General features: G+C 38.9%; 7 protein-coding genes and 2 long non-coding RNA genes across 10 annotated transcripts in view; 7 read left to right on the forward strand and 2 right to left on the reverse strand.

The window, feature by feature from the left end:
- The first annotated feature begins 11,553 nt into the window (after window positions 1–11,553).
- LOC108270284 (cytosolic phospholipase A2 zeta) lies at window positions 11,554–32,489 on the forward strand. The gene is made up of 20 exons (XM_017476809.3): window positions 11,554–11,662; window positions 15,668–15,740; window positions 17,458–17,594; window positions 18,408–18,536; window positions 20,217–20,257; window positions 21,097–21,139; window positions 21,498–21,549; window positions 21,658–21,797; window positions 22,111–22,185; window positions 22,377–22,411; window positions 22,644–22,782; window positions 24,272–24,408; window positions 25,999–26,221; window positions 26,372–26,486; window positions 26,592–26,735; window positions 26,839–26,946; window positions 28,313–28,483; window positions 28,645–28,814; window positions 29,015–29,201; window positions 31,973–32,489. The coding sequence occupies exons 1-20, from the start codon at window positions 11,567–11,569 to the stop codon at window positions 32,176–32,178; spliced, it is 2,421 nt and encodes an 806-aa protein (XP_017332298.1). The 5' UTR covers window positions 11,554–11,566; the 3' UTR covers window positions 32,179–32,489.
- A 5,058-nt stretch (window positions 32,490–37,547) lies between these two features.
- LOC128633580 (cytosolic phospholipase A2 zeta-like) lies at window positions 37,548–39,949 on the forward strand. Its single transcript, XM_053682691.1, has 4 exons — window positions 37,548–37,617; window positions 38,422–38,558; window positions 38,925–39,053; window positions 39,905–39,949. Exons 2-4 carry the CDS (start codon window positions 38,478–38,480, stop codon window positions 39,947–39,949), a joined length of 255 nt encoding a protein of 84 aa, XP_053538666.1. The 5' UTR covers window positions 37,548–37,617; window positions 38,422–38,477.
- A 773-nt stretch (window positions 39,950–40,722) lies between these two features.
- LOC128633605 (uncharacterized) lies at window positions 40,723–41,671 on the forward strand. Its single transcript, XR_008397044.1, has 3 exons — window positions 40,723–40,756; window positions 41,418–41,469; window positions 41,561–41,671. It is a non-coding gene; the product is annotated as an uncharacterized LOC128633605 (long non-coding RNA).
- Window positions 41,672–41,804: 133 nt separating this feature from the next.
- On the forward strand, window positions 41,805–51,776 carry LOC108269587 (cytosolic phospholipase A2 zeta). The gene is made up of 13 exons (XM_053682692.1): window positions 41,805–41,813; window positions 41,930–42,022; window positions 42,157–42,191; window positions 42,422–42,560; window positions 43,280–43,416; window positions 43,777–43,999; window positions 45,153–45,267; window positions 45,421–45,558; window positions 45,687–45,785; window positions 48,082–48,252; window positions 49,106–49,275; window positions 49,824–50,010; window positions 50,413–51,776. Exons 1-13 carry the CDS (start codon window positions 41,805–41,807, stop codon window positions 50,661–50,663), a joined length of 1,767 nt encoding a protein of 588 aa, XP_053538667.1. The 3' UTR covers window positions 50,664–51,776.
- A 625-nt stretch (window positions 51,777–52,401) lies between these two features.
- On the reverse strand, window positions 52,402–65,846 carry LOC108270286 (uncharacterized). Its single transcript, XR_006983084.2, has 4 exons — window positions 65,606–65,846; window positions 64,292–64,397; window positions 63,665–63,775; window positions 52,402–52,756 (listed from the first exon to the last, which is right to left on the reverse strand). It is a non-coding gene; the product is annotated as an uncharacterized LOC108270286 (long non-coding RNA).
- LOC108270285 (cytosolic phospholipase A2 zeta) lies at window positions 55,737–78,684 on the forward strand. The gene is made up of 20 exons (XM_017476810.3): window positions 55,737–56,108; window positions 56,627–56,699; window positions 57,357–57,493; window positions 58,135–58,263; window positions 59,234–59,274; window positions 61,397–61,439; window positions 62,275–62,326; window positions 62,401–62,540; window positions 63,003–63,095; window positions 64,127–64,161; window positions 64,251–64,389; window positions 66,880–67,016; window positions 67,413–67,635; window positions 68,331–68,445; window positions 68,582–68,719; window positions 68,815–68,922; window positions 69,360–69,530; window positions 71,888–72,057; window positions 73,444–73,630; window positions 74,896–78,684. Exons 1-20 carry the CDS (start codon window positions 56,103–56,105, stop codon window positions 75,123–75,125), a joined length of 2,367 nt encoding a protein of 788 aa, XP_017332299.1. The 5' UTR covers window positions 55,737–56,102; the 3' UTR covers window positions 75,126–78,684.
- Window positions 78,685–84,815: 6,131 nt separating this feature from the next.
- On the forward strand, window positions 84,816–95,828 carry kcnk18 (potassium channel, subfamily K, member 18). Its single transcript, XM_017477114.3, has 3 exons — window positions 84,816–85,206; window positions 85,720–85,857; window positions 92,723–95,828. The coding sequence occupies exons 1-3, from the start codon at window positions 84,987–84,989 to the stop codon at window positions 93,553–93,555; spliced, it is 1,191 nt and encodes a 396-aa protein (XP_017332603.1). The 5' UTR covers window positions 84,816–84,986; the 3' UTR covers window positions 93,556–95,828.
- A 5,039-nt stretch (window positions 95,829–100,867) lies between these two features.
- slc18a2 (solute carrier family 18 member 2) lies at window positions 100,868–127,812 on the forward strand. Of its 2 annotated transcripts, none has more exons than XM_017476546.3 (16): window positions 100,868–100,976; window positions 101,690–101,884; window positions 105,483–105,813; window positions 107,672–107,730; window positions 108,415–108,498; window positions 108,987–109,079; window positions 109,440–109,529; window positions 109,907–109,950; window positions 112,516–112,576; window positions 115,282–115,377; window positions 116,825–116,903; window positions 118,763–118,814; window positions 119,509–119,572; window positions 120,164–120,283; window positions 120,826–120,959; window positions 124,633–127,812. In XM_017476546.3, the coding sequence occupies exons 2-16, from the start codon at window positions 101,752–101,754 to the stop codon at window positions 124,735–124,737; spliced, it is 1,545 nt and encodes a 514-aa protein (XP_017332035.1). In that variant the 5' UTR covers window positions 100,868–100,976; window positions 101,690–101,751; the 3' UTR covers window positions 124,738–127,812. The 2 variants fall into 2 exon arrangements, with proteins under 2 accessions (XP_017332035.1, XP_017332036.1); XM_017476547.3 differs by having other exon boundaries at window positions 100,941–101,039.
- A 2,603-nt stretch (window positions 127,813–130,415) lies between these two features.
- The window catches only part of pdzd8 (PDZ domain containing 8), a 63,662-nt gene continuing 49,898 nt past the window's right edge, over window positions 130,416–144,179 (reverse strand). Inside the window, exons 4-5 of the mRNA XM_017476545.3 lie at window positions 135,018–135,180; window positions 130,416–134,747 (exon numbers count right to left, since the gene is read on the reverse strand). Coding sequence (XP_017332034.1) covers window positions 132,478–134,747; window positions 135,018–135,180 — 2,433 coding nt within the window. The 3' untranslated portion in view covers window positions 130,416–132,477. The remainder of the gene's footprint in view (window positions 134,748–135,017; window positions 135,181–144,179) is intronic.

The following is a 144,179-nucleotide window of genomic DNA, read 5'->3' on the forward strand; positions in this document are numbered from 1 at the left end:
CTTTAACCGAATTATAACTCAAGAAAAATGAAATAATAATAATAATAAAAAGAATCATTTACTGCATTTTATTTTTTATTTGTTTTTTAAAATTTTAATTCTGTACTTTCTTTAACCAAACATGAATAATTAATGATTATAATAAGAATTAAATTAAATAATAATTAATAAATAGAAAGATTTTATTTCACATTCCTCTTTGTAGTAGGACTCTGCTTGTTTGTTTGTGTTAGTACTTTCTTTAAGCAAACAATAATAAATATTAATACGCTTTAAAAATAATACAATAACAATTTATTTTATTTATTTACACTCCTCTTAAGAGTATGTTTTTTTTCTAATATATATATATATATATATATATATATATATATATATATATATATATATATATATATATAATTACATCATTCTGTAACATAACAATAATTTAAAAAAATTATTAAAAAGGTTCTTTTTTGCAATCCTCTTAGCAGTATCGTTCCCCCGATATATTCTACTTCCTTCCTTAACCAAATGATTTGCTACATGCACTTTCGCTGCAGCATTTTAGCTCACTTGATGTAGTTTAAAAAAGCAAAATCACTGTAATGCATGCAAATCTACGCTATTAATCGATAACATTGTCTGCGCAGGTATCATACTATTCATTTTAATACTCACCTCTAGCAAACTTCACCTCTAACACACAGAAAAGGAAACATGCTGAGGAACCTTGGGTAAGTAGAACTTTGGTGAGGAGGAATGATCTCAGATCGCCTGAGACACAGTTCACACTTTACAGTTGGACGGTGGCCCAATATTCCTTCTCAATGTATATACATTCATATGGAATGACATGACATACTGATCTGACTTGAAAATGGCGCTAGAGTACTTCGGTTTGGCTGTGGGCCAGTTTTTTCAGTACTGTTCCCTAAGAGGGGGTACGACGTGGTTCTGTAGGTGCCACAGGGCCGCCACTAATAGCCCACCATTGTACAGGAGTCAGATACTAATTGGTGTTTCCAAACAGAGAATATCTGAATGGCCTACTCATTCTCATGCCACTAACCAGAAGAAAAAAGAAAAGAAAAAAAAACAATCTTTGGTAATTTAATCGTAACATTACTTACACCATTGTAACAAACAAACAAATAAATAAATAAATAAATAAATTGGACCAGTAGTTTCACAGTAGTTGAATTAGACTAGACCTAAGGCTTTCAAGAGCTGAGGACATCCGGGCACTTCATGTTGTAGCTGACTAGCGACGACAGCAATTCCTCCATCTTTGTTTTAGCGTTTTAATAAACGCAGTGAGGAAACACTAGAGCAGATCTTTGTCAATGCAGTCAAAAGTTTCCGGAACGTATTAAAGCATGTGATCATTGGGAATTTTACCGGCAGAAGTGAGTTAGCTAGCTAGAAAGAGGATGCCATTTGTATAGAGTTGCTTGCTCGTTGTTAACCGTTAAAAGTTCCCTGGAACATTTAATTATATTCAAAGTTTTGTACAGCAGGAGTTTTACAGGCAGAAAGTGAGGACAGCCAGCAAGAAATAGGACGGTAATTGTATACGAGTTGGTTGCTAGCTGTTTAGTTAGCCAGCTGTAAATAGTAAGAGGCAAACGTTAAATGTTATACCTCAGCTTTCATCAACCTCACAACTCCTGACCATTTATTATCTGATAACGTGATAATATAGAGTACTTCATGCCAAGCCACCGCTATGAATATGGCTTTCTTTCTCTTTTTTTAACAAGAATCACCCAAATGCCTCCTGAGCTGCTTTGACGTTGCTGGACTTTGGCAGGAATGATTGTTTAATCTAAACTGAAGTTCACCTAAATTGAAACATCGATGGGACTGGAAGTCTAGGGCGTCAGTATCCTATTTTGCATGCAAAAAAATGAATGGAACTTTTCATTAGTGGCACAAATAACTTTTATTTTGGAGGACCAGATTTGTCAGTGAGCTGCTGTGTACTGATTCCTGCTCTAGGAGACACAATTTTAAGAATGGGAAGAATCCCACATATGAGCGTTGTTTATGATTTTTTAAAGTAGGGTCTAGAGACCTCGAGGAGTCTGACAAGCATAGCTGTTTTTTTTCATCGTAACCCACCGTCATCAAAGTTGTTACGCCTAAAAAGAATGTCTACTAGAATCTAATTTGGAATTTTTTTTTTTTTCATTTACAACATTTTTTTATATAAAAACAAAACAAAACCCAGGGTTGGGGTTTCCATTCCTGCCTCCTCCCTGTGTACGTGGAGTTCGCATGTTCTCCCTATGCTTTGGGGGTTTCCTCTGTGTACTCAAGTTTCCTCCTCCAGTCCAAAGACATGCGTTGTAGGCTGATTAGCATCTCTAAATGGTCCGTAGTGTGCGAAAATGTGTGTGAATCTATGTAAGATTGTGCCCTGCGATGGGACCTGTCCAGGGTGTCCCCAGTTTTAGTCCACTGGGATAGGCTCCAGGCTCCCTACGACCCTGCGACCATGGATGGATGGATGGACAATTAATGGTGTCCCTGCTTGTAAAAGGTTTGAGAAACACCTGATCTACATGACCCATCGATTGTTAACAATTTACTAACAATGATATTTTACCTCACATTTTGAGTAACTATAGCTCAGTATTAAATAGTTTCAAATTGATGCTGTGCTGTATTCCAGTTTTCCTTTTTCACACTTGTATCTGTATTTGTTTGTCCGCTGCTTTAGCCTGAGGGTTTATATCATAATGTGGTGTAAAAAGTCTGCACAGGTGAAATGTCTGTCCTCTCTGTCTCACAGCTTTAGACTTTTTTTTTTTTTTAAAACCACGGCTCGCAGCCTTATTGGACGGCCTGAGAGCTCGCAGCATCACAGAGGGGCGACACTCCGTCGGGAGCAAGCATTTAACGCAGCCATTTCAGGAAAGTGACAGACTGCAGCACCACCAAGAGCGAAAGAGAGAACGAGGAGACGTGTGGAGAGATGGACAGAAGCGAGGGAGATCAAAAGATAAACACACCTGTAGAGGAGAATAAACCTCCATTCTAACATGTCTGGCAGCACGGAAACACACGTATGACCAATAAGCGATGGTTTCAAAGGAGAGCGGTGCGGTGCCAAGATGATGCTAAAGTGAGGATCTCTCTAAGCACAATCTCTGTTCGATAAAATGATCATGTGATCATGATGAGGATTCCCATTTGGAGGAACAGGACTGTTTCATCTCACCGAGTAACATACTGGTTTAAAAAACATTGGTACTATTCAGATATAACATGAATCAAATGTCCTGTACATTCCTTTATATGTGTACTGTATATCCATAATAGCTGCAGGTTTATATATAGAATTGAGTGCAAAAGTTTGCACACCCCAGGACAAAGGATAAAAATACACATCCCTTTTATCGTAGTAAAACATGTTTCTTACAAGTAAATAAAATGGTCTGATAGCTTATATTCCTGTTTTAATAGTGGAAATTATGTCTGAATGTAATAGAAATATTCGAAAACAACTCGTCCATCCTTTTCTTTAATAAACTGCCGTTCATATATTCTGAGTAGATTTTCGATCCTGTACAATGTGATATTCTTCCAGGCAGGGTCAGGGGAAAAAAAAACAACATTATTTTTGGTCCATTTTTGCTAATCCCTCCCCCCCTGTTGATTTTACTCGTTGTCTTGTTGTGAGACGAGCCCACTTTCATGTTTAACTTCTTGGAATTCTTTTGATTTGTAAACGAATGTTAAAAATAGAAAAATAAATATAGGCGACTGAAGCGTTGCACTTTCGTAAAGTCAGGTCTATAAATGATATGTATTAATAGATCAAATGGACCTCTTTATTAATATACCACTGGGTGTCGAAAACAGTCAGGAACGAATGAGATTAGCATAGGAAGTCCTTGAGAGACAGTCACTGGACAAAAAGATAAAAAATAAAATAAAATAAAATCAATCAATCAATCAAAAGTGAGTGATTTAGTAATGTAGTTAAAACCGTTTTTTTTTTTTTTTAAATTCATGATTGCAGAAATTGAGCAATAACATACCACAGATTCAAATTAAAATATACATGTGTAAATATTGTGGAATTTAGGGGCCATTTTTGTAGCACTGGATCACAAACCTGATGTCCAGCCAGTACCTAACTTAAACCTGTCACACACACACACACACACACACACACACACACACACACACACACACACACACACACACAAATGCACAAACACGCACAATTAAATAAATGTGTTTCTGTATACTCAGTCCTTCCATTACCCATAAAGAAACATGTCTCAGCTTGGCTACTTAATGAAAGGGGAGACAGACAGACGGAGAGTAAGAGAGAATGAGAGAATAAGTGAGCGAGCGAGAAAAGAGAGAGTGACAGTAAGACACAGAGAAGGAGGGGGTGTAAGATAGATAGATAAAGAGAAAGAGAGAGAGCGGGAGGGAGGGATGGAGAGCTCCATCTTGTTCTAATAGCTCATTATTGCTGATTAGGAGGGTCTTTTCTAGACGGCTGCTACCTTTTTTTGCTGCTAATGTTTTTGGCACCTCTTTACCGTCTCACTCGCATTAATGGCACGGAGCTTAAAGCATGCTGGCACAACATTACAACATGGCAAATAGGCACAACAAATACGGCCTCAGGATGGACCTTAAGAAACAAGCTCTGTCCTTGTGTGTGTGTGTGTGTGTGTGTGTGTGTGTGTGTGTGTGTCCTGTGAAAATAAACTTCACGGTACACCCACAATGAGATTACTCAACATCAGTCAATCTGTAGTAGATCAAGAATGGGATTATTTAGATTAATCAAGTCATACTTCCATAATCCTTAATTCCATAATGCTAGTGTAGCCACAAATAAATGCAAATTCACACACAGAGAGAGAGAGAGAGAGAGAGAGAGAGAGAGAGAGAGAAAGAGAGAGACAGATGGAAAAATATAATGACACATTTTAAAAACATGATATCCAGGTGATGGCACACAGCAACCCTGCAGAGATACAGAAATGTTATACACCAAGGTCCATTACTAATATTCTAGTGCTATATACTGTATCTGTTGATATTTGATGGAAATACTACAGGACGTGGTGTATATTTGAGGATCCAAGTAGTACAGGATAAGAAGGATAAGATATAAGATAAGAATCAGAGACGAAACGAAGCAAAGAGACAAAGTAGATGAGAGAAAATGTGTGTGTGTGTGTGTGTGTGTGTGTGTGTGTGAGTGTGTGTTTGTAGTTGTACCTAACACAATCACTACAGCTCAGAGCAGGAGTAATCCACTCTAATGCTTCATCACATAATGCAGTTAGCATGAGGTTACTGTATCCCCTCCCCCCTTTCTTTCTATCTATCTATCTATCTATCTATCTATCTATCTATCTATCTATCTATCTATCTATCTATGTAGGCAGGACACGGTTACATGTAAATTTCCACCGCAAGGACGATCAGCTGTCCTTCCTGTCTCCCTGTAGCGCCGTCTTAGGCGTCTTACATTACAGACATTGCAGTTTATTGCTCTGAACACATCTGCAGTCCTCATGCCTCCCTGAAGCAGGTCTATGGCATGTTCACGCATGTGAGCAGGAATCCTAGACATCTTTCTTCTGGTGTTTTTCAGAGTCAGTAGAAAGGTCTCTTTAGTGTCTAAAGGTATAAGGTCTCTTTATACATTGTATTGCACTGCATTAAACTGTAGTATTCCAGTATACCGTATTATACCACAGCGTTGTTGTATTCTCCATTCTGACTGGCCAGAAAATGTTGATTCATTTTCTATAACAGCAGCTCTAACTGTAGTTCCAGCTGTAATTCAAATCAAGGGTTTAAATGAATGCACAAATTTTTAATACAGTATCATTTCTATAGTAATAACGAACAAGTTTTCTACGAGAAGACATCTATTTAACATTTTTGGAAGGAGACGCCAGCGTCAGCACTTTGTACAACAAAGTTAGTGGGGTTTTTGAAATTTGCAGTTGTATACGAGGAATAAAATACATTGCAATGTGCTGTTACTGGAAAATAATCAATTTCAGGATGGTAAAAGTAACTCCACTTTGTGTGAGTCTGCATCACACAACCCCATAGTTGATTATTTTCCGATAACAGCACAGTGTTTTATTCCTTTTACTACTATACTATACTATAATATACTATACTATACCATACTACACACCAAGTCCAAGGGTTTTCTTAATTTTATAATATACTATACTTATATACATCACTCCCAAGTGCTGTATGCACTTTTATACTGTGCTTTTGTATACTGCCCCAAGTGTTTTAATCCGTTTATACTATACTATACTATAATATACATCACTCCTAAGTGCTGTATATACTTTTATACTATACTAAGATATACTATACTATACTATACATCACTCCCAAATGCTGTATATACTTTTATACTATACTACTATACACTATACTATACATCACTCCTAAGTGCTGTATATACTTTTATACTATACTATGATATACTATAATATACATCACTCCTAAGTGCTGTATATACTTTTATACTATACTATGATATACTATAATATACATCACTCCTAAGTGCTGTATATACTTTTATACTATACTATGATATACTATACTATACTATACTATACTATACATCACTCCCAAGTGCTGTATATACTTTTATACTATACTACAATATACTGTACTATACTATACTATAATATACATCAATCCCAAGTGCTGTATATACTTTTATACTATACTACAATATACATCACTCCTAAGTGCTGTATATACTATGATATACTATACTATACATCACTCCTAAGTGCTGTATATACTTTTATACTATACTATGATATACTATACTATACTATACTATACTATACATCACTCCCAAGTGCTGTATATACTTTTATACTATACTACAATATACATCACTCCTAAGTGCTGTATATACTATGATATACTATACTATACATCACTCCTAAGTGCTGTATATACTTTTATACTATACTACAATATACTATACTATACTATACTATAATATACATCACTTCTAAGTGCTGTATATACTTTTATACTATACTATGATATACTATAATATAATATACATCGCTCCCAAGTGCTGTATATACTTTTATAGTATACTATGATATACTATACTATACATCACTCCTAAGTGCTTTATATACTTTTATACTATACTATGATATACTATGATATACTATACTATACATCACTCCTAAGTGCTGTATATACTTTTATACTATACTATGATATACTACACTACATATACAATATGTAGTATAGTATATAGAATATATACAATATACTATACTATATTATACTATACATCACACTCAAGTGCTGTATATACTTTTCTACTATACTATACTATACTATACTATACTGTACTATACTATGCTATATTATACATCACTCCCAAGTGCTGAATATACTTTTATACTATACTATACTATACTATACTGTACTATACTATGCTATATTATACATCACTCCCAAGTGCTGAATATACTTTTATACCATACTATACTTTTATATACTGCCCCAAGTGTTTTCCTCCTTTTATACTATACTATACTATACTGTACTATACTTTTATACACCACCTCCAATTGTTTTCTTCTTTATTTAAGGCTTACACTTACACTGGGGTATTCTGCACTGTAATATGATGAATCCACACATGAGCTCAGTTTACAGTAACTAAATTCACCTACAGATCCCTGAAGTTTCCAGTTCATTCTACTCTGCCTGCCACCTGTACTGTTTGGAGCCCTTGTTTCCTGCTATTAGGTGTGAAACCCCTCGTTCTTGTTTCCTCACATTATATTTTCTGTAGGAGCATGATGCTACAGTATAAGTATTTCAATATATTTCTAAATGCTCTGCATCCTGGAGGGGTCGGCACGGTGGCACGGCGGCTATCTCGCATGTTCTCTCTGTGTCCATGTGGGACAGACGAACAAAGAGACAGACAGAAACACAAAGAGACAAAGAGACAGACAGAGAGAAAAACAGACAGACAGATAAAAGAGACAGACAGACATACAAGATACAGAGACAGTCATGCAGACAGACAAAGAGACAGGCAGGAGACAGAGAGACAGGTAAAATCGACAGACAAACAAAGAGACAGACTAAAATACGGAGAGACAGACCGATAGCGAAAGAGAGAGAAAGACAAAGAAACAAAAAGAGACAAATAGACAGACCGAGAGAAAAAGAGACAGACAGAGAGACAAAGAGACGGACAGACAGAAATTCAGGCAATCAATTTCACTCAGTACCCAAAACACACTATACATACGCCTAATTGCACCTACTACACAGATAACATCAACTTGAAACATTCACATTCGATGTGTGTGCAAAACTAAACAAAAAAAAAACAAACTTAAACTGAATGTGATTCTGTCCTGTTGTTTGTTCTGCCATGCAAAATCAGTGTGAACGATGACCAAGCTGCACAGAGCTGGAGCAGAAGTGTTGAAGACAGGAAGTGGACATGAGAAACCAAACACACACTCAAGAGCTGCTCCAATTACAGGTGGTGTAAAGGACAGCAAATGATGCTGAGCTGCATTTGTAATCTTTGTTGATCTGGTGCAGACTGTCATCCATTTCATTCCAAATGTACTTTTTTTTTTCTTCCCCTGAGGATATGGCTGCTTTCCTCGAATCAATTTTTAGAAACGAATCCCCTCATTTGAGCTATGTTTCTCAAATGAAGAAACGTAAAGACATGGTTTGCCTCGCCAGGAAAAACACTCGAGCCTGCATCCGCCCAGTTCCTGCACCTGAGCTGAATGGCTTATCAAAAGAAGAGTGTTAGTCACACACCCAACAATGAATACCAAAATACCAGATTGCCATCTCGCCACGTTGAACATAATGAAATGTTTGCCCTGGTTTTATCATCATGATACTGTGCAGCTCCGTTTACTGCTCTCTGACAATCTCTGACAGATTGTTTGTGAGTAATACAAGGATCTCTGGCCATTTTCAGACGGAAATTATTTTCTTTTTGACTAGAGGGCATGCCATCTGTGTTCCATCTCGCGCTGACCTTCACACACACACACAAGCACACACGTATAGACCCTATCGGCAGCCCTTCATTTTCTTGCTGCACACACTCATTGGAAAATCAATACAGACACATCATCTCGCCTCTCCATGGCTCGACACCTTCTGCTACTCACAACAGAGGACCAAATACCTGCAGGAGGAGTGTCAGTGCTCCCCAAATGTGGTACCGTGACCTTCATGCATGTGTGTATGGCCTTTGAGATTTTGCTTCAGGAATGTCATTGGCAGATTGACCTTAAATGCATCTTTTTTTTTTTATTGAGGAGCATCTTGAGCACTTAGATGGATGAAGTCAAGGTCACAGCCGTACACACTATAATTCAGAATGGAGGGGAAAACAGCACTGGTGTATTAAAGAAAGCACATTTTGTGCACTTTTCAGTCAGGCCATAAGAATTACATCTACATGTACAGCATTTAGCTCATGTAGTTTTGTAATCTCCATCAAAAACCTCATCATACTAGTACAAGTATGCTGAATTTATATATATATATATATATATATATATATATATATATATATATATATATATATATATATATATATATATATACACCTGCTTGTAAACCAGGCCTGTCAACAACATATAAAGTTACATTTTTATGTACTATCAATAAACAAACAAACAAACAAATGTAAAGCTGGGTGAGTTCTATGATATTCGCTTGAAGTGAAGGAACCATTTCAGTTAACAGTGTCTTAACAATTTAATTCTACAGTGACTTGCTGGGCTTGGATCACGTGTAGTGAGGCAGTAGTTCATGTTAAATCTGAGGGACTTTTAAATGGGGAGTGGAGGGGTGGAGGGGGGGTGACAACTCTCCAGCTTATGTACCAGCACCATCACATGGTCAAATACTAACATGACACCTTGCTTTGGATTATTTGGTTTGAGCTTTAACTAAGCCAATGCCTAACTAGTAGTTTAGACTTTATGAATAATTGATTCACTTATTTCAAATGAATCAAAATAGTCCGGTGCCTATATTTTTTAACTTTTCGCCTCCCGAGCGACCGGAGTACGGGGAGAACATGCAGACTCCGTGCACACAGGGCAGAGACGGGGTTTGAAGTCCCGTTCCTGGAGGTGTGAGACAAATCTGCTACACCTGTACATTCATGTAGTTTTCTAATCAGCCAATCACTCTGTGGAAACTCTAGAGACTAGTTGTGTGTGAAAATCCCAGAAGATCAACCGTATCTGAAATACAAATAAAACAAGTTGAGCTTCTTATTCCACTACTAACAAGTCTAGTCCTTTTCCACATTTGAACTTGCTGTGATCTTGACCCTGTTTGGATCAAATACCAAAATCTGATCAGTTTATCTGCTGCTTACTGTGAGAATTCCGTATACATGCCTACGGACATTCAACCAGTATAATACTAGGACACTGGAGAGTTGATGTATTGTCAGCAATATATACAGTTACGTTTTTATGGAGTATTAAAGAGGGGAAAAAGAAAAGGAAACAAAAAGAAAAGTAGAAGTAAAAAAAAAAATTAAAAAGAGAAAAACATATTGTTCATTGCACATCAACAAACCAAAACACAATTTGATAACAGATTTATGCAAAAATAATAATAATAATAATAAGAAGAAGGAAATTATAAATATATACTTATACAAATTATATAAATATACTTAAAATATATTTTTCTCATATGAATTGATAGGGGTGCCAATAATTGTTGCACACCTATATTTTACTTTTTTTTTTTTTTAATAAACCTGTATTGTGCACTTGTCACGAATTCCGTGTAAAGAAGGTTAGGACGGATACAAATGCAAATAAGATTGATTAGGATTCTTGAGAAGGTGAAAGTGTGCGTATGGGAATTGTAGTCCATGGCAGCCGTGTTTGTAGGCCGCAGTGCAGGATGGGGAATGTAGTCACTGGTTTGCTGTGATATGACAGAACCTAACCTCAGGTTCAAATGCAGTCATTGTCCGACCAGTAGCAGGTTCCTCGTGTCAGCAGACTTGGGGCGTGAGAGGAACTTGATTGGCCGTGTCAGCAGACTCGGGCATGAGAGGGACTCGATTGGCCGTGTCAGCAGACTCGGGCGTGAACGGTACTTGGTTGGTATATATATATATATATATATATATATATATATATATATATATATATATATATATATATATATATATAATATATATGCTATTCATCTGAGTGAAGGAAATGTTTCAGTTTCTAGAACTTTCTTGTATCCAGCATGTCTTAACAATTCTACACAAAATTCTACATTAACTTATTCTACACTATGGGATACGATGTGATACCATACCATACTATTTATAATAAAGTTACATTTCTGAATTTGAAAACAAACATATAACAACGACAGAATAAATTCTTCAAGGGCCAGAGGAAATAAAATGTGGTTTTGCCATTATACAATGTTTCATTCAGGTCTACCTAAATATGAGGAAAATGACCAGGAGCTGTTATTACTATTCATTTTTGGGGCGTGGCTTATGAACGATATAAAAAGCAGTTATAAGTCGCTCTCTGACTTGAAGTTATACTTTTCTCTTCAGCCAAAGGATATCGTACGACAGTTACAAATGAAGGTACTGTTTTTCTCATTTCCATTGAACCTTAGTAACTTAAGGTAATGTTGCAGTTCTGGATAAAATACCTGTTCTGTAAATAGATACTTTAGATAGAGAGTCAAACACACATGCATGCGTAGATTTTGAAGGGACAGGTGAGTAAGGAGGAAACAGAAAACGAATGCGAACGTTTGGTTTAAATGGACTGAATTTTGACATTTGTAGAATTTATGAAAAAAAAAAAAAAAAAGGTTATGAAACAGGATATAAAGAATGTTTTAGAAATGTAATCTACTACTCCAAGAGCTTGAGGAGAGAGTGCAGGTTGCCATTTCCTCCATTTTTAATGTCCAGGTGTGTTTAAAGGAAAGACACTCACCTATTGGGTAAGATTGCTCCAACGTATAATGCATTGAATATATTTGCTGCACTTTTATATACAAAAAAAAAAAAATATATATATATATAAACAAACAGATCTTCTTTAAACCGGGTGAGCGGTTAACTTGTTTGACAGCTCAGAGTTAAATGCCAGTGCACTGGCGTAAGGAAGGCAGAACTGCATTGTGAATATGTGTTTAGATGAGGAAGATTAGCTAATGGAAAAGACTGGTTTGACAGGACTGTGATCAGGGGTGGGAAACACTTATTATATTTTGAATCGTACTTCTTTTCTAAACTTAAGTATTATTCTGGAGGTCTTTTTTAAAAAGTGCTATAACACTTGAATGTTATTGAAATTGAATATGTGTACTCTCAATTATATTTCCAAGGGGGAAGGGGGGACATTTTTTTTTTCATTTCGACCTTCAAAAGTACTTGTTATAAATCATGAAGGTCTGTTTTTCTCTCATCCGACTAACGGCTGTACAATATATATCAGCAAAACGGGCTGTTGTGCTTTTCAATGTCCAATCCAGCTTAACGGATCCAATCAAATGATTTAATGTAGAAAAGAAAAGTGCAACGATTGGATGATTTGGATTGATGCATCGGTTTAAAAGGCAGTGCTTGAAACAGATCTTAAGTCAATTATTATCAATTAAAATTCACTATCAATCAATTAGTGTTGATTGCAATTAATAATAAATCAATTATTACTTTAAAAAAAAAAAAAAAAAAAAAAAAAAAAGGACAGAAAACCGGTGTGCAAATAATTCATATTTTAAACCGAAGTGTAAAAAGGCTAGCAAGGTGATTTGCCAATAACTCTGATACTTCAAATAGTCCTTCTCTATGTCATCATGTCTTTAATGGTAGGCCTACACCAGATTCTGAACAAAGTTGTTCACATATCGATCAGAGGGTACTAAATCGAATCAAATCATATCGTAGCAGATTTAATCGTATGGCCAAATGGTGAATCCGTGCCTTAAGAACTGAAATCATATTGTATAGCGGTTTACACCCCTACAATATTTGTCCTATTAATAAGTAATGATGAGTATAAATATTATCCATACAAACAACATTGATGTATAGTAATTGCCCGTATTAAATATTTATTCATATTTATTACATTCTGGATTTGGTGCTCGTAAAGGCTCTCCAAGCCAAAAGCTACTTAACAGTTGTTTTTCCTCATTCCCCTGTAATTGGGAGTTTATGAAACACAGTTAGTAATCCCTCATCAGTGAGTTTGGGTGGAGTTGGAGCAAACGGTCAACTGATCCAGAAACTGTTATGTTGGCAAAATGACTGCCACCCCATAGACTTAAAGTTAATCCAACTTTTGTAGGTGGAAATGAATCATGATTAAACAGTTTTCATCCTTCTCATCCATTTTCTATTGTACTTTATGCTAGTGTGGTAGCAGCTCTCTGACTAACGCACAGTAAGCACATTATTCTGGTCAGGGCCGTGGTGGATCTGGGGTCTATAACAGGAACACTGGAGCAGAGATACACCCTGGATGGAACATCAAGCCATCGCAGCTGAGCGACCAACTAGAAGATGAAATGGGTTTCAAGTTGTTTTGCATATCAAATTGTAATATTTCCAAGTTAGTGAGTCTTATGAAATTTGTTCCAGGATCAAATAATGTTACTAGGAAGCAAGGCCTCATCAATTTATGATTCCAGTGAATACCCAGTTCCTGTAATGTCCTGCTGAAGAAAGGGAGCATTCCAGTATGATTAAGAGAGAGAGCAGTGGTTTGTATGTATTGTAACCTTGTTTTGACAGGTCTAGGTCAAAGGTCATCATCAATCATATTTATGTTGACAGGTATTGACTGGTGTAGGTCAAAGGTCATCACCAACTGTCATTTTCTTAACAAGTGTAGGTTAAAGGTAATCACCAACCGTCATTTTCTTAACCGGTGTAGGTTAAAGGTCACCACCAACCATCATTATCTTAACAGGTATAGGTTAAAGGTCACCACCAACCATCATTATCTTAACAGGTGTAGGTTAAAGGTCCCCACCAACCATCATTATCTTAACAGGTGTAGGTTAAAGGTCACCACCAACCATCATTATCTTAACAGGTGTAGGTTAAAGGTCACCACCAACCATCATTATCTTAACAGGTGTAGGTTAAAGGTCACCACCAACCATCATTATCTTAACAGGTGTAGGTTAAAGGTCACCACCAACCATCATTATCTTAACAGGTGTAGGTTAAAGGTCACCACCAACCATCATTATCTTAACAGGTGTAGGTTAAAGGTCACCACCAACCATCATTATCTTAACAGGTGTAGGTTAAAGGTCACCACCAACCATCATTATCTTAACAGGTGTAGGTTAAAGGTCACCACCAACCATCATTATCTTAACAGGTGTAGGTTAAAGGTCATACATTTTTGAGAAAATGGCGTGACTTTGAATAAAAATTTACTGAAATAAACACCCTAAAACATAGAAACCATCGATATGGCCGAAGAAATGTAAAAAAAAAAATACCGTCATAAATACATACCGTCTAAATAGGGTGCCTTTAGGAGGTAAACGTTTTAAAGACGGAGTTTTATAAGAATGGTGCGGATACACAGAACTGATGGTGAATACAGAAGATCATGCCTATTCACACCGCCCTCCACGTGTGTTTCCCCGGCTGACAGTTCTGTAGATAGTGTACATCTACGAGCTCTGGTGACAGTGTCTGAAGTGTGTGTGTGTGTGTGTGTGTGTGTGTGTGTGTGTGTGTGTGTGTGTGTGTGTGTGTGTGTGTGTGTGCGTGCATGCGTTTGAGAGAGAGCGAGACCGAGACGTGTTTTCTGGGGGGTTTTGCTGACCAGAATGCTTACAAATGTGTTTATGTTAACGAATTAAGGAGAGAGTCGTGCGTCTCAGTGTTTCTCACACGCACACACACACACACACACACACACACACACACACACTTCAGACACTGTCACCAGAGCTCATAAATGTACACAACTTGACTGTCAGCCCGTGGGGACAATGTTCACAATTCTAATACATCTAACACATTCAGTCCCCAGGTGTAGTATTTTCTGATAGATTAGTTACACAAACTGATACTAACCACAAAAGTCATTTCAGTTACAAAGATTCACTTAAACCACAAATGTACACATTGGTAGGGGTCGTAAAGCACTGAAACGCACTACTCGTCCTTTAAGTCATTAACATAAACACGTCGTAAGCATTCTGGTCAGCAAAACCCGCAGAAAACACACGTCTCTCTCACACACACGCACCCGCTGACTTTTTTTTTCTTACGACCTGTAAGACCACTGAGTATGCCAGAGATAATATGATGTTTTAGTCATAGACCTCAAGCAATACGAGTGAAGACGCAGTTACAGAGATCAACTACTTTCATCTTGCAGAAGGAAATATTGCTTGAGAAGTAAGGTCAGAGCATCATGCATCATATAACTACAGTATACCCAGAGAAGGTAGACAAACTACTACAAAAACGATCATGAAAAGGTTTTATTAAGCACGATTATGTCCGTGAGCAGACGTGTGTGTTCAGTTATGGTGAGGTTAATTCAAACACTTTCAGTCTATCACAAACATCTCAGTTCTTCTTGTTACCTGTGTGTTACAGAAGGAACTCGCACCACGCTGGAACCTCTCTGTCACAGTGCTACGAGGAAAGATCGAGCATTCATACGACTACTGTACGTCCCTCGTTCAACACACACACACACACACACACACACACACACACACACACACACACACACACACACACTAACTAACACATACTAACTTACATATAATTTATCACCAGCCTTTCTTCTAAACTAAACTAAGTACACATGATCAGATAATCAGATGTTGGCCTAAGTAGCATTCTATAATTATTTTCCTATCACAATAACAACAACAATAACAACGTTTAGAAAATCTTTAGTATTTTCCAATTTCATAACCAATCATTTCTAAATATCTGTATGTATAAATTAAGAGAAAAAAAACCCCATTTAATAATTTATTTCTTGTAGTTGCAACAGAACACAAGATTTTAACTAACTCACTAACTAACTCACTCACTAACTAAACGTATGTCAGCATTCATCTCTAAAATGATACGTACAGTAACATTGTACAGTAATTAAAAATCTCTGTATACTAAGCAGCACCGTTAAGCGATGCCTACGTTATTTCAATGCTTTTTAAGATATTTAATTAAAAAAAAAAAAAAAAACACCACTTAAAGCACATAAAATGATTTTAATGTTCATATTATGTGCAAGTATGAAGAAAGACTCGCCCACGCACAACATTCCAAAGCCTTTATGTTTCCAGACGTGGAGACGTTCAACACGCTGAATGGTATGAATACAGGATATCCATGACGGCCATCTAGGCATGTGTCCATATGACAGTTAAAAGATAAACCTACCTGATGACGGACATGTGTCACACTGCCACTTTATCATAAAAAGTCATTTCTTTAATCATACAATTACAATTCAATTTGGTGACATTTTATTGTCCATAAATAATGCACCAGAACCGTGCAGTACTTCGTAAATCCCCCTCGGCCTTTAAAAGAGTTTCTCAGTTGTCCCTCTGGTGATGTCCCTTAAAAGATTCTGTGTACTGTAGAACCCTAAAACAAAGGTTTTCCATATCAAGACTGTTCTGTGTATTAAAAAAAACCCCTCATATGATCTGCTAATATACAGTTATATACAGTAGTTGAGCGCAAGACTTTACATGCACTAGACTAAAGACATTCATTCATTCACTCATTCATTTCACAGCTCCATACTTTTCATGCTACCATACTGACCCCCCCCTCCAAATTATTTATGGAGGTATGTATATATGGAGGCTTTTTATCCAAAGAACACCTTCCCAAATGTGAAACATGGGGGTGGTAGCATCATGTTGTGAGGATGTTTTACGGGACAAAGTGCTGGTGCACATGAGGAATGAGGATTATCTGGCAACATCAGCCAGAAGCTTACAACTTGGACAAATCCGGGTCTTCTAGCAGGACAATGATCCTTAGTATACCTCCAAAGTTGTAATAAAATAAATAAATAAATAAATAAACCTCTGACCTGAATCACGTAGAACATTTATGGACTGAACTGAAAGAGCTTGTCTGAGCAAGTATGCCCACAAACCTGTCTGTGTCACTCCTGTGAGGAGGAATGAACAAACGTTATAAGCTTGTTGAAAGCTACACAAAGTAAACAAAAGCCCTAACTGAATTAATACAGGAAGTGTACGGTAATGTGAAATGTGAGTCTAGGTTTACGTAAACTTTTGACCTTAACTGTAATACTGAGGCTCAGAATGTTGCATGATTGACCTGTAATGTAATAATTAAACTGCATTTTACCCACTCTGTGTTACTCAGCGTCATATATATTCCTACAGTTTCACAGCCTGACCTCTATGTGACCCTGCGCCTGCCCACAGCCTCGGCTTGTACTCTGAGAACCAAGACAATCATTAACTCTGGGACACCCGAGTGGAACGAGACCTTCCACTTCCGCACCTTCAGCCAGGCGAAGGTACTCACTCACAGCAGGCCCTGTGAATTTTCTGTCAATTCTACTCCCGGTAATTTTCCATCTCGTCCATAGTCTGATCTAATCAACCTTATATCAATATTCAGGTACTCCTGAGAGTACTCTCAAATCTGATCAGAAATTCTTCGATTACTTTTCTCATTTTTACACAGCTCTAGTAATTCTGGTTGCAAGATATATATTTAACGATCTTTTTCGTCTGAAGTTTGCAGACACAGGAGTGTCTTCACGTTGCATTGGACAGTTTTTCATTAACATTAACATGACACGCTTCTTTTAAAGACGTTCCACATCATTAAACATTACTATAAATAAATCAAAAGTATGTGTCAATTTTTCACGAATACAAGTTCCAATCACTGGCTAATTGCTGTGGAATAGGAGGAATAATGGACTTGTTATAAGCCTTGCCTTTTGGATTATCTGTTCTTAATAAAACTCGAAACTGCACTTGCATCCTTCTCAGGCTCCGTTACGTGACACTGTCAAATTATTCCTGACATATTCTTCATGTACACACCTCAGTCCAAAGCCAATGGCTTTCCATATCCAGCCCAGAGTGAAGCCATTCATGGGGTGTAACAGTTTAAAACCGGACCCCACATAACATTATACTTCCTGTATCAATGACATACACAAACCTGTTTAGTTAGTGTTCTTTGGCTTCTTTGTGTTGAACCCAGAGCCTAATTAATTACATACAATAAGACATGCCAATCAATACAGTGTATGAATAGTGTAAACAGATTCACAATGCTTCGGTGTAACTAAGAGGCCTTTTGCTCTCTCTGCTAGAATGTTCTAGAGATAAATTTGTATGACAAAGACATAATGAGGGATGACTACTGCACCGGGATTCTGTTCGACGTCAGCACCCTCAAACTGGGTCAGAAGGAAACCAAAGTCTTCATCACGGATGACAAGGTAAGCTCTGGACATTCAGAAGTTCAGAAATGAGTTCAGATTCAAGCAGGTAATAACATTCTCATGATATGAAAAATAAAATAAAGTGTTATTAATAAATTAAAAGTACAGAACCAGAACCACATCATGCCAATACCGCCCTGCTGTAACACTAACTGATTTTAACATACTTAAAGCTGCAGTACAGAAATTGTATTTGGTTTAAAAATGAACAAAAATTAATTATTGAGCAAGTACATTAAAATAAAAATCACTGTTCAAATCTGTCTCCTTACCTTACCCCGATTCACAACGGTGAGCTTACAATAATGATTTATAATTTGAGCTGTCAGGTCAGATTTCACGGGAAAATTCGCGGGACGTCATTCGTCTTTGCGTGGTTACGTCACGTCCGTAAACAGAAAGAAGAAGAGCCGGCTGCTATATCGCCTGTGTGGGGGCTGAGGATGGTGGAGTGTTTGTAGCTTGTTCTTACAACAGTTGCTTGGAATTTAAACTTGTCATCTAGATGGCTGCTTTAATCTGGATCGTTCTAAACGCAATCATCGTTGACATCTGGGGAATCAGCTGTTGTCAAAACCGAGAAACCTCGAACTGCGGAGAGCCCGCAGTCCGAATGGGAATGCTTCAAAAACTAGCCCAATATTATTATAGCCTGTTACGGCCTCAACATAAACAGACTCAATAAATGAGCCTGCGGCATATTAAACTGAAACCACTCGCAGTTTGAAAAGCAAAACAGAATTTATTTAATACAAAAAAATAAATCATGAAACGGCATTAAAGTTTATACACTGTAAAACCTGATACGTTCATATAACTCCACAAAAATGTGAGGAAACTAATTACCTCAAAATTTCTAAATTGATAAATCACTTTCTTTAAGCCAAATACACTTAAATATAACAAAAAGTTAACTCAAACTTTGTAATTTAAAAGAAATTACTGTTATATTTAAGTGTGTCTGGCTTAAAGAAATTGATTTATGAACTTAAAAATTTGGAGTTAAATGAACTTATCCGGTTTTACAGTGTAATTGCGGGAGGACGAAATACATGCACACTACAGCACTGATGTTATTGTGATGCTGTGAGCAGACAGTGCCAGTGCATTGGGGAAAATAGCGACCATTAATGTAAAAAAAAAAAAAAAAAAAAACGAAATCACTTGTCAGATTTTCCTAACAAGCAACCATATTTTTTAAAACAAACCCCAAAAAAGGTGATTTTATTTCAAGAGACTTCAGGGTTAAAAAAGAAGCTCAAAGTCGAGTATAATAAGCAGACTTGGCAACTCTGATAAGTATACCTTTAAACATCAGGTTCATCGGTGCAGAGGAGCAGAGCGAAATCACAACCCACGTAAAAAATGTTTTTTTTTTTAAAAAAAAATTATTTTTTAAAACTCCGCAAGTGACTTGCAATCGTATGTTTCAGAGATGGAGACACAGAGGCAAAATTTCAGTACTGCAACTTTAAGATTTGTCCCAGTATTCCATATAGCACATAGCTTATGGGCTGGTACAAATTGCAACGTACAGTATGTGAGTGTAAATTAAATGTAGTACATCGGTTTGTTCTACAAATATCATGGCGTGTCGTGTACAGAATGTTTGCTTTTCCGTACTTAATTAATTGCATAAAGCTGAAGCTAATAAATGATTGCTGGTTCTATTTCCAGAAGAAGGACAAGCTGTGGGTGGAATTTGAGATAACAGAGAGGTAACAGACGCAAGCTTGAAAATGACACGTCACCTACTCTACAGACCAATAAGTATGGAGGCTAGCAGTTTTATGTCTCAGAGGAAGCATATATCTTTCTAAATAAACAAATAAATAAATAAATAAATAAATAACCCCCAAAAACAGTTTTGGATATCATCTTATTTTAATTTCCAGGTTAATGGTTAAAAGATTTTGATGATTCATCCTGAATTTGTCTCGTATTCGTCCAATGAAATAAGTTCATTTTTTCTTTAAATGTACACAAATCCCATCTTTTTTCGATGTTAATACAATAGAAAAAAAAATAAATTCCATGTCACGTCTGATAATCTGCAAAAATGATATCTATATTTACAAAATCAGTGTGTGGTCTTGTCGTCTTCATACACTAATCTTCGTTATTTATTAATAACTTTCTCAAAGCGTGCCCTGAACTTTGCTCTCGTCAGTGTAAAATGGGATTCTTTCCAACTTAACAAGAAGGAAAAACATACAGTAAATAAATAGATACTGACCACAGTAGCTAAATCTAAATCTTATAAAAGATGTCGATATTTTAGATCGAATATATTTATATATCTCATCATATTTTTTTAAAATTATATTTATATATTAATAGAATTTTTATTTCTAGAACTGTGTTAAATAGTAAGACACTTTTGTTTTCTTAAATGATTGTGTGATAGGCCATAGTGATTTTTTTTTATATTGTGTGCAATCTGGGGGTAAAAAGAGAGATACATTTAGTCTACACATGCCTTCTGGACTAGAATGAACACCCTTGTGACATTAAGATGAAGTTTGCGGATCTTTATGTCCATGTGTTTGTGTTACAGTTCTGAAGCACCTGTTCAGTACCTGTCTAATGGAGTCCTATTGGTAAGAGCTCTTACTATAGCTATACTTATATATTGCTTAGCTCTCTCTCTCTCTCTCTCTCTCTCTCTCTCTCTCTCTCTCTCTCTATGTATATATATTGGTAAGTATTAGAACGAGCACATTAATATTCATATAAATTGTGAAGACGGGACTGCTGCTGGATTTTAGAGTAAATATTTTAAGAATTTATTTAAAATTAATAATTTTTATGAATAATAAATTACTACAGCACATGCATAGTACAGACACTAAACTATATCGGTAATGTGAGTAAATATAGACTCATTTTTCTATATTAAAAATATGGGAATAATATGGGCAGTTCATATTCATCACATGCATTTTGTTGTGATTTTAGGCCGCCCCATTGTCTACCCTGGAGGTGAAGTTGGACAAAATGCCCCCTGGTGGTAAGAAGAAAAAAAAACGTGTCCAGTTGAACCTGTAAATCCCTTCATAGTTTCAGTGGAGTATGGATGTCGCATGGTTGCTACCCGTATAATGTGTGTGTATTTTAGTTCGACGTGAAATGCTGTTCAAGTTACAAGGAGCGTATAAAGAAGATCAAGTGATCTCCATGTCCAAGAACATCAGCCTCATGCAGACTCTACGCTATTACATCAACAAAAATCTGGAGACCGAGATCGAACTCCGGATGGTACAGTTTTGCGTCGCATCATCACGTCCTTTTGAATTGTTATAATAAGTATATGTCGTATATGTACGTGTGACAAATAAAGGCTTTCATCTAATTCTTCTTCTTCTAATATTAATCAACTTTACAAAGCACTTAAAGAAGCTCAGACGAGAGTCTAATCAGTGAAGCATAAAGCGAGAGTTAGTGCTAAAATGCCATTTCAGTAGGATTTTTGTCTGAGTAGTGGCTGGATCTGGCTTACTATCTGTTTTGTTTTTGTTGTTGTTTACCTGTTTCATCTGTTTTGGATGATGATGATGATGATGATGAGAAGGATAAGGGAAGCCCAGTAGTAGCTCCTGTAACCCAGTTTGGACCCAACACTACACTCTCTCTTCCTGTGGCAAAGGTGGCTGATGATTTTATCATACTGTGAACATTTCAGTTGTTGTAGTATTGTATTTCTCCTACCACATGTCATTGTGAATTCTTAAATGTTATTCTGAGATGCTTTATTCTTGCGATTGGGGCATTATGCATTCGGAGAACTTTATATTTGATGCAGAATTAAATGCCGAAAATGTTTGTTTTACTCCACAGGAAAGAGTAAATTTACATTTGAACACAGTGGACAGGTACTGCTAAAAATTATTATTAATATTATACGTCCATCTTGGAGTTTTTTTTTTTTATTTCATTAAGACATTTCAGTACATAATAAATGAATATTTCACTTACTCATTCTTGCCTGGAAAATTAATTCTTCTTTAATGTCTAATAATTTCATGATTGTGATTATAGCCAGGCACCTGTGTGTGTGCGTGTGTGTGTGTGTGTGTGTGTGTGTGTGTCTGTGTGTGTGTGTAGCCCTGAGGAGGACATGAAGGTGCGTCTGGATTTTGACATACCTGCAGAGGAGAAAGCGTTTCTGGTGAAAAGGAAACAGGTGGTGTCTCGTGCACTGCAGACGTTTTTAAACCTCAAAACTCCTCTGGATCCCAACCAGGTATGAGACTAATATCTAACAACACACACATACACACACGCAAATAATTACATAAAGTTTTAATTACAATTAGAACTAGCACACCTATCTGAGCTTTTTATTGAGTCATTTAATGAGTTATTCATTTATCCGACCCTCCTGACTTTATTATTAATTTACTATAAATAACCAGGTTAGACAGCCTATAACTGAGCTTTAGGGATGGAACCAAATTTTTGGAACCCTTAAAGGTTCTGTGTAGTATACACTACATTAGAGTGTTTTCTTTTAAAGGAAGCTTCCCAAAGTGGAACTCTTTTTTAGCAATCCAAGAACCCTTAACCCTGGGCACCCTGTCCAGGGTGTACCCCGCCTTGTGCCCAATGCTCCCTGGGATAGGCTCCAGGTTTCCCCGTGACCCTGAAAAGGAGTAAGCGGTATAGAGGATGGATGGATGGATGGATGGATGGAATCCTTAACTCTTTACTGCATGGCGTTGCCATATGGCACCAATTAATTGATCTCCAATTTGACATTTTCCTGTTATTTCTGACATGATACTTTCCATCATCGTACATTGTTACCACACGGCAACAATTTCCCAACTACTTCAAGTTGAACAAATTCAAGTGATAAAAAATCAATAAAAAATGTTTATGTTAATGTCATAAGTCCTTCAGTAGAGGGATAATTATACAAATAACCGTATGAAGAACACTTTTTTTTTAAGACCGTGTATAATATCCCTATCAAGTCCATTAGAGGGAATATTGGGGTAGTTGGTTGTCTGTGTGTAACTGGAAATTCTTGCGGGATTCCTGTGTTTTTCCCAGGATGTTAGGTACAAATGTTATTAGGGATCACATTTTTGTTTTACCACCATTACTCGTGTTCTTCCCCACTTCCATAGAGTTATTATTACACTCAGTGGCCAAAAACGAGAGCTGGAACAAGCACTATTAGACTTCCCCATGCTTGTTCTATTAGCATTTTTGTTGGAGGACGATTAGCAAGCACAACAGTTAATGACGGGGTTCATAAGCCAAGATAGCAAAAGATTCCGAATTAATTAAACATCATGCAACTTCTGCAAAATTGCAGTTTCAGTGCAGACAGCGTGTCTATGACGTACAGAACCACTGGATTGGGAGAGGAAAAGACATTGATCTGTAATACATATACACACTGTATGCACTTAAACTTTGCCTTTGTTTTGTGTAAATGTCTTGGATTTAATTCCAGTTATGTGCTATGAAACCATATGGTGGGGGGATTTGGAGTATTTTTAAACTAACCCTATCTGGCAACCCTGTCATTATCTGTCTCGTCCACTGCTCGTCCGCCTGAGGATGGCGCAGTATGATTCTTGCCCTTTGGCCTTCAGTAGTGCTTGTTGACCACCATTTTTGACCACTGGGTGTAAAAATTATTTTAAAAGAATTAAAAAGAGACTTCATGTGTGCAAATAGTGTGTGCTAACTGTATAAAAGTGCATGGTCTGTGTGTTTAGGTGCCGATGGTGGCTGTGGTGTGTTCAGGTGGCAGCTCCAGGGCCATGACGGGCATGTACGGCTCTATGAAAGGACTGAAGAGCCTCGGCCTGCTCGACGCCATCAGCTACATCACATCTGTGTCTGGCTCCACCTGGTAGGTATAAAAGAGTATCACAGGCACACTTTCATGCTATGTTCTGTTTTTTTGTTTGTTTATTCCTTTTGTAGTTCTGTGAGAATTCTCAAAATTTCTGCCAAAATGTACACTGTACACCCGGATAAGTTCATTTAACTCAGGAACGTAATTACCTCAACATTTTTACATTGGTAAATCAATTCCTTTAAGCAAAAATGAACCGGTCTTCTGTTAAAACACTTAAGATGAAGAGGAATTCCACCTTTCGGCATGACAAGGACCCGAAGCAAACCTCCACATCAACAAAGGAATGGCTTCACCAAAACTAGTTCAAGGTTTTGGAATGGACCCAAATCCGATCGAAGATTTGCAGGGTGACCTGAAGAGGGCATGGTTTATCACAAAAACCTGCCATTTTAACAGGGGTGTGTAGACTCGGTGTAGACACACTGTTGTGTGTGCGTCCTCGTCGGCAGTCGGTCTCAGTCTTCATGTCTGCATGACGTTTACATTTTTTAAGCCAATGAAATTTAGACACGTGGTTTTTAGACGCGCGTCACAATTTTGCTCAAATTCGTTTCCTCGAATTTTTTGAGTTAAACGAACTTATCCGGTTAAGTTGTGCCAAAATTAACTGGTATTTGGAGCTATTCATTATTCCCTCCACCACGATGCTGCTGAATCAATGCTTTACCGATGGCTTCACCGTTCATCTTTTGGTATTATGCTCAAAAAGTTCAACTTTGGTCTCATCACATTAGGCATTATTCCACACGCTTTTCGGAGATTGGATGTTTCTTATTTTTATTTTTCAGTTATAAAAGGCTTCCGTCTTGCCAGCCTACCCCATAGTCCTTAGATATGAAGATTGTTGTGACGTGTAGGGAACAACCAGTACTTGCCAGAAATTACTGCAAGTTCTTTTAATGTTGCCTTTGGTAGCCTCCCTGACCAGGTTTTTCCTGATCTTCTCATCAATTTTAAAGGGACATTCTGTTCTTAGTAGTGTCACTGTCTTGCCATATTTTTCCACTTGTTGGTTATTGTCTTTACAGTGTTCTTTACAGCATATCCAACGCCCTGGAAAAAAAAATAAAAAATTAAATTGTAACGTTCTCCTGATTGATATTTTTCAGCAATGAGATCCTGTACCTGCTTAGTAAGCTCTTTGCAGTTCATGGCTTTTCTAGTTGGATGTTTTCAAGATTATGCCAGGAAAATCCTACAGGAACAGCTGTACTTTACGTGCGGTTAATCTGTCACTTTAATTGATGTATACTCATTTGTATTTAAAATGAGTTTGAATGTAATCGGTTCGTTCTGAACACCGCCGCATTCCCAATTATAAAAAGGTGTGCAGACGTATATTTTTATACTTTTTTCCTCCCATACAATGATTCTGTTTTTTTTATTGCGTTTCACTTTAATGAATAGGTTCAAATTGTACAATTGAGGTAGAAAAGGTTCTGATATGATTTATTTTGCTGATGATTTATCACAAAAACCTGCCATTTTAACTGATGTGTGTGGACTTTTTTATTTTTTTATTTTTTTAGATCCACTGTATGTCGTGTATTAAACGGATTCTTTTTCTTTTTTCTATGGTAGGGCCACTGCTAGTCTCTACTCCGACCCACTTTGGTCAAAGGGAGGCCTGGATAAAGTGATAGCATCTGCGCAGAAGGAGCTGTCTAAGAGCACAGCCAGTCTCTTCTCTCTAACACAGCTGCAGTATTATCGCTCCGAGCTGCAGAACCGAGAGAAAGAAGGCCACTCCGTCTCCTTCATCGATACCTGGGGGCTCGTCATAGAACAGCTCGTCTTTGGAAAGGTCTGCTTCTCTGTTGGCGCAGCAACGCACTGCCAGTCAAATCTGAGCAATAGCTGATTCACAGGGACTTACAGACGTATAAACGCTACAAATAAAAGGGATTACAAATGCGTGTGTAATCGTTGATATTAAATCTTATTTTTGGCTCAGAAACACACAGGTACGCTGTCTGACCAGAAGAAGGCAGTCTCTGAGGGCCAGAACCCGCTCCCAATCTACACAGCCGTCAACATGAAGAAGGACGCCAGTGGCAGTTTAGGGCCTGGTAAAGCCTCGCACTTCAAACCTGTGACTTGTAGTTCAACCCGCTGTGAATAACTGAACTCCGGTGTCAGTGTGTTACAGCCTCTCGTTATATTCATTTGATCAGTTACAGAGTGGTGTGAGTTCACACCATATGAGGTGGGATTCTCCAAATATGGAGCCTTTGTCCCTGCAGAAACTTTTGGGAGCGAGTTCTACCTAGGTCATGTGATTAAGAAGTTATCAGAAACACGCATCTCCTTCCTCCTGGGTCAGTGCTGCGTTTGTGTCAGAGAGAGTCTCTGCTTCACAATATACAATAGACACATTACGTGTAATACTTTCTAACGAAGTAATTGTGTGTGTGTGTGTAGGCATGTGGAGCAGTGTGTTCTCCGCTAACCTGGTGCAGCTCTGGTGTACTTATACTGGTAAGATACCATCCTGGGCTTCCCAGCTGGGAGATAAGGTCGACAGCATCGGTAAGTTCATCTTAGTATCAGGCATGTTCACCTTTGCTGTTATCTTTAACAGGAATGTACAGAAAAACAGCATTTTTTTGCATAGCATTTGCGTAAAACAGAGGCGTGAGTCAGTTATGCATGAATCTCGATTCTGAGATAGAACGCAAACGCACGTTTAACTCTCACTGCACAAAAAAAAAAAGCAAAATAAAAAGATGTACTGGACCGAGTGCTATTTTACGAGCTGCCGAATAACGACGGTGAAAACCCGATTGTTTTATAAGACCAAATTTGCAGTGATTCACGTGATTATTACAGCTAGGACTATTCATGCAGCAATACTTTAGACATGATTAGATTTAGATTTATTGCAACATTTATTGTCATCTCTTTCATATCATATCATACATCATTGCATTTTTATTGTTAAATCGCCAATTGGCAAATTCTAGCTTAAAGGCAGGTCCATGTGTGTAAACATGGTGGTCTAGAGGCTATTGAAAACCCACATCTTGGACACTTCTACTCAAGAAACATCTTGCAACCTCAAGGTGCAAGACTGCTTTCAGGCCTCCCAGCCAGCTCCATCAAACCCCTTGAGATGATTCGGAATGCTGCATCGTCTTCAACCAGTCCAAGAGAACCCACGTCACACCCCTCTTCATCTCCCTCCACTGGCTTCCTGTAGCTGCCCGCATCAAGTTCAAGGCCTTGATGCTCACCTACAAGACCTTGTCAGGAACAGCACCCTCCTACCTCAACTCTCTCCTGAAGGCCTACGTTCCCTCACGTAATCTGCGATCGATTAGCGACCGACGTTTAGCAGTTCCAACTCAGCGTGGCGCAAGGTCCCTTTCCAGAACCTTCACACTAACTGTTCCTCAGTGGTGGAATGCACTTCCGATCTCAATCCGGACGGCAGAATCTCTCACCATCTTCAAAAAACAGCTAAAGACCCACCTCTTCTATGAACACCTAACCAACTCATAATTAAAATAAATAAATAAATAAATAAATAAATAAATGCACTTACACCTCTACGCTGCACTTTGCTTCTTCTGGAATTCAATTAATAGATCTGGTATGGTAGCACTTCTTGTATTGTTCTCTGCTTGATATCGCTTTGCTTGTATCGTTCTCATTTGTAAGTCGCTTTGGATAAAAGCGTCTGCTAAGTGAATGAATGTAAATGTACACAGTTTATTTTTGCATAGGAGCTCAGGAGATCAGTTTAAGCATGTGCTTAGCTCATCTCCGAATACATACAACACGCCCACATAAATATTGACATAACTTTTTGACTTGGGTCGCCGATTTGGATTACGGCCCTGTAAATCATCTCTCTGCCAGATGACTAAACATCGATGTTTTCTCTGGCTCGTAGAGACCGATAATAATGCCTCGACCTTGGATACTTTGCGGGTCAGTCCAGGGGCTTCAGTGCTGTGCAGCTTCTTGAATGATTGCCCCATCATCAGCACTGTGTTTAACTTCCTGAGAGGATTCTCCCTGCACAACTTGTACAGAAAAAGCCCAGGATTCAATAGCTTTAATGGTCAGAACGCTTTTTCTTATAAAATGTTACAATTTCATTATTATGCATAAATAGTGTACAAGTGTGATTCCCTGCATCCCCATCCAGGGTGTACTAAAGATATACACGGATTTGTTTTTTCTTGGAAAGAATGCTTGCTTATTAGATTTGTCCTGCTTTAGAGACACATCTGGATGCGTTTCCAAACAAGCTGACCCCAGCAGACTCCTCTCTAAGCTTGGTGGATCCTGGATTTGCCATTAACACGGCTTTCTCTCCTGTGCTACGGCCCCACAGACGCGCCGACGTCATCCTGTCCCTTGACTACAGTTGGGTTGAGGATCGTTTACAGGTGAGAAAGATAAAGGGAAAAAAGAAAGATATATCATTTGCGGTAATATTTTTTTTTACACACTCTACTTGTTGATTTGAATCCAGAGAAATGAAACATTTATTAAAAGTAAGGTAGTAAGTAAGGTGTTTATGTTATAATAACGTGTTGGATGTTTTGAAACACAAAATCCTCGCAAGTTCCTAATGTGTGTGCAACAGACCCTGAAGGAAACTCAGCAGTACTGCAGTGACCACAAGCTGCCGTTCCCGAACATAGATTTCAGCAAATACAAATCTGAGCCAAACAGGGAAGTGTATGTGTTCGAAGATGAGAAGAATCCTGATGCTCCTATCGTGATCCATTTTCCACTCGTCAACATCTCATTCAAAGACTATAAAGCACCAGGTAGAAGCACTTTTTTTCCACACGCATCATCGATTTATATCGTTTATTCCATTTAAAGTCGAAATGATTTCCTTTGGCATCATTGCCCTTGTTATACGCTATGACTGCCATAAAGAAAGCTCTGGTTTGTATGTTGGATATAGAGAATCCCTGGAGGAGATGGTAGGTGTTTTGTAAGTTATTGAAGTTTAAGTACAAAAAAAGAGCTCATAGCTCCTGAGTCTGAGATTTGGACTATCCGAGTGCTTCTCTTTTTTACGCCTTTTTTTAAAAAAAGCTTGGCATTGGGAGATCGTGAGCTTGAGTCAATGCCACAATGCCAATGACAATGCCACAGCCATCAGTGATCGGGATATACGGTGCTGTGAATAAGTATTTCTTCTGTCTTTGTGAATGTAAAAACATAAAACAAAGACAACCTGAGTAAACACACTATAAAAAACGTTATCCATCACCTATCACCCATGTGAAAAACGAATTGCCCCCTAAAATGTCAAATCTGTTTGTACCACCTTTAGCAGCAATAACTGCAACCAAACACTTCCGATAACTGGAGATCAGTCTTTCATAGCACTCTGGTGAAATTTTGCCTCACTCTGGAGGGTGTTTGAGCATGAACTGTTTAAGGTCCTGCTACAGGATCTCAGTTGGTTCAGGACTTTGACTAGGCCACTCCAAAACTTTAATTGAGCTTTTGTGAGCCATTCAGTAGTAGACTTGCTGCATAATCCAGTTGCGCTTGAGTTTCAACTTTGAAGATTGAAGACCAGACATTCGTCTTTAGGATTTTCTAGTAGAGGGCAGAATTCACGCTTCCCTCAATTATTGCAAGTTGACCAGGCCCTGAAGCAGCAAAGCATCCCCACACCATCACACTTCCACCACCATGCTTGACAGTAGGTATGCTGTTCTTTTTGTGGAATTCTGTGATTGGTTTACACCAGATGTAACGCGACTCCTGTCTTCCAAACAGTTCCACTTTCGACTCATCAATCCACAGAACCTTCTCAAACAAAAGGTTTGAGAACGCTCTCATTGTTCTTCTGGGTCAGCAGTGGTTTTCACCTGGCCACTTTTCCATGGATGCCATTTTTGCCCAGTGTCTTTCTGATAGTGGAGTCATGAACAGTGACCTTTATTGATGCAAGAGAGACCTGTAGGTCCTTTGATGTTGTCTTTGGCTCGTTTGTGACTTCCTTGATGAGTCGTTGCTGTGCTCGTCGAGGAATTTTGGAAGGTCGGCCACTTATGGGAAGGTTCACCACTGTGCCGAGTTTTTCCAACTGGAGATAATTGCTCTCTCTGTGGTTCTTTGGCATCCCAGAGCCTTTGAAATAGGCTCTGGGACTGCCTCAGGTTACTTGGTGGTGTAATCAAGGATCACCAGTATATATTCATGACCCCAGGCAGACTTTGGAAGTGGCCCTACGAGATCCATGCCCACCATCTTGAAGGGGATGCCGATAATGGGGACGGGGATAAGAGGCGCGGACAGAGATTTCTGGGGTGCTGTTTGTTGGCACTGAGGGCACTGCTGACAGAAGGCCTGGACGTCAGCATCCATACAGGGCAAGAGGAACCGATCTCGCAGCTTGGCCAAGGTGTTGTGGGCTCCGAGGTGGCCTCCGAGTGGGTGACTGTGGGCCAGGTGCATCAGGGGCCAAGTCTTGGAGCAAAGAAAGACCAGGAGGTCACAAGGTTGGCCCCAGCGTTTGGCCCGACAGTATAGGAGTCTGTTGGATACAATAAAGTAAGTGGTGGGGTAAAGTAAGCCAAGGTTTGATGACATGCTGCAGAGAGGCCGTGTCCGGCTCGGTGGGCATGGGCTCATCCCTCTGGTTCTTCAATTGCGATAAATTCACACATTTAAAATCTGTATCCTGTGTTTATATGTTTCTGTAAAGCTGCTTTGAGACTATGCCCATTGTAAAAAGCGCTATACAAATAAAATTGCATTGAATTGAATTGAACTCAGCACACTGTCTCTGCTGCGCCCTTTTATAGCCGCTTCTGTTCTCTCAAGCGGTGTGGAGAAGCCACTCTAATCATCCACTGCCAGCCGTCTGTGTTTCTGCTGCCCCGGCTGGCATGTGCCATGTGCGCTCTTGCTGTCCAAAACAACCAGGGTGCCGAAATGGCACTGTCCGTTCAGCACCCCACCGGCACTTGCTTGAGGGTCGTGATGTGCATTGTGTGTGTGCCGCAGGCCCGCCGTCACAATCATTTTAATCATCTTCCCTACAGTTGACATATGTATAAATGTTAAAAAGTATTTACACTGCCTTGTGTCCCAGCATGACAGAAAGATACACCTTGTTATTGAGTTTCAGTCAGATAACTTACTTTCTTATGTAGTTTCACTTTCTCTCTTCCTAAGAATCCTAACCTGGAGATTCTCTAGTTTCAAATCATAACATGTTGGCTTTCACCTCTCCGGTTGGTAGTGTGTAACTGGTTACAACAAGCCACAACAAAGAATCTTCAGGAGTCGGGATAGATCATGTTGCAATAAACGGGTCAGTTTAAAAAAAAAAAAAAAACATTAATCAGCTCTGCTATTTTTTTTTTTTTTTTTTTTTTTTGAGCACTTGTTTTGTTGTGCTGAAATATTTTACAGGGTTCTCATCCAAACTACAACTGGCCTGACAACCCTTGAACTAGACAATAAGAGAAGAGAGTCGCAGTCTAGCAACTTACCTTTTCGTGTTTATAAAACATCTTATTTAAACATTACTGATGACAGGTCAAACTCATTAACGTTATCATTACAGGAGTAAAGAGAAGAGGAAAGAAGGAACTAGATGAAGGAAATATTGATGTGAGTTCCAACTCCTCTCCGTATAATACCATGAACATCACATTTCAGTCAGAAGATGTCCAAAGACTGGTGGACCTCGCCTCCTACAACATTGTGAACAACCGAGAAGTCGTCCAAAATGCACTGAAGAAAGCGCTGAACAAAAAGAGCCTTTGTTAACACGCCCTCAAGCGAAAGTACAAAATACTGCACACTACCTTAACCAGGGGAATAAGAAATGAAGGAAATCAGTTTACAATGATTGTGTGTTTATATTTCATTCAGATCAGTTTACAAGAGAAATATGTTTTAGAAACAGAGTGATCATCTTAATCATCTTATGTACAATTGACATATGTATATATGTAGATAGATATAGATTTATATACATATATATATACACATCTATATAGATGATAAATTATTTAAGATTTGGAGATTGATAAGGCTTGTCTGTAATGAGATTCTGAAATAAATTTCTTTTTAATTCAGTTATATTTTGTTCTGACGTTGTTCTAATAAACCATCTAATGGGTTTCAGTCACAGTACAGAGAGAACATTAGCGCTCCACACCGCTATAGGGATTATCGTCTTATTTAAAAATACTGCATCACAGACAATACTGAAATACTGTCTTTTTTTTTTTTAAACAGAAATGTGATTCTTAATCACAACCTTCCCTGACATGTTATTATCAACACTTTCTGAGAAGCCCTACCTAGTATGACTCATTATGATGACTCTTTATGGTAGAATTTTCAACGAGTTATACTATAAAGTGGGGCGGCTGTGGATCAGGTGGTAGAGCGGGTTGTCCACTAATCGTAGGGTTGGCGTTTCGATTCCCGGAACGCGTGACTCCACATGCCGAAGTGTCCTTGGGCGAGACGCTGAACCCCAAGTTGCTCCCGATGGCAAGTTAGCGCCTTGCGTGGCAGCTCTGCTACCATTGGTGTGTGAGTGTGTGTGTGAATGTGTGAATGAGACACAGTGTAAAGCGCTTTGGATAAAAGCGCTATATAAGTGCAGACCATTTACCATAAAGAGAAGTCGTGTGTCCAGAGGTGGGACAAACGGAGAGTGCACCGTCTAGTAAAGTTTTTTTTCTACCCGTTGTTCAATGAGCATTAATCTTTTCATCCCGTTAAAACAGGGAGTACACAAACACCTAACAGACACTTATAGATGCACAACTTGTCCGAATGTCTATTAGTGCAAAGCGGATTTTCAAGCAGGCTGCGTTCAAACTCGGGCTGAGTTTTAGAAGATGAACAGCGTGATATTGCAGTGTGATCTCCATCCATCCATCCATCCATCTTCTATACCGTTTATCCTTCCTTCTGGGTCACGGGGAACCTGAAGCCTATCCAAGGGAGCATCGGGCACAAGGCGGGGTACACCCTGGACAGGGTGCCAATCCATCGCAGGGCACACTCATATACACACTCACACACCCATTCATACACTACAGATACTTTGGACACGCATGTCTTTGGACTGGGGGAGGAAACCGGAGTACCTGGAGGAAACTCCACACACACAGGGACACGGTGGGAATCGAACCCCCAACCCTGGAGGTGTGAGGCGTACGTGCTTTTCTTCAACAAAAGATCAAAACGTCAAACAATGAAAACAACTTTGCTCATATTTACCAAGGGTGTCAATCATGTCAGTATATTTATGAACATATTGTATTTATTATAATATCGATCATTTCCGTCCAGATTTTAGCTGCACTGAAGAAGCTCTGCTCTGCTGTCTGCCACGACGTCATGTGTGCTGCAAATCTAGATACATTGTCATACACGCTTTTTATTTTTTCACAGAAATTCTCGGTAGTTTCGACCCTGAGACGGACCTAAAAATTAGTCGGAATCACACGCTTAAACTCGTTCTGGAAGTTTGGCATTGCATAAGATGACAGCTGAGGTAAAGACATGGAGTTCACATCATTTTCATGGGATTAAGAAAACATGTAAATGACCTCATGGTTTGCATGAGGCTCCAACTGAAAATGAAAATCCTATAGGCTTTTAGCGTATTTAAGACACTCGTGAGGTTTATCATCACAGACTAACGGAAAGACTTTGAATACGGAGTGGGCAAACGGACAGCAAAAGTTCATTGCACCTTTCGAATGTATTTAATACGGCAACGACTTTTATCATTTACACATGTTGATGAAAAGGGCCTTCGTATGCTTATGTTGATATTCCACTAAAATCAGCTGAGCCTGTGAACATGATAGCTTCAAATTCCTGTTCTTGACTAACAGAAGTGGAACCTGATTAATCTTCTGTTGTTGTAGCCTATCCACCTCGAGGTTTGATGTTTTGCGCGTGCTGAGATGCTTTTCTGCTCACCATGGTTGTAAAGAATGATTATATGAGTTACGTATACTACTACCAGGTGGGAGGCGAGCGCGGGCCGAGCAGCGACAGAAAGGCGAGGGAAGCGTGAAGCGCAAAGCACACAGTCCGAAGCAATAGAAAGAATCCAAGACGAGATCCGGGAATCGTAAGTCATAAACGAGGCTAAAGTCCTTAAACCATGAAAGTCCGAAGCATAGTAGGAAGCTCGGTAACTTACTAGCGTTTGGGGAAAACTGAGCGTTACTTCGCGCCGTGCTGTCGTTAACAAGGTCTTAAATAACCTTGGGTTGCGCACAGGTGTTGGCACTCAGTACTCCGGCGAACTTGAGCGCGGGCGTGGCTGGGATATGTAGTCCTCGCCGGATCGGTGGCCGCGAGTTCGCAGTGGTGTTACACCTACGTGTAATTTTCCTACATGAAGCTGTCCTTCCTTTCTCCCTGTAGCGCTGCCTTAGGCGTCTTACATTACAGACATTGCAGTTTATTGCTCTGGCCATATCTGCAGTCCTCATGCCTCCCAGCCTGTGTGTGTATGTATGTGTGTGTGTATATATATATATATATATTGTATATAAATATAAATATAAATACATATGTATTAATATTGATTTTGTTTTATATTTGCACCTTGAGAAATTTGCTGGAAATAAAAGCAGTTGAATGTGAGAGGACGTTTGTTTTTTTGCTGGGTTTACATATACACACATATATCTCACTGACACTTTATGCATTATCCGAGATCTTTATTGGAGAGATCTCGGATAAAGCATAAAGTGTCAGTGAGATATATAGGGAAATATTCCGAAAAGCAGCCGACGAGAGTCCGGCGTCGGTGTGAACTCCTTTAATACTGTTTAAAAAGCATCTCCGGGAAATTCCTCAAGAAATCAGGTGAGAAAACACCAAGAATACGTTTCTGGAAATTTCTAAAGCGAAAAGAGCGTCGACTTTGAAGATGCTAAAATATCAAATTATTTTTGATTTATTTTGGATTTTTTTTTTTTATCACAACATAATTCCCCTAGTTCCATTTGTGTTACCTCAGAGTTGTTTCTTTATTTTAAAAATAAAAATAAAGAATGAGTGTGTCTATTATTTTAATCTTTTGACCGGTAGTGTACATTTTACTATATTAAAACACATTTAAATACATTTTACATTAGGCATCTTCACACATTTCACACTTCAGAATGATATACAGTACTGTACAAAAGTCTTGGCGCCCTATTTTTTTAGTACAAGCTTTGTTATCATTTTTTTATTTGATGACTTCTACATTATCGAGTTAGTACAAAAACATTTTTGATTCCCAAACATTAGTTTTCCAGCTCAAAATTAAATGTTAGAGAAAAATGTTTCGGTATGTCAGTAAAGAAAGCCGCGTATTAAGTGATGAGACACTTTTCAGACAAAAAGACACAATGAAAGCTGCTGGATTTTGCTGCAAAAATAAGAAGCGAGTGCGACAGTCAAAATCTCCAGAAGAACTGTGACTGGTTCTGCAAATTGCTCAATAAAACTTACAACTCATTTCCTTATAAAGCTGCACTGATTCTACCTGAGACTACTATTTTTGTTTTTATTTGAATTTGAATTCAATTTTTGTCACACCAAATATTGACATTGTTTCATTCGCTACTGTTTACTGATCTTTATGTAATTTTTTTTTTTAATGTAGAAAAATTTTATTTCATTACTTTGAAGGCATCTTTGCTCTACAGCGTTTCCGTGCATGTGCTTAAAACTTTAATACAGTACTAAAGTGTGAGAAAAACTAAAAAAAAAAAAAAAAAAAAAAAAAAAAAAAAAGGACCAGCCCGACATTCACTCCCTTCATCTATGTTGTGTTACTGTGTGCTTTTAGTAATAGATTTTATTATGATTCAAATTCAAAATTTGCAAATGTAAATTCAGAATATGATTATGCAGGAATGAAACTGAAACATTTTTAAACAACAAAAACAACTTTACGTAAATTCAAGGACCAGAGCAAAGAAAATAGCTCCCCCCCCCCCCCCCCCCCCTTCATGGAATCAAATAGGACAATGTCGTTTTTTTTATCATTTTTATATAATACTGGATCCAGTCATTTTTATACAGCAAAGGGTGTGGCTTTATCACGGCCTGCTTATTACATGACACAATATATAAAGCAAGCAGTCCTCTAGAGTTCTTCAGGGTTAACAGACTGCTTGGATCACTTCTTGTCGAAGAAACGATTGTCTCTTTTCTCTTCAGCCAAGGCATACTTTGTGACACTTCCAAATGCAGGTACTATTTTCTCCTTTCATTTAACCTTAGTGACAAATGTTGCAGTTATGAACGAAATACTAAAAATAACTGTAAATAGATACTTTAGCTACAGACTAAAACATGTCCTTGCTTAAAATATATTTTAATTACAGGTCTGAAGTTAAGAAAGGTGTGGTCTCTTGCATTTGTGGAATTTGTTAAAATTGTTTTTTTTTAAAAAAACGTTATGACATAGGATATCCAAACCAATATACCAGGGGCCGTTTTAAAGTCTGATCACTACCTGAAAAATTGACTGAAGCGCGGCTACGATGGTATGGACATGTGATGAGAAAACCAGAATACCACATGACCAGAAAAGTACCGGAGCTTGGTACAGGAAAGAGAAGCCGTGGAAGACCTTGCCTAACATGGATGGATGTTATAAATAAAGACCTCGCTGGAGACAATATAGACCCAAAGACGACCCAGAACAGAGCAATCTGGAGAGAAAAGATTAGGAGAGCCGACCCCAAGTAGATATGGGAAAAGGCCGGACAAAGAAGAAGAAGTTATGATATAGGATATTGAACATGTTAGAAATGCACTGTGTAACATCAGTCCAGGTGTGGTATTTCAAAAGGTAGACTACCGGTCAAAAGTTTAGACACACTCATTCTTTATTTTTATTTTATTTATTTTTTTTTGTACATTTTATAATAATAATAGTCATCGAAACTATAGAATAATAAAAATGGAGCAATGGGAATTACGTCTTGCTAAAAAAAAAAAAAAAAATCTTCTCTATAAGTAAGTGTACACAGTATATAAAATTTCTGAAGTATTTTTTTTTGTCATATTTCTGGCTTATGTTTGCTGTAAAATGAAGCTGGAAATATTCCTTTCAGATTGATGTTCTTCTTGTTACCGGTGTGTTACAGAAGGAGCAGGCAGCACAATGGAACCTCTCAGTCAAAGTGCTACGAGGAAAGTTCCTGTATTCATATGACTTATGTACGTCAGCATACACACACACACACACACACACACACACACACACAGACCTGGATTCTGTTGATTTAAACAGCTTTTAACTGTTCGTTTAAAATAATCTATCTAGCTTAATAATCATCCATGAAGTTTCCTAGTGAAGCGTCGAGGACTTATTACGAGACAGTATATGAGTTTTATAATTCCATTATTAATGAACAGAAATTGTTCAAAACATAAAGAGCTTTATATCCTGTTTAGGTTATACAGATGTGGCCTTTAAGAATGCGTGTTTTATCACGCAGTTTCACACGATTCGTCACGTGCGATCACGCGTGACACCCTGCAGGCACGCTTCTTAGAATTTAAATTGAGTTGTTGTGCTTCACACAGTAACCATCAGGTGGCGCATGGAATAACTTTCTGTAGCTGAACACATAGTACACACACAAAAAAAAACAGTGTGTGGTCTTAGATTTAAGAAAAACTATTACGTATGGTTCACATAAAAATATTACGTTTCTCATCGAAACTTATACTAAACCTAATTTAAACACGTTTCTGATTACAAGATTAGGAATTTGTTGTGCCACCACGAGCTACCAGAACAACTTCAGTGTCTATTCTATAAGTCTCTGGAACTGTACTGACGTGATGAACACTTCTTCCAAAAATATCCCCTGTCTACAATATAACAGAGCCACTGTTTTTTTTTTTTCCCTTTAATTTGTTACCTCGACTTAATAGCTGTTGTTCTCTTTACATACTTTACATGCGATTATGAACACATGTCTAGCCAAGAGCAATGTTGTTCACATACATCCACAGTTTCAGACCCTGACCTCTATGTGACCCTAAGCCTCCCCACGGCCTCAGCTTGTACCATGAGAACCAGGACAATCAATAACTGCAAGACACCTGAGTGGAATGAGACCTTCTTCTTCTGCCCCTTCAGCCGGGTGAAGGTGAGTGGATGCATCCCTAGTCCCAAAGGGTGCAAGTCTGCACCAGGTGATCCAAGTCTGATCTAATAAACCTAATACCAATATTCAGATTCTCCTGGTTAGCTGAATCAAACAGTGTAGCTACTCCATTAGTAGTTTCTTTACAATAAAACACTTAATTCACCATAAATGGACCCATAAAAAGCACCTAAATGCTGTAAATGGATATTACATTTCCTCTACCATGACGTGCCAAGATCTGGTTTGTTAGTGTTAATTCCTTTGATTCTGTATGTAGAACCCTAGGGCTAATTATGTACAAACAATACTACATGCCATACTTCATTCCGTGTACAGAACTAAGAGGCCTTTTGTTTTGTCCTCTAGAACATTCTGGAGCTGAATTTGTTTGACGAAGACGCCGTGAAGGATGACGAATGCATCAGCATCCTGTTCGACATCAGCACCCTCAAACTGGGTCAGAAAGAGACAAAGGTCTTCATCACAGATGATAAGGTCAGTAGCTCTGGACATTCACAAGTTCAGGAATGAGTTATGAGCCTGCGGGATATCTGAGGCTTGAGATAATATAATGCCATTGGAGCCCATAAAATGCACGTTAGCACCTTTAATCATTATTCAAACCTACTGTAAAGAGCTTAAGAATTGCAAAGCACAAGTGGACAAGACAAAGACGTTATCTTCTTTCAGAAGAGCGTTTGAACTCTCACTTTAACCTTGTTAAAAACGAGTTTGAGAAAGCTATGGTCAAGTATCTGAGTAAGATGGAATGGAGTAAGATGTCTTGCTTATCCAAGTGTATCTGGATTTTTATCCCATCATCATGGACAACTAGACAGCCAGAATCCGACCTGATTAGACGTATGTACTTTTTCCCTACGGCAAATAACCAACCATCCAACAACATGATTTAAGCATGACCGTCACTGTGTGAGGACGTCAGACATGGTTAGCAAGATTTTAGACACTTTACGCAGACTGACTGCATTTAGCGCTGCGAAAGTTATACGCAACCTGATCTTTGCAGGATTTAACTGTAAATAAAACACCATGTTGTTTTGGTAAATTACAGTCTATTCATGGTCTCTTACAGTGAAGGTTTCAAAGTACTCAAGCACCGCAGAGTGGAGCATTATTATATAGTATATAGTATATATAGTGTATATATAGTGGAGTCTCATTGTTATATGTACTGATTATGAAAGCCTATAAGCTGGGACATGTTGTAACACACCGTAAAGTAGTTTAAACCTAACGATTTTTTTAAAAACCTGGGGTAAAATATCTGCGTGAACATAATTACATAAAGACGAAGCTGGTGAATGATTGCTGTTCTATACTTTCAGCTGAAGGACGAGCTGTGGGTGGAACTTGAGATCACAGAGAGGTAATAAATAAATAAATAAATAAATAAATAAATAAATAAATAAATCACACAGCAAAATATGACATCTTAGCAAGTAGAAATACCTTGAATATAGTCATATTATTTGGTATTTCCTATTGTAAGATTACAATAATCCAAATATAACATTATGAGATCTGTTTCAAGCCATTTGTACTCATTTCAAGCGGAAAAGAGTCTTCCGTTCATTTCTAGATCAAGCGTCCATTTCTAGAAAGAAGCAAAATGATTTACCATTTCAAAAGCTCGAAATGAGTCATAAATGTCTAGAAATATGTTTAACGAGCTTATATTTGGTTTATCGTAATCTTAACTAGATTCATTTGACTATATTCATGATATTTGGACTTGCTAAGTGACATTTATTGCAGTGCAGACTTACAGTACGGTCTACAACTACACCCTCGGTGATTTTAGTGAAATTTTGTGAAAAATATTTGCAATTCATTTGAAATGTGAACAGTCAACTCAGTGCCAATGCAATGTTTTTGACATCTAGTTTAACCAAATAATCCCCCCACCCTGCCTAAATACTGTATTGTAATATTGGCAACTTTGGTAAATATGAGCAAAGGCTGTGACAAATTGTCTTTATTGTTTAGCTTTTGATATTTTGGTTAAAAAAAAAAAAAATTGTGGATGGGAAGTGTAACCGAATAATGCCTTTATTTTGATCTTCTTTATAGTTTTCCTAGTTCAGACATTAAGATGAAGTAAGCCAATGTTTATGTCTCTGGGTTTGTGTTACAGACCTGGAGTGCCTGGTCAATACTGCTCTAATGGAGTTCTACTGGTAAGTGCTTTCTCAGGCTGTTACATTTTAAACAGCCAAACAATTTAAAGGGCTTCTACAAAAAACGTTTATTCGGATGTAACCATATACATGCAAGTTCATTTTCAATAATCTAGTAGAGTAATTTAATACAGGGCCCTCCAGTAATATTGGCACCCTTTGGTAAATATAAGCGAAGAAATCTGTGAAAAAATTGTCTTTATTGTTTAAACTTTTGATTAAAAAATTGTTTGATCTTTTGTTTAAAAAAAAAAAATCACAAAATACTCTTCTCACATGCTCTCAAACAAAACGCAGGTTTATAAAAAAAAATATATATATATATATATATATATATATATCATTGTTGATCATAGGTGTGCAACAATTATTGGCACCCTTTTAGTCAATACTTTGTGCTAGCTTCCTTTGCCAAGATAACAGCTCTGAGTCTTCTCCTGTAATGCCTGATGAGGTTGGAGAATACATGGCGAGGGATCTGAGATCGTTCCTCCATACAGAATCTCTCCCGATCCTTCACATTTCGAGGTCCACTCTGGTGGACTCTCCTCTTCAGTTCACCCCACAGCTTTTCTATGGGATTCAAGTTCTGGGTTTAGCTTAACGTGTGTAATAATGTGGGCAGTTTTTATTCGTCTCGCACGTTTCGTTGTGATTTCAGGCCGCCCCGATGTCTATTCTGGAGGTGAAGTTGGAAAATCTGCCCACTGACGGTAAGAAGATAAAAAAGTATCCGGCGGAAACTGTATATTATGGTATGGATGGCGCACAGAAATTTCCCACCGTTTATTGTATGTGTTTTAGTTCCGCCTGACATGCTGTTAATGTTACAAGGAGCGTATAACAAAAGACAAGTGATCTCAATGTCCCAGAACAGCAGCCTCATGCAGACTCTTCGCTACTACATCAACAAAAACCTGGAGACCGAGATTGGACTCTGCAAGGTTTGTCGACGATTCGTCTTACATCATCACGTCTTCAGAACAGCTCTAAACATCGTATGTAATCGACTACGCATTGCACTTAAAGAAGCACAGAATAGTTTATAATGCCTGAAGCAATGCCACTGATAAAATCTCAACATTTTCTCCACTTTCTATAAGGGCTGGACCTCATTTATTATCCATTTTCTATTTTGTTCTTTCTCTGTTCTAATGTTTTGTATGAGGATAGGTGAAAGATGATAAAACCTTCAAGCCTGCAGTAGTTCCTGTAACCCCTTTCACAGCCACAGGTGAATTTACAGTTTCTCTTCCTGTGGCAGAGGTGAGAGGACAGTTCACATCCCAAACCCCAAAATCCCAAAACCTTAAGCTCAATAACCTTCTAAATCACTCGTTGTGTGATTATGGCATCATGTGTAAGGATTGTGCGCTGAAAATGTTTGTTTTACTCCACAGGACAAAGTCGACTTACATTTGAACATAGTGGACAGGTATTACGCAAAACAAATATCTGTCTGTATGGGGTTTTCAGTCATACATACCATCTTGTCTAATTCTGGACATCTAGACTTATTTCATTAAGACATTTCACCATTCTTTATGATTGTATAACAAGTCCAGATTGTCTCATTGATTCATCCTTGTTCAGAAATGTCATTCATTCTTTAACCTGTGATTATTTCATTATTGTAATTAGGATTTACAATGTGTGTGTGTGTAGCCCTGAGGAGGACATGAAGGTGCGTCTGGATTTTGACATACCCGCAGAGGAGAAGGCGTTTCTGATTAAGAGGAAACAGGTGGTGTCTCGTGCGCTGCAGAAAATATTCCATTTTCAAACGCCGTTGGATCCCACCCAGGTAGGAGACAAATATCTACCGTGCCTTGCAAAAGTATTCACCCCCTTTTAACGGTTCCACACTCTGTACTGTCCTGTACATCCCGGACTGAAAACTGAAAACTGAATTTAATCGGGGTTCTGAGTCATGAATCGACACAAAATAACCCATTTACTGTGGAATATATCAAAGCTGTAATTGTTAAAGTATTCAACGTGGAGTGTAATTAAATCCACTATTTAAAAAATTTCGTATTTACATCCTGGATCAAATCAACATCACCTAACACAGGAACAGGATTTTATAACCGTTCCATATTGAGACGGATTATATAATAACGTGACGTTAGACCATGTCCTTCAAAGTTATAGCGACCTATATGGCTGTGTCATAAGTAGAACACTAGTATGGAAACGTATGTCCTGTTCTCTCTCATTTACTCTGCAACACTGCAGAAACACTGACTGTATCATGGTTATACATGTTATAAAGATACAGTGGGGCGTGGCAGTTTGAGAACCCTTTAGAACTTTCTGTATATTTCTGCATGATCTAAAACATCAGATTTTCACACAAGTCCTAAAAGTAGACAAAGAGAACCCAGTTAAACAAATGAGACAAAAATATGATACATGGTCGTTTATACATCGAGGAAAATGATCCAGTATCTGTGAGTGGTAGAAGTATCTGAAGCACTATGATTAGCAGTTCATTTGAAGGTGAAATTAGAGTGTGTTTAGGTGCCGACGGTGGCTGTGGTGTGTTCAGGAGGTGGCTCCAGGGCCATGACGGGCACGTACGGCTCTCTGAAAGGGCTACAGAGCCTCGGCCTGCTCGATGTCATCACCTACATCACCTCTGTGTCTGGCTCCACCTGGTGGGTGTTTAAGCGCATCACAGGCTCAAACACACGCTTTCATGATATAGTACAGTTCACATGTGTGTGATCATGTGATAAGCAAGCTGCATTTGATCATGATTTACCCTGAAATGGTTCAGTGAAGTCAACTCAAGGTTTGTCACATGACGTAAACAATTAAGTGATCAGATGTGAAAATGAATGAATAATGACACGTGATAAACAAAATCACATGCTGCTGTTGAGTTTTGTCAAAGATGCAAACACAACACGGTGTATAGAATTTTGTGTTGCTGGATTTTATGTTTTTTTTTTTTTGTTTTTTTTTTTTTTTAAATCTGATGCTCCCTTCTCTCTTTCTCTCTATCTCTGTGTAAGGGCCACTGCTAATCTATACTCTGACCCGTTTTGGTCAAAAGAAGGCCTGGATACCCCGATAGCATCTGCGCAGAAGATGCTGTCTAAGAGCACAGCCAGTCTCTTCTCTCCTACACAGAAGCATTATTATTGCTCCGAACTGCAGAACCGAAAGAAAGAAGGTCACTCCGTCTCCTTCATCGATACCTGGGGGCTCGTCATAGAACAGCTCATCTTTGGCAAGGTCTGTTTGTTTTCGTGTTGTTGTTTTTTTTTTGCATTTTCCATACTGTCCCAACTTTTTCGGAATTGGGGTTGTACTGTGGTGTGATCCCAAACATTGCCAATGCTTAAACAAAATGACACTCAATAGCACGTACATAAGGAAAGCTAAATCTTTACAGAGCTTAACGGCTCGCCCTCAGATCCTAATGGAACTATAAATGAGCATTTCATTAAAAGCGGGTGCAATTCGAGATTATAAACCTGTTCAGCTTATAAACGATAATCACTAAGTGCTAGACTTAACCGTAAAATACAAATATCTGGTGTATTACAAGTACCTGAATAGAGTCACAAAGATTTCAGCCTGTTTCTGATTAGATTAGATCTCGATTGTGCCAATAAATTCAGATCATTTCTGACATTTCTTGAGACACTAAAAACATTTAATAATAAGTTCTTGATTCAGTCCCGCCGGCGCCGTGTGTGTGGAGTTTGCATGTTCTCCCCGTGCTGCGGGGGTTTCCTCCGGGTACTCCGGTTTCCTCCCCCAGTCCAAAGACATGCATGGTAGGCTGATTGGCGTGTCTAAAGTGTCCGTAGTGTGTGAATGTGGGTGTGAGTGTGTATGTGATTGTGCCCTGCGATGGACTGGCACCCTGTCCAGGGTGTACCCCGCCTCGTGCCCGATGCTCCCTGGGATAGTCTCCAGGTTCCCCGTGACCCTGAAAAGGATAAGCGGTATAGAAGATGGATGGATGGATGGAAGTTCTTGATTCACTTATACCCATTCTTTGGTCAGATATCCAGTCTGTAAAATGATAGAATATAGTGTTTTCAAAGACGTAAGGTTTTTCAAAACCTGTATGTATACATTAGGGGAAGAGAAGGACAACTCTACATTCAGCACATGATACTGTTTTACCTTTGCGATAGTCTATGACGCCACTATGCCACTTTACATTCTGCCCAGTATAAAGAGGCCAACTAATGGCTATAATGGAAGTAGCGTACTTCCATTATATTCCAGTACTGACGCCTGAACAACTCATCATGTCAGGCAGATAAATAAATGCCAATCTAATCATCAAACCCCTTTAGGACACTCATGTTAGTACATAAACCATCTAATATTGGCAAGCTGAAAACTTGAATAATAATTCATTTTGTTTCAGAAACACACAGCTACACTGTCTGACCAGAAGAAGGCAGTCTCCGAGGGCCAGAACCCGCTCCCAATCTACACAGCAGTGAACATGAAGAAGGTTCCCAGTGGCTCCACGGTCCCCGGTAAAGACTGCACATTACCCCTCCAACCTGCCGTGATCGGAACACTGGTGTCATTTGTTACAGTCTGATTTGAGCGCATTTGAAAGCAAGAGTAGTAAGAAAATTACTTTTGATCATAACTTTCCTCCTGTTCACTAATTTTGTCGATTTCAGAGTGGTGTGAGTTCACACCATATGAGGTGGGATTCTCCAAATATGGAGCCTTTGTCCCTGCAGAAGATTTAGGGAGTGAGTTCTACCTAGGTCATGTAGTTAAGAAGCTACCGGAAACACGCATCTCCTTCCTCCTGGGTCAGTGCTGCGTTTGTGTCAGAGAGAGTCTCTGCTTCACAACATACAATAGACACATTATGTGTAATACTTTCTAACTAATACTAATTAAACTAACTGTGTGTGTGTGTGTGTGTGTGTGTGTGTAGGCATGTGGAGCAGTGTGTTCTCCATGACCGTGACACAGATCTGGAGTTCTTTTACTGGAGTGACACCATCCTTCACAGGGGAAAAGGCAGACAAGATCGGCAAGTACACCTTCGTATCAGCCATGTTCATCTTCACCGTTAACTTCAATGAGGGATTTAATACAGACATTCAACATACTCAACCATCAAAACATTCACCCTGACTTTTCTTTGAGAATTTTTGCACGGCATTCCCATGCTCGTTAGACGAAATACTGCTCGGACAGGGCGGCTACAAATAAACAGATGAATAGGTTAATAGACGTAATAAATTAATAAATATTAAGATTAATACACAGTGCTACCGCTAAGAATATTATATTCCAGTGCTAAACTAGACACTTTTTTGGGCTTAAAGACTTCATGTAATTCATTGTTATCTAAATGAATCATATAAAAAATACATTATAGCACGTTATAAGTTGAATTCTCATATCTGATTGGTCAGATTTTCTATAACAGCAGCCAGTAGTGCTTGTTCTAATACGTTATCAGCTAAGTCACAGGGACTTGTATGGTAGACACGCCACATAATCTCAGAATAATAATAAAAAAACGGAAAAGTTGGGGGAAAAGTTTGAAGTTTTCTGTAAGGAGATACAGTAATATTTATGGAAGGAGTCTCCAGTGTCGGTGCTTAAGTTGAATTTTTTTTTTTGTCTTATTTAATAGAGAAATGAGATGGCTATCAATGGCTACTATAATGTAAGTGCTGTAACGCAAACTAACATGTTTTTGGGGACAATTCACGACATTAAACGAAAAAAGAAAAATAGAGAAATTATGAAGTGTCGTGCCCCCCCCCCCCCATCCTTCCCAAATAATAAAAAATGTCATCGTTAACAAATTGATGTGGTAGAAGGGGAATCAAATATTTTGGGAAATGCGTCGTGTCAGACCACATCACACCACCTTCTTGTTGGTTATTATTTTTAAGTGTTTTATTCCTTAGTTATTGCAGTCGCTGATATTTCACATACTTTTTCATGATTGTTTATTTACGTGATGTAAAAGAAAAAACATCGCTGGACATACCGGAATATACTGTTTTAGGTATATTCTGAAAACTAAACTAAACTAGACTAGACAATCGGAAAATCAATCAATCAATCAATCAATCAATCATACTTGGCTCCGGGTTGGAACAAGTTTGAATCCTGGCGATGTAGTTTATTGATATTGATGCCCAGAAGTCTGGGAGATTATACCAGGCACTGCTCTCTGTGTAAGAGCGATGCGGTTCCTTTCTCTGCAATTTAACACAAAGACACTACAGCGGGAATCTCATGAATACAGACATGTTTAACAGCCTTGTGATGCACCATGAGCAGTAATTCACAAATCTGCAGCGTGTCTCTAATGTAGCACTAGATAACCTTCAGCCACACTGGTTTGTGGTTGTTGTGCTACAGGGGTGAACTAGCTAGCCAGTATGAACTAGCGGAGGATAAACTAGGGAAAACACTGGGTTCAAAAATACGTTTCTTAAAGAAATCATGAAATTAAGGAAAAGGCAACTTGACAGCTATTTTCACTATGATGCCACCACGATGCTCAATGCATCATTATCAAGACTGTTCAACTCACACCTCATGTGTGACACAAGCAAGAGGGCTCCTGGGGCATCAACTTCCTAACACTCCAACGTCAACAAACCTGAGTGATCGTGTAAGAGCCCGCCAGGGCTAGCTCTGTCCTCGTCTACCCTCTGGACATCATAGAGGTGGTGGGTGAGAGGAGGATGTTAGCTAAGATGGCGTCTATCATGAGCAATTCCTCTCACCCCTTATATGAAATACTGGGGTTCCCTGAGCAGCTCCTTCAGCAGCTGCACCCTCAGTGCAAGAAAGAGCACTACCGCAGGTCCTTCATCCCTACAGCAGTCAGACTCTTTAATGCAACAGCAACATAATGTAGCCCTGCTAGCTGTTTTTTGCATCATCAACCCACACATTATTATTATTTGTTGCTCACCCCTCTATTGTTAACTGAGCAATAATCCATTTATCCTTTCATGTATATAAACAAGGTGATACACATCTGTATTTATTCAAATTTGTATTCATCTGTACATACATTGAGGGATATATATTACCATTATTATTATTATTATTATTATTATTATTATTATTATTTTACTACTCTAATTCTTATTTTTCTATTCCTATTGTATATATATATTTTTAGATACTTTATTTCAATTCTATTCCTATTTAATGTGTATTCTTTTCTATCTGTTTTTTGTGTAATTGAGCTGCTGTGACGAGGGAATTTCCCCAGTGTGGGATCAATAAATGTTATCTTACCTTATCTTTGTATAGCTGCACTTTCATGTAACATTTCCTTTGGCTTGTAGAGACAGATGATAAGCGGCAGACGATGGATACCTTACGAGTCCGTTCAGAGGCTTCAGCAGTGAGCGACTTCCTGACCCATCGCCCCATCATCAGCCGTGTGTTTAACTTCCTTCGAGGATTTTTCCTGCACGACTTGTACAACAAAAGCCCAAATTTCAACACCTCGAAGGGTCAGTTTTTTTTTGTTTTTTTTTCCGATTTGTTTTGTATTTACTCTCATTGTTGAAAGTCATTTTACATCTAAATTCTATAAATGTACACTCACTGACCACTTTATCAGGATCACCTGTATACCTGCTCATTCATGCAGCTATCCAGTCGACCAATCACGTTGCAGCATCACCACATTTCAAGGCCAAGCGCTTCATTTAATGTTTGCATCAAACATGCGATCAAAAGTGGGATCTTACTGACATTGACCATTGAAACATCCAGTCAGTGGCAGATATTGTGCGGTCAATCCAGGATTTAGCGATTTGTTGATCGCAGAAATTGACGCAAAATCATGGAAACTCTGCTGTATTTGCAGGAGCTTGCCATTTTTCAAAATTTCAACAGACTATCTGAAGATTTGGGCCAAGACGCACCGTGTGACGTCATTACAACGCGTCGTGTGACGTCATCACGATGCACACTCTGCCAAAGCTCCATTCGAGTCACGTACGTTGAACATCAGTACAGCTAAAAGGTCTCATTTACCAGCAAACATCACTGCGATCCAATTCAAGTAGGTTTCCGCTCAAATAACTGGTGAGCAGAAAAGATTCTCAGAATGCACAACATATCAGTCCTTGATGTGAAAAAAATGCATCCGAGGCTATCGAGGGCACAGGCTTACCCAAACTGGACAGTTGTAGATCAGATGATGAACCAGTCAGACCACTCTCCTCTGACCTCTCTGAGATGTACAGGTATTCCTAATAATAATGGTCGGTGAGTGTATAATCTGTATTATATAAATGTTTTCACATGTAACAAGGCTGTCTTCTTCTTGTGATTGTTTTCATTGTATGCTCGTCACAGAGACACACCCGGATGCATTTCCGAACAAGCTGACTCCGATGGACTCCACTCTTGACTTGGTGGATTCTGGATTTGCCATTAACACGGCCTGCCCTCCTGTGCTGCGACCCCACAGGCACGCCGATGTCATTCTGTCCCTCGGCTACTCCTGGGATGAGGACCACTTACAGGTAAAAAAATACGAGCAGAGAAATTTAAGGGTGCGTTTTTATTTATTTGATTTTTTTTTTTTTACATCTTCTGTTTGTTTATTTGTCTGAATTCAGATCATTCAAGTCATGTTTACGTACCATTTCATCATATCAATTGCTACGAGCCATGGAGACAATCATTCTGTTTACCATTAGAAGGCTTTTTCATCTTCGGTATTTGTTTATAAATCTGGTGGTAATAAGCGTATGAGTAAGTGGAGAAAATGTAGGTGTGGAGCGCGACGCCAGTGACGGCGGTATTAGCATGAAAGTCGAAGCTTCTGAAGCTGATCTGTTTGAGCAGAGTGTACAGATGAGGAGGTGAGAGAGCTGGACAGATTAAAGGGCTAAAGCACTGCCGCATCGCTCTCTTTAAGTAGAGTGGAGTTACCACCGGCACCACTATCAGCACGCAGTCCAACAGCATTGTGGGTGATGGTGGAAACCTTCAACAAAAGTGAACCAAAAATGAATCATGAATGAGTCATTCTGACTCATTTTCTCTTGGTATGTTTCGAATGTGCCAGGTCATGAAGGACACTCAGGAATACTGCACTGAGCACCAGATACCATTCCCAAAGATAGATTTCAGCAAGTATGCATCTCAGCCCAAAAAGGAAGTGTATGTGTTTAAAGATGAAATGAATCCTGATGCTCCCATAGTGCTCCACTTGCCGCTGGTCAACGTCTCGTTCAAAGAGTATAAAGCACCTGGTAAATACACTTTTTTCACTTGCATCATTTATTTAGAGCATTAGAGTGTTAGTTAGTTTGCTTGTTGCATATGCATTATTTCTAAAGGAGATAAATAGCTGTTTTGTAAATTCTTAAATAAGGTTTAGTTTAAAAATATATATATATATTATATGTATATAAAATAAAAAGCTCATAAGCTCCTTGGTCGGACAATAAGATTGTCCTCGTGGACAGTACACTCTGTTTAATATGAAAGTTAAATTGTTATTTTAATTAGTTTTTGGACAGGAGGAAACTGGGAGAACCCTGAGGAAATAATGCTGAACCGAACCTGTGTGTGTGTGTGTGTGTGTGTGTGTGTGTGTGTGTGTGTGTGTGTGTGTGTGTATGTGTGCTCTCTCGCTCTCTCTCAAACTGCAGGAGTAAAGAGAATAGGAAACAAGGAGCTAAAAGAAGGAAATATTGATGTGAGCACTAAATCCTCTCCATACATTAGCAAACACCTCACGTATTCTCCAGAAGACTTCCAAAGACTGGTGGACCTCACGTTCTACAACACTGTCAACAATAAAGAAACCATCATAAATGTACTTAAGAACGCGCTGAACAACAAAACAAAGCTTGCTAGCATGACCTCAGCTGATGGAACAAATAAATGCAGAGTAAATTAACCACTGGAGTAAGAACTGAAGGACAAAGTGAGTTGAAAGTATTTGCTTGTTACCGAGTTTTAATCGATATTACTCATAAATCTATTTATATTAATACACTAATATGTTACTAATAAGTTAGTGACTACGTTTACATGGACAGCAGTAATCTAATTATGGTCCTTATTCTGAATAAGACTGTATTCTGATTAAGGTGTTTACATGAGTCGCTTTTAGAACATTCCTTTCATGATCCTGTTTCACGTGTTATAGAACATAGATCAGTTAACAGCACACGTCATTACGTCCCCACGTCACGCTGTCCGCCGTTCCCTCCAGAATTTCACATATCGACATACAGTTCGTTTTCGTCATGGAACCGTATACAGTTTTCTGTGTTTTTATTTTTAATTTTACGAACGCTTCAAGTGCGTCTGACACTGCGTACTTCCCTACTATATAGTAGCCGGGATACATGTCTTTCTCCTACTATATACTGTAGTAGGGAAGTGCGCGGTTTCGGACGCAGCCGTGCTCTCGTTTGCCGTCAAACGGTCGAGCGCTGCCGTGTGTGTACGTGTCCTGTCGCACAATGCGGTGAAAACTCTCTCACGACATTAATAGTGTGATTAAGGTGTGTACATGTCTGTAACGCACGTCCATAATGCGACTAAAACAGGAATACTCCACACGTCTTAATTCCATTTGTGTTTACTTCAAGTATGACTTTAATCAGATTAAGGTCATCAGAAATCTCTGTTTACATGCTAGTTTCTTAATCAGAGTATCGTCTTAATCGGGTTCATATCGGATTATTGTTGTCCATGTGAACGTACTGATTGTTTCTATAGTAGTATGTATGGTGGGCGTTCTAATAAGCCAATAAATCTAATAAACTGATTATATATTGCTGATTTGAAGTTGTCTAGACACTAGAAACCGGGTTCTTGGTACAAGGACTTTGGGGTGGTGTTCGACTTTGTCATGCTACGTCACAGCACCCTGGCATGGATTATTTTCATGTAACAGCATGGTCTGTTGTATGTTATTCCATTACCTGCATTGAGGAATTACTTGTGCATATTACTAGTGCTTGTACTTGTCTGTAATGAGTTTCTGGAATAAACTGAATCTGATTCAGCTATGTCTGGTACTCATATTGTTCAGTCAATGGCTTTCACAGTGCACAGAGGAAACATGATACATGTCCTTTTGGACATTTTTTCCATGACAAGCCAGAAGTTTCTAGTGCACATGCAACGAGGGTTTACAACATTGCACCTAGCATAACCCTTGGTATGATATACAGTAATTATGTGAAATATGTGACCACTAATAGGCACTACGAGTATCAGGTGATACTGTATTAATGAACTAACCCATAAATACCCCAAACGTCTTCCAGGCTTGCAATCATCTTTAAATTATATGCAAAAGGTCTTTGTGGTTAATTAGCTCAATCTCACACTGGCATTTATTCTAAGGAATTAAAAAAAAGTTTATATATGTTTAACAAAGTCGAATGTGAAACAATTATTAGTACCTTTGCATTTAGTCCACTCCTATAATACTCAACACATGAGACTGGTGTTTTGCAGACTCACAGACATGTATGCTACATCTAATACAAGCAGGTTACATTTAGGAAACCACTACATTTACAAACTTTACTTGAGTACTTCCGTCATGCTGAGGAGTCTGAAAATACTACTGTATACTTCTGAAGCATTTCGCCACTGCCCCTATACTCCATCGTCCAGATCCCACACTGTAGTATTTGCTGCGTAGTGGATGTATTTGAAAATCTACATGTACGACTGGCACACTCATCGACATTTATATGCTTATTTTCCAATCACGCTAACACCTGCTGAAAGAAATTGAAATCTGGGGAGCAGGGAATTATTAGCCATAAACCTGGCTTTTTAATAAACTGCAGATGAGCATTTATCTTCACTTGCTTTCATTTTACACTTAACTACAAACCAAGAACCAGCTCCAAGGTAGATAGATGTCTTCTTTAGATTTCATCAATATAAGCTCATTCTTCACCGCAGTTCCCAGAGCCGACCTTCGCCCAGCTTGCCTAGTTGCTCCTGTCTACTGGGCCGTTCCTTCAGAAAACAAAAAAATACCATTTTAAGAACCTTCTCCTGAGCAGTGCCCACCAGATAAAACCTACATCCTAGCATCTGTCCATTCACTACAAGTACGACATAATAAGTCCATACAGTTTCGAGCACCCTGGGATTCAAATAACACATTGGTTGGTGAGTACCAGATGCTGGTGGCCATTTTTAAGCAAATGGTACAGACTATATTAACATCCGCACTGCGTGTTCCCAATCTGTGTCTTCTAAACAACTTTTAGTAGGACTGCTTAAGGTTTTTCCTACTTAATGATGCTCCTGGTTATATATTTTATCATGGACCTGACTAATCTCACCGAGCACAATTTTGGCCATCACTGACCTTTAAACCTTGAGGTCAATGGTCAACTCTGCTCCTGGACTGTAGAATCCCGTTAAGCTAGATCGAGTGAACTATTTCATCGTTTTCTCTATGTGCAGATTAAAATCTCAAACCCAGGGCTTTCCGAATGCCAAGGATCTTCAGTGGTTTTTCTTGCTAAATTCATTTAATTGGGTAATTGCTAGTTAATAAGCATCATGAGCTGAACTGTTAGAGTGGTTAGTGGCAGACAACAAACCAATTTATATGTTGGGTTTAAAATAATAACAATAATAATAACAATAATAATAATAATAATAATAATAATAATAATAATAATAATAATAATACTTGAATCTATAATCTGTTGTGTTGTTTTTCTTTATTTTCCTTTATTATAAATCTTAAGTGTTTACTCATGTGAAATGGAGCTCATTATTTACAGAAATATAGCATAGAAGAGCAAAGTCTAATTTATATAGTGCCTTTCTTCAACCTGAGGTCATTTAAAAAGAATTTTAAAAAATAAAAATAAAAATTAGTTTTTTTTATGTGAAGAAATTTTAAAACCCAACTACAGTTTCAAAGCAGAGTGATGGACTAGGACACATCCCTGTGTGTTTACTAGGTGAATCTGGAAAATGTTCTGTCGAGACTGACATAATATAAGACACTATTTTTTGTTTGTACCCGCCTGTGATATTTTATTTGGTTCTCTTTCCCAAACTATAAATGAATTAGTAGCCCTGACCATGCAGTTACTAAAGATTGCAGTCTTTAATGAATGAGGTGTTTATTTGAGCTTCATATCTGACAACTCATGTGTGCCCAAATGATCCATCTATATTCTATACCGCTTATCCTTCTCAGGGTCATGGGGGAAAATGGAGCCTATCCCAGGGAGCATCGGGCGCAAGGTGGGGTACACCCTGGACAGGGTGCCAATCCATCGCATGCCCAAATGATGAAGAAAAAAAAACAAAACAATCGATCAAACAATGTGAAAAACCATTTCAAATCAAGATGTGCAGCAGTCCTGCAGGCTGAAACACCTGGTTGTTAAGAGAGGGTCAGAGGAGAATTGCCAGATTAGTTCGAGCTGAAAGGATGCTATGGTAACTCAAATCCCCACTCTGTACAACCGGGGTGAGCGGAAGAGCATCTCAGAATGCACGATGAGACAAACTTCATTTCAAGTGGGCTACAACAACAGAAGACCACGTGGTTCTGGTTCACAGTGCGATTGGGTACAGGCTCACCTGGACTGGAAAATTCTAGATGGTTAAAGAAACACTGTGTATAGTACAAATGATTCCAAATACATTTGTGTCATATCACCCACCCTCATTATCGGCAGTAAGCTTGTATGACTTATAGATAGCTCTGAAAGGCAAATTTCCAGTACAAAACTAAAAGAGCCGAGCCCGTTTGAACCCAGCGTATCGCTTACACCCAAGCTCATAATTGCATTAAATTTCGACTCGTAATTTCTGTTTCATTTCAGGGTGAATAAGTGATTGAGTGAAAGACAAAGTCAGGTCTATTAAGTGCTACAAATTGTTGATCAAAAAGGCTCCTCTAACTATAACGTCTTCGGTGTGAGACCATCAAGGCATTTCAGCGCTGAAACGCCGAAGGACAAAGGACAAAAATGATCTCCTTTAGTCATTTCGATGTCTAGACTTGAGAAAATTAGTGTGCCATTGCAAGACATTATACAAGCATGAAGAGAAGTCTGTGCTTCCACATGCTCACTAAATTCTTGGTGAAATAGGAAGCAGAATCAACACTATTTGTGATCTTTGGTCCACATTTGAACCACATTTCAAGCACTTGGCAATGAAATATCCCAGTCGTGGTTAATGTGGTGACTGTGTAATTATGGAATCAAATATTTACTGTTATAGAAAGATTTCTCTTTAGTGGATTAAATGTAGATTATGAAGAGTTTAGACTCACCTCTGACCCCATACACTAGGACATCCAGTATTAATTATATTTTACTTGGAAAAGATCTCTAAATGTTTTAAATGCAGTCATTATTATATATTATATATATTATAATAAGTTATAATTGTCTAATTATAAGTATACTAATTATAAATATAATTAAGTGAAATATAATCAAATGTGTATAATTAAGTGGTATTGACTCTTAGCCCTGCCTTTTAACATCAGCGCATGCAAAACATAGCCAAAAGGTTTTTGTAATATACTGTATGAGTACTTTAGAGTAATGACAGAAAGTCCCTGGTTCTACAGAGTTATTTGGGACAATATGAATATTAAAGTCCCTCAGAATAAGAATTTCTCTTGTTTGTTTGGAAACTGAGCTGTATTTCCTTAAAAAGCTAAACAAAACAAAAAACAACAACACAAATAAAAAAAAAGTAAGCAAAAGGAAATCTGGTCAATTTTACAGCTGTATCCTGCTGTTTTAAGAGATTTGAAAACCACTGAGAAAAAAAAAAGACAAACATAAATGAGACATAAATAAGTTGTCAGCATTATATCATGCATGTGTTATGTTTTTATTTTTATTTTTTTGCGTGTTTGATTTCTAATGCATTCGTTTTATTTTGTTTTGTTTTGTTGTTTTTTTTTGCTGCCCAGTGACAGTGCATGAAAATTAGTGTGCATTTTAAACAATGTGCGTTGTTCGAGTAAAGCTTGAAAAGGCACAACAAAAAAAAATTCCACACAATGGGTCTTCAAGGACGAGGAGACAAAATGACCAAATTTTTTTAACACTCTTTTTTGAAATGTTTTATGTCAAAATATCATATTACAGACAGTACTGAGAGTCTTACAGAGAGTACAGAAATGGGTGTTTCCTAATCCCTACCTGCCCTGACGTGTCGTTCAGAGCATCATGGCCTCAAGAGAGGTTATATACAGTATATATAATAGATCTCGAACATCTCCAGAGTCATATTTTTCCAGGGTCTTTGGTCCTTATCAGCTACACAGGCTACTTCTCCTTGACCAAGGAATAGTTCACTGTTGCCAATGAAGGTACTAGTTTCTGTTTCTATTTAGTCTTAGTGAGTAATGAGAATGTTGTGGTATGATGTAAAATACTATAAGTATATACCTACTGTTGTACAAACATGAAGATGCCTTAATATCTAGCCTAATTACATTTAAAGGTTCAAACCTGATGCTAAATTACCATTATTGCATATGGATCAAGTCTGGGGTCTCATGTATGCATGAGACTAGATATCTATCCATCTATCTATCTATCTATCTATCTATCTATCTAATCCTATCCTTCCTGTCTTCCTCTAAATAGCTTCAGCAGTCTATAGATAGATAGATAGATAGATAGATCTAATCCATCTTGTTTTATCTCTATATGGCTTCAGCAGCCATAGACAGATATACATCTAGTCTATATAATCTATCCTTCTTGTCTGTGTGTCTCTTACAGCCACAGACAGACTGAGAGACATGTTAAATATGTTTTATAGACATGTTTAGTGTATCTCACATTTAATTTCTCTGTGTTTTCACTTTTTTTTCCCCCACAGAGGGAAGTGGCACCATGTTGGGACCTCTCGGTCACCGTACTGCGAGCGAAGTTCAGCCAATCACACGACTACTGTACAAGTCTTTTTCAGTGCACAACATGCACAGTTTAAATCTGTTTATTTAAGCTTCACCTTAAATGGAATACAATGGTTATCAATCAGTGAAGTTTGAAAATCTATCATAAGGCAGCATAAGAGGGCTTTTCATAACACTGTTAATGAAAAAAAAAAAAAAACTGTAGATACTTATCTAACATGCTTTGGCAGTTTGCCTAAATGTGGAGTTGATCATTTCCTTGTTGAGTCTTGTGGAGATGCCAGCAGCTTTAAAGAATATCTGCTGAGGGAAATAACTCTGGGCTCTGCAAGCAAACCGACATCCAACCAATCACAATAAGAAGGCACCTCTATTCACTAGCTTTCAGGCATTCTAACCCAGGAATGTTTGACGAGGATTTCTGTTGTAGTAGCCTCACGATCACATAGTACTACCATCGAGCCCTCCATTTCTGTCAAAAGTAAACTTTACAGGGTTTGGAGAAATGCACAAGTATATCAAAAGATTTAACTCTGAACTTGACGAGCACGACATCATCCTCATCATTTCAGTTTTCTAGGAGATCATGTGACTAGCGGACCTAGCATCAGGTTTTGCTGGTCTAAGGCGCTTTATAAAGATTGCTATACAAACAATGTACCTGTACATATGTTGTTTTTCTACTCACTGCAGTTTCTCAGTCTGACCTCTACGTAACCTTGTGTATGCCCACGGCCTCGGTCAATACTCTGCGCACTAAGAGCATTCCTAACTGCAACAAACCTGAATGGAACGAGACCTTCCACTTCCGTGTGAACAGCCACGTCAAGGTGAGACCCTATGCCCTGACAGCTTGTGCTAGACAGTGAGAGGTTTCCCATCGTTTATTTTAGTCACAAACCTCATCTAATAAAACTAACACCAATTTTCATATATATGGTACTCATGATTATCTGGATCAAGTGTGCTGGATTAATTTATCATCTTCTCTAGGATACACACACACACACACATCAACCCCAATGCCAGGGTTTTCCAAACTCCAAGCAGAGTTTAATAGTTGCTTTGCTAAATTGTCTTTATTGGATAATTTGGTAATTGTGTTGATTGAGTCCTTCATCAACGAAATTAGATGCTTTCCAAGTCCTCGAAGTTGTACGCAAAGTTGTACGCTTACTTCCTTTCTTTTTAGTGACGCTGTATTATTAGAATACACACTTCCTTATTTCCTTTAACTAGAAATGGCTTATTTTTGTGATTTGTTGTATGGAATCCTGCACTTGATTATGTACAGACAACACTGTTTCTCAAAAGTATCTTGGACTACATCATATATAGTATACTGTTATAGTTCTAACTGCATTTATTTCAAATAAAATAAATGAATTAATTTTTTTTTAAAAAAAACAGACTTTAACATCATTCCTTAACAATGAACTCATAATACTTTTGCTGCTGTCTCGTACTCTAGAATATTCTGGAGCTAAACGTATATGATGAAGATCTTAGGCGAGACGACCTCTGCACTAGGCTCTTCTTCGACATCAGCACCCTCACAGTGGGCAAGAAGAAGACTAAGGTCTTCATCACTGATGAAAAGGTCAGTACATCTAGACTCTACTGTATGTACTATCATAAAATACAACAGGCGTGCTGATATAGAAAAATAATCAATGATGGAGTGGTGTGATCCTGCCATTGATTATTTTCTTTTGCTTTTCCCTCACAGGCTTTTTAACCATTTAAAGTTACCTTTAATGTCCATGAAACAAGCCTGCTATCACTTACATGTAATGAGGCAGATGTAAACAGTCGTTCCCTCACCAGTCTTTATGTTTCTTTCTCTTCGAGTCAAGTAAAAAGATAAACGCGGCGTGTCACATTTTTGAGAAACTAAGCCCTCTTTCGTTAAGATTTACAGTAACTTAACTTAAGGGACTTAAGGGAAAGGTTTACAAAGCCCTGACACTGGAGACTCCTTTCAAAAACGGTACATAACCGTTTAAGTTTTTATTATAGAAACGATAACATATTAGAACGAGTGCATTTAATATAAACCTATGATTTGCATTGCGGCCAGAACTACTGTCGGAGAAAATGAATCAACACCTTCTGACCAATCACAATTGAGAATTCAGCAGCAATGTGGTATAAAGTTGGAATGAACAACCTGTCATTGTCAAGTGAAGTCTCTAAAAAGAGAAAGTGCTCCGAATGTGTGTTATGTGATGAATGTTTTAGCGTTCTCCTAATGCTTGTGTTTTTTTTTTGTGTTTTTTTTGCAAATGTACATGTTGCATGAAATAATAATTCTTATCTACTGACAATGCTGCCAAAACTGCAGTGTTACAATGAACTTATAAAGGCATAAAGGGACTTTATAATCAAAACTAATCAAAACTAAGGGTGTTAATATTATATTTTAATGTTTAAACGGTTTTAATATTTTGATCACGCCAAACCATAAAAGTAGTGACACGCCCCCACGTTAAATATGATCCATTTCGTCTAGTATCAATGTTCTGTAGTGATCAGATGTTTACAGACTGCTGTTCTGCTTGTGTTTGCAGACAAAGGATGAGCTGTGGGTAGATTTCGAGGTCAGAGAGTGGTAAGTGACAGACGAATCCGTCAAAGTGCTGTCAGTTGATTTAGAATTATGAATCAAATGAATGGTAAAAGGAAACTAAAGGTAAGATGTAAATAAACACTCGACTCCTTTGTTACTCGGATTGTAAATCTACGTAATTCACACAATGTTTAAAACTCTAAACACAAAATGTACCGTTTCATATTATCCGAGATAATATTTAATACCTAATTTCTTCGATGAGAAGAATTAAGCTTGATTTATATTTCAACCTTACAAATCTCATGTTAATTAGCTTAGTGGTGTCGGCGCAGATACGATCACTAAACTGTTCTGTTATGAAGAGAGACTAATGCATTCAATAATACGCCTGATTGTCTTTTTTTTTTTTATGTTAGAGGGTACAGAGATCAATAAATTCATAAATGTCATACCTATTGGTAAAAGTCAGAGAGCAGGCCTGAGACTGAATACCGCGCAATTATACACATGAACTATAATCATGTTGTATTAAGCACAATAGGAAGACTTTCATCGGCAAGAAAATGAAATTCATAAAACGTTATGTCCTGTAGCTGCCGAGGTACTTTATTGTATTTGACTTAATTAGAAATATTTCACTCACAATAACTGCATAAAACACATTCGGAGAATGTTAATTGCCAGGTGGAATATAATTAAGTGTCCTGTCTTGAGGTCAGAAGACAGGACTGAGGCTGAATTCCACATATTCATTTCACATAATTACAGGAAATTTATTTCACTTAATTATACATTTTCCCTTAATTATATTGACTGCATGAAAAGGTCTTTCATTGCCAAGTGAAATAATAAAAACCAAGGGACATTTAATTGTATGAATGTGATTCATGCAATATTTTTTTTTTTTTTCAAGTCCCAAAAGTAGACAAAGAGAATCCAATTAAATAAGAGACATATTATACTTAAATATTATACAATGATCCAAAACATACATCAAAATCAATACAAAAATGGTTTACTGACCACAAAATCAAGGCCCTGACATGGCCATCCCAGTCCCCTGACTTTAAACCCATAGAAAACACAAGTGGTTTGGAAGGGTTTCAAGAAAAAAGCCTCTACTCTCATCCGAAAACAAAATCAAGCGTCTTCAGTTTGCCAGAAACTACTAGAACCAAAATAGAGCTTTTTGGTAATAAACACCAGAGGTGGTTTTGGTGCACACAGAGAGGTAGCCATATGGAAAAGTACCTCATGTCCACGGTTAAATATGGAGGTGGATCTTTAATGTTTTGGGGCTGTTTTTCTGCCAGAGGACCTGGACATTTTGTTAGGATACATGGCATCATGGACTCTATCAAATATCAACAGATATTAAATGAAAACCTGACTGCCTCTGACAGAAAGCTGAAAATGGGCCGTGGTTGGATCTCCCAGCAGGACAATGATCCAAAACATCAAAATCAACACAAAAATGGTTTACTGACCACAAAATCAAGGTCCTGCCATGGCCTTCCCAGTCCCCTGACCTGAACCCCTTAGAAAACCTGTGTGGTGAACTGAAGAGGAGAGTCCACCAGCGTGGACCTCGAAATGTGAAGGATCTGGAGAGATTCTGTATGGAGGAACGCTCTCAGATCCCTCGCCATGTATTCTCCAACCTCATCAGGCGTTATAGGAGAAGACTCAGAGCTGTGATCTTGAGATAGTGGATTTTTGCTCTTTCCATGAGCCGTAATCATCGAGAATCAAGACTATATGAAAGTTCCACTTATTGAATTAAATTACGGAGAAAATGATCTTTTCCACAATATTCCATGACTTTTCCACCTTGCTATAGGGCAGTGCTGGAAGCTCTGCAGTGACTCGTTCAGGTTCGGATATCGGTGGACACAAAGCCTATGCCCAGAACACTGTGTGTGACACAGGAATTTCACGTTCACACCTATTGGGAATTTAACATATTCAATCTACCTACTGGTAAGTTTTTGGGAGGTTGGAGGAAACCCTCAGAGACACGTATGTGCAGAAACTCCACAGAGACAGTAACACAAGCTCAGGATTAAACTGGAGACTCTGGAGCGGTCAGATGTGAATGCTTCCCTCTGTAACACAGCGCCATCCCAGTGACTAAACAGACTTTTCTATTCTTGTATTACAGCCCTGACGCATCCCGAGGATATCTCTCCAACGGAGTTCTTGTGGTAAGAGCTATTTCAATTGAGCCATGCACAGGTGCACATCCATTGTGCAATAAGTATTACCCCAAATTCCACAGGTTCCACGTGCACTACCAGCATGACAATATGCTTGATTGTTATAAAAATGAAAAAAAAAAAAAAAAAGCACGCCAACGTATAATCACATAAATGAAACATAGAGGATAGAGTGCCGCTTATCATCTGCTCGCACAACAAAGCGCTTCATTTTTTGTCTAGAAACATAGCACCTAAATGTAAAACAGTCTCATTTAAACATGGGATGTAGACAGCTGAAACTGTAGCCAATCACGGGGCGTCTGTGAGCGCATGCATGCAGTCGAGAGTGCATCGCAGTTACCTCCGAGTATGCTAAGCTGCCCTGTGATGCAGCATGTAAAGATCTAAGAAGCACCTGTCAGTCTTAACTCTCACTGGTTGGTACCTGTTGTATGATGGTCGAAAGCTGGCCGGTGTGTGTGTGTGTGTGTGTGTTTCTTTTAAACCTACAGTCATGCAGATTCATGTCATACATTACATACAACAGAGATCCTTCGATAACTTGCTCCTGCATGATTTTGGTTGGACCATATATCAGATAGAAAAACCAATCTAGATAATCAATCTAGATGACTGATGAAACATCACTGCATTCCAATTATTAAATAATCCCGAGTGACGCGTTATGGCGTTGAATTCATAGATCTCATATTATAGTACTACACGATCGGTGTATACAACGAGTGCTGCCAAGTTTCCTTTATTTATGTGAATGTAGTGCGTTCAGAGGAAACCATTTCTAAAATTGGGACACGTCAGACTTTTCGAACTGTGATTTTAGGCGGCGCCGCTGTCCGTCGTGGAGGTGACGATCGATAGACTGCCGCCTGATGGTAAGAAGATTAAAGCTGTGTGTCCAGCGGTGTGTGCGATCGACCTCTACAACGTGTGTCTGTGTGTAATTCAGTGCGACAGAACATGCTGTTAACGTTACGAGGGGCGTATGTTGAAGATCAAGTCATCTCGCCTTCCAAGGAAAACAGCCTCATGCAGACTCTTCGCTACTACATCAACAAAGACCTGGAGACCAAGATTGAACTTCAGGCGGTACTTTTTTTTTTTTTAAATCCTTAGATGTGCTCCTATATTATACTACATAATGAATTTCTTTTCAGTGTAAAGGAAAGCACGAGAGGGTTCTGAATGCTATAATGCGAGTTATTTACTACTTCTACTGTTCTTCTAGACTTGAATGGTTTATATATTTATGTTTGGTGTCACTTTCGAGTCTGGTTTCAGTGAAGGTTTCGTCCTCATTTCGTCTCAGGGAGTGTCCCTTGCCACTGTCGCCTCTGGCTTCCTAAATAGAGATCCGAACCTGCATCTGGATTTCTTTCTAGCTGTTTTGTGACAAAAACTACTGTTAAAAAGTGCTACAGGCATAAAAATTGAATTGATTTCAGTCTTTGTGATACAATCACATGGTTAGTTCTAGATGATTATTTGTTTCTTTTACTTTTATTATATGCCTGTTTATAAATGTGTCATTTTTTTTTCTTTTCGGATTAGGATGGGAAGGAAGCAAGTCCAGCTTCGTCCCCTGCATCGCCGTTGTCCGCTGCATCCACATCGGCGTTCACCTTCTCTCTTCCTGCAGTAAAGGTGACAACTAACAGTAACCTAGCAACAGAGTCTGTTATCACGTTCACTTCGCAAAATGGTTTAAAAGGAATTTACTTATTATAATGAGGAGTAAAGGTGACAGCATATCTGAAATAATATCACATGAATGCCCTTGATTTAAAAAAAAATTCATCAGAAATAAAAGAATACTGGATTCATTTAAACTCGCCATTTCTCAGACTGACGCATGCTGTAGCCAATCAGCAACAAGTATATTCATTATGGATCTACCTTTCCATCATGAGTTAATATTGATCTGTTGCGTTTTTGGCTTGTAAACAGCCCCTGATCCACTGTTTACATTGGATACATCAGACTCCAACACTATTAGACTACGGGTGTTTTCACACCTAGTTCGTTTGAGCCCTCCGAACGCTCTCGGAGCGGTTCAGCGTGTATATGTGAACAAACCAAGTGATCTCCGACCCCCTCTAAAAGGACCCAAAAGCGAACTCGTTTGGCTGGTCCGTTTCGTGGTTCGATTTGTTTGTGATATGTGAAAGCAATGAGGTCCCGGTCTGCTCTGCGTTTCGTTTCGACATGTGTACCTGGAGGCTTGCTTGTTTGTAACTTCAGACCATGTTCCGTCACTGCTGAAAACAACACCAAACGTTTCACCATGTCAGGTCGTGGGGTCTGTGGAGGACAGCTCTGCACTTCTTGAAATTTGGAAAGAGGATTGCATCCTCAGACACATAAGAACATAAAAGTGTTTCTTTTGTTTTCTCAAAAAATGAAGGAAAGCGGTTATAACAGTACAGCACTACAATGCTGGGTAAAAGTGAAAAATTAAATAAATAAATAAACCTTCGACAGAAGTACATGAGCACCCGTGATAAAATGCCTTGAATATTCTAGCAGCTTTCCTACCCAAATAATATAATACTTATCCTATAGCTGCGGTGTTACATATCATTTAATGTCATTTGTTTTGTTTTTTTGTATTCCCCCAAATCTTCTTGTAAGCAGTAACTTCGTTACAGGTTTAATCTATTTGTTTTACTCCACAGGACACTGTAAATTTGCAGGTGAACACAGTAGAGAGGTAATTTTTTTTTACATTAACAGTTATTGGTTCATAGATTAATTATTACCCTGATAAACTGTCACATATTATAACGTATATCTGTATAGTCCTGAGGAGGACATGAAGGTGCGTCTGGATTTTGACATACCTGCAAAGGAGAAGGCGTTTCTGGTGAAAAGGAAAGAAGTGGTGTCTCGTGCACTGCAGAAAATACTCAACCTCAAATCCCCCCTGGATCCAAGTAAGGTAAAACACTTTAAACACAAACAGATTAACACGCATTACTTAATGTACAAGTAGTGAAAAGTTAACATCTTACACTATATTGTTAATGGAGATCGAACTAACAGCGCAGAGCTGGTGGGGTGAAATGTGATGAATATATTCATGTTTTTGAAAGCTGGGACTTACAAATGTTCCTATTTGGGATATTTGAGAAGAATCACATATTTCTATGCGAGGTATTAAAGCCATGGAGTGCAATATACAGCCTAGTAAACATGTAAAACAGAGCATCTGTATAAAGTTAAATCGTGGTTAATATGTCTGATCATAACCTCTCTACTCTGTCTCTAATTTCACTCTTTCTGCAGGATACTCTGTAATATATATATATATATATATATATTTATATTCTTCTTCTTAATGGAAGAGTTCTCTTCTTCACACCAGAGTAGTGAACATTAGAATCAGATCATTTGGCCTCGGCTCGCCAATAAGAGATGACCCTTAGGACATTTTTAACATTCAGCAGTGTAATGCTTGTATTAATGCCTTATACACACAGTTGAGAGTCAAACAGACTTCTAGAGAAGAGCTTAGATGTTAAAAATAGGTTTCCTTGGAGGCATTCTGATTAAATGACACTGGAATTGTAACAGCATTGCCAACATCTACCAAAAATGCTCATATATGGGAGTCGATTCTCAACATTCAACTAAAAGAGCCGACTCAAGGAACCGACTCATTCGAGAAAGACTCATGAACAATCTACATCATTTTGAGTCGCTTAAAAAGTGTCGGCTACCGTTCAATGATATGATTCCGCTAGGAAATATATAAAAAGACATTTTAGAAAAATCTTCAAATACACAACTACATATTATTCTGCATGCTATCATAATATTACCGAATCAATTATATAGGCTAACATTGCTAAATTAAAATCTCGGTTGGTATAGTGAACCCACTAGCATACCAGAGGGATGGTTTGTCATCTCTTGTGATTTACGAAAAGACAACTGTCACTGATTATTCTCACTCAAGACCTAATTTCAGTCTTATCTGAACTTTTTCTGCAAATAAGTTTTAGGTTTGTTGTGAGCTCATACTGTATGTTCGCCCTAAAAGCTGTTTGTAAACCTTTGCTAGCACCTGTGCTTAGCATTAAAACCAAACAGCGTAGCAGCAAGAAATTACCTTTAACATGCCAACAAATGAGCAGTTAAGAAATTTCACTTACTTTAAAAGTCATAAACCGTGAGCAGAGTAAAAAAAAAATAAAAAATTGGTCATACTTCGTCAAAAATCTGACATTTTCAGCCTGAAAAGCCGAAACAACCTCCAAGCTAAATACAAATCACAGGGTTTATATATCCCGCCCTCCATCTCACGAGAGGATTTAAAATAGATTAAAAGGTTTTAAAATAGTCTTAAAACACCAAATTAATTTCAGAACAATACTTAACCTGTTGAAAATCCTTCCATACAATATATTTTTATTAAAATATTATAACATATATGCGCTAATTTGTATGTAACAAAAATCCATTTGTCAACAAATTAATTTGTTGTTGTTATACAATACAGTGTTGTTAAGGGCGGCAGAGCCTTGAACCTGCTTAATAATCTGAAAAAGAGAGAAAGAAAAAAGTTGCTATTCAATTCACCTAGATTCTGGTTTCACCTCTCACCTGTGCACACACACCTGGCATAAGATTTGGTCTTGTTCACACTGATCATCATGAAGCTATAATTCATTCATTCATTCATGTTCAGTAAGCTCTTTATCCTGGTCAGTGTATGGTTGGATCCAGAATCCTAGGATCCTAGGCTGAAATACACCTGGACAACAATCTATCCTAGGGACAATTAACCGTAGCCACTCCACCTGCCGGCATGTTTTTGGGAGATGACCTTGAGGTAAACTTACGCAGACACGCAGAGAACATGTGAAACAGCCAGTATCCCAATCTCAGGATTGAACATGAAATCCTGGAGCTGTGAGGCAGAAACGCTATGTAGAGCCACTACACCTCCCAGCTAACACATATTATAAATAAAAGTGTGCTTCTATAAATGAAATAAAATGACCTGGCTCAATCAAGGGGGGCTTAGTGGTTAGCATATTTGCCTCGCACCTCTAGCGTTGGGAGTACGATTCCCGCCTCAGCCCTGTGTACGCCGAGTTTGTATGTTCTCCCCGTGTTTCGGGGGTTTCCTCTGAGTACTCTGGTTTCCTCCCCCAGTAAAAACATGTGCTGTCGGCTGACTGGCATTCCCAAATTGTCCGTAGTGTGCGAATGTGTGTACGATTTTGCCCTGCAGTGGTTTGACACCCCACCCAGGGTATCACCTGCCTTGTTCCCCAAGTCCCCTGGGATAGATTTCACGCTCCACATGACCCTGTGTAGGATAAGCGGTATGGAAAATCTAAAACCTTAGATGTAAATATACTTTTCTGTACAGGCTGTTTACTGACAGAGGGTGTGTGTATGTGGGATTGTTTATGCTTAGGTGCCAACAGTGGCTTTGGTGTGTTCAGGAGGTGGCTCGAGGGCCATGACGGGCATGTACGGTTCTCTGAAAGGACTGCAGTGTTTTGGCTTGTTGGATACCATTAGCTACAGCACTACTGTGTCTGGTTCCACCTGGTGGGTATTAAATATATCATAATCACTTACGCAGACACCAAATTTTATATTTACTTTGCTCTTTAATATGAGTGCTCATGAACACATACAAGTATATTTGCCTGAGATCTATGCGAGAGACTTTCTCATATAATGGAAGACCAATTCTCACTGGGAGAATTTATCTACACATATGTTGCCATGAAAAATATTTATTACGAAAACAATGAAGCAAATTGTCAGAACTCAGCAAAAGAAAATGCAGACAATCAAGGTAACACTGGAACCGACATTCACATATTTGTGCCTTATGTTATTTTATTTGGTTGTCTTTTTTCTGGTGTTTTCTCATTGGGGTTTCTTGAGCCTACATTCAAAACTGACATGGAACTAAACTACTGTCTTTCTCTGCATCAGGGCTAATGCGTACCTCTACAATGACCCACTCTGGTCAAAGAAAGACCTTGATGAGGCAATTGTGTCAGTGAAGAAAGAGCTCTCTAAGAGTACCAAAGGTCTGTTTGGTCCCAGCCTGTTGCGGTATTACTACTCCGAGCTGCGGCAGAAACGGAAGGAAGGTCACCTTGTCTCTCCTATCGACATGTGGGGGCTCATGATAGAAAACGCCATTTATGGAAAGGTCTGGTGCAATGTTGATAAGGAAATCAAACTGTGATCCATTTTACTTTTGGGATTTTTTTTTTTTTTTACGTTTTAATCCAGTCTAGATAACAGACATCAAATATCCAATCGAATGATTTGTGAGTCTCTGCTTATATTTGCTCTGTACTGGAATATGATTTGTTAAGACAGTATAGAGGAAGTCCTGTCTTGATCTTTGAACTCAGATAATGTTATCTATACATTTTTAAATATCATTTCAAAAGTTTACAGAATGCAATCGGTCTTGTATAGAGACCAATACCAAATACACACATGTAACCACAAAGTTCAGTCACTGACCTCAAAAAGATCTGCAGTGTAGAACTTAAAGCCAACATTATCTATGCTTGTTATACAGTATGTCCAAGAAACTTGTGGGACACTGCATTGCAAAAATTCCATTAACTTTAACGAACTGGTAACAAATAAGGTCTAAACCAGGCCAAAACACATCTATCTCGGACAGACTGTGTTATTCAGTCTGTCCATTAAAATATCTTGGACAGTAGTGTCAAATGCAACACTCATGCCTAGAGTCCCATATCAGAAATATATCTACAATCCAAGGTTGATTCCACGCACATCTGTTTCTTCTTCTTGTTCTTCTTAGAAATACTAGCTTATCTGAATAATGAAATGTTTAACACTTAATATTTACTATGTTTGCTTCAGAAACACACAGCTACACTGTCTGACCAGCAGGAGGCAGTCTCCGAAGGCCAGAACCCGCTCCCAATCTACACAGCCGTCAACATGAAGAAGGCCGCTGGCGGCTTCATGGTGGCTGGTAAAGACTTCACATTAAAGCTGAGACTTGTAGTTCAACCTGCTGCGATGTGAACTCTGAAGTATAGTAAAGTTTTAGCCCTAACATCTTTAATCAGGTAGTTTTTACTCTCTTTTTTTTTTTTTTTTTTTAACAGAGTGGTGTGAGTTTACTCCATTTGAGGTAGGATTCCCCAAATATGGAGGCTTTGTGCCTACAGAACATTTTGGGAGCGAGTACTACCTTGGTCATCTGGTTAAGAAAGTACCAGAGACACGAATCTCCTACTATTTGGGTCAGTGTTGCATCACTACAGCTCATGAATTCTCATTAACCACATTGTGTGTCATACAGTCTAACTAATACTCATCTTACAAACTGTGTGCACAGGCATGTGGAGCAGCGTCTTCTCTGCTAACCTGATGCAGCTCTGGAAACATGTGACTGGAGCAATGCCGTCCTGGACTTCCTGGCTGGGGGAGGATGTGTGCAGCATTGGTAAGACTGTATTAATGAGCTCATGTCTCTCACCTAGTCTGTTCAACTTCCTGTTCAGTTTCCTGTATAACATTGGTTGTGTTGAAGGGAAGATAAGGTAATCCTTATCCAAAATCCTGTCTAAAATCAGCCAAAAATATTGCACAGTGAAATAGGTATATCATTGTATTTTTGTTTTTTGTTTTTTAGCTCACCATAGATATAATGTATAAGTAATTTATAGTTTTTTCAGATACTGTATATAAAAGTACAGAGCTCGTTTAAGCCAACAGAATAAATGTTTTTATACAGAACTTGAATATGACCCCCATACTTCAATACATTAGGACTTTTTATCTCGTTATAGTCAAGTAATGCGAATTGGATGCATGTTTTTAAGCACAAGTGATGAATTCAAAGAGTAACTAATCCTCAGTGATGTGTGTTCTGGCATGTAGAGACAGATGATAATCAGTCAACGCTGGATACCTTGCGGCTCACTTCAGAGGCTTCGACACTGAGCAACTTGATGCATGGTCGTCCCATCATCTACAATGTGTTCAACTTCTTGCGAGGATTCTTCCTGCACAACACGTACAGCGAAAACTTCAGGTTCAACACCTCTAAAGGTCAGAACACTTATTGTTGATTTATTTTTATTTATTTTTACTATAACGATACTTGTGGTCATTGATGCCGTTTTGATATTGTCAGTTCATCTTTCTTTTACCGGTGTACGGTGGCTAAGTGGTTAGCACGTTTGCCTCACACTGCCTGGGTTGGGGGTTTGATTCCTGCCAGTGCCCTGTGTGTGCGGAGCTCGCGTGGTCTCCTTGTGCTGCAAGGGTTTCGTGCGGGTACTCCGGTTTCCTCCCCCAGTCCAAAGACATGCATGGTAGGCTGATTGGCGTGTCTAAAGTGTCTGTAGTGTATGAACGGGTGTGTGAATGTGTATGTGATTGGCACCCCGTCCAGGGTGTACCCCGCCTTGTGCCCCATGCTCCCCGGATAGGCTTCAGGTTCCCCATGACCCTGAAGGATAAGCGGTATAGAAAATGGATGGATGGGTCTTTCTTTTCTTTCTTTCTTTTTTTCTCTGCCCTACTCTGTTTTGTTTCAAAGTCCCATTTTGTATAATAATACTGTATGTTCTTTGTTTCTTGGGCTGATTATTGGCTCATGAACCATTTCTCAACAGAGGAAATTGAATTTATGATGTGGTGTGATCACTGTGAACACACCCGACTTAACAGCATTAGTCCAACCACGTCTGTGCACTGGGCAGTCTAGCCTTCCTACTGTGCATCACTGTATCACTTCTACTGGTTTCAAATGAAGATAGAAGACTAGTGAAGACATCAAATTTTGCCTATTCATTTTTTGGCAGATACTCAGCATTGTAACGTTCAGCACATTATTACTGTCAAAATATCGTCATTCCAACTTGTTTCATTTTGGACGAGACTGCTGATGTCGTCAGCATTTTGGGGCAGAGTTTGTGCTCCTGAAATAATCTCTTTGGGCATTTCATCCCAATTTTGGACGGATTTCACGTGATTGGAAATGATGTCAGACAGACTGAGGCTCAATAATGGCTCAATAATGTCTATTTAAAATCTATAGACTAGGTTCTTTAGCTGTATGAAAGCGGTATGAAAATATTACCAGAGTATCTGCGGGTATCAGACTTCAAATTTAATTCTTCTTAATGTCATATTCGAGGCATTTCCAAAACATTTTAAGACCTGCACGTCACTTCAATCATGCTACATGATACATCAGCTACAAAGTAAAACCGGATAGTTCATTTAACTCAGAAAATTGGAGGAAACTAATTACCTCAAAATTTTTAAGTTGATAAGTCAATTTCTTTAAGCTGAATACACTTAAATATAACAGAAATTTAACTCAAAGTTGTTATATTTAAGTGTATTTGGCTTAAAGAAATTGATTTATCAACTTAAATGGACTATCTGGTTTTACACAGTGCATATACATCCATTTCCGGGTCTAAGTAAACTACAGCAGGGTAAAGTTCTATAGAGGTGTATGGGAGACCGTAGCAAATATCTTTTTTGCTCTAGCAGTAAAATAACAAAGAATCCAATATTTCTTTTCCTTGAATTTCCAAGAGAGGTAAGAAATATAGCGAGAGAGACGGATTACGGCAGTAAGAAGAGAAAAGGATGTCAAATTTACCATCACATCCCTCAGCAGCTGGATTAGCTGTATTGCTATTTTGTAATATTACTAGTGCACTAATATTTGAATAATAATAATCATAATCATAATCATACATTTGTATTTAGGGGTACAAATAGTCATTTAACAATGGTAATTTATTTCTGACTTAATTCACTCTTAGGCGTTAGAACTTGTGGCTTATATTTTGGCAGAAAACACACCAAGACATCCGTTTAGTTGGTTTTTTTCTTAAATTCACGTCAGTCACACGGGTTTACCATCTCAAACAGCAACGAGTGAAAATAAAACCTAAATAAAATTGTAATCTTCTTTATGGAAACGTTTAACAATACCTAATGATTTAACATTAATGAGAGCAGGATTTTGACATGTATCATATCTTGAATGATTGCGTATTTTTAATTTGAGCTAAGTACAAATTCTTAATGTTCTGTACATTCATGTGCAAACGTGCGGACATCTGAATTAAACTGGTTTAGGGTTTCGTAATTAGCCAATAAGATGAAAGAAAAAAGTATAGTGCAAAGTATTAGGAAGCTGTAATAATCATCTGCACAATTAGTAGCGTGCGGCCATCACACTGTAGTTGTGTACACATTTGCCCTTGCGATGATGGACTAGCAATCAACTTAATGTCATTTTTGTTCCACTGCCAAATGCATAGACGATGTGTGTGTGTGCACTTGACATCATAAGCAAATAACAGTCTCTGATAAGTATGAGACATACATCAACGAGGACTTTTTCTGACCAAGCAATTATAATTTCATTCTGTTTGCAGAGACACACCCGGATGCGTTTCCGAACAGTCTGACCCCAAGAGATCACACCATTGGCTTGGTAGATGCTGGTTTTGCCATTAACGCAGCCTTCCCACCAGTGCTGTGGCCATATCGACGCGCCGACGTCATTCTGTGCCTCAGCTACTCCTGGGATGAGGATCCTCTAAGTGTGAGAAAAAAATTGCAGATATTGAGGCATATTTGACATAGTTGGCGTGTTCAGTTGCAGAGAAGAAAAACATTGTAAATAGTAGCCCATGACTGTGAGCATGACTAGTTTAAAATGAGAGAATGAGCACAGATTTATGGGTAGTATAACATTTTAGACCCTTTGCATATTTATTTACATGCACCAGATTTAAAGCACTCTTAAATGATGGATTATACTCATTTCTCAGGATGTCAGAATCAGTTTTATTGGACAATTTATCATCGGTTTACATCCAACCATCGATTTCCTGTACCGCTTATCCTACACAGGGTCGTGGGGAACCTGGGGACTATCCCAGGGGACTCGGGGCACAAGGCCAGGGACACCCTGGACGGGGTGCCAATCCATTGCAGGGCACAATCGTGCACACACTCACACTACAGGAAATTTGGAAACACCAATCAGGCTACAATACACGCGTTCGGGCTGGGGGAGGAAACCAGAGTACCCGGAGGAAATCCCTGAAGCACGGGGAGAACATGCAAACTCTGTGCACATAATCAGAGGCAGGAATCGAACCCCCAACCCTTGAGGTGTGAGGCAAATGACTAACCTAACCACTAACCACTAAACCACCGTGCCACCTCACTGGTTTACAGTGATAGTAAAAAACGTCGCACATACCTGGACACTGGTCATAAGTGGACAAAATTTACAACTTATGCATAATTTAAAAATTTATATCGCAACGTGAGGTAGATGAAATATTCGGACAATAATCAGTGACTGTGTTTCATTGGTTGCTAGACTTGCCCAAGAGTTTATTACAATTATTCAGTCAGTAATCACACATAGATTAATATTGCACAGAGATCAAATTTTTCACAGCACTGGAAAAGTGAAACAGACCAGAAAGTAACCATTTTTAAATTCTTTTTTATTAATATATCAGCTTCTCACACTCAACTCTGCTTTAGAGTAGGGAAAAAGAAAGGCAATAACAAAGCTAGAACTTTATGGTACAGTGGCTAGAGTTGCTGCCTCACAGTTCAAGCCTCCTGGGTTTGATTCTGTGTTCTTTCTGTGCACGTTCACTTTGTGTTCTTGAGGTTCTCTGGTTTCCTTCCAATTAACAAATACATTGGTGCCTCTAAATTGCTCCTAGGTGTGTATGGTGCCTTGTGCTGTACCAACATCCTATTGAGGGTGTATTCCCTCCTTGGACCCAGTGTTCCAGGGATAAACTTGAATGAATGAATAAATGAATGATTTTAGTTTCGATTTTTTTATTGAACATGCTGTGTCTTTTCACTTCTTGTACCTTCAGTTAGGCAACATTTAAAAGCAAGTGAGACTGAATTAAACACGTATTTCCGTGTGTTTGTTTACTCTCACATGTGACAGATCCTTAAGAAGACTCAGCGCCACTGTGCTGACCGCCAGCTGCCTTTCCCAAACATAGACTTCAGCAAGTATGAGTCTGAGTCCCCAAGGGAAGTGTATGTATTTGAGGACGAGGAGAATCCGGATGCTCCCATAGTGGTCCACTTCCCGCTGGTCAACATCTCCTTCAAAGAGCATAAAGCACCTGGTAAACTTAAATTATTCACTCACTTACATTATTTTTTGTTAAGGAAAATCAATAGGGAAATGCTTTACTGTGGCACAAAGCTCTGTGGCTTTATAGAGTTATTTAGTTCTCAGCGGTTTGTAATGGGTTGTAAAGTGAATTTCCCAGTAGGAACTGGTGTACGGTTTGTAAATGAATGAATAAACCAAGTCACAAAAAACCCTTAGCTTCTGATTCTGACTTAGCCTGAATTTGTCTATATAAAAGTATCAAATGCAGCCATTTTGTACTTTTAAATATGGAAACTTGGGCAGAAAGAAGTCTATACACATATAAACTGCATGCTATCAATCGAATGACAACTGCAAGACAATGTAATGAATGCACAATAGAGAATAAATAACTACACAGGACACAATAATTACAAATAACAATAATATCAGCATCGGGATGAATGCGGATGTCACAAATGTGCGTGAAACCGACCAGACTGTCGAAATTGCGTCTGACGCATACCATCGGCCGTAGTGGAATATGAACGTGTTCGCATAGGAAGATTATTTGTTCTAATGTATTAACGCTACTTCAGAGGAGCTTGCATTGCAGATGTTCCATAAGCCGAATAATAAGCTCGTTTTTAAACATTGTTGTTATTTAAAAATGAAAATTGGATAATCGTTCATATGGTGAGGCTTTCTCTAAAGAGATGTTTGTTTATGTTTATCTCCAGTGTCAGTGCTTTGTAACAGTCAGACAGTTTTCCACTATACGAAAGACTTCGCACTTTCCATTTTCCCTGTAATATATGATAAAAGAGAGGCTGGTGATGGAACAACTGTTTCTAGCTGCTATAATGTAAGTGATAACAGGAACTTGTCAGGATTATTGCCTGGTTCTTGATTCTCATGTTTGTTTCGCCTAGTGTGCTCATACCTGACCTACACCTGATTTTTTTTTTTTATATTGATCCTGCCTTACATTTTGGATTGCTTGCTCTGCTCTCATTAAACATCGCTGAACTGCACTTGCACCCCTCCCAGGTCTCACTTCCTGACAGAGCTAACGGGTCTCGTGGATGTTCGACAACATTAAATGCAACTATAAACGGATAAAAAGTATGACATGTTGGTATCAATCAATTCAGAACTCATAATCATTGGCAAATCGCTACGGTATACGAGGACAGTCTGAAGTGAACTTGGATAATACAGTGTAAAATAGGATAGGAATTTTAATCCAAATGAAAGGAATAGTAGCTGAAACAGATGTTTGTGTTTACTCTGCAGGGGTGAAGAGACAGGGAAAGGAGGAGTTGAACGCCGGAAATGTCGATGTGAGCTCTAGATCCTCTCCGTACGTCACATCAAACCTCACATACGCGCCGGAGGACTTCCAGAGATTGGTGGACCTCACTTGCTATAATGTCTCCAACAACAAGGAGAGCATCGTGTGCGCTCTAGAGAGGGCTCTGAACAGAAAAGGGCTCGCTAACAACGCTCCTAACGAAGAAAAGTAAAAGCGTAGCTATGGCCGTAAAAACACTTGCATGTTGTTCGATTCGTGTTAATCGGCTACATTTTTAACAGTAGCGTGTTTAGTCATTTCATAACTCTGAAATTCACGGATGGCAGTAATAGAGTAACCTTAAAAAATATATATATATGCTTTAACAAAGTAATCGTAGTGGAAACTAGAACTCTCATAGTTAAGGAAATGTTTGGAGTAAAGCTGGAAATGTAGTTAAATACAAATACAAAAAAAGTGCAAAACAACGTAACCACTACAAAAAGACTGTATAGTCCATCTTTTATATCACTCGCTCTGTGTTATCCTGTTTAAATCAAATTACATTGAAACTGTTTAAATCAAATTACATTGGAACTGTTACTGAGAGGGCATGATAAGGAAGTACACCACATTCCCCAGAGTTTCCTGCTGTAAGGAATTAGATCCCTTTTAAATCCACTTCTGCCTATATCGTATATCCATCTTCAATCGAAATTAACTTGAAATGTTCTGGGGGCGAGTAAAGTGTATCTGTACCTGGTTTTTAGTCCTGAAGCTGCAAACTCTTTCCGCAAACAATCTCAAAGCATGTTTGTTTAATCGTGTATTTACTTACCTTTCAATTATGTTAAACTGGCTGAGTTAAAAATCCGCTTTATACCATGTTAAATTCTCACATCTGATTGGTCAGAAGGTGTTGCTTAATATATTAAGTTATAGCAACAACTCAGACAAAGACCTGTACGGTGGGTGCATAACAGGAATGGATTTTTTACAATGTGGGGAATAGTTCATATGGTGCAGTTTGTTTTGTTATGCAAGTTGAGTCCAGTGCTAGTGCTTGGTACAGCTCAAGTTCAAGTTCTGCAACACAGAAAAGTCTTTAGGTGTGTGTAGGGGAAGACCACCCACTGGTCCAACGAAGGTATCCAACGGCGTGGCAGATGGCTTCATACTTGTTACTGTCTTCCCTTTTATCTTTCCTTTAAATATAAACATTCAAATGAACAATTTGTCAACATTGTGATGCTCTTTTTACTTTATCAGACTCCAATTATGAATGCTTCTAAGAGATATTAAAATCCCAAGCTCTATCATTAAACTTATCTCGACATTTGATTATCCTTACAATCACATGCACACACGCCAATCAGCCTACCCTGCATCGAGAACATTCAAACTCCACACACAAGGCCGTGGCAGGAATCGAACCCCAACCCAGGAGGTGTGAGGCGAATGTGCTAACCACTTAATTAGAATAGCGTTACCTCTAGTCAGCGGCCATGACCACTACTATCTGAACAAGTTGACCAATTTTACTTCTCTATAATAGTAGCTTTGTTTAATCATGCCATGGTTTACCATGTACACTTAACTAGAATAATATTACAACGATCAGAGGTTAAGGCTCACCCTATTTAGATTGGTCAAGCAACACTATGTTGTTCTAAACAGAAATTCCTTTCAGCCTAAAATCTCCGTTGGTGTGCCCCAATACTCCACCTAAACCTGGATTTCAGCCTGTACTAGCCGGTACTAACCTGGTCTCAGATGTGTGGCAACACGGACTTAACGTAATCTACTAGAGGCGATAATTTCATGGTAGATCGGAATGAATTCAAATGTAACAATGTATTAACCAGGTAATTTCAGTAATAATTCTTAATCCAATTCAGAAGATAATAAGCAGTCATCAGTAATATATAAACATCACGTAAAACACAAACAAGTAAATTAGAGATGTTAACCTGGCAATGAAACTACACACAACAACTGTGCAGGAGATCTGTCTACAGGTTCCCTGAATCTTTTGCCAGCTCTCCCTAAATACCCAGATACTCTGTAGGTCCACCAAATGGTGGTGTTTGTGATTATAATTAGAAATTGGATCCACTATTCAGGGGGTCAGTTGGCATTTGTGATTGAATGGGTCTTCGATGGCTGTGGAAGGGGGATGTAACTTATTTACATACAGGAGTTGATTTGTCTGAGGGACCTTGTGAGGGTATGCCTTCAACGGCATGCAATATGTTTCTACGTTTTATAGATCTTAATAGTGATTTGAACTGCTGCTGAGGGAATGAGACCATTTTTCCAGATGCACTGAGACCTTTTGAATGATACTAAACATGTATACTTCTTATTCACATTAAACATACTATCTAATGAGTTCAAGGTGATCTCAACACCGAGTGAGAGAACGGTATGGGGAGAAAGATAAGGGAGCAATGTAGAAGAACAATCGTGAGGTGTGATCTTCCAGTTTCTGCTCAGTGTGATGTGCTATCTGGGATGAAGATGCTAATTCTGTGGGAGAGAGTTCAAATGTTAATTTTCGTAAGAGTCCTTTGTCCACGGAGAGCAGTACTCCAGTAAGGCACCAGCCTTTGTGGGTTCGTTGGTGACATGAAAAGCTGCAATCATTTTGCCTTATTAACAAGAAATAGAGAGAGGAAAAACGAGGGGCTGGTGACGGTAGTTATTAGGTGTTAATAGCTGCTATAATGCAAGTGATAACAGGAACTAACTTGTTTCATGGACGGTCCATGAGATAAAATGTAACTATAAAAAACGACAAAGATAAAAATATATACAGTATAATGCGTTGTAATCCATCCATCCATCCATCTTCTATACCGCTTATCCTTTTCAGGGTCACGGGGAACCTGCAGCCTATCCCAGGGAGCATCGGGCACAAGGCGGGGTACACCCTGGACAGGGTGCCAATCCATCGCAGGGCACAATCACATACACACTCACACACCCATTCATACACTACGGACACTTTGGACATGCCAATCAGCCTACCGTGCATGTCTTTGGACTGGGGGAGGAAACCGGAGTACCCGGAGGAAACCCCCTCAGCCACGGTGGGAATCGAACCCCCGACCCTGGAGGTGTGCGGCTAACCACTAAGCCACCGTGCGCCCTTGTGTCGTTATTTAATCAATAAATAATAAAATTAGTGTTGGCAAGTTGTTGCAGTATTAGAGGAATTAAAACAATTTGGGATGTGCTGGTTTCCCTACATACTCCATCATATATTTTTGCTTTCCTTGTATCCTTGTGTCAGTTTCATTGGCCTTGTAAAGCCTTTTGTAAACATATCTTTAAACAGTATGCATGTTATGCTGTAAACATCTATGAATAGCAACTGTTTTTAATCTCGTAAAGCTTCATAAGTCATTATATATCCTTCATCTACTCGCATAGCTGATGGACATAATGCCTTGTGTCTCAAACAAAACAACAACATTTTGATGAAACCTGTACTACTCAGTTTGGTATTCTCCACATGTGATATATTACATACTATTCTACATGCAGCTGCTTTTTTTTTTTTTTTTTGTACTAAACTTTTTTTTTTATAACTAAATAAGTGGGGCTCAACACTCAACACTGGTCTACATTAACCCATCATGAATAAATAAATGTCTTTTCAGACTAAACTTTGTGTCGGAATGTGCATCATTTCAGATTTAAGCTGCGGTTTACATTCTACATACGCGAGACACGCACCATACGGAGTGTACTGTAGAATGAGTCAGGTGTACTAGTAAAGGGAAAACAATAATATGAGCAGGATGACTCCAGGAACAGGACTGGGAAACGCTGTGATATTTCACAGTCTATCCTGCACACGGCGTAGATACGTCTACGCAAGCCAAACATCGCAAAATTTGTATAAACAAAATATAATTCTTTACTGATTCTTTAGCTTAAAAGGTTCCCTTAGTTGTTCCAAGCCGAATGTGATGACATCACCCTTCTTCTAAAAGGCATGATGCGAATGCCTTGGAGCGCCTTCACATAAATATTTACACGCTGGACACTAAGCAGGCGAAGTTCCCGTCGACACAACAAATCAGCTTTGACTAGGAGCGTTCTATTAGCCAAGAATAGAAAGAGGGCTGTAAAGTGCCAGAGCAGGAGCAGCATTGTAAGACGCCTCTCCTAGTTTGGGCTTTGTGTGTTTTGGGAGTTTCTTGGGGTTTAGTGAAAGGTCCCCTACTACAGACCATTATGAAGATGTATTCCAACTAATGATATTAAAACATTTGGCAGGCAATTTGATCTGAATAAGATCTGAAGTTTTTTAAACACTTCTACTAGAGGCAAGCTATAGTAATCACAATCCCTTCCAGGAGACAGCAGTTTCTTTGGAACTAATTTCTTTTGAAGTATTATCAAGCCAGCTGAGTTACACTCCATCATGAAAAGTTCAAGTGCGAATGAGAGGTCCACGTTGGATGATGCCAGGAAGATAGCAGCATCAAATAACAGAGATATTACCTCTAGTCTTCTCTGATATACTGTCCATGAAAACAGGAGCAACATGAAAAAGAGAGAGAGCTTGACATATGGAGTGTGTGAACTTGACAAGCAGTTTTGCAGTCTATAAACAGTTCAAATGTACAAGGTGTCATTAATTAATACAACCCCCAACAGTGAGTGATTCCATACATTTTTCCACTATTTGGTCTGGAGGAAAAATGCCATTAATTAAAATTTGATTTAATTGGTTCGAGGTATTTTTCACGAAGGCAGAATGTTCATATCTGTCATATCTGCGATTGGTTTATTTGCTACGAAGTGAATAAGCCGGTCGAGCAACTTCGAAGTCTGGCGATTCCATAATTTTTGCCAGGGGATGTAAATAAAAAGTTGTAGTTGTTGGCGAATTTCTATAAGAGGAAAAATCATCAACTGTACACAAGCATTGTCTTAATATGTGCCGTAGATTTCCATTGTCAATGTAGCAAAACATTATAAATATAAAAGCATAATCATTTAAACTTTATAATGACACTGCAGAGTTGCCTGATCCATTCAGACAGGAAAGCCTTCGAGAATGCAATGGAGAGACCGCTGTGCGAGTGCTTTGGGTTTTTGGTTTTTTTTCATCAAATTCCCCTGACTGTCACAAAAGATTGTAAGGAAATTTTCGGTCCACCACTTTGTAGACTAACATGGAAGCCAAAATGCTCCAATACGCCAGGCATTCGGTGGAATCTTCCAGTTCCGAAATGCTGCTGTCCATAGCCATTGCTGTTTTTCACAAAGTTATATGGTAAATGGTGCACTTATATAGCACTTTTATCCAAAGCGCTTTACACTGTGCCTCATTCACCCATTCACAGACTCACACCAATGGTAGCAGAGCTGCCATTCAAGGCGCTAACTTGCCATCAGGAGCAACTTGAGGCTCAGTGTCTTGCCTAAGGACACTTCGGCATGTGGTGTCATGTGGAATCGAACCACCAATCCTACGATTAGTGGACAACCCACTCTACCACCTGAGCCACAGCCGCCCCATAAGCTAGTATTTGTTTTGTTTAGCCACCCCATATGCTAGTATTTGTTTTGTTTAGCCGTCCCATATGCTAGTATTTGTTTTGTTTAGCCGTCCCATATGCTAGTATTTGTTTTGTCTTGCTAATATGTGAGACAAAACAAACACAGAACTCTTTGGCAATAATTCAGCTCGTCATGTTTGGGGAAAGAATGGTTGTGAAAGAATGATCCCAAGATCACCATACCCACAGAGAAGCATGGTGGTGGGAGCATCATGAAATGGAACTGCTTCTTTGCAAATGCTACTGGGGCATTACCTGTCATTGAAGGAAGCATAAATGGAGTGATGTAATAGGACAAGGACAATTACTCTCATCTGCTGAACTTAGGGGAATTAAAGACAATTTGCCTAGAGGTATGGGCCAAAATTGAACCACAATGCTGCAAAAAGCTATGTCAGAGCTGAAATTACCAACTTTATTGGCATTGCAATAAAGTACAGATGTTGGTCATTTGTCGTGTATTTATACTTTTTTCCACATTGATTTAAATTTGAGTTAAATGTAATGACTAAAAAAAAAAAGCAGAAATGGGAATAAGTAGCAGAAATGAGTTTCGTCCACTTCGGGTGGAAGAGCTTATTCTCCGTGGTAGAATGAGGTGCTCAAAAGTGAAGCTTCTGCACCTATGGGACAAGACAGTTGATGTGGTTCAGTTATCTTAAATGGATCCCCCTGTGGCAGACCTAGGACCTGACGGAGGGACTAAATTTCACAGTTGCCTTGGGAATATGCGGGGATCCCTCAGGAGGAGCTGGAGTCTGTGGGCAGGGATAAAGAAGTCTGGATTGAACTTTTGAGTGTGTTTCCACTACCAAAAGTGAGACAGAATACATTTAAAACAGCTGTGTATTGAAGATTAAGGGTTTTCAATTGTCCAACAGTGGCTCTTGGGTAGTCTTGGAACTGATCGCTATTTGATTTTGACTAAAATGATGGGGTTTGTTGGATTGTATGATTACCATTATTTATCCGAACACACATCTGAGTGCACACATATGCAGTTAGAATGCATATACAACATATGCATATATCATTAATGCCAATATCACAACACATATTCTGCAGCCCTAGCTGGTTAATGTTCACGGTTAAACTAATGGCCCATCTGTCCAGTACTCTCTCGAGTCACCATCACTTAGCTACAAACAAAATACACACAGGGCCCACATGTACAGTATAAGGCTCTGTGGCTTGTAGACCTACAAATGATGAGCAAAGGTGGTATCCCAATGAATCAGTCAGTAGACTCTACCAGTGTTGCCAGATTGGGCAGTATCACGCCAAGTTGAGCTTCTTTTTTTGTTGGATTGTGTGGTGCTTTTTAAAACCGCCAATTAAAGATGTTTGCCATCTGTTTAATTTAGAAGATACACTAATAGCAGGTCTAGAATTGTTTGAATACTGGATATGTATTGTTTATAACATTGTTAAGCGGTTTTGGATACCATTTGAACAGCTGTTGTGTTCAAAACCATAATCACTGGTAGCTATTTGTATAAATATGTAATGGCGGGAAAGGGAAGTGGGTGCGGCTAATGACCGGTGTTATTTTTCAATAGCAGAGGTTGAGAATGGACTCTCTATCTGACAACAGTAGCTCTGGTCCACAGTTCAACGTACAGTCAAGGCACACACAGTTAGGGCCAACAGTGGATCAGATTTCTAGTGGTGGGTAGTGGGTTTTTCTTCACAGTGTAAAAAGGTAAGAGGAAAATGTGGAAAGTAATTCAGATTTGTTTCTGTTTGGGCAACAATAATGGTCCAGGACAAACTCTACACCTATTTGCATAGCCAGATTTAAGTGTTCAGGCTGTTTTAATCACTTTGGTGATGAGCAAATGGCTGATAGATATATAATGTGGCAAAGTTAAAGTTCGAGGTGGTAAAGTGGCTGTCTAGCCTAGAATCTCTAACTCATAGTAAATGATTTAAACAAGGTTGTAACAGAGTATATATATTTAAATTTATAAATATATATATATACTGTTTTATCATTCTGTTTACAATACAGCGGTAACAATGTAGAGGTGAAATATTTTACATATACAACATCGGTTCCATTGCCGTCATGTGTGCTTATTGAGATGCTAAAAGAAGATTGTTGCAGGCTCACTATTGGTGCAACAGAAAGGTGTTTGCCCCATTGTCTGGAGATCACAAGCTCAAATTTCAACAATACCACAGCCACTGAGGAGTCCAAGAGAACAAAATTGGCTGTGCTGTCCTGGTGAGAGGGATGGCATACGCTCTCTCTCCCCTGTTGATCACTGTGGCACTAGCTAATTGTGGCCATCTTTGAGCTCACATATGCAGAAGATGGCAGATAGTCCTTTCCTCTAAGTTGGTACACTGCATGAGCAGGTTGGCTGGCTTCATGTGTCTCAGAGGAAGCAGGTGTCAGCCCTCAACTTTCCTAGTTTGTAGCTGTCACATGATGGGGAGAGGCAGGTGGAATAACAATAAAGGTTTTTTTTTTTTTTTTTTTTTGTTATACAGTTTTGTATAAGAGCCCCAAAAGTTCAGAAATTCCACTGCACACTTAGAGTCTTAGAGGCATTTCAGTTTTATATGCATTTTTAGCTCACTGTTTTGTTTTGGTTTTTTTTTTTTGGGGGGGGGGGGGGGGGGGGTATTGTTGCTGTTGCTGTCTCACATTTTGTTTCTTTCGTGGTTGTTTTATATTTACTTTATTATAATAACTAACATGCATCTCAGTTATGGTGAACCCCACTCTGAATAGAGTTTACAGTAGCTGTATGAATTTACAATCCAGTCTGGTCATTCTGACTCAATCAGGTCAACAGTTGTTGTCTGAGCAGCTTGTATTCAGCAGCTCGGCTATAAATATATGAAGAAGTTGTGGGTGTGTGTGTGTGTGTGTGTGTGTGTGTGTGTGTGTGTGTGTGTGTGTGCACAAACCATGTGGAAATGGAATGACATTGTTCAGCTGTAGAGATGTTTGGATGGGTGATTTTATCGTGAATATGAAAGTTTGCATTGGCTTTTCATCAGGTGCTCCTGGCATATACACAGGTGCACTTTGCCGGTATACACTTACCGATTTTAGCCTACATGTTTTTCTGCACAGTATGCAAGCTCCATCTGCTACATCCATAAATGGAAATGGACCACTGTAAAACCACTGCTGCCAAGGTATTATTTGGGAAGTAGATTTTTCCTGGCAAAGCAAAGACAGTGACATGGTAGTGGGTGTATTGGTGGTGCACACTTATCAAGTGGTGGTTTAATCACCTCTGTGTCACTCCTACAAGCTACAAGGCTGACTAACAAGGCCAGTAAAATTCAGTGCCAGCACATTACCAGTGTATGACTAGTGTCGGTGTCATTATCGTTCTAAGAATGGACCACCACTCAAATAATATATTCAGGGACTGTAGAGGGAATATACAGTACACTATATGGCCAGTAATGTGGACACCTGGCCATTACACTCAAATGTGGTTCTTCCTCAAACTGTTGCCACAAAGGTGGAAGCTAATAGTTGTGTAGAATGTCTTTGTATGCGGTAGGATTACAATTTCCATTCGCTGAAACTAAGAGGCCCAAACCGGTTCAGGTATAACAATGCCCCTGTGCACAAAGCGAGCTCCACGGAGACATGGTTGGCCAAGGATGGAGTGGAAGAACTTGAGGGTTCTGCAAATCTACTGGAAAGCCTTCCCAGAAGATTGGAGGTTATTTTAACTGAAAAAAAGGGATTAAATCTGGGATGGGATGCTCAGAACGCACATATGGGTGGCTGGTCAGGTGTCCACGAACTTTTCAATTGTGGTGGTTTACATTTATGCTTCGGGTTTGTTTATATTTTGCAAAATAGACCCAACTAAATTGAATTTTTAAAAAAAACAAATAAAATCATAATAACCGCGTGAGTCTCTGTGCTTATCTCTAGCTGAGACTAATTATGAACTGGAGTGATGTAGCTGAGATTGAGGAACTGAGATCACAGACAGAATTCAGACCTCACACACCATGCTCACAGTGCAGACATTTCGACCTCTGTTTCTTCTCCTTAGTGTTTCTGGTTCATTTTTCATTTTTCAAAGATCCTGTTTAGGTCATGCATAATTCAGTTTTAAATCCGAATACAGATAGAGATACGAATATCTGAAGCACAGCTAGTGTCAATGGGTTACAACCCCACGTCCAACTGTAAGACTATTGCATTTTCCATTTGGATTGTGCACTAGATGCACAGCACTTAGCATGCACTTCAATGCAAACGAGATCATTCATAATGTGCATTTCGCAAGAAGTGACTAACATGCCTGATTATTAATTCAGAAGAACAATTGTCTCGAGAGGACGCGCGCTTGGCGACGCCCACTTGCAGCACATTCTGTCTGTTGGATAGCAAAAGACTTTGGTATAACGCTTTTACGCACTCGGGTGGGTGTGAGTGTATTCAAGCGATCTGGCAACCCGCCACAAGTCAGTCGTCTGGACGCTGTCACGCATAATATGTAGAGGACGGAGACGCTGAGCGCGAGAAGATGTCTGTGGAAGAGGGGCGCGCGCGCCCGGTGTCCAGACGGACAGCGGTGAAATGCATGTGGGCGCTTTTTCCTCACGTCGTGCTCATCCTCTCTCTCATCGGCTACGCCGTGCTCGGCGCCCTCCTCTTCCAGGTGCTCGAGGGACGCTCGAGAAACGACACGGATGGATACCGAAGTTTCGTGCTCGAGGTCGTCGAAACCGTGCGCAATCATTCCGGTATGAACGTAGAATACCACTTTATTTATTTCATTCATTAATAACAGCTGCAATCTCTCTGTTTCTGTCCTGTCGAGGTGTTCAGAAGATATTAAGTGATTATATCATTATATTTGGAGTTATTTAAGTAATTCGTTAGTTATACTACTACTACTGATAATAATAATAATAATAATAATAATAATAATAATAATAATAATAATAATAAAATGAATGTCAATTTTTTTTCTCCTCCTGATAGAACCTCATAATAGTCTCCTATAAGCTACAGTACACTGAATGTAATGTCTAACGAGCAAACTAAGGAAACCTTTATCCAGCAGCTTCAGGGAAAGTTGATCATATTGCTGTTGCATCACTGTGATCACTTCTAGTGCTGAAGTTTCATTGTTGTTTAGTTCTAAATGCTTTGCCGTTTGGTTTCACCGAATTAAAAACGATGAACTGGGAATGTTAAAAGCGTGTTTTGTTTTGTTTTGTTTTAACGACACTGAGCTTGTGTTGGATGTCCAGGCGAGTCTGAGGAGGTTCTCGTGGGGGCTTTAGAGCAGAAGATCAGAACGGACTACCAGGCTGTGTGGGCTCAGAGTTATGAAAAGTGGACCTTTTATGGCTCGCTCTTCTTCTGCTGCACCGTCTTCACCACTGTGGGTGAGGGAACACTCAAATTCTCTCCATCTCAATCTGTCGTCGTCGTTGTCGTCGTCGTTGTTTTCCTGTGCATGCTTTGCCAAACTTCTGTGTTAAAAAAGAAAAATGAGAAGGTAAACACTGCTAAAACAATGCAGCATTTGTACTCCAATAAAATACAAATATATATATATATATACATTTGTACTCCTATAAAATACATATATATATATATATATACACATGTGTGTGTGTGTGTGTGTGTGTGTATATATATATATATATATATATATATATATATATATATATATATATATATATATATATATATATATATATACACACAATATATATACATGTACAATTACACATAGCAGTGTTGCCAATATTATGGCACTTTACAGACAGTCTTTTAATCAGTCCCTGAATCCTGGCATGAAATCCCACTCGTGTGTCCATCTTGATAATAATAGTTTTTTTCATTACAAAATTGCAAGAAAATAATGTCCTGGAAAAGTTAGAAGATCTGTTGCACAAGGCTCCGAATACCCAGTACAGTCATCTTGCCGTCATTTATAACTTAATAAATCAGGATGTTTATTTCATCGTTGTTTCGTTTGCTTGTGCTTGATAGATTGAAGATGATCTCTACCTCTGATTAGTCTCTCATCCATGCCCCAAATCTGATAGAGGTACTTGTAATGGGACATTTATTAGGTTTCATTGTGGAATAATTGCTGCACCATTTTTAACTAAAATGCAATGACGCATCATTTGGAGACAAGAGAGAAAAGAAGCGATGTGTTAGGGAGTACCGCGTGCACAAAACGCATATAAGATGCAACAGGGGAAATTTTTCACACTGTACAGTCAGAACAAACGGTCTTTGAATGTCTGATCTGAGTTTCACATTAAACTGCTTTAGATCAATCTGAGACTCTTTCCTTCTCGCTCTGTCTCTTGCTCTAAGAGTGAGATTTATTTGCACAGTATATTGTGTACTTTGGTTATAATCGCCTATCATGAGCACACAGAGCCTAAGCAGGGCTACTTATACTGTAACCATGCCGACCACAGGAACAGCAGAAAGACAATACGTTAATATTTTCACAGACGGACAGGAGAGATGTTCCTTTTTTGAGGTAAAGTGGTTAGTGACTAGTACTAAACTGACTCGAATGTAGTCCCGTTCATTAAATTTACTTTGAGGAAGCATCACAGAAGAAAAGAAGTGAAACAGTGAATCAGCCATATTGATCGAATTCTTTAAAAATGAAACATCGAATTGCTTCAAAGGTTGGCTGAGTGATGCAAAAAAACAATAATAAGACCAATAATAATAATAAAAACAATTCATAAGAAAAGTTTCTTAAGAAGATTTAATTACAGTTCTGGGGAAAAGAAAGTACACCCTCTTTCGGTTCTTTTTTTATTTATTTATTTATTTTTTCCCACCTGTTGTCTAAATACTGGTTTACCTTTTGGGGAAAAATGACTACACATTGAAGTCTGTTTTTTTTGTTGTTGTTGTTGTTTGTCATATAAAGTACGAGGAGGCGGATGCGAGTGCAGATAAGCTTTAATAAAAAAGACATGAAGCTCTGAATACGAGGCGTAGAGATGAACACGAACGAGACAAACGAAATAAATGCAAAGAATGATAAAAACAAGACAGAGTGAGCGATGCAAAACGGAACTTAAATACTAGTGCTGATTAAACAAAAGATGTTAAACAGCTGTGAGTGTTCACGTGACATGCTCCCGCGGTGCGCAATGGCTACTGGGAAGTGTAGTCAAGCTCCGTATACATGACATTGCCACCTGAGCTTATTTGTTCGTTTATAGAAGAAGGACCACACAATTGTTATTTTGGCACTGGTAAAGACAAGCAGAGAACCTTCTTTGACTGTGCTGTGTATTCGTTGAGTCTCATGTGAGGGAACCTGGCAGTCCAAAGCCTCTGGGACAATTTGGAGAATCTGATTTTAAAGTCTACGCAGACATGGTCTCAGCCTCAGATGCTCCGGCGATGGGCCACAGAGTCGGATCTCTTATGTACACTTTTCTGGCCACAAGATTCAGAATCTTAAAGACTGCATCTCCATATACTTCCATGCAGCTGTTTCCTGAACCACGATGAGAATTTCAGAGCTCCAGACCCGGACTGAAAATCACTATACAGTTTATTTTTTAATTGCGTAAAAAGTTTTGTGTAAAGCGGTTAGATGAGAGTAGCAACGTTAATCTCATGCCGTTTCTCAAAGGGCTACGAGAAAAGGTGTGTGTGCTTAGTCATCTGCCACATCAGCGAAATGAACTCCCGCTCTCTTTTTGCGTTTACGGACAAAAAGTGCCACACTCTATCACCCGCAACGTTCAAATGACCACAGAAGAATCACAGATGATTTATAAAAACAAGATTAATCATTTATAAGGTCTTACAATGGAGCTGTTATCGCACGAGCAATCTAGTGACCCTTTACTAAACAGCCAATGTTCTGTCTTGTGCTCTGCGCAAACCTTTTGGAGGACACACTGACGTTCATTAATAACATTTCAACTCCGTCATAAAGCTTAAGCTTGTCCTCATTAGCACAAATCAAATCCTCATACATTCCATCCTCATACAGTCTCTCTCTCTCTCTCTCTCCACTTCTCTGTCTGTCTCCCTCTCTTGATCTACGTCTCTTTGCCGCTCATTGGGTCTGTTTTTTTCTCTGTGTCTCATGATGGGCATCATTTTAAAAGCATGTCTCCGAGGCTTCAGCCAACAAAGACTCAGCTACGGTGCTATTTCTGCTATAAACTGACACACCTGATGCAAATCATCAACACCATCTGAATATTAGATGCAGATGTGATAGATTTGTACAGACTTCCTTTTCGACATCCATCCGTGGAAAAGGAGCACTATACGATACCTCTGACCAAACTGTTTCGAGCCGCAGGTGGGCTACAGACAATAATTATATAACTACAAAATGTTACAACAATTAGGTGTACCTTGTAGACTGGCGACTTCCCCATGACATATGCACATTATGAGAAGTTTATCACCACACACACACACACACACACACACACACACACCATTGTAGCACACAGTTTAGCAAAAAAAACATTGGTTTAAATGGATTTTACACTATGATGCTTTTAGGAAAACGTTCCAAGAATGAAGAAGGCTAATGACGTCAAACAAGAAATTCTTCTTACATTCTGTCAATATGACTAACACACATACAGTGGTGCTTGAAAGTTTAAGAACCCGTTCGAATTTTCCACATTTCCGCATAAACGTGACCAAAAACATCATCAGATTTTCACACAAGTCCTAAAAGTAGATAAAGAGAACCCAGTTAAACAAATGAGACAAAATATTATACTTGGTCATTTATTTATTGAGGAAAATGATCCAATATTATATATCTGTGAGTGGCAAAAGTATGTGAACCTTTGCTTTCAGTATCTGGTGTGACCCTCTTGTGCAGCAATAACAACAACTAAACGTTTCTGGTAACTTTTGATCAGTCTTGCACATGGGCTTGGAGGAATTTCAGTACAGAACAGCTTCGACTCTGGGATGTTGGGGGGTTTCCTCACATGAACTGCTTGCTTCAGGTTCTTCCGCAATTTTTCTACTGGATTAAGTTCCGGACAGTGACTTTGACATTCCAAAACATTGCTAAACTTTATTCTTCTTTGACCATTCTTTGGTAGAATGGCGTGTGTGCTTACGGTCATTGTCTTCATACATGACCCAACTTCCTCTTGAGATTCATATCATGGACAGATATCCTGACATTCACTGGTATAATTCAGAATTCATTGTTCCATCAATGATGGCAAGTTATCCTGGCCCAGATGCAGTAAAACAGGACCAAACCATGATACTACCACCATCATGTTTCACAGATTGGATAAGGTTCTTATGCTGGAATGCAGTGTTTTCTTTTCTCCAAACATAACCCTTCTTATTTAAACCAATAAGTTCTATTTTGGCCTCATCTATCCACAAATCATTTATCCAGTAGCCTTCTGGCTTGTCCATGTGATCTTTGAACTGCAGACAGGCAGCAATGCTCTTTTCGGAGAGCTGTTGTTTTCTCCTTGCAACTCCTTGCCATGCACACCATTGTTGTTCAGTGTTCTTCTGATGGTGGACTCATGAACATTAGCCAATATGAGAGAGGCCTTTAGTTGCTTAGAAGTTACCATGGGTTCCTTTGTGACCTGGCAGACTATTACAAGTCTTGCTCTTGGAGTGATCTTTGTTGGCTGATCACTCTTGGGACGGGTAAGAACAGTCTTGAATTTCCTCCATTTGTACACAATCTGTCTGACTGAGGATTGGTGGAGTCCAAACTCTTTAGAGATGGTTTTATAACCTTTTCCCGCCTGATGAGCATCGACAACTCTTTTTTTTTTTTCTTCTTGAGATCCTCAGAAATCTCCTTTGTTCGTGCCATGATACACTTCCACAAGCATGTGTTGTTAAGATCAGACTTTGATTGAAAACACCCGACTCTAATTTCAACTTCAAATGAAAATGCTAATGCTAGAGGTTTATATACTTTTGCCACTCACAGATATGTAAGATTGGATCATTTTTCTTGATAAATAATGACCAAGTATAATATTTTTGTCTCGTTTGTTTAATTGGGTTCTCCTTATCTTCTTTTAGGAGAATCTGACGATGTTTTAGGTCGTATTTATGCGGAAATATGGAAAACTCTAAAGGGTTCACGAACTTTCAAGCACCACTGTAATGCAGTTGTGGTTTTGATCTTAAGACAGAGAAAGTGCACTGGTTGAGTTGGCTCAGTCTCAGGATTTTATGTCCTCATCCATTAGCCATGCGCTGCAGATGTCCATTAAGGGTAGGTTTTTTCGAGTGATTATTGGAGGATGAGAAGGAGAAAAGCCACTATTTACTCTCTCAGTTTTCATTAACTGTTAATCCTGGTAGTGGATCCTGGCAGCCTGTCCCGGGAACACTGGGTGTGAGGCAGGAACACAACCTAGATGAGACGCCAAAGCTGTAATGCTGTAACTGTTCGTTATGATTGCTCTGATTGAACTTTGTATTGGTCATGAACAGACAAGGATTTGTAGGTCTACTGGCAAAGCAGATCAATCCAAATTTAAAGTCCAAAAGCATGCAAGGGTTCATTCTAGACAAAGCAAACTCAATCACTCAAACAATCTGGTTCAAAAAGTCTTGTAGTGGAGGATTCTGGGAAATGTCGATTTTTACAGGTGGGGCTGACATGACAGTTTAATTAACTCTAGCTGCTCAGTGCAACTGATTTTAACAATATCCGGTCACATTATGCCAAATTTAACATCATATATTCCTTTATTCATCTTCAGCCATTTTTTTTTCCTGGTCAACACACACCAGTCCACTGCAGTGAACAATACACACAAATTCACGCCCTCATACACTCATACAAGGGCAATTTAGTGTAGCCAGTTCACCTACCGGCATGTTTTCATGTTGTCATGGGTGGGAGGAAACCAGAGAACCTGGAGGAAACCCCAGGAGGAGAACATGCACAGAGACTCCACACAGACAGTAACACAAGCTCAGGATTGAATCAGGGACCTTGGAGCTGTAAGGATGATACAATTCCTTTAAAAAAAAAAAAAAAAAAAAAAACTAATAACTTTAGTATTATTATCAGTATAACAGTTATCTGAAAAGACTATATTACATAGATTACATTTACAAAGAACTTTATGCTACTGTAAATTAAACAAGACCATGAAACAGGAGCCATCTTGAGCCTTTCCATCTCATCTAACATCTGACACCTACACTCGGTAATAATCAGAGTCTACAAACAGTTGTATCTGTTGAAGAGAGAGAGCACTTTAGTACTGGAAATGCTCTCATCACTGTCCTGAGGGGATAGCACCATACGGCATTTTCCCCAGTCTATTACACATCTGCCATCGGATTTTGTAGCATTGGCAGACGAACACCGTCACTAAGAGCTCATAACAGCTTCGCTTGCAAGTAGCAGAAACCTCAGAAGGAAGAGAAGAGCACAACTAAAAGCAAGTAAACTCACATTCGTTCATTCATTAGCTCTTTACTGGTACAGACACAACCACAGAGGTTAATGCCAGGGTTAAAAATTTCAGTGCAAACTATTTCATTGTTATCGAATTCAATTCAATGGAGAAGAAAACCTTCTTTAATGTGTGTAAAGTGTAATATAAGAGTTTTTTGTTTTGTTTTGTTTTGTTTTAAAATAGGGATGGCCTATAAAATCATCATCGTTATTAGTATCTCTCTACATTACTCTCTACTACTATATCCATTACTGATTCAATGAACGAGTTGTGTTAAACAACTTCACCGACCAGGTCTTAGAATGCAGAACTGGAGTTTTATTCCTCAAATCCTGATGCACTAATGACTCTAAAACTAGCAACACATGCCAACATACTTAAAAGAGGAGTACTGGCATTTAACCTTATTTTTATTCCCTTAAAGCACTGTAATGAAAGGATCAACACTCCCTGTTTGAGCCTTCATAAAGTTGCGATTCTTTAAATACGTCCTCCATGATGTACATCCTCTTACAGGATCTCTATGTGAATTTGACATGACAGCATGTCCCATCGAGACTGCTGTGTTTTTTTTTTTTAAAGCTAAGAGTTGTCACAGCAAATACTGACTTTGTTTAGTTTATTACTGTTTTCTGCTCGTTATAATATTTTATTTCATGTTGAAACATTACATTTCATTATTTCTGAAGGCATCTTTGCTTTACAGCAATTCTTTGCACGTGAGTAAGACTTTTGCAGAGTACTGTACATAAACATATCGTAGGGTTTTTTTTTGTTCTGTAATAACCACCACGTCTTTCTGTCTCAGGCTATGGAGAGATCTACCCAGTGACTAGGTCTGGAAGGGCAGCATGTATCATCTATGCCATGCTGGGAATTCCACTCATGCTGCTAGTCATTTCAGATTTTGGTGACATTCTGGCAATGTTCGTCTCCAATGGTTACCAAAGGTTGCACTCTTCCTGCAAACATGTTCTCTCTCAGCTGTGGAGCCTCTGTAGAAGCGGCCAAAACCGCACCCTCAACAACAGGATCTATAGTTCCAGTCAGGACATAGAGATGAGTAAACCAATGGACCTCCGTGACATTATGCTCACCCAGTCATCTGTTAAGCAAAGGTCCATCCAGTTTCTCAAAAATGTTGCAATCTTTGAACGCATCATCGCACGGGAGAAGTTTGGTCAGAACAGACCTCTGTCGCGCACGTGCTCTTGCCCCCAGCTCAATCAGATGCCACCTGTGCCTTTGGGCTTCAAGATGTGGGACTTTAATAACATCGGCCAAGAGATGGAGCGTTTGAATGTGCCATTCATGCTGATCCTGCTTGTTGTCTTTGCTTATATACTGAGCTGGGCATTGATCCTTCCACTGTGGGAGAAGCACTTAAACTGGTTCGAGGCTTTCTACTTCTGCTTCATAACACTCACAACCATTGGCTTTGGTGACATTGTACCCAAGCACCCCAAGTTTTTCATGCTGACCTTCCTCTTCATCATCACAGGCATGGCCATCATGAGCATGGCCTTCAAGCTGGGCCAGTCACGCATCAGCAGCTGTTACCACCGCTGCATCGGCTGCCTCAGCTGTCTCAACTGTCTTGGCATGGGAAAGAAAGGCAAATATAATATTCAGGGCAAGTGAAGTGGGAAACATTTGAAGGATCCATGCGTAAAGTAAACAGATTGTAATTGACTAAAGATTCCTTTAAGGTTCCTTTACCTTTTGCTCATCTAATTTAGCGTACTGATTTTCATTTTCAGTGCTTGGGCTTCCACAAGCTCCATGGAAAGTTGTAGATCGTTGAGATGGACAGTGGATGAATTATAAGTATTTATGATGCATGAGAGTGGGCTCCATTTCAGCTTTTCACATTTCTCTCTACTGAATACTGGAGATTGTTGGAGTACTATGGAGAGCTGCATATCAGATCTGCCAGTGTGGTGAAAGAGACCAAACTGGACTGGTTTGCAGTCCTGCCAGTGTTTATGTTATTTTATTTGATCACAAACTGATTTCTTTTACTCTTTTTCTCTGTTGCCGTTTTCATGGTCATGAAGTGGTAGAGCAGCACCAAAAGGGCTTGTGATATTCACCAGAGTAGAGCCAGAACTCATTTTGGTCCAAAAATGATATCAACCTAGTCTGTCTTAGCATAAACACAACGCCGAACAGTATTTTCCTGACCTGGAGCAGACAGTCCCATGTCTTACAACATAGTTTTGTAGATGTACACTCTCTGCATCCCCTAACTTCAACATAAACAGCAAATACAAATAAAACAAACTCAGTTGTTGCTACCCATCTTTATAAAAAATACTCTTTTTCTCCACAGCCCATTTTTAGACTCGTATCACTTGTGTGGATGTTCAGAGAACTACAGAGAATATACAATATAACACCATGATCCTTTGCCTTATTCTTGCTTTTGCTATGTGATCGTGAACAACAGTGTTTTAGATCAAGCACAAATATTGTAGTATGCCTGATTTATTCATTTCCATTGTTTGGACCCTGAGCAATGTGTGTGTGTGGGGGGGGGGGTTTACAGAGTGGTAATAAAAAAATCAAAGTTCATGTACCAGGACTGGGGCGTTGAGCAGGTCCCTCTATGTCTACATTGCATGTTATCAGACCTGGAGGTCACTTCACAATGTGCCAAATGAATTCAAATGGTTTACTGGTGCTCAAACCTGACAACGTGATGATTAACAGTGCAGAATGTGCAAAAGCTTGGCGCTCCAAGACTGAGTATATGCACAATGTGTTACAGTTTGATAACCCATATATCCAGATACCAAGGGAAAAAGTCATTTTATGTGACATAAAGTGATGAGATATAACAAAACCGATGGTTTGTTAGCCTCTAAAAGGTGAAAAATAAGATGAAACCTGAATTAAATCAGTCGTACTAGCTTGAGTAATAATATTCCACGTATACAGAGGTTAGAATTAATTCTGTATAAAAAGAAGCAGCTCTTTCTAGTCCAGCTAATACAGTGTGACACTGCATTTGAATTGCATCAAAATACCTGTTGTGTAAGAACAACTTGATATTTGAAATAGGAGATTTGGTTAATCCGGAGCAGAATAAACACTTCAACTGTAATATACAGTAGCTTTGGTTATGCTATATCCTTTACCGTGTGAGGCCCACGGAGTGAAATTACGAGAACCATCTCAGCCTTTGTCACATTCAATTCGTCCCGGCCGTTTATTCATATTGACAGTACTCGATGGGTTGTGAGTAATAATGTCATTTACTAACACACTCATTGTTCCAAGATGAGAATAAAGTACAGTAGGCTAAGATCTGATGTGAAACTGCTCAGTATTTCCACATAATGTACAGTCTTGCAGATCTCGAAACATCGACTTGGCTTGATTATAAGACTTGATTCGGTTTCAGATTTCTTGATGAACTTTCAATTTGCATAGAAATGACATCTCACAGAGAGTGCATTTGATGCGGGTTGTTCTTTTCCTATAAACAACTCACTTTCTATGAACCACACGACGCAACTGTAAATGAAAGGTATTCTGTTATTGTTTCACTGGCATCAGAATGCACGTATTCTGCTTCATCTGACCGGATCGATTCGATGCATTTATTCGACTGAGATGGCTTCTTGTGAATGAATGTTGAAAATGTATGAAAAAATAAAATGAGAAGAAAGTGTTTGTTTCAGTGTGTTTCAGTTGTTTCGAGGGCAGCAGAGGTTCGACATCTCCCCTTCACTTTGTCTTGTCGAGTAGAAGAAGCCGATGGCGTAAATCAGGAGCGCCCAAACTTTCTGTGTAAACATTATGAATTATGAATTTTCTGCGAAGCCAGGCCTTGACTACTTTTCTTTTTTTTCTTTTTACAGATTTATACTTGTAAATCCATTTTAAATAAATGTTTTGACGTATTTCCACATTCGTTTTCTTCATCTCCTCTTCTTTTTCCCCTGAGCCAGAGTCACTTGATGTAGTCAGGAAAGTTGATGTAGGGGGACAGAAAAACTTGTCCATTTTTATTGCTAACTTCCTTGTGGCTTGTTGCACTGTGACTCCCAGTAGTTCGAGTGATATTCATAATATTCATCTGTCAAATAAATTAATAAAACACAAGAGGAGACTGTGAGTTTCCTTCCTGACCCTATCTTTAAATCAAGTGACCCCACATGAGGTCACGAACCCTAATTTGGAAACCTCTGATGTACAGTACTGTGCAAAAGTCTTAGGCGCCCTATTTTTTTTTTTTTTTGTACAAATTTACAGTTATAGATTTTTATTCTATGATTTCTACATTGTCGAGTCAGGACAAAAACATATTAGATGTCTCAGCATTAGTTTTCCAGTGTAAAATTGAATTTTACAGAAAAATGCTTGTATGTCAGTAAAGAAAGCAGCATTTTCTTTTCAGAAAAAAAAAACATATAACATAATGAAGGTTGATGGGTTTTGCTGCAAAAAGAAGAAACAAGTGTGACAGTCAAATGTCCAGAATAAATGTGTCTGGTTCGGAAAGGTATCAGAACACACAGTGCATCACATCTTGCTGAGTATGGGGCTGCGTAGCCACATGACCAGTCAGAGTGCCCATGCTGACCCCATCTACCACCAATAGCGCCTACAGCGGGCACATGAGCATCAAAACTGGACCATGGAGCAATGGAAGAAGGTCGCCTGGTCTGATGAATTTTCTTTTTCATCATGTGGACGGCCAGGTGCGTGTGCATCTCTCACCTGGGGAAAGAAGGCAAACCGGCGGAGGCGGTGTGATGCTCTGAGCAATGTTCTTCTGGGAAACCTTGGGTCCTGGAATTCATGTGGATGTTACTTTGACACGTACCACCTACCTCAACACTGCTGCAGATCACGTACACACCTTCATGGCAACGGTATTCTCTAATAGCAGGGGCCTCTGACACACTGCAAAAATTGTTCAGGAACAGTTTGAGGAACATGACGAAGAGATCAAGGTCTTGACTCGGCCTCCAAATTCCCCAGAGCTCAGTCTGACCGAACGTCTATTGGATGTGCTGAACAAACAAGTCTGATCCATGGAGGCCTCACCTCACACCGCAACTTACAGGACTTAAAGGATCTGCTGCTAACGTCTTAGTGCCAGACACCACAGCACACCTTCAGAGGTCATGTGGAGTCCATGCCTCAATGAGTCAGAGCTGTTTTGGTGGCACAAGGACGACCTACACAATATTAGACAGGCGGTTTTAATGTTACGGCTGATCGGTGTATTTCCTTCCACGATTCTTCATCTGTATGTATTTATTACTAATGCTAGACATCAAACCATCAAATAACATATTCTTTCACAATTTTACACTATTTCTGAAATGCATTTTTGTTTTATTTTGATGAAATGAAAGCGAAAATAGATGGGTGTCTATAGTTATTCGAAGAAGCTGAGATGAGAGGCTAGGACATCAATTTCCTGATGACTTGGACGTATCCTTACTCACACACGACTTTACAAATCTGATTTCTTTCTAAGCTTTGTGCTGTTATAATAACACCCAGAGAAGTCAGCTCAGCCGCATAACTCTTTATTCCTAGCACATGTTGTTGTCAGCCTACACAGTGAGATGTTGAGAATGATTCTTGCTCGCCAGTTTGCACTTTTGATTTCCTGCAAGCACAGGCTATGCCTAGTAATTTCTAGAGTTGAAAAACACCATAACCCACACTGTAAAGAAAAGAATATGAAAATTCAGGTGAGCTTTTTATAGCCAACTGTTGACGGATTTGCAAAACGAGCATTATCTTTTGCACCCAGCATGCATTTTGAGAGGGGAAGAAAAAAAAAAACAGAAAAAACCACATCCTGTTTTTCACCCTTGATGCATTTTAGTACTGAATCATAGCAAAGCTCAATAAATGAGGCTCCCGGGAGGGGGATTTACTGTACCTAGTTCTGCTGAATATACAAATAATAATAATAAATAGCTTGTATACTATACGTAATGTACCTGAAACATCTATTCATAGACTAAAACATAGATTTAATCTAGAACTCGTTCGAATGGCTTCTCATGACACGCTGCATTTTGTGTTTTATTAACTTCAAGAGAGAGGAGAAAAATAGAGGCCTATTTTTTTTACAGAGGGAACTCAGGGCACCAGTCGGGGTACACCCTGGACGAGGCGCCAACCCATCACAGGGCACAATCACACACACGTTCACACACTGCAGACAATGTAGAGATGCCAATCAGCCTACAATGCACATCTTTGGACTGGAGGAGGAAACCGGAGTACGTGGATTCAACCCCCAAAGCACGGGGAGACCATGCAAACTCCACGCACACACAGGGCGGAGGTGGGATTTGAACACCCAACCCAGGAAGTTCAAGACAAACGTGCTAACCACTAAGTTCTAGTCTTAAGATCATTGGAGCCAGTTAGGTTAGTGTGTGATGTAGATCAGGAAGAACAGAAATACTATAAAAATATGCCCTATAGTGTTTTATTCCTGACTTCAATCATAGACAGAGGTGAAGATAGACATTTTTCAACAATTTCATGTTGTAGTACTGTGTCTTAATAACTAAGAATCTTACAAGAAGTTACAAGAATTACAAGTTACAAGAATTAATTTTTTATTATTATTATTATTATTATTATTATTATTATTATTCAATCAGAGTTTGTCTTCCAGTAGATTTTAATTAAATGCCAGACTCAGAATTAGCACCCTTAGATCTTAAACTCACCATTCTTATGAAGTTATAAACTGTTCCTGGTCTTCTTCACTTGAGAGGTATTGAACTTCCAGACATGTTTACCATAGACATATATATATATATATATATATATATATATATATATATATATATATATAGAGAGAGAGGGGGGGGGGGGGGGGGGGGGGGGGGTTCCATTCATACTGCTGTATCTTCAGATACCTGTCCATGATCACAGGGGTCTCATGCCAAATACCCTTTTTCATTTATACTGCTATACCTTCAGATAGGCCTACCTGTCCGTCATCACAGTGGTTTCATGTGTGAAAAATACTATTGTCATGAAATGTTTGTTTCATAAAATGTGGAGGATAATTGTTAGCGTTGGTAAAATGTGAAAGAAGTACATAAAGGTTATTCGCTCACACTTATTCTCTAATACACAAGTTCCCAACACTGGACCTGGAGAGCCCGCTGTAGGTCTCTGCTCTTACACACCTGATTCAGACTCGGCTAATAATCAGCCCTTCCTGTGTTGAAGTGGATGTGTTAGAGCAGGGAAAATACTCAAATGTGCACGACAGTTCTTCAGGACCACACTGGGTAAATTAAATAACGCAAATATAGAATTGGGACACTAGATGGCGGTATTGTAAAAGTGTGTACAATAATCAGCTTCCCCTTTACCATGTACCAAAACCACCCATCCCCACCCCTCTACCATCACCCACAATCAAAAATGGCTATGTTTCCATATGTTATCAAAATATCTTCTGATTTTTTTTTTCTTCATAATACAGTAAAGCCTTTCAACTAGCAAAATAACACTTTAATGAATGCTGTTTCATCATAGGATTGATTTTAGCACCCCCCCCCCCCCCACACACACACACACACACATTTGAAATGAAAGTTTTTACTAGACAGTAGACTATTGCAGTGCATTACATCAATATTATCAATATTTATAACCACCCTTTACATGCTTTACCATGATTTACAAGTTCATCAAATTATAGCTCCTTCGAATTATAACTGCTGTTCACACCAAAACCAAAGCTCTCAGTAGTTTAACACCTGATTCGAAAGGATTGTTCGACAAAGTCATTTTTGCTTTCTATAATTTACTTAGCAGATTATAGTTTAACACCTGGATGACTACGCATCTTATAACAGTATTATAACTGCACAGAAATAAACAGTAAGTCGGTTAATTGCACAGCAAAATCACCAGTGTTGATTTAACACCCACAGTGTTGAATTCACACCCTACAGGGTTTATATAAGTCCACTGGACTCAAATAAGCACTCTGGGTGTTAATTCAACACTAGGGATTTCACTATGTGGAACAGTATACTGGAATTTGCCTGATAAGTGAAAGTCTAAAGTTATGTTACTAAACCATTAGTGGAACTGCTTTGGAGAAATAACATGACTTCATTCATGTAATCATGAATGAGGTCAGCACGACTTCATGCTGACCTCAAAAAGCTTGAGGTAAGTAAGTATACTGAGAATGTAGCTACTGATATACAGATATAACTGATTTACAAAAAAAAAAAAAAAAAAAAACACACAAAAGAAACCATCACAGAAATTCTAATGAATTCCACTACAAATACCATTACAAACCAAATCAGCTAACCATTAAAACCATTACCATGGCCATTATTGGTTCTTAATGGTATCCACTAGATATTACATGCAATCAATAAAAGGCAACAAATTACCAGTAGAGACCCACAGGGACCATTACAGTTTCCATTAAAACCAATACAATTCTCATTATAACCATTAAAACCATTACACATGCTATGAAGGTTTCTATTGTTTGTTTGTTTTGTTTGTTTGTTTCAGCAGGGAGATATAACCTAACTGAGATACAGATGTAACGCACTACTGCACCAACATTATTATCATAGATTCTCAAGACTCATATGATCAACTTGTCAATTAAACATGGTCAATTGTGGAAAAAAATGGTATGCCCTGCTTCTTTAGAATATGAAATAAACGGTGTAGATGGTCAACAGTGAGGATTTCAGACAGTATGGTGTGTTTTAGGGGGATTTTGTTTTAGAGGTGATTTCACCTTGTATAGTCTATCAAGAAGGTTTATTTTCATTGATTTTATTTCACGTAGGTACCTAATGAGCGCGCACGCACGCGCGTTAACATTTCCACGGTCCTTGTTAGTCGGTTTTCTTGCACGCGCGCAGATTCGTCCGTTCCGGTGCCCGCGCGCACACCCGCTTTACGTTGGCGTGACGTCACGAGCGGCAACAGCAGGGGCAGTCCGGTGAGTGAACCGCTCCGCGTCCTCCCGCTCTTCACTGCGAACACCGCACCGACTGTGGGCTAAATGTGCATTTAAGGTGAGATTAGACTGCAATCTGATCTGAGGAGAAAGCACCGAGCACGTGCGATTTAAAGACAAGGTGGCTCATTTGAGCTTTAATATATCGTTATTATTATTATTATTATTATTATTATTATTATTATTATTATTATTATTATGTTTTAACATTATTATGTGTAGATTGGATTTGAGTTTGATTATTGGGATTGGCTTTCTTGAATTAACATATTTTCAGAGTCGCTTTAGTTCTTCTTAGTTGGCAAGTCTGTCTAATATAAGCTTTAATATATCGTTATTATTATTATTATTATTATTATTATTATTGGTGGTGGTGTTTTGTTGTTAATAATTTTTTTATTATTGATACTTTTATTATTATTCGTAGTAATGGTAGAATTATCATTATTATTAGTATTATTTTATCATTATGTTCTAAGACCGTGGTGTTTAGATTAGATTTGAGTCTGATTATTGGATTGGCTTTCGTAAATTAACCTATTTAACAAAATCCTCGCTTGAATTCTTACTTTTGAGTAAGTCTACCTCCATCTGAAACCAAAATACACCAAAATAGAATGCATCCATTATTCTTCTTCATCTTCTTCTTCTTCTTCTTCTTATTATTATTATTATTATTATTATTATTATTATTATTAATAGCCTATTATTGATCACAGATGTATCTATAGGGTCCCAGTTGGTTCCTAACCACTTCTTTCTTCACCACAGGACACATCTCCCATCTCTCCATCTTTTTTTCCCCCCTCTCCTCTCTTTTGGATGTCATTACGATGGGATTACTTGATGCTCTTAGAGATTTCAGTTTACTGACATGGCTGAGGGAAGAGAGACAGTCCAGGAAGCTGATCCTGTTCATCGTTTTTATTGCTTTGCTATTGGATAACATGCTGTTGACGGTGGTGGGTGAGTAAACCTAAATCTTTGCTTTCACACCTGAAACTCGGAGATAAACGCTTTGGTCTGGGGATAAACTATTTAGTCCGTGATAAACTGTTTAGTCACAAATGAGTTAATCTCATTAATGTTGTGGGTAGTGGGCGAGACAGCGAAGCACACGCACACACACACACACACACACACACACACGGGTTTCAGCCCTCCAGAGACATGTCTTTTCTAATGAGTGAAACAATTAATCAGCTGGTTTATATTTACAGAGCCAAATCTATGTTTTGTTCCTAAAATTAGGTGATAAAATTCATTCCGATATGAGCAGGAGGTAATTTATGGTTAACAAAGCGTAGCCTGTTATAAATAGGCCACTTGCTTGCTGATTAAGTGACAGAGATGTAATTATTATAATCATGAATCTGACTATAATACAAAAAGCATGTTACACCAGTTTTCCCCAGTACTATGATAATATGATGCTGTTCTTTTATCTATGCTTAAAACTTTTGGCTACCACTTGAATCACTGCTATTTAAAAATGGCCCGAAATGCATTTAAAAATGATTCGCAGTATCAGGCAATGGAAACACTACTTATTATAATACGGGATATTTTCGATGGTTGCTCTATGACGTGTAGCTCGAAATACAGATGCGTGACAAATTAAAGGAAAACCAGTGGCTGTTATGCTGTGGGGTGGTGAGGCGGGGGTTTGAGGGGGGGATATTATATTGGTAGGGAGGGGTATTTATTTTCGCTTGTGCCCTTAGAGCAGTGGTGTCAAACTCAGTATAGTGGCCCGGACCGAATAAATCAGTTTAGTGACCGAACACGCATCAACAATTACTCTTAAATGTGTTCGTTTTTTCTACAATCTGCAAAACCTATCCTAGTAATTCCAAATTATGGTCTTACCATGCAGTGTCTGGCATAAGTATTCACCCCCCTCCTCCCTTTGAACTCCGTATTTTGTTGTGTTATACCCCAGAACTAAAATGTTCGAAAAAGCACGTTGTTTGTAGCTGTGTTTATGGTTCTGAGTTTATTGCTTTACTTTGACCCCTAGTGGAATGACAGCGACTAACTCTTTTTTATTATTATTTATTTAATTTATCGTTATGAAGAAGACCATTTTAATTTACAGTCTAAATGAATTTGTCTGGCCGGATTAGAACCCTTCTCTAGAAAGGCTATATGTCTTAAAGAGAATCAATACAAGTTCTTCTGACTGATCATCTCTATCTTACGATGGAACATTTCTATCGTGGGCGTGGTCTCTTCCAGGATAACTCCACCCCCATCCACCGGGCTCACTAAATGGTTTGATGAGACTCAACATTTATGTAAATGATATGCTAGAATCCTTCGCAGTCACCAGATTTGATCCTATGTGAACACTTACGAGAGATTTTGGAATGCCGTGTTAGACAGCGCTCTCCTCCATTAACATCATAACACCAACTGAGGGAAAAATCTTCCGGAAGAACGGTGTTCAGTCATCCAGTAGACTTCCACAGACTTGTAGAATCGATGATAATGCACAAGTTGTTCTGGTGGCTCATTGGGGCACAACACCTTACACTTTATTCTGATGACCCATCTTAAGGAGATCTTAAGGAATCTTGTCTTTTGCGACTCATAGTTTGGCAACAATAGTCCATCTGAATCACCTCAAAAGTAGTCAATCAACCAGGGCATGTTGGGTGTACGAAGTTTGTGGTGGTCTTTTTGGAGCACTGGACCTATTGGAAGTTCATGACCTCCAATTAGCATCAGGCAACCTGCATGCTGAGCAATGTTGCTAGATGAAATGGCTACTTTATAAAATAACAATTCAAGTAACTGTGCGTTCTTGGCTAGTCCATATGCTTCCGGTCGATTCAGTAGATAACAATACATCATATTACCTTGACAAGTAGTACCTGTGCCAGTACATATTCTACACCGATAAACCGATCGAATCTGATCGTACTTGCTACAAATTAATAATGTACGCTACTACATCTTTTAGGTCACACTTTACAATAACATTGCATGAAAAATTGTGCACTAATGCCTGAATTAATACTCACTAAAATATGAACTAATCATGAGTTAAGGCATTTACTAATCACAAACTAATGAAGAGCTAACCTTTACTACAAGATGAGTCTTATGAATTCATGCGTGAATACCCACCACCTTGAGTACATGTTTGTTAGCTAATGTATTAGGGGTAAACTAAATATAGAACACCGTCTTTAAATGTTAATAGATAACAGCGTCTGCTAAATGAATAAATGTTACTGGATTAATTTCACCCTTGTGGGAAAAGGAGCAGTACACCGGGCCCTCGCCACCCAGAGCATGTACTAGTACTACAGTAGGGTAGGAAGAGAAATGGATGGAGAATGACTCAAAACGGGTTGAATGAAATTATCGGTGTTTATTATTAGTGTGTGTTTCTACGTTCGACAAGGAGGAACAGTGTAACAAAGTCTAAACAATTCGAAATGATGCCCATTTAATTCATATTCTTTCTTATAGAGCGTGTTTGATTTGGCTTAAGCCTACGTGTTAATTAATACATTAGCACACTTACAAACACGTACAAACATATACTTAAGGTGGGTGTTATTACTCACATCGACGTTAAGGTTAGCGCTTCATTAGTTCCTATTTAAGTACGTATTAATTCAGTCATTAGTGCACGATTATTCATGTACTGTTACTGTAAAGTGTTAGCTTTTTATCTTTTCTTAATGGAATATTAACAGAGCGTAATATTTAGTGATAAAATTACACCGCTTTGTTGCTTTGAGCAGGAATTGAAACTGAATTTATCATGCCTGCTATCATATCTGCCATTAACAGTTGAGTTGTTAGTCGAAACAGACGATTTGGACTCACGCACGTGTATCTGAAACGCAGGGTGTTTTTAATGGATCGTCACAACACATTACAAACCTGAAAAAATTCTCTGGGAATTACAGACGAGGCAAATTAAAAAGGAAAAAAAAACAACGACACGGGACACGCGCATAACGGCGTAACAGAGCCGCTGGGTTTTCCTTTAATGTATCACGTGTCTGTAGAAGAAGGATAATATTTGACACTGGATATATAGCTGGTGGTAGCTGAGGAGTTAAGGGTCTGATCTAATGAATGGAAGATTACAAGTTCAAATCCAAGGACTTCAGCAAGGCCCCTAACCCTTACAGCTTGTATCCTGTGATACTGTATGTAATGTAAATGCTAACAGCATATCAGAAGACGAAGCCCGTATTTCTCACATATAAATTGCAGTACAGTGAAATTCTTTTCTTCGCATAGCGCAGGTATTATTCAGTACCTCTGTGATTGCTCTTTCATGACCTCAGATAAAGCCGAGCTTAAACGTTTCTCAGACGATTTTTCACTGTTTGGAGGTTTTCCTGTTACCATGTGTTTGGTGTGATTATTCAGCATCATTGTTGTGCATTCAGTAAATCAGCCTTGGCTAGTCTAAATACATTACACTAGAACTAACAAACTATCTAATAAATTAAATTTGGACTTTGAGGCAGATTTGCTGACACTGGTGATTTTGTCAATGCCATTCACACCCATCTCGCACTTTCTCACCCGGCAGTACCCATCATCCCCAGCTACCTGTATACGGTGGACGATGAGGCTTCCACTGCAGTCAGGAACCACTCAGTCTCCTCTCAGTCTCCATCTGGAACCTTCCAGACCATCGTCTCTCTTTACGATAACTCCACTCGCCTGACCAACCTCATCCCGCAGGTCAGCACACCAGGCGTGACCTTGCCCCCGACTCTGACCCCAGCTCCCAATGCCTCTGACTGCCCCAAAGCTGACAAGCAGCTGCTGAACGAGAACGTAAAAGTGGGGCTCCTGTTTGCCTCAAAGGCCACCGTGCAGCTCATCACCAACCCAATCATAGGACCTCTCACCAACAAGTGAGCAACCCAGAAACTCTCTCTCTCTCTCTCTCTCTCTCTCTCTCACACACACACACACACACACACAAGCAATACAGGATGCCTCAATAGGTGACTAACCTTTCTTAAATGTATTTTCTGGGATCCATGAAGTGACATCTTAAATTAATGCATCATTATTAGCTATCTATAGGTAACAGTGGTGATGAAGACAACAGCAACAACAACAACAACAACAACAACAATAACAATAATAGGGCTGACTGGAGATTGTTATTTTAGTTCTAAACAAGAACACACATGATATCACATAATACCTGAGGATTTTTATTATCTAGATTATTTACCCTCATGATTTTTTAAATATATATATATATATATATATATATATATATATATATATATATATATATATATATATATATATATAGTAACAGAATCTGAAAACATTTATGTAAACAGTGTGGACAGCAGAAATATCCAAACAATGACCAAAAAAAACTGATATTTTGATTTTAAAAAGAACAGCCGACATGCTTTTCTATTTACACATACGGTTCCTGTGAATTGTCATATTTCTTACTTCGTGTGATCCATTTGATCTCCGCATTCATGTGCATGCTTTCTGCAAAAATATGACAGATGACTTACCTCACATTCCACTGGTTGATTGATTACCTCCGGTGTCATTTCCTGGGTCATTTCCTGAGCTTTTGGATATTTTTAAGAGACAGAAAGTAACATGATGAAATAATAATAATGATCATTGATGATAATAATAAGGGGGCACGGTGGCGTAGTGGTTAGCATGTTTGCCTAGGGGGGTTCGATTCCCGCCTCTGCCCTGTGTGCGTAGAGTTTGCATGTTCTCCCAGTGCTTTAGGGGTTTCCTCCAGGTACTCCGGTTTCCTCCCGCAGTCCAAAGACATGCGTTGTAGGCTGATTGTCATTTCCAAATTGTCTGTAATTGTTTGAATGTGTGTGTGTGTGAATGTGGTTGTCCCCTGTGATAGGTTGGCAACCCGTCAAGGATGTACCCCAACTTGTGCCCCGAGTTCCCTGGTATAAGCTCCAGGCTCCCCAAATCGAAAAAATCCATTTTCATCATTGGAGGGTTTTTTTTTTTTTCTTTAACTTTGAAAAGAAAATGTACTTTTTTGTGTATGGGAAGCAAATTGTCCTATTTTGGTCCTATTACCCATTTACCTTTTAGAAACATTTGCAGATAAACAGTCTGAGTCCTTTTACACGTCCTGTAATCTTCATATATCCCGAGTGAATTCTAATGGAAAGACTCAGGCAAACAGTCTGTAACAGTTGCAGCGCTATAATAGCTTGTTGATCTGTTTCTCTGCCTGTGTCAACATTGTAAATTATATATGATACATCAGAGCTCAAAAACAGACCCGTCTAATGCTAATGCTAACGCTAACCCATGCTAGTGCTTTTATGTACATCTCAGAACTCAACTTTGAAAATCAGCTCTTTGACAGAAATTCATTAAAGGGCATTATAAACATTTACACAACGATTTAGTTGTACTGAACATTACATTCAGCTTAACACAATGAAAATATTTTCGAGTACACAACTTAGGGGTCCAGGCACTCAGATTTTGGGCAGCACTAGAGTCTATTTTCCACCACGGAGATGTAAACATGACTTCTATGAAGAGGTGATTTTGTTAAATGTCATATTTCATGGGACAGATCGTCGAAACACATAGTTTCCTCACATAATCTGAGGTTTTGTACATTGTAATACGGTTTTGAATACAACCTGTGTAGATGTGATGCTAATATTACACTGTTAAGTTGCTGAATTTTGCCGATATGAACGCTCACATGAACGCTGCAATGCCTCCTGCCTTTTGCAGAATAGGCTACCAGATCCCAATGTTCGCCGGATTCTGCATCATGTTCCTTTCAACAATCAGTGAGTGTTTAACCATTCTGCACCGGATTGATCTCTCGCTTCCTTTAACATTCAAATGAACACTTGTGTAATAGAAACTTGTAAATATAAATATAATAAGCTCAAGTAATATCATACGTGTCATCTGATAAAGATGGGCATACGGATAGGTGACAAATTAAAGAAGGAAACAGTGGCTCTCTTATGTCATGGGGGAGGTTTAGTTAATTTCCTGGCATGGTTCGGGTCCCCTGCAAATCAATACTGCAGTTCTGACTGATCCCCTTTATCCACTGATGAAACGTTTCCATCCCGATGGGTGTGGTCTGTTCCAGGATGACTCCATCCCCCATCCATAGGGATACCAAAGCTCTCACTAAATGGTTTTAATGAGGATAATAATGATGTAAATCGTGTTATGGCCTTCACACTCACTAAATCTCAACCCAGCTGAACAGGTATGGGAGATTTTGGAGTGAAGTTAGAGAGTACTCGTATGCAGAGACTTGTGAAATAGATGCCAAGGCTCAGTGAAGTTGTCCTAGTGGCTCATGCTGGACTAACACCGTACTAACACACTTTATGCTGTTTTTTTCCTTTAATTTGTCACCCATCTATAACACACACACATACACACACACTATTCTCAAAGTAGAGTTCCTGTACTGATAACTCATACCTGTCTGAATTATAATTGTCATTTAGTGTTTGCCTTCTCGTCGAGCTACGGGCTGCTGTTCCTGGCCAGGTCGATGCAGGGAGTCGGCTCGTCTTGCTCCTCTGTGGCAGGTACGTGACCATTTAAATCCTCCATATATGCTTCATGAGCCCTCTTTGTACATTTTATCAAGGGCTGTCTAATCTTCAATGTAAAAAGGCTACATACAGTTACCTACAATCACGTTCTGGTTAATAATATAGTTAGATAACGTATCGCTTTACAGTAATGTTTATAGTGAGAACATCAGACATAACACATAAATATTTAGATATACCGAATTTTTTTTAAATTAGGCCTTTTAACGAGGATTTGACACAACATCGAAATAACATGCAATAATGCTACATGAAACGTGTAATATACGGTGTGTTATTTTTATCTGATTCGCAATGCTGAAAAGACCTGAACGTGTCAAAGCATTTAATGTAACTTGTGAGCGTTTTGATTAACCACCTGTGTGTTATACGATGCAAGTGTTATGACCAAAATTTGCATTGTGAGAGTATGCATAAACTCTGTACTTGGTGTGTGTGTGTGTGTGTGTGTTTGTGTACAGGTATGGGAATGCTGGCAAGTGTGTATACAGATGATGAGGAGAGAGGAAATGCAATCGGCATAGCACTGGGAGGACTTGCCATGGGAGTACTTGGTCTGTATCTCTAAATATTAATAATGTTTGTGTGTGTGTGTGTGTGTGTGTGTGTGTGTGTGTGTACAAAAGGAATCAGGACTTCCTGTCATGTTTAACACTATTCTGAATCTGTCTCATAAGGTGAATTAATACGATCAGGAAGCATTTATTTGTCCCATATACACTACAGCACAGTGAAAGGCTTTTCTTCGCTTGTTAGGGAGTTGGGGTCAGAGTGCAGGGTCAGCCATGATAAGGCATCCCAGGAGCAGAGAGGGCTACGGGCCTTGCTCACGGGCCCAACAGTGGCTTGAACCCCCCCACATTCTGATTATTAACCCATTTGTGTGCGTGTGTGTGTGTGTGTGTGTGAGACAGTTGGCCCACCATTTGGCAGCGTGATGTATGAGTTTGTAGGGAAAACGGCTCCTTTCCTTGTCCTGGCTGTTCTAGCAGTGCTAGACGGAGGTGAGTTAAAACTCAAATAAAGACGGTTCTCATTAATCAATGTTTAATAATTTTACACATCTTAAACTGATACTGTATAATCTACCAAGCATTATTATTATTTAACATTTAGCAATGCACCAGCATCAGGTTGGGGTCAATGCTTTTCACATCATATATCAACTGTCCGTATTGAAATATATAGACGTCACAAAAGGCCTACCTGAAAAATACGGATGTAAATCAACTCCCAGACTAACTCTGTATTCTTTTTTTTTTTTTTTTCAAAATTTTCCCCCCAAAATTAATTAGCACATAAAAATACCCTTCTTAACATGCTAACAGCAGCTTTAATAGGTGCTCAGAGCAGAAATGTGTGTTTTTTGTTTTACAATCAGCTCTGCAGTTGTTTGTGCTTCAGCCGTCTAAAGTTGAACCAGAGGTGAGTAATGAACATTATTATTATTATTATTATTATTATTATTATTATTATTATTTGTCTCTGGGTTCTTAAGAAGAGAGAAAGCGAAAATACACAAGAAAGACGGCGCCCCTACCTCGCTACACACTTCCCACACAAAGCACTTTGGAGAGTTTTCCAAATGACACCCAGACACACAGTTCAAGTTCAAATGGCAAGAAATCTCACACAACAGAGACAATAGGTTACCCAATTTGTAACCATTGTTACAATGGTAACAGTGCTTATTCATAAAGTTGATACACTCTATCAAATGACACATAAAATGGACATTTTGTAGTAATTATAGTAAATGATGTAGTGAATTAACAAAAAAAAAAAAAAAGATCAGTTGCGTGGAAAAAAGTAAGTACACCCCTACATTTATCACACCTTTAAGATTGTATGCCAGTGATTAGAACCTGCTCAGGGAGTGCAGGTGGAACCCGTCTTGTTTATACCCCTCTCATATCTAGTGTCTGGTGTTCCCTTTGCTATCGAGGTGTGTGGTGTGATCATGCCAAGATCTAAAGAGTTCTATAAGGCCTTCAGAAAAAAGGCTTGTGGATGCCTGTGAGTCTGACGAGGGATTTAAAAAGATTATTTGAAATACATCATTCCACTGTAAGGGGAAAAAAACCTCAAATGATTTCACAGATTTCAAACGACTGCCAATTAGTCCAGGACTGGCCGTCCCAGCAAATTCAGCCCAAGAGTAGACCGTCTAATGCAAAAAGAAGTCTCCTAGAACCCAAAAGTTTCATCACAGGATCTGCTAGTAAGTCTTGCAACTGTTGCTGTCAAAGTGCATGTGTCTACAATCAGAAAGAGATTGGACAAATTTGACCTGTATGGGAGGAGTGCCAGGAAAAAGCCTTTGCAAGACTACAGTTTGCCAGTGAGCATATAGGCAAAGACCAGGTCTTTTGAAATAATGTGCTCTGGAAAGATGAATCAAAGATAGAGTTGTTTGGCCACAGTAACAGCAGACATGTTTGGCAAAGTTTGAGAAGCACCTCATACCAGCACGGTGGTGGAAATGTTATGGTTTGGGGTTGCTTTGCTGCCTCAGGGACTGGACAGCTTGCATTCATTGATTCAACTGTGAATTCTGCATCACATCAGAGAGTGCTTGAAGATAATGTGAGGCCGTCTGTCTGAGAGTTGTAGATGAACCGAAAGTATGTCTTTCAAGAGGATAATGATCCTAATCACACTAGCAAATCCACCAAGGAATGGCTCAAAAAGAAGAAATGAAGGGTTATGGAATGGTCTAGTCAAAATCCAGATTTAAATCCCAGTGAAATGTTTTGTCGGGATTTGAAACGGGCAGGACATGCAAGAAAACCTTCAAACATCTTACAACTGAAAGAATATTACATGGAAGAGTGGTCAAGAATTCCAGCAAGCCTGGTGGAGAATCATGCAAAACACCTACAAGAAGTTATTTCTACTAAAGTGGGCAATACAAGCTTCTGAGGCCAAGAGTCTACTTACTTTTTCCACTGAAGAATATCACGTCTATTGATATTTCCGTTGAATAAATGGTTGAAAAAGCTGTTCAAGTATATCAACTTTATTAATAGGCACTGTTTCAAAGATGATCAAATGTTTGTCAAAAAAATGTCAGAAAAGTCAACCATTTCCATGGGGTGTACATATTTTTTCACATGGCTTTTCACTGTTGTACAATGACTGACCTTCAAGATTTGAGTACACCATGACACAACAGATTTCCACTTTTGACTAGCTGAAGATCTGAGATAAAAATAAAGAGAGCACGGCGAACTCTCGGCTCCTCCATTAGTGCAATCTCTTTTGGCCTTCGTTAGCATGGTGTGAACTGTCACGGCACGTGGCAGACAAAGACAGAGTGTAATTTGTGATGGCGCATGTCCATAGACAAGCAGCATGTGTAATAAAGGAGGGCCGGTGTAATAAGGGCACGTTGGATAATTATCTCCGGTCGCCAGGTGATGCTGTCACTGGGGCATTTCCAAAGAGCATCAGCTACATAATGAAAGTTGCAATAAAAGTGAATGAGAATGGAGAAGAAGGGATCAAATTGAATAAATAGGCAGTTTATGAACAATTATTTCAATGCTGATTATTCATCTTGCGTCAAAACGTTTCGTAAAGCAATTTCTGCAAAATGTATACTGTGCCCCTGCTGAGTCCAGAAAGTTCTGTAATGCTGCATTTACATAAATCAAATAAAACAATAAAATCACTGAGGATTTGGAATATGAGATGTGTATCTTAAGGTTTTTAAAGAGTATTAACTATACGGTATTTCCGAAGAATACTAGCTAATTAAACTAAAAAAAAAAAAAAAAACACCAATAAATAATATTGAATAAACAATCATATTATATCATATAAATATCAGATTATGAGCAATAATAACATTGCCTTGTGTCAGAATGATTTGTCTGCAAGTAATAATGTTCAACATTTGATCTACATTCATACATCATTAACATAGTCATTCATTAATCATTAAAATATTTTTATTTCTAATTGTTTGTTTTTATCTTTCATTTTCAGAGTCAAAAGGGCACGTCGCTGATGGGCCTCATGAGAGATCCTTACATCCTCATTGCAGCAGGTCAGTTAAATATTAATAAAAAATATTAACTCAACAATAATTTGAGACACTGGGATGCTATTGAGCAATTTTCGAGGTTATTACATCATTTCATATTTACATTACAACACACCAAAATGTGACTGTAATCGTTTAATATTTATTTATTTATTTATTTATTTATTTATTTATTTATTTATTTATTGTTAACAATAATTTCTCTAGTCTACTTTTTACTGTTTGATTCATTTCCTTCAGCATTTTGTGTAGGTGAAATAATGATTTGTTCCGGATGGAAATTCGGCTCAGCTATATTTATAAGTAAAAAGGACGACTGAATTCATTCATGTCTGAGCTAGTCAAGTTCTAAAATGAATAAAACACCTAGCTATAAATTCATACCTGCAGGTGAGGTTGGAAAATAGTTCATTGTTCTACTTAATTTTTTGGCATTAAACAACTTTATTAAAAAAAAATAGAGCAACTTTCACAGCCATCTTTTCTGTAGCGACCTCGAGAAAAAAACCATTAAGTCCCTGAAATATATTTTTCCCCTCCTTGTTTAGTTTGTGCCTCAGATCTTGGATAACTGTTTGCAGAATACTGTTTTTTAAATAATGCCTCAATAGCACAATACCTGCATAACTTAGGGTGTTTTTTTATGTAAATTAAATGTATATGTATATGTATTAGATGTATATAAAGATATAATGGGGTGTTCTATATAAATGAGATGTATATGAGAGTAAATTGGGGCGTGACTTAGATGTCTAAGAGGGCAAATTGGGTTGTTTTTTATGTAAAGTAGATGTATGTGAAGATAAAATGGGGTGTTCTTCATACATTAGCTGTATATGAGAGTAAATTGGGGTGTGGTTTATATAAATTAGATGTATATGCAGGTAAATTGGGGGTGTGTTTTACGTAAAGTAGATGTATGTGAAGATGAAATGGGGTGTTCTTCATACATTAGATGTATATGAGAGTAAATTGGGGTGTGGTTTATGTATACTGTATCTATATGAGGGTAAATTGTGGGTGTGTTTATGTAAATTAAATGTATATGAGGGTAAACTGGGTGTGTTTCATATAAATTAGATGTATATAAAGATATAATGGGGTGTTCTATATAAATGAGATGTATATGAGAGTAAATTGGGGCGTGACTTATGTAAATTAGATGTCTAAGAGGGCAAATCGGGTTGTTTTTTATGTAAAGTAGATGTATGTGAAGATAAAATGGGGTGTTCTTCATACATTAGCTGTATATGAGAGTAAATTGGGGTGTGGTTTATATAAATTAGATGTATATGCAGGTAAATTGGGGGTGTGTTTTACGTAAAGTAGATGTATGTGAAGATGAAATGGGGTGTTCTTCATACATTAGATGTATATGAGAGTAAACTGGGGTGTGGTTTATGTATACTGTATCTATATGAGGGTAAATTGTGGGTGTGTTTATGTAAATTAGATGTATATAAAGATTAAATGGGGTCTTCTATATAAATTAGACGTATATGAAAGTAAATTGGGGTGTTGATTATGTAATTTATATGTATAAGTGGGTTAATTTTGCATGTTATATGCATATGATATGTAAATAAGGAACTAGTGGGCAGGGGCTTGTGTCCACGCAGCTGAAGCTGATTCACCATTAGCTCTCACATCACCACTTGTTTTAAATTATATGTAAATGAAAGTAAATTGGGGTGTGTTTTATGTACATTAGATGTATATAAAGATAATATGGGGTCTTCTATATATATTTGATGTATATGAAAGTAAGATGGGGTGTGTTTTATGTAAATTTGATGTATATGAGGCTAAATTGGGTGTGTTTATGTAAATTAGATGTATATAAAGATTAAATGGGGTCGTCTATATAAATTAGATGTATATGAAAGTAAATTGGGGTGTTGATTATGTAAATTATATGTATAAGTGGGTTAATTTTGTATGTTATATGCATATGATATGTAAATAAGGAACTAGTGGGCAGGGGCTTGTGTCCACGCAGCTGAAGCTGATTCGCCATTAGCTCTCACATCACCACTTGTTTTGATGTTGTGCATCAGGTTCATGAATCAGACGCACGTTTATTTGTATGTCAAATTTGCGCTTGTTTCTACGTAACCTTACTGAACAAGGCGTGTGTGTGTGTGTGTGTGTGTGTGTGTGTGTGTGTGTGTGTTACTTTAGGGATTGTAACAATCCCTGCATTTCAAGTCTATTCAAGTCTAACACAACCTTTATTGTGAGGGCTGAATAGATGTGAAAGGTCGAAGCAGGATATTATTGCAGTGGAGTGTGTGTGTGTGTGTGTGTGTGTGTGTGTGTGTGTGTGTGTGTGTGTGTGTGTGTGTGAGTGAGTGTTTGTGGGGGGGTGATGCATATAGTGATGATACAGTGTGCATGTGAGAGGGACAGAGACCGCGGGATTGGGAGAAGCCAGGAGAGAGAGAGAGAGAGAGAGAGAGAGAGAGAGAGAGTGAAGTGGCAGAGAAAGACATCTGTGTCACACTCTCTCTCCTCCACTTGAATTGCAGCTCTCGCGAGTCGAGGGCCGGCTAATACTGGGTATTATGTGTGGCGAAAGAAATAAAGGAGAAGGGAGGAGGAAGGGAGGAAGGCAGGAAGACAAAAGAAGGATGTGTCTTCAAAAGACAAGTGTCTCACTCTGTGTGTGTGTGTGTGTGTGTGTGTGTGTGTGTGTGTGTGTGTTTCAGGATCTATTTGCTTCGCTAACATGGCCATCGCAATGCTGGAGCCCGCCCTGCCAATCTGGATGATGGAAACTATGTGTTCCAGAAAATGGCAGCTAGGTAGAGAGGAAACAAACACACACACACACACACACACACACACACACACACACACACACACACACACACAAATGCACAATTCTGCAGGGATATGATCTCTGTGTTGACAAGACAGAAAAACAAGAGGGAATATGTGCAATAAATAACTGAATTTATACAACACACAGACAGAAACGACCACAGAAAATATTCAGTATTTTCCCTGTATAAACACACCACACTCAGGGTTATAATGTTTTTCAGTTCTTAATTGAGTTTAATAAAATATACACTTATATTTTTATTATTACCTTTGTGTTTTTAATTTGTATTGAGATTAATCAATTTAACCTAGTAAATTACATATGTTTCATTTCTAAGGATCATCATGTAGGTTAATGTAATCCTTCATGCCTAGTTTTTATTTCCTTGTTTTAATTGTTTTGAGTTCTTAGTGTTGGTTGTTATTAACATATTATTTTCCATTTCCCTCCGGAAATGTAAGTGTAAATGTGATGAAAGCTAATTTTAGTTTTATTTTACTTTTATTTTAGGTGCTAAATTATAATGTACTAGTATCGTCTGAAGCATTAATTGTTTTGGTTTTTTTTCCCTCCTCTTTTGCTATGACAGATTCATTTGAGATTATTTTACACCGAATAGTTAATTTTATAAACGTTGAAGTATAATTTTATTTTTTAATGATTTATTTTAGTAGTCATATTCCAGTTCGAGTGCGTACTTTAATCCGGTGACAAGTTGCAAGACAAGCTGTGCATTAGTAGTGAAAAAGCAAGCAGGCTTTTTATTTTACTTCACAGAAAAAGCTGTTTTCTTTTACCAGTGTTTCTTTTACCAGTGTGAACAGTTCAGTTCATCAGCTGGCTATCGTGCCCAAGATACACTGGATTTTGCAGCAGGGGGAAATGTAAACTGGCGAAAACTTCACGATCCACTTTTTTAAAACTGTGTGTTGTTCTGTTAGCTCTGTAGAAAGTTGTTACTGTGAGGTAGTGGTGAAAATGTGAGTGTGTGTGTGTGTAAGAGTGTGTGAGAGTCTGATATTAGGAAGAGATACAGTGAGAGATGGGGAGAAGGGTGTGTATGGGGGGGGGGGGGGCAGAGAGGATGGGTGGTGGTTGTTTATAGGGTTGTGGGGTATCAGAAGCATAGCAGGATATTGGAGTGCCACTAACAGAGAGCAGGGAATGAGAAAGATCGGATAGAGAGAGAGGGAGAGAGATAGAACAAGAGAGAGAGAACGAGAGAGAGAGAGAGAGAGAGCAGATTCATTACTGCGCCTGAGAGACGGCCAACAGGTCTGAGATCAGACTGATAAAGCATCTTATCACAACTCTCCTCCTCTCTGTTTCCCTTCATCCTGCTCTGATATCTCTCTCACTTTCTCTCTCTCTCACACACACACACACTCTCTCTCTCTCTCTCTCTCTCTCTCTCTCTCTCTCAGGAGTCGCCTTTTTGCCAGCCAGCATCTCTTACCTGATCGGGACGAATATCTTCGCTGTTCTGGCTAACAAAATGGGGAGGTATGGAGGAAATGAATCTTTCTCTTCTCGTCTTATCTTCTGCGCTCTGCTATCTGTTTCCGTAGCCATTCAGCAGCTGAAATGAGTTTTGCGTCAGCTTTTTCGATATTTGTTTTTTAATAAAGACAAAGATAGTGCAAATCTGTATTGCCATTGTTTTTTGGTTGAAGATATTCTGAGTCACATTTTGCTTTGTATTTTATATATAACTGGTATTATACTGAAAGATTACTGTGGGTCACATGACTGGTCACATGGTTAGTCTGGATATGTCTGGATCATTACACTGGAACAGGAAGTAAATTTGCAATAAATCTGAATTTGCAATTATAGTGGGTTTTTTTTTTTAATTCCCCATTACATCAGAGATGAGAAGATTCCATTTTTCATGAATTATTTAGATTTTCATATTTACTTATTTGTAAATCCAGTTTATCCAGTCCAGGTCTATCAAGTTCTTAATGTTCAAGATTCCATGATGAATTTTTAGTCACTACATAAATGCACATGCCACACACAGTCTTTGGAAACATGTTATTCATAAACATTTATCCTTGTTTGACTGAATGTAAGAAACTTTTATATATATATATATATATATATATATATATATATATATATATATATATATATATATATATATATATATATATATATATATAGAGAGAGAGAGAGAGAGAGAGAGAGAGAGACTAGTATTTGATATTTGGCCTAATGTTAGAGAGCATTAAATTAAATAAATGAATCTTGAGGTAAAGACGTTTTTTTGTGGATTTTGGGCTGCAAAAGAAATTTAAAATAGAGCTAAATAGCAACAAAAATACACTACATGGCCAAAAGCTTGTGGAAGCCTGGCCCTCACACTGATGTCATTATTGAACATCTCACTCCAGATTTATTCCCCTTTTGCTGTTATAATGTGCTCCACTCTTCTGGGAAGGCTTTCACTAGATTTTGGGGCGTGGCTGTGGGGATTGGTGCTCATTCAGCTACAAGAGCGTTATTGGAACAGGTACTGATGTTAGATGAGGAGGTCTGGGGTGCAGTCGGTGTATCAGTTCATCCCAAAGGTGTTCAGTGGGTTTGAGGTCAGGGCTCTGTGCGGGACACTCGAGTTCTTCTCCTCCAACCTTCACACACCGTGTCTTCACGGAGCTCGCTTCACGCACAGGAGCGTCGTCGTGCTGGAACAGGTTCGGGCCTCTCAGTTCCAGTGAAGGGAAACTGTAATACTACAGCATACAGAGACATTCTATACAATCGTGTGCTTCAGACTTTGTAGCAACAGTTTTGGGAAGGTGTAATGGTCGGGTGTCCACATACTTTTGGCCATACGAAAAGCTCCACTGCTAGTGTCCTACATATAATAAATGGTATCATTAAAATTTGAAAAGATTTGAAAGTAATTAAAACAGCAGGCAGATTCATTTGCTCTAAAGTAAATACATGAATACTGCCTGTTAAATCTAAAACGTTGTAGTTTTCACTTGACCCTCATCCTGCTGTGATCCACTGCATGTGACCTTTTAAACCGCTGTACATGGCCCAGTGTACAGTGTGTGTAAATGTTTCCAAATGTCTGGAAAAACGAGTTTGCCCTCTGGCATTCTGTCATCTGATTCCATCGCTATGTCCTATCTTTGTGTGTGTGGTAAAGTTTTAGCCCCCTTGGGTTAAACATAACACAGGCCTTTGAGTGGAAGCTATTATCTTTGGCTGCATCCTCAGCAATCACTGGTTTGATATCTCCTCCTTTATTACCATTACTTGCTCTTTTTCTATCGGTTTCTGTCTCATCTTCGATCATTTAATTTCTGGTTCTTGTTTTCTCTTACCTCTCTCTCGCTCTCCTTCTCTAGATGGCTGTGTTCTCTCATAGGAATGCTGCTGGTTGGGATCAGCATCATCTGTGTAAGTAGAAGAACACGTCATTTAGGATAACAACCACTTTGGGTTTGTTTGAACCCTTCTATCGGAAATCGTATTCAGCCTACAAGAGAAACCGAATGTCTTCAAGTTTTAATAGACATAACCAGACGTTTTTCGTAAAAATTTTGTTGCCCATGGGTTTTCATCCCTGAGAAATACACACATAGATTTCTATAAAACTTTTACACTAGTATAGGTTTAGGAAGGTACATTAGATTGGAATTTCCTTAAAAAAACTTTTCGTTTCAGAGGTTTTCCTTCCTAAGATCTTCAAGGCAGGAAATTGGCCTTAACTGACCTTAAAACAAACATTATTCTGTCATTAATGGAAAAACAGGCAGCGAGGTTTGAGAACAGAGAGAGAAGGAATGGGTTCATAAACATGTTCCAACTCTCTGGTGCTCTCTCTGCTCGGGCCACTTCCTGTCAGATAAGACGTCATGCCTTTCCATTAAAATAGTTTATTGGATTAGCCACCGTGTGTGTGTGTGTGTGTGGTTGGGAACAGCAGTTTAAACAGGCCTGGGAAAAACAACACAAATTTAGGGGTTATGGAGGACAGAAAATCCCATCACACGTCTCTCTCTGTCATTGAGTATCTAGGATGTCATTATGATGGCTAAATCTGTTTCCAGGTTGTTGATTTGGGATGTGTTGTGTATTTGTTGCTTCACAGGTGCCTTTTGCGAAAGACATCTACGGACTCATACTGCCAAACTTTGGGGTTGGTTTTGCGATCGGTGAGCACGGCGTTGATTCATTTTCTATAACAGCAGCAGCTCTGTAGTTAACTAATTCCAGCCCCAAGACAAATCACACGATTATATTAATGCGCTTGTTCGTCCATCGTAACAATTTTTCATAGTGGATGCTCCACCTAAACATAGTTTTAAAAACGTGGCGTTGTTGACTTGATGACGTTTCCTGTGAGGAGATGTTTTTGTAGTATTTTCGGAAGGAGATTTCAGTATCAGCGCTTTGTAACAGTCAGAGGTAAAGCTGTAACCCGGGAACGCCTCCAGGAGTTTAAGCGTTCTGGTTTCTCAATAACATTATTAAACATTTGTCTTATTAACTTTAAAAGAGTGGCTAGTAAGGGAACGACTGTTTATGGCTGCTAAGGGATTTTTCCACAACATTAAATATAGTTTCCCAAATTGCCGTTCTTTAATTATAACAAAAGTGGTATAAGAGGAATAAAAGACTTCAAGACATGATTTTATAGGAAACTGCGGTGTGGTAACGCTGTAGTAACTCTGGTTTGTTGGGATTGAATATGATGGAATCGTATTCTTCCCGTGTGTGTGTGTGTGTGTGTGTGTGTGTGTTAGGCATGGTGGATTCCTCTATGATGCCAATCATGGGCTACTTGGTGGATCTGAGACATGTCTCTGTATACGGGAGTGTGTACGCCATCGCTGATGTGGCCTTCTGCATGGGCTTTGCGTTCGGTGAGAACCCGATTTCACCTAAAAAAAAACAGTAGGAAAATTACTTGACATAACAGGTTTACATATAGTAAAGTAGTACATATAGTAGTACATATGGTACATTTATAATAGCTAATTCATGGTATAGCAGAAGCTCCACATTCAGAAAACCTGTTTCACTGTCGGTCTAGTGAAGTTTTCGATGAGGTTCTGCGATTTAAGGAAGGAGTCTCCAGTGTCAGGGATTTGAAACAGTCAGCTGTTAGCTTTGTGGCTCCTCAGTAACGTGACGAGCTGTCTTTTTGTGTAATTAACTTCAAGAGAGGGAAAACAAGAGAGGGTGGTGAGGGAACTGTTTATAGCGTATAGAACGTTTATAGAGCGTATAGCTGACGTTCCACAACATAACATAATGTAACTGTAAACGGAGAAAAAAATATGATACGCTGTTCTTTAATCAGTATAAAATTGTCCGCATTGGCCAATTGCTGTGGTATCAGATGAATAAAGCACTTCAGGGTATGTCGTTACAGGAAAATAATCGAGTGTGTTTTGCGGTGCAGGCCCATCAGCCGGTGGAGCTATCGCACGCAGTATTGGCTTCCCGTGGCTCATGACCATCATCGGCGTGGTGGACATCCTGTTCGCTCCACTTTGCTTTTTCCTCCGCAACCCTCCAGCCAACGAGGAGAAAATGGTCAGAGTCGTTACGCATGTTATTGTGTTGTGTTAAAACGCTGGTTGCTTTACAGTTATTATTATTGACTGAAATCATTGTAAACTATGAACTACTATTAAGGATTACAAATTTGACAGATTCACTGGATCCATCCACTGGATATATCCACTGGATATAACAGTTCACTGGATCCATCCACTGGATATATCCACTGGAGCCTCTGGTATATCCAAACTGTTTGGACTTTAGGGGAACAGTACCTGTGCAGCACTTTTTCTTGTACATAAACTTGCACACTCCAAACAATATAAACATAAATACACACACAGACCATTTACCCACTTTTGTGAGAAGCCTACCTGATACATTAACAATTCACATAGTTCTGTTTACCTTACATTATTTTTTAGACCTGTATAGCAAACTAAACAACTGATGCTCTTAAATGGGATTCTATGTGTTAGAATATAACCCACGGCTCTTAACGCGTTATAATGTCCAAATAATTGAAAACAAACAGTAAAAAAAGAGAACTATTTATTCTACTATTGGTTGTGCAAACATATGCACTATATATATGGCTTCAAACGTACACAATATGATTAAACTTCTCTGTGCACATAGAGACCTGAATATTTATTGTAGCCATTAATAATCGAGTGACGGAATTAGCGAACCAGTTCGCTTTAAGCAAACTCCTACCCCACACCTAGTTTTAGTATCGCACAAAATATGCTAATAAGCTAATCGACAAAAGCTAATCGACAAAAATAAGCTAGAAGAACACATAAAAGAACACATATGGCAGCAGATATTTATACCCAGGATGCAAAAACAAACAATAAAAAGTATTTGCACCCAAATTATTTAGTGGCATGATCATGTCACCCTCTTACACATTAATCCATCTATCTGGAAGCACAACTGCTAACTTTTGCTAGTGATTTTTTTTTTGTTTTTGTTTTTTAAACTAGGTTCATAGCAAATCTAGCTTTAGAGAATGACATAATAGAACTATTAGTTCACAAAACCTACTAGCAGACCTGAACACATTACAAAATTACAAAACAGTTATGCTAATCATGGCTAGCTTGCTAGCAACATTGGCTACTGGTTTACAAAATGTAATGGTGTATAAATCATTAGCTTTGTATAGTTACATTGGCTAGTGTTTTTTTTTGTTGTTGTTGTTGTTTTTGTTTTGTTTTTAATCTTATGTTAGTTTGCTAGCAGTTAACAGTGTGCCTAATGTTCGCTAGCTTGCTAGTGACAATGACTACTGGTTTAAAAGTATAGTAGCTTGCTGAATGTTAAGCAGATTGCAAGTTTGCCAGATTAGCTCGAGTACATCATGAAAACCACACAAACACCTGAAACCAGACCACAATATTAGTGCTATATGACAGAACAGTGACAATATAGTTTAAACTCGTTGATTAATTGGTTGGGGAGGGGGAAAAAAACCACACAAGTAATTGTTTTACTTACCTTACTTGAAAATGCATGGACTCATTCTTTTACCTTGCACTGTCTTGATTTCCTGTCTTTCTTCGTACTTTTGCTGGCTAGTGGTTTGAAACAAAATAATGTTTGTTAGTTGCTAGCAAATCTGGCTGATAGTTTTAATGACTTAATAACTTGCCTAATGTTAGCTATTAGCACATAGTTGACCTAAATGTGGCTAGTTTGCGACATGGTGTGAGAACAGGATATCTGTTAAGTATTTTGAAGAAGAGAAAAACTAGAAATAAATGTAGCGGAGTCAGATTAGGCTATGTAGAAGCTAATGTGTAATGAGAAGGGCAGCGCTCCCTGAGACCAGCTGACTTCTTACCGGGTTTGACCTTTTACTGTGACGTGTTTAAAGAACTTCAGGGTTTACAAGGTCTAAGGTCACAACGCTTATTCATATTGGTTTTTTTGTTTGTTTGTTTGTTTTTTTGCTATAAACGTCAGAATAATATTAACCATAAATTGATCGACCATTAAAAAAAAACAACTTACAAATGAAATCTTTCACAATGGCAGAAACGTACTTTTCCAGTGTCTTTATTGAGCCTGATTTCAAACCTCCGTTGCATAATAGATACGAGCAAAAAAAAAGATTGCCCAGAATGCCCTTCAACATAGATCAAAGAGTGATGCTGATTGGAACGGACTCACGCATTTGCTCTCAAATACACGCCGTGATCAAAGCTCGGTGTCGTGTGTTCTTTCTCAACAAGGGCTCTACATCGGCTCTGAAGAGTATTTACGACCACACGCTCGCACCCATACTCACATTTACACACAACCTTGTCTACTATACGCATTTTATTTAAAGGAATATTTTTTGTTCTAATCTCTATCTTCTGCATCTGTATTGGGTGAATATATATATATATATATTTTTATGTTTCTCTCTACATTGAGAAAAAAAAAACACAAGAAAACTCGAAACTCACTTATAATGGAAATCTATAAGCACTTCCTGAATTTCATGAATAGATGATTACAACGTGTGAGTATATAACACAAATTAAAAAGTAAGAATGTCTTACCAGATTTGTTCTCATGTAGTTTTATCCAACTTTCCAACACTGAAGCAATACAGAAAAAGTAGTTGTTTTTTTGTTTTTTGTTTTTAAGAAAACTGACCACAGTGGAAGCAAATAAACCAAATTCGTTCCTTGGAAATAGTAGTTTTTATATCTGAAAGGACAAATTCTACAAATGTAAAGCTTAATTCGAGTCGAGAATTTCAGGAAGTGTTTTTGCATTAATATTAACGACAGGATTCATTAACTGCACAAATTCTTGCTCGGTCTTCCCTGCTGATAAAAAAAAAAAAAAAACCCTCATAGAATGTGTAATGGTTTTAATGGTTATAGTGGGAATTGTATTGATTTTAATGGAAACTCTAATGGTCCCTATGGTCTCTACTGGTCATTCTATTGGTGGCTTGTTATGTCTAGTGGATACCATTAAGGACCAATAATGATAATGGTATTAATGTTTAGCCTGTGGTTTATAATGATATTTGTAGTGGAAACCATTAGAATTTCTGTGAGGTCTGTATTGTATTTTTTTCAGCAGGATTAGCTTTCGTACATTTATTTAATAGAAATTTTGTCTCACATGCATATGTTTTGCTTATTAAATTACTATCAGTTAAAAGAGAGAGAGAGAGAGAGAGAGAAAATGCCGTTATGTTTTAAGGGAATGTTTTGGATGATGTTAAATAATAGATCTGATTTTTTTTTTTTTTTTTTTTTTTAAACATTATTGTGGATATCTGGGATTTTTACTTGCAGAGACAGAAGATCTGTAGAAAGTTCTCCTAGAAGACTGAAACATCCAATCAGCTGATTTCCTTAGAAAACTGCACAACAGAGTACCTGAGAGAATTTAGGCCAGTTTTAAATGCAGATTAGATTAGATTAGATTTTTGGAGTGGCTGTTTCACTGGCTCAATTCAGTCATAACTTTGATACGTAGAAATTTTTCACTTCACGTAAACATCTTCGCTTAACGGAATTTCTTTAGATGTGACTAAGACATCCGCACAGTACTTTAGTGTATATAATGAGTGAATATTAAATAACACTACTGCTGGTGTGTTTTTGTAAGAAACTAATAGAATTGTCATCACATGATCACATAAATGACTGTTTATCTCCTTTCCCTCCTTTTTTTTTTGTCGCTCGCTCAGGCCATCCTGATGGATGTCAATTGTTCGATGAAGACACGTTCCTACTCCACCCAGGGCTCCAGCTATCAGATGGGAGACGACATGGACTTGGACAGTCCAGAGTAGACGCCTTTACCCTCTCTCAGACCTATAGCTTTGAACCCATGACCCCTAGCCGTCTATGTGCCCTTCTAGAGTATATTTTGCTGTATTAAAAGGAAAAATAGGGACTTTTAACAGAACCGCGTGGCTGATTTTGCAAGGCTACATCCCTGACACTTAGTGTTGTTTGTTCTGCTGAAACCAAAGCTGTTGTCATTGTCCTTTAAAATTAGGGTGAAAGTGGCACGTCGAATCAAACCAACAGCCTTAGTTACACGCTCAATCGGGCCGTTCATTCAGAAACAGGGTGTTTAAAGCCACCAGCAAGGATACGACAAGGCACTTTTGTTCATATTAGGGGTGGGATGAAAGGCAGAATGCTGAGAGATGGAAATGCGGGGAGATTTTAAAGGGGGTGGGGGTTATAATTTTTAAAGAACAAACATCAGAAAACTCAGAGTAAACAATATTTCCACATCGTTTTCTTCAATCAGTTCACGCAAATCACTTGATAGAATATTAGGATCTTCTACAATTACACTATATGATATGAGATAAGCATGACTTTTATTTACGTCACACGTTGATGTTCTTCAGTTTACAAAGATGACTCATTTAAAATACACCGCACTGCCATTATAACTGCTATTTGACATGTCTTCACATCGTTAACCGAGACACTTGGTTATTTGGTTGTAAATCCCTGATCGTGGCTTTAAAAACGCGAAACTGCGGGTCAGCTGTGCTCCGTCATCATACGATATAACCGCTTAACTCTTAAAAACTCAGAGATGAAGAGGCTAGTTTGAAAATCTCCAATAGGACTCTCATGTCGAACACCACACTACATGGAGACAACACAGCTACACATAGCACAAAGTGGTTCATTTCTAGAAGTTTTGTGGGGGTTTTTTTCTTTTTGAGGGAGGGGATGTCGTACGAGGAAATAGAATTCATTTGCGGTGCGGCTAAAACGAATCCTATTTGACCTCGAAATGGCCTTAAAGTTTCCTTTATTATAACGAGGGGTGACTGTTCTACAAAGACCACGCGTCAGATATAATTTTCTAATACGACATGCTGAAACGGGAGCATAAATAAGTGTTGAGAGAGAGAGAGAAATATATCCATAGTCAAACTGAAGTTCATTTGATGTTTACAATTCGGTGTTGCCTCCAAGCGGAACGTGTTTGTGGGCACGTTACATGTTCCTGTTTCATATCCAGGCCTCGTTCATACCGTACATGAACGAGCGATGACTTAAAGATGTCGATGTCGTATGATTTATTCTCGTGTAACAATAACAACAAAATAGAGATTGATTCAGTAAATCATTTAGATCCTAAAATGACACAAAACAGGCACAGTATAGCTCCTCATTCTGAATACGAGTTGTGTTTGTAAGCACGTGTGTGAATTCTTCAGGTGTGAATTCCATCATGTCCAATGAACGATGTATTATCCAGTTACGGGAGGTCATTTCACTCGCTTTTAGTTCCAAGTCCAACAATAAACACACTGCTGTAGAGGATCTAGTCATAGTGCCTCAGTTTAATTAGGGTATATTCTGATTTCTAAAGTGTATATAGTATATATCTATATTTTAGTAAGCACATGTGAAAATGGTTATGAAGATGTCTACAGTTTAGTCGTGCTATTTTTCTTGTTTGGTTTCTTTAAAATGTCTGCTGGGTTTTTTGTTTGTTTGTTTGTTTGTTTGTTTTTTTGCCAAATAGGCACCTTATATTGAGGTTCATACTGTATATGGTCATAAAAGCCATATCACAGTCATTTTAAATCCTCATCTTCTAAACTGTAGCTGTTCCATTATTCCATGTTTGCTTTCTGATTTTGTGACGGAAGGAGCTGTAAAGCAAGAGGTCTGGAAAAGCTTAAAGGGCACATCTAACAGGGGTTAATCAGATCTGTAAGTGTGATGAAGCACGCGGTGTTAAAGCTGTGCGCGTGCAGGTCCACCATACACACTGGCAATTCAAGCTAATGCGAAAACGCAGTTAAATCGTACTGTAGAATGTTATTCTAACAGATCTAAGACATGGCATGAATCGAGCTGACGCTAGGACACTTCCGTATAAAATGTTATGTATCATGTTTAAGCAAATTTCCATTCAGATTTTTCCCTTTGCACAAAAAGATCAGCATCTCAAATCGTCTCGTATTAAAATACTAACCAGGATGAGCTGGCTATGGCGTACAGAGCTATCAAACTAGCAGGATGCATCAATGTAGTGGTATAATCCCCTCAGAAGCGTAAATATCCGTGAAAGTCTACTCAATCTGCTCAGAGCCACCCTGTTGATTTCCCATCAGACCTGGGATTTACTTGCACAAACAATAGGACTCTTTTATAGCTCTGGAGGGGTCATTTATGAGGGAATTGGGCCTGCACATGCAGGATCTAAGTACACTCCAAAAACCAGGAAATATACAACGTTGAGAATACTACGAGTCCCTGCGTACAGTGTATTTCAGGGGATTGTGTTTGTTTCCTGTCTCGCCCAGGTAGTCAGTACAGTATCTTTAATCTTACCGTCTTCTTACTGAATCAGCATTAAAAACTTAGTCATGTTAGTAATTTGGGGGTTCAAATTACATGCTAATCTTATATTAGCATATTGGGGCAGTCGAACACGCAGCACGTAAGCTACATAGTGAGTTTCAACAAAGGAAAGGAAACCAACGCCTTAACTGAACCTTATATAGAACCAGATTCTGGTGATTAGAGTCAAGTGATTATAGTGTTCACAAACATACAGTATCATAGAGCTCCACCGTAACATTCCCATTTAATAAGGATCCAAACTCACGTCATTTCTTTTCTTGTTCTGAGACGTGTCGCGTGCTTGAGATCACGTGTGTCTGTGCCAATGTCAGTGTGTGCCTTTATTCATGTGTCTTCTGTATGTGTGTGTGTGTGTGTGCGTGTGTGTAAAGTATCTCCTCGAGGCCATGAGAGGACAGTTTTGTATCCTGTAGAAGCCCTGTAGTCAGGATTCAAGTCATATGACTAACACTATGGGGTGTATGTACGTAGTTGTTGGAACTACAGCCAAAAATAAAGAAATAAATGTTGGATATTCAGTACATTTGTGCAAGTGTGTTTGAATAAATTCTTTTCACTGGTTCTCTGTTGCCTATGAGCTAGTATTGTGTGTTAACTATGTATTAAGAAGAATGGATTGAACGTATTTTCCTGATGCTCTTTAACGGTGGGACGAGCATCTTTAAGACGCACGCATTAACACGTCCGGTGTGTTTAGTACTCTGTGATGACAATATTTCGCCTACTAATAAGTCCTATTCATTTGAAAATAAAACAGCAAGTGTTTCTTTAGTAAACAGGTTGTAGACAAGGCTGGAAGAGTGGCGTTTCCGATGATCGATCGACGCACCGATCTCATCTGGAGCTCAATAACTGCACAGGTTGCCATCTGCTCACAGATCGATACGCGTGTTGATTATCGTTCTCAGTGAACACTCGGAGCATTCGAGAATGGCACAGCTTGCATTTAAAATCGAGTCAATAGTGATCGTTACATCTGATTTTCACTTGCAAAAAAGATTTGCACGATGGGCAACAAACGGGCAATACCGATTATTATACCGATGATTATCTGTACTGATTCATGTCTGCAATGAAAATCATCATATAAAGGAGTGAAACACCACAGGGTGTGCTGTAATAGGAAAACAATCAGCGACGTGGTGCTGTCATGCAGCCTGATGCGACGTGGAGTTACGCAGCAATTTGTTGATTTTTGCTGCTAAAATATTTAATTTGATGAATTAAAAATGTACTTTTTATGGCATTTTTGGCAGACGCCCTTATCCAGAGCGACTTACATTTATTTCATTTATACATCTGAGCTGCTGAGGGTTAACGGCCGTTCTCAAGGGACCAGTGGGGGCTTGGTGGTGCTGGGCTTTGAACTCACGACCTTCCGATCAGGACCAGTAGCCCAGCATCTTAACCACTAGAGCTAGCACTTTAGTTAGTTTCTGTTGTCGCTTACACTATAGCAGCCTTTCTTTTCTCTCCAAGTCATGTTACCAAGAAACCGGAAAGCACAAACTCCACCTTCCTGAAGACTGACACTGGAGACTCCTTCCATAAAAATTCAATAAATGTCTTTGTTTGTTTTGAAAATATCACTACATGAACTATACCGTAACGTATTAGAACGAGCGCATTAATATAATTTTTGCAGTTATATATAACAATTACGTTTGCAGTAAATTAATGAACAACTTCTGATTGTTCAGAATTCAACATGAATACTTTAACATCATTGTGCGGCTAGCACATAATGAAAGCTTGGAGCCTGTTAGCGTTCCTCATCATGCTAATTGGCTAGTACGCCTTTCAGTAATCGACAGCCAAGCTACCAGGACCGAATAAATCTAGTCTAGTTTTATGTATGTGATTGAATCCAGTATAATCGTGTTAAAGAACACGGCTAGTATCCAATTAGCATTATAAAAATTTACAGCATCCAGCATTCATTATTATGCTAACGCTAATTAGCGCCTGCTAGCCACGCTGCCAATTTTGTCCATATAATTCATTTATATAAAGGAAAAAGACATAAGGAGCAAACTAACTTTGCATTTTTTTTTTTAAAGTAATTTATTTTGTATCTCAAGTGCATAAGCAAATATGATATGTCAGTGTGTAAAGTTCCTGCATCACGATACAAAGCTGTGCAGTATTTCAGCAGCTGTCCTTAAAACCACATTTAAAACATAAAACTTTTTTTTTTTTTTTTTTTTTACTGGAAGCAAAGACGACAACAATAATAGTGAACATAAACCAGCGTACTGTGCGTCATCAGAGAGGCTTGAGCTAGGGTTGAGTTTGCAGCGTCCATCTTCGTGTAGGCTATTTACAATAGAGCTAAGGCTATGCTTATGCAGGAAGTTTAAATCAGGTTTTTTTTTTTTCATTTCCCCTGTTCTGCATATCAAATCCAATCTTTTAAATTTCATACTGAATCCATATTCGATGGATGGCAGGAGGATCCGGAAGCTTGTGTACACACACAAATCGGGTTTGAAGAAACAGGCATGAAGAAGAAATCTGATTAAAACTGGCTGCTTAAGAAACATGACTCAGCTTCTGATGAGGACGACAACTCTTGCAAATATGTTTCACCACAATTAGCTTAGCCAAACACGATCATCACTGTGAGGAACACCTAAAGAGAACTTGAGAGATAGAGCCTCTGGGGTGTGTGCGTGTGTGTGTGTGTGTGTGCTAGGAGCATGGGGTTATTGTTACAGCAAATAGCTACAAGGACACGAACAAAAACAAGAACGACAAAGCTTCCAGGAACGTTTTCCAGTGATGCTTTAGCCTCAGGCTAAAACAGGGCACATAAGTGTGTGAGCTGAATGTTGAGTGAGTGAGAGAGAGAGAGAGAGAGAGAGAGAGAGAGAGAGAGAGAGAGAGAGAGAGAGAGAGAGAGAGAGAGAGAGAAATGAAAACAGCACAAAATTCTCTCCTATTTTCACCGATACTGTGATTGATCTATGAAAATATTGTGGGACTGCTCTCCTCCTAACTACCAACCTCTTTTAATCCCTACACACACACGTACGTTCCCATCAGTCCTCGTGTGCTTCGTTTGTGCATTTAAAATTACATCCACAAAAGGTTTTCAGTCCTCCAGGTCATTTTTAAAAAAAAAAAAAGTCTAAGTGAAAGAAATCTCTTCACTCATCTGAAGAGCTTCATCAACTATGAGGATTAAATCAGCTCATGCGCCATATATACGCTCGGTGGTTTGAGAAAACCCATCTCATCTTACTGTAGAGCTCTGTAAACAACCAAAAAAAATGAGAGAGAGAGAGAGAGAGAGAGAGAGAGAGAGAGAGAGAGAGAGAGAGAGAGAGAGAGAGAGAGAGAGAGAGAGAGAGAGAGAATCTGGTTTGGGCCAAAATTGAGTTTTTTTTTTTTGTTTTTTTTTAAATCTATTATACAACTTAACCATAAGTATATTTTACTATTTTATATTTATAAAAAATATACCATAAGTATATTTTTTATATTTTATATTAAACCATAAGTAAATTTCAAACTGTTGTGGAATAGTTGTTATTTTTCTAAAGGTTTTCCCAGACCACCACGCACATCAGTTCAACAACTGGCTAAAAAGTGTTCAAGTGCCATTGGCTTAAAGCTACAAATAATTAATCTGGAAATTTTTTTTTGTTTGTTTTTTTAAACAGATGATGTGCACTAGGTTTTGTTTTTGCTTTTTGAATTATTATTTTGTGTACTGCATTTTTCTATGCTTTTTTTTTTTTTTTTGAGGCTAGAATAAGACATCGATGGCCTCAGGAGTATGCTGATGCTTAACCAGGAGTAACAATCAGGACCTATTGTACAAAATTTTAGCATAGTGATGTAACGAAAAGAACGAATCTTCTGTTAACACTACAGCATTATCCATCTGAGGCCTTCAGAGTGATTGTGTTTTTTGTTTTGTTTTTTTTCTGAATCCTTAGTCTACTACTATTGAATTGAAGACCAACGTCTTCAATGCTTCAAATGGACTGCAAAGATTTTCTACAGTTCTTTTGGAAATACATTCATTGGTATAAAATAATAATAACGATAATTAAGAAGAAGAAGAAATCAACTTCAAAAAGCAAAATGAAAAAATTGGAGGCTCACCAACTGAGCATGCCGGCCCAATTAGCAAAATACCAGACAGGTCTGAAGGAAATTAAGCCTTGAATTTGTAAATGAAAAAATTGCTACGCTTTCAAATGAAACCAAATGACAAACTCCAGATCGTATCATCTGGTTGGTATCAAATGCCTTTTTGTGGAAAAAGTCTACCATCATGTTGATATTTTTGAAGGTGCAAACCAACTATTGTAGGGACATCCTGAAAAGACACAAAGAAAAAAAAAATACTTCATCAAAATATATTATTACTTATAGCACGACATCCATCACAACATGAAATAAAACAGTAGTGATTTGTCACATTTGCTTGGCATTACTATTCAACATAACTGGGAAAAAAAAGAAAAGAAAAAGAAAAAACCATGGTCCCCAAAAAAGGCATAATTACCTATAATAATCCCTTGTAATTTAGCACAGATAGACATATTTAGAATAATTCAAAAAAAAAAAAAAAAATTAATACAGTAAAAAGTGCTCACATTTAGAGGACATGAAAATTGGAGAAAGAAAATACACAACACGGGGGTAGAGCTCCACATGGAACCAGTATTAAGGTTTACATTCTAGTACATGATTAAATCCTACTGGTTAGGAGCAGACGGTCAAAAGCAAAAAGGTGCAAAGCTCACAAGAAAGCAGGTCATCCTGGAATTCTTTAATTTTAAATATTACCAGTAACACTGATGCTACAAAATGGAGTCTCCCCTTGGAGCCTATCGTGTTTTATTACTACACAAAGTGGAGCATCCCGTTTCAGCCAAGGCAGGAAAGCTTGGTCTGATCTACAACAATACGTATAACGTCCAATACTGATCTAAAAGTTTGATATTTGAAACATTGCATTGACTGGATCGGGACCAAAGTTGGGATAGGCTAAGAAAAAGACGTAAGCGGGAACAACCTCACACAAAAAAATGAGAGAATTTTCATACACTTCTGGGTATCTCGTAAAATAACTTAGTTTGCCAGCCCCACATTCATAACCAATCCCAGTGCCAAACAGTCCGATACAGTCCGCAGAAACCCCACTCGTTTTGCACTTCTGTTCTCTAACGTGGTAATGCTTCCACACAGATCTGTTCCTCACTAATGTCATTTAGACTCTGTACATCCTCTGGGCTACAAACGTCACTGTCGTACACTTCGGCACCAATCAGGTCCTCCTCCAGAACCTCCAATTTTGACTTTGGAAAGCCGTGCTGTTCGGACGGCGAGGTCCCCTCCAAGGACTCTAGGTCCTCTATGCCGGCACGGTAGTGGATCATTAGCAGAGTCAAAGCCTGAAGCCGTTCACCTGACTTGACAAGAGCTGAAGTGATCAGGGCTTTGCGACGTGCATCAGTTGATTCCCTCTCTTCTGACATCAGTGAGTTGTTGTGCTCCAGCTCTTGGTCAATCTCCTGCTGGAGCTTATCCAGCATCAGTTCCAGCTTTTGCGATCGCTCATCTGTAGGGAGGCCACGGTACAGGTCTCGCCCGATCTCCTTGACTGCAATAAACACGCTGTCATCCAACCCTCCCTCTTTGCGTGCCAACTTTGTGCCACCACCGGTCGGTGGTTGTTTTGAAGGACTAGCCCCTGTGTACGTCTCGGTGTCACTGCTCTCATTGTCTGAGGTGTTGGGTGTGTGTTTTGGGGAAGGTTCTACCACTCCGGGACCAACATCTGCTGCCTGTTCTGCTAGTCTGGCTTTGGAAGCCTGCCTCAGGTTGAGTAGACGTGAGCTGGTGTTGATGATGTGCCGTGTAAGACCAGTGGTTGCCCGGTTGATAGTGGACTTTGCTTCAGAGTCTGCGCTTCGCCGTTCGGCAATCGACAAACAGAAAGGATGCTCAGCAAGACACTTCTCCTGGCACTTCTTGTGGCAGACGTAGGCACAGATGATGCACTGTGATGCAGCCTTGGTCCAAACCTTCTTTTTGCAGTAGTCGCACCAGGTGGGATTCTGAAACTGTGTGTCCTGAAAGTTGTGCCGAACCTCAAGCTGCATGGAGCTGTAATTGAGATAATCCCGGGTTAATGCCGGCATATGGTCCCTTTCTCGCTCACGTTCCTTTAGCTCTTCTTCTTGTAAACTCCCCTCCCTCTCAATAACTGCACTGGACAGGTCTGAGTCTCCCTCTCCCAGGTAGGTGAAGTTTAAAGTGATGTCTCCGTAGCACAGCTTCTCATTGAAGCCCTTGTGCGTGCTAAGATTACGAAGTGCAGTACGGCTGACGCTGGCCCTCGGTTCTGGGGCACACAAGCGGAAGGTGCTCTGGTATTCTGCCGATGAAATACACAAGCATTCCAGGGCTAAATGCTCCAAATGCAAGCTAACATGGCCCAAGCATAAGAGACTGCCGAGCTTAAAGGGATCCTTGCACCAGAGTGCTACGTTAAGGTATTTATGGTTGCTTTCCACATCAAAGACTACCGAGGACTTGTTCCAGTGCCCATATCTATTGCGGAACAGAGCCTCAGATGACTCCCAGAGACTCTGCTCATCCATACTGTCTTTTAGGCTAGAGGCACTCTCAACGATTTTGTCTTTGATCAAATCTTGCTTACTGGTGATGGGGTTTGTTGGGAGTTCATCAGTGGACTCTACAGGTTTGTTTACAGGCTTTGGTTCAGGAGTTTTTGTCGGACTTCTTTCAGATGTAGGTTTTTCGCCATTGCTTGCAGCTGGAAGAGATTTTTCTGGGGTTTTCTCCACTACAGAGTCACTGCCTTCCATGTTTTGGGATTCACAGGATGTGGAAGGGGATGTCACTTTTATATGGGGCCTAGGAGGGACAGGCGGGCGCACAGGTGGAGGAGGCGGTGGCACTGTTGGCCTCTGTGGTGGCTCAGATGATTCTGTACTTTTGAGCAATGACTGCTTTGGTGACTCTTTAGGTTGGGGTTTGAGTGGCGATTGAAGGCCAGTCAAGTTGAGCTTGCGATTGAGAATTGGCGAGATGGTACCCAGGGGCTTGGAGGCCAGATTGGCCACAGTTTTTTTAGGGCTTTGGTTTACAGAGAGCAAAGTATCCTCTTTAGCTTCTGCAATGACTGGAGCTCCAGCTGATTTGGACTCCACTATCAGTTCTTCAAACTCTGAGTCATTATCTTTGCCATCAGTTATGTCCATGGTGGTAATGTGGGCTGGATCCTCCTCATAACCCCCAGCCACAGGGTATGCAGGTTCTTCCAGGGGACCCAGGGTGTCCTGGAGGGGTCCCAAGCCGATGGTAGGCACCTGGTGTCTGACTGGTCTCTCGTACAGCACAACCACTCGATCTCCAGCTTGTTTTAGCAGCTTTGGCACTTGGACAGATGATGTCACTTTGACTCCTATACAAACATGCAGAGAAAAATATAATGTAATTCATTAGAAAATGTGATCTTTATATCAATGATTCCTGATTGCAGTCAATAAGGATCCAATTAATAAGGACTGTAAACAATAAATTGCCTGTTCAGCCTTACACTAGTTCTCCAACAATGCTAGCTAAACAAAAAGGAATTGCACATACCCTTTAAAGTTAAAAATGAGTTCATTTTTTTTACACTGCTCTTCCACTTTGGGCTTTGTTGCACAAATTCTGACATTATGACACCAACCTCCGATCGCAATTAAGCGATCTCCTTTCTGCAGGTCAGCCTGGGCAGCGGGGGAGTTGGGAGTCACCGTCTCGATGCTTACATGCACCACATCAACTTCTGTTGCTGGGACATGTCGGAACGTCATTCCCACGCTGCCATTCGGACCCTTAATGACCTCGGTCTAGAAAACAGAAAGCGTGATCATACAGATATGCCCAAAATGAAATTGAGGAATTCTGAGAATCTGTGTAATCACAACTAAAAAGCATCTGATTTGGTGTTCTTTAATGGTGAACTGAACACAAAACTAAACTTGGAAGTGCTTTCTGCCTGCTGCTCAAGTACAAGATGACAGATATTGTTTTAAGACATCACAGTAGACCTATACATGACAGCCCCAGTAGTTACAATCCCACGGGCGGGTGGACAAGTTTCTTTCTTTCAAGCAGAAAATACCGAATAATAATTACAGTGGGAGGATCCAAACTGTGAAAGGCACTCGCCACTCAAAGTAAAGCAGTCTTTTCCACCACATATTAAACCTATCACGGTAATAAAACAATGAAGGCAGGAGTTACCAAAAGGGGCTCTACAATTACAGCAAATCCTTCTGCGTGGGCTTTAGGCACGGTGTTTGTCTGAGAGCCTATGGTGCACCTGGAGAAATTCCAGCCAACATGTTCTGGGTTTCAGAAGTCCCACATACACTGATGCCAAGCTGAATGACGAACTTACTTAATGCTGCAAATACAGGTGGAAATGCATGTGTGGACAATTTAGCAGTTTGGAAGGATGGGGGGGGATCTATAATAAACCCTTACATTTTAAAAAAAAGTTGTGTCTGATTCTCCTCTCTCTTACTTTTGCTGCATGATCGTTCCTCTACCTTTGGTGGGTGTGTATAAAAACGTTTCCTTCGTGCCTGCTTGGAGATGGATGACCGTAATTTTGTTGCTGTCATTTGTTATAATCTTGAGAAGGGCACTGATCAAGTTAAACAGGGAATGAAAAACCAGGCAATCTATGCACGCTGGCAAGCCGGCCTCTGATGAATGACTGAATCTTGGATTTTCCAAACGCAACAGACAAAAATAAATAAATAAAAATAATAAAAAAATTAAAAATAATCAACAAACGCTACTGTTTGCACTCCATGTCACTACTGAAATGTCAGTGACGTGTACAGTGCCCTCCACTAATATTGGCACCCCTTGGTAAATATGAGCAAAGACGGCTGTGAAAAAGTGTCTTTATTGTTTAACCTTTTGATCTTTTGTTCAAAATATTCACAAAAAGAGTATGCTGTCATGGATATCAAACTATTGCAAAAAAACAACACAGGTTTATCCAAATAAAAATAAAAATAAAAAAATATAGGTCTGCAACAACTATTGGCACCCTTTTGGTCAATACTTTCTGCTACATAGTCTTCTCCTATAAATCCTGATGAGGTTGGAGAATACATGGCGAGGGATCTGAGAGCGTTCCTCCATACAGAATCTCTCCAGATCCTTCACATTTCGAGGTCCACGCTGGTGGACTCTCCTCTTCAGTTCACCCCACAGCTTTTCTATGGGGTTCAGGTCAGGGACTGGGATGGTCATGGCAGGACCTTGATTTTGTGGTCAGTAAACCATTTTTTTTGTTGATTTTGATGTTTTGGATCATTGTCCTGCTGGGAGATCCAACCACGGCCCATTTGAAGCTTTCTGGCAGAGGCAGTCAGGTTTTCATTTAATATCTGTTGATATTTGATAGCGTCCATGATGTCATGTATCCTAACACAATGTCCAGGTCCTCTGGCAGAAAAACAGTCCCAAAACAATAGAGTCACCACCATATTTAACCGTGGGCATGAGGTACTTTTCCATATGGCTACCTCTCTGAGTGCACCAAAACCACCTCTGGTGTTTATTACCAAAAAGCTCTATTATGGTTTCATCTGACCGTAGACCCCGATCCCATTTGAAGTTCCAGTAGTGTCTGACAAACTGAAGACGCTTGAGTTAATTTTTGGATGAGAGTAGAGGCTTTTTTCTTGAAACCCTTCCAAACAACTTGTGGGTGATGTAGTTGACTTCGGATCGTAGTTTTGGAGACTTTCTGACCCCAAGACACAACTAACTTCTGCAATTCTCCAGCTGTGATCCTTGGAGATTTTTTGGCCATTCGAACCGTCCTCTTCACAGTGCGTTGAGACGATATAGACTCACGTCCAATTCCAGGTCGATTCATAACATTTCCACTTGACTGGAACTTCCTAATTATTGCCCTGATGGTGGAAATGGGCATTTTCAATGCTTATGCTATTTTCCATTTTGTGAAGCTCAACAACCTTTTGCTGCACATCACAGCTACATTCCTTAGTCTTACCCATTGTTATGAATGACTAAGGAAATTTGGCTTATGTGTTGCCTCATTTATACTGCTGTGAAACAGGAAGTCATGGATGAACGAAAATTAAGTATCAATAGGAATATACTTCAAATATATATATTTTTTCCCCTCATATGAATTCATAGGGGTGCCAATAATTCTGTAATGTCTAATGCTTGTAACCTAATGTTTCTCCACACTTTTTTCTGTTAATGGTGACGACCACTGTCCAGGGTACTGTCTCAGTGAGTAGCCATTCGCATTTATTAATTTGCTCAAAGCAACACTTATGCAAGGCAAGTGTTGCAGAATTTTTCGACTTGTTCCCCTGCTCTGTAAAAGATCTCCTCTCGTGTTCAACTGCATCATTCTCATTGCTCACGTTTGATCAGCGATTAAAACAAAGACTCGGGCAATAGAGAAAAATGAATGAAGAACATTTTTGCTCGAGACAGTGGCTGGTCGTACTACGGCTAACTCTTTGTTCCTCGAATAGTCGAGAAAACGTGGGATAGAAAAGCTGCAATCCATGCAGCCCTTTCATCCGAGACTGCCTTCACCAATCACCAGCGAGCTTTCTTCAAATCACAGCTACTAGATCAAAGTCCGGTGTGTGAACACGGCAGAACGGCACAACATGTCCTTTTGTTTCTCCAATTCACAGCAATTTAACATATAATGCACCCCCACAGCGGGTCAGTCTGACCCGTCAAGCACTCGTCTACCCGTCCAATTCTGGAGCTCTGTTTTACAGGGTCGAGGACAGACTGTTTGGTCGCACGTGTCCTGAAAGTCATTTGGCCTAAATTAGGGATTCGGTAGCCAGGGTTTGGTGTGTCTACACTCTTCTCTCAAACAAAGACGACGACTTTAACTTTAAAAGTTCTCTTCGACACCACAATCAAGATATATGCGAATACAACAATAAAGCAGTGCGCCGGTGTACCAAGATAAAAACCACTACAACTTCATGCACACTTACAAGCCAAAAAGAATCCCATGGAAAACCTCAGAACATTTGAAAAACACAAAGCGGAAAAGTAACACTTTTTATTATTATTTTTCCCCAACACACACACACACACACACACACACACCATTCAGCCCGTGAGATGGAGAAATGATTTGACAGATATTTTTCTGACACAAGAACAAAGCGGAGACACTGAGCAGCAATTATGGATGATTTGGGAGACTGAGCAGCTACAGGATAATCACACAACCACAAAATGTGTGTGTGTGTGTGTGTGTGTGTGTGTGTGTGTGTGTGAGAGAGACACAGAGTGTTTAGTGCAGGTAAACGGATGTTGACATTGCTCTGGCTGGTTCATGATGATGTGACCCATGCGTCAATTTATGCTTCAGCTCACCACACACACACACACACACACACACACACACACACACACACACACACACACTCACTCGGCACTTGCCCACATGACAAAACTATACATCGATAAGAAAATTCAGAATATTGATCCTGGTCATGTGTTTTCACGAATATGAAAAACCCTGGCGACAGACCACACACTCACACGAGTTTGCCTTACAGTTCATGTGAGGACCTCCCATTGGTAGAATTATTAATGTGGCTAATTAATGCTGTGCTACACCTAAATCTAAAATTTTTTATTTATTTTTTTTTGAAGACCAGCCAATTGTCCCCATGAGGTCAAAACTCTCCTCTACTTCTGGAGATATTTGGTAGCCACTAAGACATGAAGACATGCACGCAATAACAATAAAAAAAGTAAATATTTCGTCTCTTTTTGGTTCAAAATTAAGGATGTCGTTTTTGTAATTACGTGGAGCAGCCAGATGACATTCGGCCAAACATTCACACGTGGACGAAAAACCACATCGTTCATCCGTCTTCAGTTTTTCACTCCTCAGAAGCATTAACGTCTCGTTCCCTTTCTCTCTTGCTCTTTCTCTCTCCCTCACACACACACACACACATACATACATACATACAACTACAAAACACACACAGTGCACGCTTGGACGGACTAACATTGCCTCTAAACCGAAGGCAGAAGCATCACTTGTCTTTGTGCACTCAGACAGGCAGGTAGAGTGAGGTGACTGACAAATTACCCTGGAGAGAGCCCAAGCAAGTCATCAAACATCAGCCATCCTCTCTCACATATACAGTGCCCACTCGTGAGAGCTCCAAGCCTACGAACAGACAAACGTCACGGAATGTGTTTCTACCAGCGCCCGTGCCAGCTGTGCGCAGACGTGCGAGGTGCGTTTCTGCGTAAAGCCCACGCTCGACTCTGCATGGTGACAGACGCCCATTGAAGCCATTGTACGAGGACACCAGTTGTCTTGTGTGTACACCTGTCGCTCTTTTCCTCCCTCCACCTCTCTTCTCCCTCACAGAGATTAGCATATGCGAGTGTTCATTTTGGGGTAGAGAGATAATCTCAATTGATTTTGAAAAGAAAAAAAAAACATGAACAAACCTATAAGAAAATCGCACACATACAAAACCTGGTACAATGACAGTGTGCACGTGTGTGCGTGCGAGCATAGAGGAGGACAGATTAGATTGTTTCCATATGACCGTTTTGATAAAGTCCGAAACACAAAAAGCAGCCCCTCATCTGATAAACGAGGGTCAACATTAGAACAAAATCAGCCTCTTGATCAGCGCAAACAAGGGTGAAAATGAGCGTTAGATAACGAGCGCCAGTGCTCCTGACTACACAAATAGCAGTTTGGGGAAACAGATTATCCTCAAACACGCTTTCTATGTTGGGAAAATTACAAAGCTCATTATGTCTCGTCTGAAACTAGAAGCCTGTGTATATTTTTAAAAAAAAAACAAAAAAAAAAAAAAGAGAAAGAAAGAAAGAAAACCGGACTGATGTTCCAAATGTACAAATCCAAGTCGCGTAAAAAGACAAAACGGACATTTTGGTGATTTATTTCATGTTCTATCTTTTTTAAGCTGTAAACAGGACACTTGCTTTATAACATAGGCAAACAAAGTGCGTGTTTTTCGGATATAAGAGCCAGAAATCAGAGCGAAGTAAAGAGGAAAAACTGCGGAGAAGAAAAAGACGACAAAATCTACATCAGTTCATTTTACTATCACTGCTGACTTGACTTGATGTATCTCCTTTTATGAACTGCATTGTATTTGATAGAAGAAATAAAATACTCGGTTCATGCTGTTATCGAAAGCAGGGCGGTCCCAACGAGAAACGAAGCAATTTCACAGCACTTATATTAAAAATATTTCATTTATTAACCCTTTATCGCATGGTGTACATGGTGCATTGCCGTACGGCAACAATTAATTGATCACCAATTTCCTGATAGGCAATAATACAAAACTACTCTCTTCCCCGTGTAACTAGAAAACGAGGGCTTTAACTTTGACATAAATTTTTTTTTTAAAAAGGCGTCACATGATAGAGGAAGTGCTGTTCGTACTTTCCTTTTCTACAATCAAACGGCACGGTGAAGGACGTCATCACAGGGCTCTCAAAATGTCATACATTTTTCAATATTTAGGCCAAACTACTTAAAGGAAAAAATTTGAAACACTATATGAGATAACTTAAAAATTTTTTTGTCACTGAAGCACGTTTAAACATTTTGGGTATTACTACATAACATACGATAAAACTGTTGTAATTGCAGACATTTTTACAATTGCATCTTATTGCAACGAAAGAATTATAAAAAAAAAAAAAAAAAAAAAAAAAAAAAAAAAAAAGATACTTCACCCAAAACAGGTTTGGATCTAATTCTTGTATGCATTTTGAGTGAGGAAATCCATCCACATACTATTTAATTACAACTCTAATTCCTTTCTAGAAGTAGTAACTTGCATGCTGATTAGATGGCAGGGAAAAAAAATAAATAAATAAATCTCTGCAAATTTTTGACTATATGATACTTTCCACCATGTCACACTCAGTGCGTTTACATGGACAACAATAATCCACTATTAACCCGATTAAGACGATACTCTGATTAGGAAACTAGCATGTAAACAGCAATTTTTAATGACCTTAATCCGATTAAAGTCATACTCGAAGTAAACCCAAATCGAATTAAGACAGAGTACTCCTGTTTCAGTCGCATTACCGACATGTATTACAGACATATAAAGTCCTTAATCACACTATTAACGTCGTGTGAGAGTTTTCAGCGCATTTTGCGACAGGACATGATCACACACGGCAGCGCTCGACCGTTTTACGGCAAACGAGAGAGCACGGCTGCGTCCCAAACCGCGTACTTGCCTACTATAGGCCTGTAGTAGGAGAAATATATGTATCTCGACTACTATATAGACGGTAAGTATGCGGTTTGGGACGCAGCCCACGGCTTCAAGCGGTCGCCTATTCGCACGTACAGCACGACAAATAATTAACCGCACTCGAAGCGTTCGTAAAGAAATTAAACAAAAACACCCAAAACTGTATACGGTTCCATAACGAAGACCGACCGTGTGTCGATACGTGAAATTCTGGAGGGAACGTCGGACAGCGTGGCGCGGTGACGTAATGACGTGTGCTGTTAACTGATCTATGTTCTATAACACGTGAAACAGGAACATGAAAGGAATATTCTAAAAGCGACTCATGTAAACACCTTAATCAGAATACTGTCTTATTCAGAATAAGGTCAATATTGAGATTACTGCTGTCCATGTAAACGTAGTCAGATGATACTTTCCACCATGTCACATTGTTGCCATACGGCAACAATTTACCAACTACTACTTTATCCATAGTGGTTTCTTTTCGTGTTGGGGAACGTCCGCAAAACACGTCAGACCCTGTTATCCCTCACATCATAACAGCTATTAACTCACGAGCCTGTCTTTTTTTCTCTCTCTCTCTCTCTTTAAAGTTATAAAACAGACAGAATCCATTTGTTATTAGCCATAGATTATGTGGAGCATCCGCTTTATAAAAAGTCCCTGTTTATGAGCTGATACTATAGAAATCATCAGAACGAGTGCATTAATATAAACCTGTGATTTGTGAGATGTGCCGTTATAGAAAATTCTATCGACAGAAATGTCTACAAGGCAAAGAGTTAACGAATGAGGGAAAAACAAAAGCCAGATAATATTCCCTTCTCAGATTTAACGTTTCTATCCGGCAGTAATACGACGGACGCGCTCTCCCATGGCTTCTCGACAGCGATTCTCCTATTCTATTCGCTCTGTCGCCAAATCTGTCCATTTATTCCTTTATTCGCCAGGTTTATCTGAGGTCTGAGCTAAAGAGACAAGCTAACCAGTTTAAAATCGATTGCAGGAACGCACACGCCTGACTCACTCGTTCGGGTGTCGACGAGAAAGAACACCGACACACGGAGACAAAAGAGCAGTGCGATGGCTTGTAACTTGGTCTCGCAAAACGCAGAAATCGTGATATGCTTTGCACGAAAAGATTAATTATATTACCGGAAAAAAAAAAAAAAAAAAGGAGTGGCACACAACTGCAATTCACAGGGTACTGGCAGGCAAGAACTGAGAACCGCCAAAGCGCTAAAACACAAAGCTACATTCATCAATCACTTCACGGATTAAAAAAAGAAAAAGAAAAAAAAAAAGAAGCGCACACACTATTTTTAGAGCTGGATGTAAGGCTTTACAAAGTAACGCGTTACCGTACTCTAATGACTTTTTATGATGACGCATTACATTTTAAATTGATGTAACTGGATTACAGTTACTGGGGTCAATAAAATGACTTGCGTTACAAATTTATTGTTAGGAAAACAATATTAAGTAAAATGCATTTGTAAAATAAATCACCTTTCGTGCGGTTGCCAGGCGCGTAACCTGGCCTAGGCACTGGGGGCTGTAGTCCTAAAGATTTTTTTTTCCCCCCGTTAGCCCCGAATAATTCCCCATTGAATACTGGAGCGGTTTGTCATTACGTAACTGAACGTCAGTAAAAGACGACGGCGACGTTGGAATTTTATATCTTCTGTGAACGGAGGAGAGACCAATCGGACAGGAAAATACATGGAAACACTCGAGTCTTATTGGCCGATGGTCTCTCTATTCTGACAAACGCTAGCTCACACAGTCAGTGTGAAGGGGGAAAACGGATATGGGTTGAAACTGAAACAGTAACATCGTCTGACGCCGAGCGGGAAAACAAGGTGTGTCTGTATGAGCTCCAGTTTACATGAACATGATCTGAGCAGAGCATAAGTTAAGTTAATGTACTTCACATGGCCCTGTAGCAGCTAAACCCATACAGTGATCGCTTAGCTGTGCCTCCTCTTGGCTAGCGACACCGAACTAGCCTAGTTAGAAAAGTTTTATATTTTATCGGTCTGGTAATCCTACAGACGCTGACAAGTTTTGAAAGTAACGTGAAAGTAAAGTACTCTGATGACTCTGAGTAACGTAATCAAATTGAAATTGTAAAGTCATCTGTTGTGGATTACTTTTTTTTTTTTTGTTGAGTATGTTACCCAAAACCAAATTAGCAACCACTATTTATCACCGTGATGTTTATTCTTCAGAGTAAGTCTAGAGGCTGTCCAGAAAACACACAGGCACGCACACACGTACGTCACACGTGTGGTCAGGTTCACTGGATGAACGTAGTAGGGCAGCGCAGGCCAGCAAACCACCCTCGTGCTCTCTCAGTGCGCTGGACTTAATCTAATCATGTGGCACATGTCAAAGAGATTAGTGTTTGAGTATAGGGTAGCAGTCCCCCTGGGGCGTGTACACACACACACACACACACACACACACACAAAACCTCAAAAAAAAAACAAAAAAAAAAAGACATACCCACAGACGTT

Source organism: Ictalurus punctatus, chromosome 9 (genome assembly GCF_001660625.3).
Source record: "Ictalurus punctatus breed USDA103 chromosome 9, Coco_2.0, whole genome shotgun sequence".
In the NCBI taxonomy this organism is placed as follows: domain Eukaryota; kingdom Metazoa; phylum Chordata; class Actinopteri; order Siluriformes; family Ictaluridae; genus Ictalurus; species Ictalurus punctatus.

What these genes read in the sequence shown, in the direction of transcription:
- LOC108270284 (XM_017476809.3), top strand. Translation starts at nt 11,567, where the DNA reads ATGAACGATATAAAAAGCAGTTATAAGTCGCTCTCTGACTTGAAGTTA. An exon ending in TCTGTGTCTGGCTCCACCTG is followed by an intron (nt 24,409 to 25,998) that starts GTAGGTATAAAA and finishes TTTCTATGGTAG; the next exon opens with GGCCACTGCTAGTCTCTACT. An exon ending in AGGATTCAATAGCTTTAATG is followed by an intron (nt 28,484 to 28,644) that starts GTCAGAACGCTT and finishes GTCCTGCTTTAG; the next exon opens with AGACACATCTGGATGCGTTT.
- LOC128633580 (XM_053682691.1), top strand. Translation starts at nt 38,478, where the DNA reads ATGAGAACCAGGACAATCAATAACTGCAAGACACCTGAGTGGAATGAG. An exon ending in GCCCCTTCAGCCGGGTGAAG is followed by an intron (nt 38,559 to 38,924) that starts GTGAGTGGATGC and finishes TTTGTCCTCTAG; the next exon opens with AACATTCTGGAGCTGAATTT. An exon ending in TCTTCATCACAGATGATAAG is followed by an intron (nt 39,054 to 39,904) that starts GTCAGTAGCTCT and finishes CTATACTTTCAG; the next exon opens with CTGAAGGACGAGCTGTGGGT.
- LOC108269587 (XM_053682692.1), top strand. An exon ending in CGCCGTTGGATCCCACCCAG is followed by an intron (nt 42,561 to 43,279) that starts GTAGGAGACAAA and finishes GAGTGTGTTTAG; the next exon opens with GTGCCGACGGTGGCTGTGGT. An exon ending in AACAGCTCATCTTTGGCAAG is followed by an intron (nt 44,000 to 45,152) that starts GTCTGTTTGTTT and finishes ATTTTGTTTCAG; the next exon opens with AAACACACAGCTACACTGTC.
- LOC108270285 (XM_017476810.3), top strand. An exon ending in TCTTCATCACTGATGAAAAG is followed by an intron (nt 58,264 to 59,233) that starts GTCAGTACATCT and finishes TTGTGTTTGCAG; the next exon opens with ACAAAGGATGAGCTGTGGGT. An exon ending in ACGAATCTCCTACTATTTGG is followed by an intron (nt 68,720 to 68,814) that starts GTCAGTGTTGCA and finishes CTGTGTGCACAG; the next exon opens with GCATGTGGAGCAGCGTCTTC.
- kcnk18 (XM_017477114.3), top strand. Translation starts at nt 84,987, where the DNA reads ATGTCTGTGGAAGAGGGGCGCGCGCGCCCGGTGTCCAGACGGACAGCG. An exon ending in AACCGTGCGCAATCATTCCG is followed by an intron (nt 85,207 to 85,719) that starts GTATGAACGTAG and finishes TTGGATGTCCAG; the next exon opens with GCGAGTCTGAGGAGGTTCTC. An exon ending in CACCGTCTTCACCACTGTGG is followed by an intron (nt 85,858 to 92,722) that starts GTGAGGGAACAC and finishes TTTCTGTCTCAG; the next exon opens with GCTATGGAGAGATCTACCCA.
- slc18a2 (XM_017476546.3), top strand. Translation starts at nt 101,752, where the DNA reads ATGGGATTACTTGATGCTCTTAGAGATTTCAGTTTACTGACATGGCTG. An exon ending in GTCTTGCTCCTCTGTGGCAG is followed by an intron (nt 108,499 to 108,986) that starts GTACGTGACCAT and finishes GTTTGTGTACAG; the next exon opens with GTATGGGAATGCTGGCAAGT. An exon ending in CGTCTAAAGTTGAACCAGAG is followed by an intron (nt 109,951 to 112,515) that starts GTGAGTAATGAA and finishes TTTCATTTTCAG; the next exon opens with AGTCAAAAGGGCACGTCGCT.